Raw genomic sequence first — 141503 nt, 5'->3', positions numbered from 1 at the left:
AACTAATACCTGAGAAATATTAAAGAATGCACATGGTCAATGTTCATTGAATTCAACCCCAAGAATGTTGAAGAATGTGCAACCAGCATTTGGCAAAATTAAAGATAGACCACAAATGGCCAAGGTGATAACATATTTAGTATGAATCTGGGTTCAACATTTCGAAAATGGTAATAACATACTTAATATAAACTCTTGTTTGCCAATAACTTGTAGATTATAGGAAAAATGCCAAGTAATTATAGGCTTTCAAATATGAAGGAAAATAGTCCAGCAACGAGGGTTATTCTAAAACACGTAAGCATATCTCATAATTTATACGTAATTTATAACTTATTATCTTATTAATGGACTTCCTTTTTTTTAGTTGAACACCACAAAGGAAGGATTGGTAAATATGGCCGAAGACGAGGAACATAAAATGAAAAGATCAAATGCTAAAGAGTATAAAGAGGTTACGCCAGTTTCAATAGGAATATGGATAGATGCTTTAAGAGGAAAAGAGAATTCATCCTCAGAATGGCCATCGTTTGATTTGCATCTAAGTCAGGTTTGATAGATTCATTTTAAACTTTTTTGTTAGGGGTCTACAATTTATGGGAATATTTATTGTTTTATTGGATTACTTACATTAAATCTATAAATTTTTTGTTCAACTAAAATATTTGTTTTTAGATATACAAAATTTATCAATTTATTTGTAAAGTGATTCCAAAATTCATGCTTATAAGTTGTAAATTAAGTAAATTGAAATACATTGTCTTTGGAGACTGATGTTTATATGAAGGCAATATAATAATACAACTTATAACCTGCCTATTCAAATTAACCAATATAGTATATTTACAAAAAAAACTTTACATGTCAAATACGATTAGAAACTATACATAATGTATCTTGCCCCTATGTGGTAATATATGTTATTACTTTCATATTAGGACAACCTCAATGTATCTATTTTGAAAATAACTATACTTGAATTTAAAACAGTCAATACAATATAAGAAATACTTTATATTTCAATGAACAAAAGATCAATCTTATTTGAACAAATCATTCAACCCACTTGATAACAAATACAACTATGAATATAGACAATTAGAAAGAAAATATAAAGTACTCACTAGAAGAAATTTGGCCTTTAATGTCGGTTTAAAACCGACACTAAAGGTCTTTAATATCAGTTGGCAACCGACATCTCTGCTAGTGTTATTAAAGGCCTTTAATGTCGGTTGGGCTTTAATGTCGGTTTAAAAGCGACATTAAAGGCCTCTTTAATGTCGGTTTTCAACCGACATCTTTGATAGTGTTATTGAAGCCTTTTAATGTCAGTTGGGCTTTGATGTCGGTTTAAAACCGACCTTAAAAAGGCCAACAATGTCAGTTTATAACCGACATTATAGATCCCCAATAATGTCAGTTTAAAAGCAACATCAAAGCCTTGTTTTTGGATCCATTTTTACAAATTTATTTTTATTTAATTGCTGCATTATTTTTCATTTTTTTATAAACTGTCCGTCGATCCGTGTAAATAAATATTTTTTCTCAAGCCAACAAATCAATAAAATTAATATTATTTTAGAAACTTTAATATTTGTCTTTTACATTTGCATACACAAAATGAAATCTTAATATTGTATTTATATATACATTCTACAACAGTACATGAAAAAAGATCCTAATACAAGATTTAAATAAGAAATCCTAAATGCTTTCTCAGTCTTCAACCTTCAACGATCGTCTGGCTATCTACACAGTGGCTTAGCTTTCAACCCGATATGACTTCAATCATTCTACAAACAATATCAAAATAAACCATTTAATCTTTAGAATTCTAACAAGTACTACAAGAAATATATTAACTTTAGAAAATTCCATTACCTCCGTCCCTGTTCATTAGCAGATTCCCTAAACTCAATGTCAAGCTACCTCTACTGAAGTAAAAAATATATACAAATATACCATTGCAACTCCTCGCAACCAAAACCTGCATAATTCAATACACATATCACAAACAAAACAAAAATGTAAAAAACAGAATCCAGCTTATTTGAAAAAAAAAAGGTTCAAAGCAAACCACATTATCACAAAGATTTTTATTTAAAATCTTAAAAAAAAAAAACACCACACCAGGGCCCACGGTATTTTCTCCTATTGCTACCATAACCTGATTGAAAAATGTGGCAACAGACTGCAAACAACAAATGAACTTTGTGAATAAATAATAAATATGGCATCCTATTGGCTATTACATGAAAAACATTTCCAGTATGCCTTGGGTAAATAGCTACAAAACATGAAAATGAAAAGGAAAAAGCCAAGGTTATCAACAATTGGGTATGAGAAAGGGAGAGGAAAACATAGCTTTCTTGATAAGTTCTTCAAATTTTTTTATGAAGAGTGATATATTGCATTTAGCAATGCAGAATTAAAATATTAATGGAAACCAAAACCTACAGAAACCAAATTAGCTGAAGAACTGCAATTGGATGCACAAATGGTGATCTTTGGACAAGAAAATATGGGAAGAAAAACTGCAATAATTAAGAGAGGAAAGACGGGCATAATCAATATCCAACATCATCATCAATTAATAAACCATTACTCATTACTATGAAAGAAATGCAACATTCCTAAAACTAGACGTAAAGAGAAGACATACTCTCCCAAAAGAAAATATTCTAAAAAGTTCAAATTAAACGCAAAGATAATATGAAGAATCTCAAGTCTCAGCTATGTTATGTGTCATGTCCAATCCTTTTACCTTAAACTAAGTCGTTATGAGCTTAAGCTTTAGCATCAGATTGCCTACTTGAAGAACCATGCTCGTTAATAGGCCCTACAAAAGGTGTTTGATAAACTTTTTATAATATACTTTTTACGAATGTATAAAAATATCAAAAAAGAAATTTTAAAATTTTAAAAAACAAAAAGTAGCAGAACTTGAAGTTAATTTAAAAATAAAAAAAATTGTTCGATAACAGGCCCTGCAAGAGGTGGTCAATAAAATTAAAAAAAAAAAAGCCTTACTATTTTGTCCTAATTCAAGATGAATATATAAGTTCTGTAACTTTTTCTTAAACTAAAACAAAATTTCTAACTTATAAATAACTTGGAGGACCACCCACCACAAGAAAGAATAATGGAAAGACTATTTAGGTAGCCTTCATTCAAATCTTCAAAACATAACAAATGAAAAAGAAAGCTTACGAGTAATGATTTGTACTCATCCGTAATCAAATAAAAAATTCCAGCTACTATTGTCCAGAATGCTATTTTAGCAAATATCACATATAGCAAAGTCCGCAATTTTCTTGAATGTCACACATTGATGAATATATGCTTTTGAATCCAATGAACTTGTTCACATTATTAATCATCCATCATTTCTCAACACAATCTAAATCATTTGAAGAATGCATACATCAATTTTACAAGGAGTGTTGAGAGATGATGTTACTTACTAAGGAGTTTTCAGGATCTTTATAGTTCCATCCATTGATAAAAGTTGCAAAAAAATATGGCATCTTAGCAACTTCAATGCACTAATTATTTCAATGGTGAGAGCTAACCTTCCTTATGTTCACGATCATAAATGTTACGTATTTGATGTTGTAACTACCTCTCTCTGACGTAATGCAACTTCCTTCCTACATTATTAATAGCACACACTCATTTTATACAGATCGGCAATGATTCTCTTAGAAACACACATCCGCCTTGTCAAGTTAAAAGTTAGAAAAATTTACGCCAAAGAGCCATAATGAAAAGGCACCAAATGAAGGGATGATTCGCCATTCCACTAACCATAGTTGATAGAGACTTAAATATTGGATTCCTTGATTCAGGGTAAGTTGGAATAGTCTTCCTAGAGACCTCAATAGTAGCAATGGCATCCTTGACAGCATCTATATCAGCTGCAGCAAGGGCTTGACGTTCCTCTTCCTGAACTGTAGCTCAAACCTTATTTAGAAACTTATCATCCTCCTCTAGTAGAAAATGACCTGGAAAAATATATTACCAACTACTACTATCATTAGGATATAACCAGATCCAAGCGTCAAAGTTTCTTTGCTCAAAAGTACCATTGTATATAAAGATAACAGCATACTACTTTTAATAATACATGCATTTATATATAGAGAGGCCAATTTAATGATAGAGAAGGTAATAAGAACTTACAACAACAATCATATTTTCATTTTAAAAAGTCATTCACATAGTGAAGTCAGAAAAGAAAATAGTTCCAAGGACCAAACTAAACCTAAAAATCTTGACTTACCCAATAATTAAAGAACACAATCCATAAAAATCAGACATATCATTTTCAACCCCGTAACTTCTGGATCACAATATTATTTCTATCCTATAGAGAATCTCAATTTTTCCTCAAATTTTTAAGCCTTCAATAACCACCTCAGTAACAGTGAAAAAAAAACCACATACTAAATTATGGAATACAAAAAATGAAATTTTAGATCATAGAGACTTAAAATTAAATTCAAACCATAGAGTCGACATTGAAAATTTAACCAAACTATAAGTACTAAATCAAAACTTTTAATTCTAAAAAAAAAAAATCAAAACTCTTAAAAGTAGATCAAGTTGTTACTTTTTTCTAAACTTGAAATTAAACAACAAATATAAATGAAAGATAGGAGATATTTCCAAAACTTGATGTAATAACAATTTCTTACTTTGTCTCTTACAGCAAACGTTTTTTAGTGATAAATTCAACACGAACAATACCATATCCTTTAAAAAAACACATATAAATCATAGGCACATATCTAGTTTTAAATCAATAGGATTAATAACTATCATCAATACAAAATTTTCTATGCAGAAGCCAAAACTAAAAATTTATATGGAGACACTACTAGAAGAATGACCTATAACAACAGTAAAAATCAAGAACATAAATATGATGATCCGTAGAAAACCTCAAAAAACAGTCAAAGCTCCCACAACTTTTAATTGCAGAGAAAATTATCTATAAGTCTAGGTATTTAACTCATAAGGAAAATTTTAACACATTCATTAAGTAAAGAAATAAAACTCCCAATTAAAAAGTGTACCTTTGTCAAAGAAAACTCCAGTCCTAGAGCAAATATAAGAAATACAACACTAAATTGTGCCACTGTCTCAACCTTAGATAAAAACTATGCTTTTAACCATTGATTGAATTTTAAGCATCTATTATTGGATACATTCAAATATACAAAAATGTAATTACGAGTTAGAAATGTTTTTGAATAAGATAATCTTTATTTATATTTCAAATAAAACTGAAGAACGTTAAGGAGCAAAAATGAGGAACTTTAAAAAATTTGCAGAAATGAGGATGAGGTGATAGGTGAAGGTAAATTAGGCTAGCAATAAAGAGGAGAATGGAAAGAACATAATGGTTATCTGAAGTACATTTTTCATTGTTGGCTTTAAGAATGAGTAAAACTGAAGAGGGTTGAAGATTACCTGTGTAATATCACGATTCGTAGTAAAAATGGCTTCCTACAAGTTGCCTAAAGGCACCACATATCATAACAACACCTAATATACTAAGACTGTGCATCTGCTATATTATGCTCATAAGCTATTTTCTTCAATAGAGTTCCAGTAGATATCACCAAAGCATGTCCTGTATTTGCTCATCAAGTATGAATCTTCATTTATATTGTAACAGAAGTCTAACATATGAACTTAAAGATTAATGCATTTTATTCAACACTTAATTAATAACTATCTTTTTAAAACTACAGAAAATCTGAAATGACAACCCAAGCAAAGAAAATGAATGTCCAATTTCAAGTCACTTGGTATATGAGAACAATTATTAGTCATAAATAAACCTTTAGAAATATCTTGAATAAACACATGAATATAATACACAGAATTTCTTTCCTGAATGATATGTACACCATATCTTTGTATCGTCTGAAGAAGCTAGAAATTGTATGTGTACTTTCAATCAACCTCGACAAATTATGCTTATGTGAAGGATATACAGTTATCTACATTCAATCAAGCTCGACAAAAACAATTGTTACCTAGTCTGCACGACCGTTTTCTTTGTGATTTTTTTTTATGATATCAACGACTTTCATTGGAAAAAAGTGAAAGAATAAAAAGACATACAAAAAGAAAACATGCCACCAAAACACCCTAAAGGGTGACGAGAAACCTAACCAAAGACCAAATCTCACTATGCTCCCTCTTTCTACCTCAAAAGACTTCCTTAAAATGAATTGAGAGAAAAGAAAGAGAACCTTATTGGGATCAATAGCATCAAGGTATAGAAGTTGAGCAACAATGATATTTGCCATATCATCATCAAGGGCTCCACCACAACGAATAATTCTCTAATCCAAAAGAAAACAAAAGTATCAATACAAGAGAAGAAGTCCTTCAAACTAGGATGTTATTGTGGGATTTGGAAATTAGGGTTAGTGGAGATGAAAGAGGCGGCTGGAGTCAGATCTGGGCAGCGTCAGATGTTGCAGTACGGCTGGAATTAGCATCACGGTAGCAGTAGGAGTCAGATTTGGTTGAGCTTGCGACTGGAGTCAGCATTGGAGGCATACGATGAGGCATCGGCTGAGGTGCGGCGACGGGGGCAAGAGTGATTACCTTTGGAAGGAATGGAAAAATCGTGGGGAAGGAGAAGAAGGGAAAAATCATGGGTAAGAGGAAAAGGAAAGGAAATTTGGGGGGAAACGAGGGAAAAAGAAAAATATAGAGAAAAGGGAAAAGAAAACACAAGTTTAAACTTTTGGAAAAAAAATTTAAAGGAGAGAAATAAAATATCGGTCGGAGGGAAATTAAAAATTAAGGGGGAAAGTTTTGAATTTGGTTTAGAAAGATAGAAAAATTGTGGGTTTGAGAAAAGAGTAAAGTAAGAGAGAGAAATCTTCAATTTTTACGAAATTTTAAAAAAGTAAATAAAAAATAAAATGAGCTTTAATGTCGGTTCTCAAAAAGCAGGATGTTTAATGTCAGTTTTAAACCAACATTAAAGCTCTATCTTTAATGTCGGTTCAAAACCGACATTAAACATCCGTCTTTTGAAAATCGACATTAAAGCTCATTTTTCATTTTTTTCACCTGACATTAAAGGCCAGATTTCTTTTAGTGACTTACAACTTTAAATTATTAAATATGAAAGTTACTAAAACAATAACTTAACGTTGAATGGGTTCTTTACAAGACCTACAATTGTGACCTTTTTTACCACATACGCTACAGCGAACAATCGCTTTTTTCTCTAAAAATGAAATAAATCTCTTCTTTTTTGGTCTTCCAGCTGGACGCTTAACCTGCAATGGAAGTATTCCATCATTGCCACCTTGGTGCGTATTCCTAATTTGGTGTACACTACCAATAAAACGTGTTCCCTTATTGTATAAGTTTATCAAATTTGAGACATAGTAGAATTTATCAGTGTACAAATGGAGATTAAGATTCCTTGTGGACAATGCTATACATACATGTGAACAAGGGATCAGATCAAGGTCCCATTGACAACATGAGCATGTGCGATCTAAAATATTGACGACAAATTGTTCCTTACGATGGTAGACTTCAAATTCATTTGGTCTATAGGATATATCTGTAAAAAAAATACAAAAAATATCATTTATAAACAAGTAAATACATACTTATTGTATTTATTTTTCAAATATTAAATGACTTACATTCATTGAGCGACTTTCCCTTAAAGATTTCCGAATCATATCTTCTGCATATATCGAAAGTTTCATGCGTTGGAAACTCCATTTGGTACGACATTTGTAGAACCATTTTTGAATCAAACTACGAATTGATTCTAGAAGTCCAATTCCAGGAAATTCTCGTTGTTCTTTCAGAGATGTTGGTTGTAATAACCTAGTATCTTTTTCTCCTAAAAAATGCCCTAGCCCACCTGTGTCTTCCAACAACTTCAAACTCATGCCTAATTGATAGAGATAGTTGTTCGAGTTGTCTCATGTAGTACTTAAATTCCAATGGTGTACAAGCTCTAACACATTTATTGAACGAGTCATCCATGGGAAGTGATTTATGGTTCTTTTTCAAGTTCTTCAATAAATGGAATGTACATAATCCATGTTCAGCTATTTCATAAATGACATTAAACCCATTTTCTATACTTTTGTGAGCATCAGACACAATTGTCATTTCATTATTTTCCTCAAAAACGGCCTTAAGGTTTTGAAAAAACCATGCCCATGATAAATCATTCTCTAAATAAACAACAGCAAAAGTTAGTGGCACAATTTGAGAATTGCCATCAATAGTACAAGCAGAAATGAGGGTACTAAGATATTTGTTCTTCGTGGCTACACCATCAACAGAAATAACTGGTATGCAATAGTTTCATGCATCAATTGAAGTAGCTAGTGCCATGAAATAGAATTTAAACCGACCTTCATCATTTGCTTCTTCAGCCGTATATGTACCTAAAAACAGTCAAATAAAACAATTTAGAATTATAGTGTATTTCTAAATTGATTGTATGTTATTTGTTTAAATACAGAGTATTTGTAGTTTTTATACCTGGATTGTTTCGGATCAACGCATCCAAAAATGCAGACAACATGGCATACGAGTCCTTCGGAGTACCCGGAGTACCTCTAGGTTCGGTGATGGCCCTTCCCTTGCCCTTATTGTTGAGTTTGATCGTGTTGAACTTGTTAATATTGTTAATTGTTTGAGTGTTGATTAATTTGAATTGTTTTGCTTGCCATAGATGTCTAGACCCTTGCTTTTTCTGTGTAGGTTGATTCTTCTGTTTAGTGCCTGCGCTCAACGAATAGTGGTGTTACCCACAAAAGATGGTTGTAGGGATTTGTTTTAAATTTTTTGTTGGTTCTCTGCCAAAGAGGCTGGTTTTTTTGAACAATTTATATGCATTTGTTTTCAAAGAAAAACACGAGTTTAATAAACTTATGTCAAAAACTCATTAATTTTTTATTTTAAATGTCTTGTAGCCAATATTTGGCTTCTATATTAGAATCATAAATTTAAAAAGCATAAAAATAATAAATGCTACCATACTCTTTAAAATTCTAATGACCTATTAGAAATTTATAGTAGCAAATAACCAGCAAATTACTAACATAGTAACCACTAAGCTACTTATAAATATTAAAAATTAAATAGTTTTCTTTATATATACTATATAAAGACGATAAAGTTAGGAGGGCTTGAATCCCATGACCTATACTAAATCCATAGGTGGAACAAAGTTTACAATAAAATATGGGGTTTTTTTTAATAATATAACAAAGCGGCAAGTTATTTACACTCTATAGAACAATTTCAGAAACGGAAAAAGCTCATAGGCCCACCGAAATATCAAAAATACCCCAACAAACGCTCGATTAATCGTCCGGGCGCGCGACTGATGTTAATAAATGATTATTAGACGCAATCATGTAGAATAATATACAATTGATACACGAACTCATAAATTACCAAATACATAAACGATCAACAATAAATGCTAAACGATAACAATATACTTCAACGATTGTACATTCGATCACGTTTGTAAATATAAACGATAAGCATACACAATTCTGTACATTATATAAGCGATAATCATATAGATAAACGATAAGGTAATAAATAGTAAAAGATGACGAAAAAGTTTAAGTATACATGATCGTTTAGAGAAATTTCAACGATCATTTATAAACGAAAATTTACAGAAACTCCAATAAATCGTAATTATAAAAATGCCATCCAAATAAAGAGGCTATACAAAAGTGAAGGAACTTGCTCATACTTTTTCTTTCATCGTCAATCGTTTACATCCTGGTAACTACTTCAACAGAACAGTCCCGATCGACGATCTGCCTTGTATACAAAAAGGTTTGAGTCTATATCTAGCACCATCCACATATACGTACCATCTATATCGCATACAAAAAAATTTGAGTCTATATTCATTTCGATCTATCTCCACCATCTACATATATGTACCACGATTTATATCGCATACAAACAGGCCTTAATCTATATTCATTTTGTTCAATCTATATCTATCGCGATCTATACCACAGGCAAACATGTCTATTTCTATACTATTTGTATAATTTATATTAGTCTTCTTTTTTACAAATAGATGTTGAGTAAGAATCAACAAGCATCGTGTAGCAAATCAATAAGGTGTAAAGCAAAGACAGAAGAAAGTGAAATAAAGAATGTGAATATCTGTATGTATAGCATTGTATATTTCTGTATCTTTTTTTATAGCACTCTACATTTCTAAAATTTGTTTAAACTTACCCTTGTTTGAAACATACTATTTATTATGTCATTCAACAGGTGAAACACTATCCAAATGAAATTATTATAGAAGATGAACAAAAAAACCTTAGAATTACTGTATATTGCAGCTTAAAAATATTGAATTAGATCAAGTCAAAATAGACAAAAGGATTCTGTCTCAAGTTTTGACAAACAGCCTTTTTGGCCAGTTCCTTAACATTAAAATGGCCAAAATACCAACACAATTCCTGAATTTTCTATTAAGAAAACAATGCCATACAAAAAAAAAATTAATGTCCTTGCTTTCAACTTCAATGGACATATAGCAGAATTTGGGCTAAAAGACTTTTGTTTTGTGACTGGACTAAAAGGTCACAAATTCCCTGAGTTAAATTTAAGAGAAAGAAAATAAAATGGTCTGAAAAATGCCTTGTTTCTTCATGATGACTTTATAACAAGAAGAGATATAGAAAGAACTTTCAAAGCGTTGTGCAGTGAGGAAGACTCATTGTAAGAAAAACTAGTTAACCTCTATATCTTAGAAGCATTTTTAATTCCCGAACAGCAACACAACCACATAAATCTCCTACATCTAGACATATTGGATAATGAAGAAATCTGCAAAGGCTATCCATGGGGGAGGTTATCATACATCCTAACATATCAGTTCTTGAAAAAAGCATCCTACAGTGACAAGGATGTTGTATACCTCCAAAGATTTCCCCTAGCTTTAGTCTATTGGGCTTTTGAGAAAATACCAAGACTTTTCAATTTAGATGTTGGGTTGGAAGAAAGCTTGCAAAGGAAGGGCCACCAATTGTAACATGAGATTGTTTGGAAACAAGTGACTGGAGGACTCTCAACATCGACATTTTTTAATCTGAAAATGTAAGTAAACTTAGAGCATTCTTATATATATGTCTATCCAGATAGACAATGAAAGATTTTCTATCCATCTCTATCATTGTTTATCAATACCTTTGCTACTACTTTTTCACTAATAATGTAATATCATTTTATTTTTAGTTTTTCATGACACCTCTAGACTCATCAGAAGAAGAGTCTCAAACAATTTTGAGATATTTCAAAAATATTGAGAAGTAGGAAAGAAAAGAAAAAGCAGAGCAACAACAAAAAAAAAAGAGAGAGAGAAAGAAATGGAAAAAAACAATGAAACAAATAAAATATTAAATGAAATAAGAAAAAATCAAGAAAAAATAGAAACATAACAAATATTATTAAGACAAGGAATAAAAGAAATAAAATGCATGTTGACAATGGTTATGACAAGCTTGAATGTAGCACCACCATTAACCAAACTTCAACAACAACAGAATGAGAAAGAAGTTGCATATACAAAAGTCGTGGAGAAAAATAGATCGTCTACATGTAGCCTTGATCTTCTTGATGATGATGAACAAGTTAATACAATGGTGAAGTATGCAACAACAAATTGCCCTACGGTTAGTGCCTTATTCATTTTCCACTCCTTTGTTTTGTTTAATGTTCCTCACTTTGCAAATAAAATAAAACATGATTATGTTGTTTCTTTTTCTTTGCACAAAACTGCTGTTTTGGAAACACAAAGTAGCTTGGAAACAATAGCAACTACAAATTTAGAAACACCCAAAACACAAATATTGCCGCAGGTTTAACTCTTTTCCAAATAATTAAAATAACTCGTATAAACATATGAAATTTATCTGTCTGGATGTGTTTTCTTCATGATGTATTCATTCTTACTTTATGTGCTTGCAGATAGATGAAGAAGACGAAAACAACAACTTACTTATTCATTTTGGAACACCAAAAACACACGTATTGACACAGGTTTTAATTTGTTTAATATACAACTGGTTTCAGAATCGTTTAACATAACTAAACGATCGTTTGACATAATTAAATGATTGATTAACATAACTAAACGATCGTTTAATTATATTAAATGATCGTTTATATATTTCACACGACTGTTTGTTTGGTTTGTAATCCTTTCATTTATATATTTTTTAATTGTTTGCTACTCAGCTGCTTTCATGATCGTATATACATATTTAAATGATCTTTATATTGCATATCTGTCTACATTTTGTTGCACAATCATTTTGACAGCATATTCTCTTTTTACATTAAGATAATTGAATCTAAAGATGGAGAAAAAGAAGAAGAAGTTGAAAATAGAAGGAGCCACGAAGACAAAACAAAACGAAGCCAGATTCAATTGAGAAATATTGTAATCGTTGAAGAAAAAATATAGAAAAAGAAGGGGAAGAAAATACAAAAGATACAACAAAAGGAAAAAAAAAATGATTGATGAAGATGAATTTGATAATAACGAAACTGAAACTGAAGAAGAAATTGACACTGATAGCAGTCAAGAACCAAAAGAAGAAATTGATACTGATAGCAGTCAGGAACTAGAAGATCAAGTTGAAACAAAAGGAAACAAGAGAGAAATTAAAGAAATGCAAAATGAAACTAATGTTAGTCAGCAAAAAAAAAAAAGACAAAAGTCTCAACACAAGGAGAAAGCAGCAAGAGAAACGGAAGAAGAATGTCAACTTAAGAATACATTGATACTGCTCCATCCTTTGACCTACAAATTTTTCAATATTTTAGAGATGATTTATAATCTTTGTAAAGCTTCAAATCATTAAATTTAACTTTAAAAAATTCTTTATTTTATACTCGAGAAATCCATATTCCATTTCACTTTTTATATCATACACTATCTTATAAAACGTACAAAGGGATCAATTACATTTATTACCACGATCATTCATATTCAACAATATCATCGTTTAATCGCATACACACATATTCGCTTAAATAATATACTACACGATCGCGTAAATTGTACATCTTATAAATGATATCCTACACGATCGTTTAGTTGTACAACATCATATGTTTTTCCAATCGTTTAACAACGTGATCAATTACATTTTTTAAAAGATCATTTTGACTTAATTAAACGATCATTTATATATATATATATATATATATATATATATATATATATTAAACAGTAAAGAATGCGATTGAACATTTTAAAAAAAGTACGCGAATTTACAATATTACCCATTTGGTAAAAACAACCAAATGTTCGTTTCGCCTTCTTCGTTTTCCGTCACTTTACAATACACAAAGGCACTGATCACTCAGCATTTCATCTCAAGGATTTTCAATTCCAATCTTCTCTCAGTCCATTTTTCTCTTCAACGTCAAAAAGTATTTTGCTGAACTTTTCCTACTATAATATTTCCCTTAGTTCCAAGAACTTTTCTCTTCACGTTCTTACACTTTTACTTCTTTATATTTCAAACGTTTTGACTTCTGTCTTGAAAAATGATCGTTCTATTCTTAAATTCTTATTCTCAATCGTTTAGATTTTTGGATTTTTTTAAACTTCTATTCTCCAGATTGATAAATGTTTCGATTTATTATTACTTTCTGTTTGGATTAAACGATCAGTTACATCATGTAAATGATAGTTTAATTTTAGGGCTTATGGTTTAGTTTTTTATAAACAATCGTGTATATAATGAAAGTATATTATGATCATTATCTTCAAGATGGCTATACCTAGCAACAAATACTTTTCTGCCACTGTCTCATGCCAAGTGCACAAAATTGGTTGTCTTATTAAAGATAACCTGACCAAGGAACAGCTGCAGATGTTCCACAAATCAATTTTTGGTCCACTACTGAATGTCAACATGGTCTTCAACGGTCAGTTGATCCATCACTTCTTGTTGAGGTAGATACCTGAAGAAGCCAACGCAAATGGAATCTGTTTTTCTGTTTTGGGGAAGAATGTCTGTTTCATCCAAAATGAATTCAACATAATAACCGAGTTGTGGCCAACCAGAGTAACATTGGAGAAAGACTATGATAATAAGTGCCTACAGACCCTTCTATTTGGACCAGAGAACAAGAAAATAATAACGTGCTTTTAACTTGAAGAAATTTTCAAAAACTTTGAGTTTACAAATGATGAAGATGTTGTGAAGGTTGCCCTGACCCTTTTTATAGAAACTGTGATGGTCGGGAAGGATAAAAAAACACAGTTTGATATAAATATTCTGGGAAAAGTTGATGATGAAGAAGTTTTCAAGAACTTTGATTGGTCAACTTTCTTCTACACTCGTTTGCTCAACAGTTTGAAGATAATTCTACAAGGAAAAAAAGAAGCATACGAGTTAAAGAGGGCAAAAAGTTCCAAAGTCGTGGCATACTACAACATAAAAGGCTACGTACTTGCTTTTCAGGTAATTTTTATTTGTTTATACACTTTAATTAAATACAAATTAAACATCAAAGTTTAACATATTTGTTTGAATGTTTTAGGTGTGGGCTTATGAAATACTCTCAAATGCAAGTGAGCACCTAGCCACAAAAGACAGCAAGGGATCAATCCCTAGAATATTAAGATTGAATTACACACAAGCTCCATCTTACAAAATGTTACAGAAGAACATATTCGACAATAAGAATGTAAGTAAAACTTTTCAGTGATCGTTTAAAACAATCTCACGATCGTTTAACAAAATTACATAATCGTGTAAACCAATTACATGATCGTTTACATTGTTAAACGATCGTTTAGCTTAATGCAATATCGTATATGTCAAATACCATATCGAGTATCATATTATTTTATAAACGATCATTTAGTAGCTTGTTTGATATACAACGTATTAACAATTCTTTGATTGTAACATTGCAGACTGTTGTTCAAGCTAAACTCAAGCTATCAACCCAAGAGAAAGCTTTCATGGAAAGTCGAATTCAAGGGGATGATAACATGGAAATGGAGGACAATGAATCCATGCAGGATATTAACAATAGTGATAACACTACTCCTGATAATACAACAAACAATCAATCATTGGACAACAATAACTTGTAGTCAACCTCATCTCCACAACTGTCACCATGAAAGAAAAAAAGACAAACAGTGGCTGATGAGTCTGAAATACATCAAACGACCAAGAAGAAAAGCCTCAAATCCAATGACAAAAAATAACAAAGTCATTCAAAATTCTACAAAAGACTGAAAAAGGACATCAAAGAAGTTCATAAGGATGTATCTGTGTTAACTTCTATAATCTGTAGGATGGATGACACAATCAGAAAGCAGTCATTGGAGCTGTCTGAAATAAAGCAAATGTTGGAGAGATTGCTCTAGGTAAACTTCATTTATCAGTTGTTTAAATAAACGATCGTGTAACTAAAATATCTGATCGCCTATCAAATTTCAACGATGGTTTATCATAGTTATACGATCGTTTAGGTATTGTACATCATTGTTTACTTTTTTTATACACAATCATTTAGCAATCGTTTTTTTTTTCACTTTTATTTATTTATTAGAATCAAAATCAAGACAATGATGATACTCATCACTTCCAAGATGATCTTCATGATGGATTTAATCAAGACAATATAGACAAAAATGATGATCATTAGAATAGAGAAAATATGATGAGCAATGACCAGCCATATGTTGAAGAACAACATACTCAAGATCATAACGTGGAAACTCAAAGGTTAACATTTCATTCATTGTTTACTGCTTTATAATGTTCAAAATTGCGTACATTCTAAATAAGTAACAATTGTATTTTTTCTTATTCTCATTTTTTTTCTCATTTTGTTTAGGGAACATTAAGAGGAATCTGGTAGTGATATAAGCATAGACGGTAGGGATGCAGACTTGCTATTGACTATAAGAGATATATCGGATAATCTAAGTGCTCAAAGTCAGAAAGAAAAATACCTGCTAGAAATGATTACTACCCTTCCACTTGTGAGCTAACCTCTTACACTTTGTGAGATACTACCATTATCAAGTAGTACTCTCAACCAACCTGCAATGGCTTCATTGGATCAAACTGTACAAATTCATGAGGTGCCACCATCAATTTCAAATGTAAATGAAGAATCTCAACTGGTATGTAACACAACAACTGTGTAGTCCTTTCAATTAAGAGTTTGTTTCTTATCTAATATTATGCATTGTAGGAAATACAAAAAAAATGATCAACCAGTTACTTTGGCTGAGATAGAAAAAGAAAATGAACAAGTAATTGAGGATCAAACAATTGGAAATGTGCAGCAATCTACTTCAACTAAAAAAATAGAATCTCAATTGGTATGTACACACAACAAAATGTGTAGTCCTTTAAATTAATAGTTTGTTACTTGTCTAATATCATATATTACAGGAAACAACAAAACAACAGGTTGAGATTCAAAAAAAATAATGAAGCAATTACTTTGGTTGAAAATGAACCAGCAACGCAGAAAGAAAGTTCTACAATTGATTTAGAACCTATATCGGTATGTATATAAAACAACTTTGAAGTACTTTGCATCAATTATTATTGTTCTTTTATTTTTTCTTAGTTAACAACATTGTGCATTATAGGAAACAAATGAAGATCAACGAAAACTAATGAAGAGAAGAAAGTTATGTAACTAGAAAATAAAAACGTGTCTGATCAAGGTCAACAAGTTAATCCACCCACAACATCTACTGAGATCATATCAGAACCAACAATACATGTCCCAAATGTCGAAATCATTGATGTAGATACATATAATCCCATGTGGCAAGGGAGGTCATTGTGGGAAGTGGATAGTAGGGTGGGTCGGTCAATCTTACGTAAGCGAGAGAAGCTGAAGCATCATGTGAGGATGGAGGTGGGAGATGGTAGTAGATGTAGAGTATGGCTTGATCCGTGGTTGCAGGAGGGTTCCATTCTGAAGCAGGTTGGGAAAATAGTGCTTTATGATGCAGCAAGTCAGAGGAAGGCTAGACTTTCTGATTTTATTGGCCCAGATGGGGAATGGCATTGGCCGCGAGTGTCTATGGAGTTAATTGATTTATGGGACAGGGTTCAGGAGGTTAGTCCGTGTCTTAGTGTTAGTGATAGATGGGTCTGGGTTCCTGGTAGTCAGGATGGTTTCTTTATTGCTAGTGCATGGTAAGCTATTCGTCCTAGGGGTGGTCGGGTTCGTTGGGCTGGTTTATTGTGGGGTGGGGGAAATATCCCAAAGCATTCCTTTTGTGCGTGGTTGGCCATTAAAGATAGGTTGGGCACTAGAGATAGATTACATAGGTGGGATAGTTCGGTACCGATGTCATGCATTCTTTGTCGGGGGGTGTGGAGTCTCGCGATCACTTGTTCTTTATGTGTCCGTTTGGGGGGGATGTTTGGTCTAGGGTTCTTCGGATCATGGCTTCCTCTCATAGGATTGGGCATTGGGGGGTTGAGTTGTCTTGGATTTGTCATCAGGGTATTGGGAAGGGTGTGAGGAGGAAGCTGTGGCGCGTTCTTTGATGTGCAACTATCTACTTTATTTGGAACGAGCGGAATCATCGTCTACATGGTGGTCAGGCTCGTGATCCTATTGTCCTTTTCCATCTTATTTGTACCTAGATTCGTGCTCGTGCTGGCTCTTGACGGGAGGATGCTCATCTTCCTTTTTAATTTGATTTTTTTTTGTTTGGTTTTACCTGCTTGTCCCCGGGCTGTGGGGTTTTATACTTTTATCTGTTATGTTGTCTTTCCCTATTCGGTGGGACTATTTTGAGTTTGTTGTCTTTTTGTCTTTTGGTGACTTTGTTGTACTTTGGTATGTGCTTTTGTTTTGCTTGGAGTCTATCTTTGTTTTGTTAGCATTTTATACTCTGTTGCCTTGACCTCAGGCTGTGAGGTCTTCCTTGTTGTGTATAATAAAATTACCATTTCAAAAAAAAAGAAAAGATCAAGAAAAATAACTCATGAAGAAAGCAGAGTAATCTCCACAACCAGAAAGAAAGATTTTTTCAAAAAGCTTGAAAAAAACACATGGATACTAGGAGACGTAAGTACTCTTTCCAAATTTTATTTTACATATAAAAATACATGATCGAGTACAACATACTTTATTTAAACCAAATGATCGTTTATATATATTACATGATCGCTTAGTAAGGAACAAATGTTGTAAACGATCACTCGTATTTTCTAAACGATCGTTTCTATTCACTAAACGATCGTTTATATATATTAAACGATTGGTTAGTAAGTAAACGATCACTTGTATTTTCTAAATGATCGCTTATACTCTTCTTTCATTCACTAAACGATCATTTTAATTTTTTTTGTAAACCATGGATTTGCTATTATCCCACTTGCAGAAAAAAAATGTTGTACATCAAGAAACTTTGCAAGTATACTTTTAGAGCAATAGATTCCGCGTTTAGTAAGTTGTTATTCTTTATTTTTTTTGTATAGAAGTTAAACTGCATAATTATATTCTGACTAAATTTTTTACTTGTTCTTCAAGACTGGAATCAATAAGCCATACTACATAGTTTGGCAACGCCTTTTTTATACTCATCTGCTGACAGAAGACAATTAAAAAGCTGATTGGAAAGACACAACAACACACTTAAATCTATGGACATAAGAAGATTTGGAATACTATTTCAACACAACTGTTAGTGATTTCCAAGAAAAACCAGGGTGGGAAAATGTCAACTACGTGATTGGCTGCATCAACATAAAAGAACACTGGTTGGCTATTGCAGCATATATGGGAAATGTAAGATCTACGTGTTCGACTCGATGTCAAATTATATTGAGAAGAAACTTGTTGATCAAGCTCTTGAAATGCCTGCACGATGCATTGCCTCACTCGCAATTGCAATTGGAGTGGACCTCCATTCAAAAAGATTCAAATATGGCCCTTGGCCAGTACTCAGATCAACTACCACATTACAGAAAGGGCATCCATTGGATTGTGGCATTTTCTGTTCTAAATTTATTGAATTTCATCTAACAAATGCTAATCATGATTGTCTAACTGTAAAAAACATGAAACTGTTTAGACAACAGTATATACTGGAACTTTGGGCAAATAAATACTTTTGGTAAATATATATATATATATATATATATTTGATTCTTTTACTTTTGAGTTAATGTTTGTATTCGTTTAGATACATATCACAAAACAATTATATAAAAATATAAAAACATTCGTGTACAAAAATACTCATCGTGCATATATCTTTAAGCGATCGTTTAGTAAAGTCTAAACCATAAACTTAATAAACATAAAAAATATTAAGCGATCGTTTATATAGACCACACTAATATCTAAAAGAATATTAAACAATGGTTTATGTTGGGTTTTATGTCCTAAAACTCGTAGATAGTAAATATATAATCAATTGACCGTTATTAATAAAGTGTTTTATTATTATAATTTCAATAAGTGTTATTGATTATATTATTACTTTTGTCTTAATAACTTAAATCCAATAAACTAACATCCTAAGCTGTTTGATAAGTCTTGAACAATATGTAGAGACATACAAGGATCAATGTTCAAAATCAACTTAAATGGTCTATAGTATAAGGTTAAGGTTTGGTACCTTATCCTATTAACACTATGGATACGACTTACTTTGTATTTGATACAAACACATTGATCCAATGCGTTCATGTATGCGACATGCGAGTGAGAGTATCCTATGCAATGAGTTTGCATAAGACTGGACCACGAAATAGTAATCACTAGATGTAACTTCGTTAACTAGTTGGATTTCTATTCATTAGGATGACCTAGGTAACTTAGTCTTAATCCAAAGTGTATTATGAACTCCTGTTTGCGACGGATTGTCCTTTGATTTGTACGGGTGAGAGTGGCCGGATTGTTGACTCAATATGCTTATTATTTTGGAGATAAGACCGAATGGAAAGCTGGGAACATAATCACACAAGATGGAATTCACTATTTCCCACCTTTAGGGTAAGTAGATAAGTGTTCTCTTAAATAGTGTCTCTGGGACTTGAACAAAGGGCTCTACCCTCTCTATGCCACGAGAGAGGTTTTCTGTTTAGTGGTTGGACCATAAACAGGTTGTTCATTAGAGGAGCACTGATACTTAAGAACTAAAAGTAACCTAGGGGTAAAACGGTAATTTGATCCAACTGGTGTTACGAACACTTGTGAAGGACTAACTTACTGGTATTGGTTTATATCCGTTGACACAGAGATATATCTACAGTGAGAAGAGTTCAGCTATGAGTCTTTAGTGGATTGTACACACAGTTAACGAATATTGATTAATGTGGTTAATGAGTTTAGCTAATTAATCTCGTATCGTTGTAGCTTCAGATTTGTAGGTCCACTAGGTCCCTTTCCTAGCTCATAAAGAGTAATGAGATTTATTTATATTGGTTGTAATTTGAAATGTTCAAATTTACTTAGGGAATTAATATAATGTATATTGATACATCATAATATAAAGTTTATATTTTAATTAGAATTTATTATGCAAATTTAATTTTGTATATGATTTAAAATTAAATTACGAGAGAATAAAATATTTGAATGAGTTCAAATATTAGTTTAATGTGAATTAGATTCATATTAAAACTATAGGTTAAAATTTAATGTGTATGTGATACATATTAAAACTATAGGTTATGAGAGAAATTTATATTTGAATATGATTCAAATTTTGGATTAAATTAAATATAAGATATTTAATTTAGAAATTAATTAATTGGAGAATTAATTAATAGTTTTGTTTAATTTGGTTTAATTAAATTTGATTTAATTAAATTAATTAAATTAAAATTATAGGTTATTCGAGAGATATTCATTTAAATATGATTTAAATGAAATATGAATTAAATATGATTTAATTAATTATTAATTATTTAATTATTTATATAATTAATTAATTATTTTAATATATATTAATTTAATATTTATTTATTAAATTAATAAGGAACGTGGGTGGTTTTCCCACGTTCCTATTTATTCTCTTTAACTTCCTTCTTCTTCCTGAAGAAGAGGAAATTCTTTGCATAACAAAAACACAGAAAGCGTTATGTGATTTTTTGAAGAAAACAAAAGATCATCACATTCTCTCTAGAAAACTTTTTCTCTTTAAAAAAAATTCCCTCAATCCAATTTCAGTTCCCACAAATCATCTCAATCAGAGAATAGGAAGGTTTCCAAGTGGTTGTACCCCAAATTGGTGTTTGGTAGATTCAGAGACGTCAACGAGAGTAAGTTCTTCTTCTCTGTATTTTCTTCACAGCATGTTTAACCATAAAAATTAGTTTTGTAATTTTTGCCAATATATTTGTATTTTTTAAGGTTCCAATTAAAAAATTTGCGACTAGAGGTAGAAGAAGGGATGACGTCAACATGACGTCAGTAGCAGGGATAGGTTACGGTTGCTCGACTCGGCTTGGTTCAGTGGCAATCGGCTCCGATTGGCTTAGTTCGGCTCGGTCAGCGTCGGTTCTTCATCTAGCGCGGTTCAGGCGGTTTTTGAGTCGATTCTTCATATTTTGGGCTGGTTCAAGCAATTTTTGGCCGGTTTAGAGCGGTTTTTGATTGGTTCAAGGTTTTTAGGCTCAATTTCAAGCTTTTTGAAGGTTTTAAGGCCGGTTTTGGAGCTTTGAAAGCACTTTTAGGATATTTTAAGGCTTTATAATTGTAATTATTGCTTTATTTTATCCTAGGGGATAATTTTACAAGTTCAATTGTTATTTAAATGCTTTATGGATGTCATTTAGATAAATCTCACCTTAGGTTAACCATGTTCATGCATTTTTATATATTATAAATGTTATAATGTATGGTTTTAATGCATGATTATGAATTTCATGAGTAATTTAAAATATGTTGATATTTTAAATATCTGAAATTGAATAAGCATAATGCATGACATTACTTAGTTGAATATAATTTGTTATATTTAAATTAATGTATTGTGTATGCTTGATTGATTTTCATTTTTTTAATATAATTGTTATATTAATAAAAGATGAAAATTAATTTGCATTATGCATATTACATCCATAGTTTAATATAATTATTATATTATATAATGTATGCATGTAATATGGTTTTATTTAATTATAATTTGATTTTAATTATTTAAACCATAGTATGCATGATTATAGGGCTAATTAACTAATTTTATAATAGTTATAAAACTTGATTATTAGAAACTGTCAACCTATAATAAAGAGTTGCATGCAAACATAGGATCTTAGGATTAATATGGTTTAATTTTAAATTGTTTAAAATTAAATAGTCCTAAGATCACATTAATTCTAATAGGATTAGAATTAAGTCTTATTTTAGTTTAATGAAAGTAAGTAGGACAAATATGATTTAAGGTTATAAGGGAACTCCACCGGTAAAGTTCTGTCTAAGGCTAGGGGTACTTAAATTGACGGTTTACAGAACGCTTCCTACCTGGACACTGACCCGGAACCGGCGTTGAATTAACCTTATTCCTATTAGCATAAGATGTCACTAGGTAAATTAAATGGTTTAATACACCTAGAAACTTTAGTGTAAAGTTTTATTATAAGTGTTATAATAAGAATAGACTTAGTTAGATTCATTTAGCTGGAATTTAGCTAAGTACAACTAAACCCTAAATTAATAGAACATTTTAGTGGGAGAAAATTGGTATATATGATATATCAATTTTTTGCTCTCACGTCCCTAAGAGTTCACACGTGAGATCCATACTCGGTTTCGTGTCGCCCTGGGCGCGGCCTCCCTTCGAAAAGTGTTTGTATGGGTCAATAACAAGGTGAATAGAAGAAATGTTCATAGTAAGTGGGAGAAGGACGCGTGTCAACGTATCCTACGGTCTCCTCCATTAGGTTGCATTGTGAGATTTCTATGATTCGCCTGTGTGTCGTCCTGGAGCGACCATCCCTTCGGAGGGCTTGATCATTTAAGCTGGAACATCGCAAACTCTAGAAATGGATAGGATTTCTTAGGTTAATCTTCAACAGTTGTCTTTCCTAACAGTAGCCTGTTGAAGCGTACCTTTAGGATCTGAAAATGGTAGGGTCACACTTACGGGATGAATTAAGTTAGTTAATGAATCCTTGATCGAACAACGATAGCTAAGAACTATAAGAATAAGAGTTATTCTAGTATTAGTAATTAGCTGAGATTGTCTCAATTCAGAAGAGGAGTAATTGATCACCTTTCGGTGACTGTTGCTCTAAACTTATGAAGTATCGTTGCAAAAACTAAATCATTAGTTTTATTAGAGTTCTTTGATTGTTTGTTTTTGCTGAATTGATTGGATTGTTTTATGTAATGGGTTAAGACAAAGATAACTAATACGATCAATTGTTTGCTATTTCAACATGTTTTCCTCAATTATTTGCATTGCTTAAAAAAGATCAATTAACCGGTGAAAATTATGCGACATGTAAATCGAAACTGAATATGATTCTAGTTATCGTTGATCTACGTTTTGTCTTAATGGAGGAATGTGCTCCTTTCCCCACTAAAAATGCATCACAAAGTGTTAAGGATGCATATGATCGCTGGGCAAAGGCCAATGATAAGGCTCGCCTCTACATCTTGGCTAATATGTCTGACATACTGAAGCAAGAAACATGAGATCATGGTCACTGCACGTCAGATCATGGACTCTCTCTGAGAGATGTTTGGGCAACCGTCCATTCAAATCAAACAAGAGGCAAATGTTGCCCATTCTAAGAGGTTTGCACCTTCATCTTCTGGATCTAGGAAAATTCAGAAGAGGAAAGGAGGGAAGGGGAAAGGTCCTACTGTTGCTGCTGAGTGCAAAGGGAAGGCTAAGGTAGCCATCAAAGGGAAATGTTTTCACTACAATGTTGATGGACATTGGAAAAGAAACTGTCCTGAGTACCTTGCTAATAAGAAAGAAAAGGAAGGTAAATATGATTTACTTGTCTTGAAAACATGTTTAATGGAAAATGACCAAAATGCCTAGATACTTGATTCAGGGGCCACTAATCATGTTTGTTCTTCTTTACAAAAAACTACTTCTTTCAAGCAGCTTGTGGAGAGTGAGATGACACTCAAGGTTGGAACGAGAGATGTCATTTCAGCTCATGCAGTGGGAGATGCTAAGTTGTTTTTCGAAAATAAATTCATGTTTTTGGAAAACTTGTACATAGTTCCTAAAAGTAAAAGGAACTTAGTTTCCGTTTTTTGTCTTATTGAACATATGTACTCAATTAATTTTTCTATGAATGAAGCATTCATTTCTAAGAATGGTGTACATATTTGTTCGGCTAAGCTTGAAACAACTTGTATGTATTAAGACCTAATGAAGCAAAAACAGTTTTAAATCATGAGATGTTTAGAACTGCTAATACTCAAAATAAAAGGCAAAGAATTTCTCCAAATAACAATACCTATCTTTGGCATTTAAGATTAGGTCACATAAATCTTGATCGGTTCGGGAGATTGGTAAAGAATGGACTTCTAAACGAGTTAAAAGATGATTCATTACCTCCATGTGAATCTTGTCTTGAAGGAAAAATGACAAAGAGACATCTTACTGAAAAACGTTATAGAGCCAAAGAGCCTTTAGAACTTATACATTCAGACCTCTGTGGTCCGATGAATGTAAAAGTTAGAGGGGGTTTTGAATACTTCATCTCTTTTATAGATGATTATTCAAGGTATGGTTATTTATACTTAATGGAGCATAAGTCTGAAGCTCTTGAAAAGTTCAAGGAATATAAGGCTGAAGTTGAAAATCTATTAAGTAAAAAGATTAAAATACTTCGATCTGATCGAGGTAGAGAGTACATGGATTTGAGATTCCAAGACTATATGATAGAGCATGGAATCCAATCCCAACTCTCAGCACCTGGTACACCTCAACAAAATGGTGTATCAGAAAAGAGAAATAGAACCTTGTTGGACATGGTTCGTTCAATGAGTTATGCTCAATTGCCTAGCTCGTTTTGGGGGTATGCAGTAGAGACTGCAGTTCATATCTTGAATAATGTTTCCTCGAAGAGTGTTTCTGAAACACCTTTCGTGTTATGGAGAGGAAGTAAACCTAGTTTAAGTCACTTCATAATCTGGGGTTGTCCAGCACACGTGTTAGTGACAAATCCCAAGAAATTGGAACTTCGTTCAAGGTTATGCCAATTTGTTGGTTACCCTAAAGAGACGAGAGGTGGTCTATTCTTTGATCCACAAGAAAATAGAGTGTTTGTATCGACAAATGCTACTTTCTTGGAAGAAGACCACATGAGAGATCATAAACCACGAAGCAAATTAATATTAAATGAAGCTACTGATGAATAAACAAGGGTTGTTGATGAAGTTGGTCCCTCATCAAGAGTTGATGAAACCACCACATCAGGTCAATCTCATACTTCTCAATCGTTAAGAATGCCTCGATGCAGTGGGAGGGTTGTATCACAACCTAACCGTTATTTGGGTTTAACTAAAACTCAGGTTGTCCTACCAGATGATGGTGTTGAGGATCCACTGTCCTATAAACAGGCAATGATTGATGTAGATAAAGACCAATGGGTCAAAGCCATGGACCTTGAAATGGAGTCTATGTACTTCAATTCAGTATAGGAGCTTGTAGATCTACCTGAAGGTGTAAAACCTATAGGGTGTAGATGGATCTATAAGAGAAAGAGAGATTCAGCTGGGAAGGTACATACCTTCAAAGCTAGACTTGTAGCAAAAGGGTATACCCAAAGGGAAGGGGTTGACTATAAGGAAACGTTTTCTCCTGTTGCTATGTTAAAGTCTATAAGGATTCTCTTGTCCATCGCCACATTTTATGATTATGAAATATGGCAAATGGATGGCAAGACTGCTTTTCTGAATGGCAATCTTGAAGATAGTATCTTTATGTCTCAGCCTGAAGGGTTCATAACCCAAGGTCAAGAGCAAAAAGTTTTGCAAGCTGAATCGATCCATTTATGGGTTGAAACAAGCATCTAGATCTTGGAACATTAGGTTTGATACTGTGATCAAATCCTACGATTTTGACCAAAACATTTATGAACCTTGTGTATATAAGAAAATAAACAAAGGAAAAGTAGCTTTCTTAGTACTTTATGTAGACGATATCCTCCTCATTGGGAATGATGTGGGATACCTTACTGACGTTAAAGCTTGGCTAGCATCCCAATTCCAAATGAAAGATTTATGAGAGGCACAATATGTTCTTGGAATCCAAATCATAATGGATCGTAAAAACAAAATGCTAGCACTGTCTCAAGCAACCTATATCGACAAAATGTTGGTTCGATATTCGATGCAGAACTCTAAGAAGGATTTATTACCTTTCAGGCATGGGTTCACTTGTCTAAGGAACAGTGTCCTAAGACACCTAAAAAATTTGAGGATATGAGACGTATTCTCTATACCTCAGCTGTGGGCAGCTTAATGTATGGTATGCTCTGTACTAGGCCAGACATTTGTCATGTAGTGGGAATAGTCAGTAGGTATCAGTCCAACCCAGGGTTAGATCACTGGACGTCGGTTAAAATTATTCTTAAGTATCTTAGGAGAACGAGAGACTACATGCTTATGTATGGAGCTAAGGATTTGATTCTTATAGAATACACTGATTCTGATTTCTAAACCGATAAGGATTCTAGAAAATCTACATCGGGATCAGTGTTCACCCTAAATGGGGGAGCTGTAGTATAGCGTAGCATCAAGCAAAGATGCATTGCAGACTCTATAATGGAGGCTGAATACGTCGCTACTTGTGTTATTGATTATATATTATTAGTTTTGTCTTAATAACCTAAATCCAATAAACTAACATCCTAAGTCGTTTGATAAGTCTTGAATAATATGTAGAGACATACAAGGATCAATGTTCAAGATTAGCTTAAAGGGTCTATAGTATAGGGTTAAGGTTGGGTACCTTATCCTGTTAACACTCTGGATACGACTCACTTTGTATTTGATACAAACACATTGATCCAATGCGTTGATGTATGCGACATGTGAGTGAGGGTATCCTATGCAATGAGTTTGCATAAGATTGGACCAGGAAATAGTAATCACTAGATGTAAGTCCGTTAACTAGTTGGATTTCTATTTCATTAGGATGACCTAGGTAACTTAGTTTTAATCCTGAGTGTATTATGAACTCCTATTTGCGAGGGATTGTCCTTTGATTTGTACGGGTGATAGTGTCTACATTTCTGACTCAATATGCTTATCATTTTGGGGACAAAACCAAGTGGGGAGCTGGGAACATAATCACACAAGATGTAATTCACTCCTTCCCACCTTTAGGGTAAGTAGATAAGTGTTCCCTTAAATAGTGTCTCTGGGAATTGAACAAAGGGCCCTACCCTCTCTATAGCACGAGAGAGGTTTTCTGTTTAGTGGTTGGACCATAAACAGATTGTTTATTAGAGGAGCATTGATATTTAAGGACTAAAAGTAACCTATGGGTAACGGTAATTTGACCCAGTTGGTGTTACGAACACTTATGAAGGACTAACTTACTGGTATTGATCTATATCCATGGATACAAAAATATATCTACAGTGAGAAGAGTTCAGCTGTGAGTCTTTAGTGGAATGTACACACAGTTAGCGAATATTGATTAATGTGGTTAATGAGTTTAGCTAATTAATGTCCTATCGTTGTAGCTTCAGGTCTGTTGGTCCATTAGATCCCCTTCCTAGCTCATAAAGAGTAATGAGGTTTATTTATATTAGTTGTAATTTGAAATGTTCAAATTTACTTTGAAAATTAATATAATGTATATTGATACATCATAATATAAAGTTTATATTTTAATTAGACTTTATTATATAAATTTAATTTTGGATATGATTCAAAATTAAATTACGAGAGAATAAAATATTTGGATGAGTTCAAATATTAGTTTAATGTGAATTAGATTCATATTAAAATTATAGGTTAAAATTTAATGTGTATGTGATACATATTAAAACTATAGGTTATGAGAAAAATTTATATTTGAATATAATTCAAATTTTGGATTAAATTAAATATAAGAGATTTAATTTAGAAATTAATTAATTGGAGAATTAATTAATAGTTTTGTTTAATTTGGTTTAATTAAATTTGATTTAATTAAATTAACTAAATTAAAATTATAGGTTATGCGAGAAATATTCATTTAAATATGATTTAAATGAAATATTAATTAAATATAATTTAATTAATTAATTAATTATTAATTAATTATTTATTTAATATAATTAATTAAATTAATTAATAATTTTAATATATATTAATTTAATATTTATTTATTAAATTAATAAGGAATGTGGGTGGTTTTCCAACGTTTCCATTTATTTTCTCTAACTTGAGAATTCTTTGCGTAACAAAAATACAGAAGGCGTTCTGTGATTTTTTGAAGAAAAAAAATCATCGCATTCTCTCTAGAAAACTTTTTCTCTCTAAAAAAAATTTTCTCAATCCAATTTTTGTTCCTACAAACCATCTCAATCAGAGAATAGGAAGGTTTCCAAGTGGTAGTGCCCCAAGTTGGTGTTTGGTAGATTTAGGGTCGTCAACGAGAGTAAGTGTATTTTCTTCACACCATGTTTAACCATAAAAATTAGTTTTGTAATTTTTGCTAATGTATTGGTATTTTTTAAGGTTCCAATTAAAATTGGGTCTCTGTAATTCTTCCGCTGGAAAGGGTTTTCATCCCTTCAGTTTATATGTATCACACTAATGTAAAAGATCGCGCATATATATTTAAACGATCGTTTAGTAAAGTTTAAACGATCTTCTTAATAAGTTTAAAAAATATTAAGCGATCGTTTATATAAACCACACGAATATCTCAAAGAATATTAAGTCATTTCCTAACGTAGAAGTGAAGAATATTAAGCGATCGTTTATATGTATCACAATAATATAAAAGATCGTGCATATATATTTAAGCGATCGTTTAGTAAAGTCTAAACGATCTTCTTAATAAGCATAAAAAATATTAAGCAATCGTTTATATAAACCACACAAATATCTAAAAGAATATTAAGTCATTTCCTAATGTACAAGTGAAGAATATTAAACGATCGTTTATATGATTCACACTAATGTAAATGATCGCACATATATATTTAAGCGATCGTTTAGTAAAGTATATACGATCTTCTTAATAAGCATAAAAAATATTAAGCGATCATTTATATATCTAATATCTAAATGATATCAACTCTCCATCAAATTTAATATCAAACGTGTATACATAATAAGGAAAGAAAGATAGTACGAATTTTCATTAATTGTTCAAACCTTGTCTTGCTTACAAGTCCTACTATTATGTCCTTTACTATTACAATTGGAACATCTAGTTGAACTACTAAATTCCCCAACATATGGAATTCTTTATTTTCTTGGTTTTCCAGTCTGCCTTTCAAAGACTTGAGGTAATTTTTTCATGCAGAATCTACCATTCTCCAATCAAAATGAGATCCAACAGGTTGAATACGACCATTGTATGTTGCTGATAGTGTTTCTCTATAATAAAACTCAGATACATAAGAATAGGTATCTAAATTAAGCATTCGTAAAACAACAAGAGCATGTGTACAAGGAATTTCTTCAACATTCCACGTTTAACTTCACAATGAACTGTTGATTTTCATCTGTTACTTGGTATTCAGTTGTACTTATTGGATCTACCTAATACATAACACAAATAAAGACAATTAAAAACATAAGAAGAAATAGATTCCAATCTCTGTATACATCAGATATATAGAGATATTAATCTATCAGTGCCTATTTGAGATAAATTGCTATCTATATCTATTGGATAGACAAAGATAGCAATCTATCTCTAACTGTTCGAGAAAAATAAATAAAAAATCTTACCAATAATCTTCTTGACTTTTCATGTTCTAAACGTAGAATGTTCTCAGCCCAATAAGTCAAATAACTCTTCATTGTAGAAGCAGCTTTACTTCTTTCATAAAACCACTTTTGCAATACATCTCTAATTGAACAAAGCATCGTTGCCACAGGTAGTTCTCTAAGATCTTTAAACACAGAATTTACACTTTCTGCACAATTTGATGTCATTATTCTATACCTTCGTCTACGTGAATATGTCCGAGACCACTTCTCAAAACCAACACTACTAAGATAATCTCTAATATTTAAACAAACAGACTCCATGCATCTCGTGTGGTACTCAAATTCTTCAACAATGTAGGCATAAGCACAACTAAAGAAATACTTATCAAGTAGTGGATCCTTAAAATGGAGTTTCAAGTTACTTAAAAGATGTTTTGTGCACACACAATACTCAACATCAGGAAACACTCTTAAAACTCCTTTGGGGATGCTAAGATGTCTATCAGAAACAATGACTAAATTAGCTCGCTCTGAAAAACTACTTCGTATCTTCTCAAAAAACCATGTCCATGATGCATCATTTTCAGAATCTACAATGGCAAAAGCAAGAGGGAAGATTTGATTGTTACCATCTTGTGATGAAGCTATTAATAAGATGCCAACAAACTTACACTTCAAAAATGTCCTATCGACAGAAATAATAGGTCTACAATATTTCCACCCCTTAATTGATGCACTGAAATGACCACTATCATCCATTTCTAAAGCAGTGCATGTACCTATAATAATTAAAAACACATTTCTATCAGCACAAACAAAAAAGAATAGAAAGAATATCAAAGATGCCAATATTGGTATATCTAGATAGATTGTGATATAGGTCTATCCACATCTATCTGCAAATCAATTTAAATTTGATATAAAAAACTAATCATACCTGGATTAGATTCAACCAATTTATCAAAGAATCTTGGAATCAATGTATATGATTCAACTATGTCACCGTGTAATATCTTTACCATATGTTCTTTTGCCCTCCAAGCTTTCTGGTAACTTATATTAACTCCAAGATTTGTATGAGCCTTATGCACAATCTCTTTAGGAATGGAACGATCAGTAGACATGAATCTAAAATCATCTATCAAATAATTGCCAATTACTGTTGAAGAAGCTTGCATGGTCAGAAGTGTATTTTCGTAGCATCCACAAATCACTCTTCTTATAACGAGATGCCCTTACATACCATTTGCAACCTTTTTGCAGACATCTAAATTCAAGAGACCTCAAATTTGATACTGTAGTCCTAAATTGAAAGTTGTTATTCACTACTATTATTCAAAAACACTTTGAAAGCACTTCTTTACTTTCAAATAAACTTTTTTCCTTCAAATCAGAATAATAAGAGATATCTCTTATAACTTCATCATTTGAAATAGAAGAAGAAAAACCTATATTCAAGGACATATTAACATTCCCTCGTACACTACTAGATGAAGAAGACGTTCCCAAACAATCAACACTTACATGCACAACTAATGAATGTTTACTAGTTGCATATTTAACAAAAGCTAAATACCAAGCAACATCATTATCCTTCTTTATCGGCACCACAGTTTGAACATTACTTTTGCCAAAATCAAGTAAAACAGATAATTCTACTGATTCATCCAATTCAAGTTGTTCACATATCAAAGAAATCAAAGAATTAAAACTGACTCGCATATCTACCAAAATTCCAGACACTGAATAATTCTCATAAGCATTGCAGCCATTCCATTGATCTCCATAATAAACAACAATAGGAATAGACATATTAATTTGGAAAAAAAAAAAGAAAATATAATTAAATATTTAGATGTAATAAGATAATACTAAACGATCGTGCAAAGAAGTTAATAAATACTAAACGATCGTTTAACAGCAATATACGACCGTTTAACACCAATACACGATCGTATATAATAAATTAAACGATCGTTTAAAGATACTGATCGTTTAAACCATCGTGCAAATAAGTTAATAAATACTAAACGATCATTTAAAGACGTTGATCATTTAAACCATCATGCAAATAAGTTAATAAATACTAAACGATCAAACACAAATACACGATCGTATATAATAAATTAAACGATCGTTTATGTGTAAACCATCATATCATTTGATATACGATCATTTAAAGATACTGTTCGTTTAAAATTGAAATTGATACACAATCGTTTTTAGACGCTCATCGTTTAAACAATCGTATTGAATTCGATACAAAATCGTTTAAAGATGCAAATCATACAAAATATTGAAAATTTTCGTGTTCATAAAAATGAACGATCATGTTCATATAACAAAACGATTGTCTGTATATTGTTAAACGATCATGTAGATAGCGGTAAATGATCAAGTATTTTCAATGAAAATTATCCTGAAAAACTTCAAACTATTGATCTTCATAATGATTTACACATCTTACAGTGATTCTTAAAAGACTCAAACGACATTCATACTGAAATATAAATTCTTAAATCAACGTAAACAGTAATCAAAACCTTCAACGATCTTCATAATCAAAACATTACAGGATGTCTTACAGTAATACAAACATATACTAAGCATTCTATCTTCACGCTGAAATATATAATTCTGAACGAAATTTTATAATCAACTAAATAGTTCAAAGAAAAACGATATTTAGAATACTCAACGAAACTAGAAAAACTGAGATGATATCAACAGAGCAGTATACACGATCTTAATTGTCCAAGATGACAAGAAGAGAAACGACGTTATCGAAGATAATGGATATCATAGCGAATGTTGTAGAAAATTACGAAAAATAACTCGGAATAGCTCGAATGATCCGGATGAAAGATATATAAAAGATGAGATGAATAACTCGGAAACGACGATCGTGAGAAAATCGGAAAGAAGAAGAAAATCGGATTTGAAAGATTAAGGGCAAATAAAGAATTCTAAAAAATAATGTTCCTTAATGGACTTGTTATACGGGCCATAAATAGTTTTAAGTTTGGTTACATCTAGATAAGTTTTCCATTACATTAAATTAAAATAAAAATAAAAACTTAAGTAAATTAAAAGAAGTAAGATAAGCTGGAACTAAATATATGGAAGAAATATTTTTGGCTAGTTATTTTTTAGATGCTAGAATTTCTGTTTGTATAATTAAAGGCAAACTTAAAAATTTCCCGGACAAAGCTGGCCATTGTTTCACGTAATAGCCAAGCAAAACGAATATTTTCAATTTCCAAGGGCTCGGCAAATTCATTGTTGCATGAGTTTCATACACAAGATCAAACCAAAATTTATCTATCATCTTTCAATTCTCATCGTTCCGCTCCTGATGGGCACAGGTGATTTCGTTCCCATCACCAGCGGCGCCCAATTTCGAAACCCTAATTAGTTTTCACTAACCCCTGTTTCCGTCTAATTTTATTATTATTATTTTTTAATTTTTGGGTTCTTCCTGTCATTCCGACGCCTTACTGCCGGCACAACCAGCCATGTTTCCATGGAACATCGCAAAGACGGCGGAGGCGATGTTCTCAAAATTCGCCGTTAAAAGGCTGTGCAAATTTCTACTCAAAAAGAAATTGGGCCAGTTTTTGTTGGGAGAAATTGATATCGACCAGCTAGACGTGCAGCTTGCCGATGGCACAATTCAGCTCAGCGACCTTGCGCTCAACGTTGATTTTCTCAATGAGAAGGTTTGTTTGTTTGTTTGTTTTTTTTTTTTTTTTTTTTTGAATTTTTTCCCCACTTTATATTTTTTAAAGGGGGCATTGGAGAGTGTTGCTTCAATATGAGCGTGGAGGAAAAGTGTTTGGTGAAGTGGAATGGGGAAAAAATGATAGAGATGGTTTTGTGTGAAAGGAAATTTCTGGGATTGAAAGGTGGGATTAACTGAAGGTTTTAGCAAGGTGGCAAACAATAATGATCGACGAAGCTGACACTGAGTTTTACCTCGACCAGAAGTTTGTGAGCAATTAGCCCAACGTCCCTGCTGATTGAGCCATTGCGAACCAAGAATGCCAGAAATTTGATTAAAAATTTTGTTTACTTTTTTTGAAAAAAAAAAGATTCAGTATTTGATTCTCCATGATGAATGGTTGAATTGTTTAGTTTGGTAGATAAGGATTGAGAGACATTTGGTATCATTTAAGGGATTATCAAAACCTGTTAGGAATGGGCGCAAAGGAAGGTGGTTGATACATGCCAACCCGAGGTTGAGGAGTGGTAAAACAGAGGGTGTAGGGCAAAAATGGAAGTTGCCAACACCAATACCACCCATCAATTTTGATCGATGTGTAATCTCCCAATTCACATTGTGCATCCCACCATTACCATGAGAGCCCTCCCAAAAAAATCAAGAAATAAAAATATCAATGTCTATAGCCATCACGGGTTGGTCTAGTGGTAAAAAGGGATACATAGTCTCAATAACTAACTAAGAGGTCGTGGGTTCAATCCACATTGACCATTTGCCTAGGAGTTAATTTCCTACGAGTTTCCTTAACTCTCAAATGTTGCAGTGTCGGCGAGTTGTCCCGTGAGATTAGTCAAGGTGCGTGTAAGCTGACTCAAACACTCATGGATATTAAGAAAAACCCAATGTCTATAACATAGTTTAGGAGTAAAATTAACTTATTTATTTAAACAACTTTTATGCTTTTTTGACTTATTGCAATATTCATCGTTGTCAATTATATCCATTGATATATCATTCAACGTGAGAGGATTAAGACGGCTTTTAAGGGAGTTGAGAGGGAGAGCGGTGAAATCTGGTCTATTGTTCGTTTTCACGTTTCTCATTGGGCTTCGATTTCGAGAACTTTTTGTAATTATCCTTTAGACTTGATTTTGTACCGATGGATTCCCTTCTTGAGCTGGGGTCCCTTGTTTTTTTTGGGCTTGGTCTTTTGTATGCTCGTGTGTTCTTTCCTTTTTTTTCCTTAATGAAACTTGTTCTTATAAAAAAAAGATTAACTTGAGATCTCAACATGGGTATTGAGATCGATATTTTAATCATTGCTCAAAATAGGCCTCAACTACGACCTTACTTGAACATGATCTGTTTTATAAGTTTTTTATGAAAACAACCACTTTCATTGAGATATAATGAAAGAAGGATATGTTCTATAAGTTGTACTTTGGTTGTACAATTGTGTCTGAGTTCTGGAAAATAGGCCTCAACCAAGATCTACAAGAATCCATGGGTAAGATTAAGCGATGACAAGTCATGAGTTTACACAAAAGAGAATTATTCGCATGTAAGGATCTCTAAATCCACTTGGCTAGAGGGGCCTTTTTTTATGAAAACAAATCTTTCATTGAGGAAAAAGAATGAAAGAATACAAGGGCATACAAAAAAACCCACCCAACAAATCACCCTTGTTAAAAGAAGGGGGACTAACTAAGTAAAATGTTTCGTATGGAATAATTACAAAAGCAATTTGAAATCGAAGCCAAAGAGTCACATGAAATCTAACCAAAGAACAGATCTCATTATGCTCCCTCTCCCTACCCCGAAACACCCGATTTTTCCTCTCACTCCAAATGTCCCAAATGACTGTGCATGCCCCGAAAAGCCATAAAAAAACCCCTTTGTCACTAAAGGGCAAATGGAGGAGGAACTCCTCGATCATCGCTCTAACACTTCCATACCCCATCAGACTAACATGGAACTCCTGAAGGAAAGAGCTCCACAGAACACGAGCATACTGGCAATCCTAAAAAAGATGATCGAGATCTTCCTCCGCCTTTTGACAAAGCATGTAACAAAAAGGTCCAACAAGCGAAGTTCTACTAACAAGCCTATCAACGGTATTAACGCAACCAAGCAAGACTTGCCAAATAAAGAAACTAAACTTTCTTGGGAACCTTAGTCCTCCAGATCACATAAAAAACCGACTCCTTAGGGGGGTGGGTTCCAACAACAGACTAAAGGACTTACAAGTAAGATCCCAATTAGGATTAGGGTTCCAAACACGAACATCCCTTCTCCCCTCCCTAAAAAGCACCTCGCAAGCAAGAAAAGAAGAGAGGCCACCTCCGTCGTTTCCCTATTGGTCAAATTACGATGGAACCTGAAAGAAAAAGACATGGGAATCTCAGAACCAACCAAAAGATCTGAAATCATACAATTTTTTGGAAGAGGATAAATGATAAAGATGTGGAAATAAAGAACAAAGGGAATTCTCCCCCACCCATTGATCCTCCCAAAAGTAAGTATCCTTACCATTTCCCTCTAAAGAACGAGTAAAGTGAGAGAAAGGAGGGAGCTGGAAAGAAATATCCTTCCAAGGATTTCGGAAAGTGCCTTTAACGTCGTCCAATCAAAGGGATGGGAGCCATAATTGCTCCCAATAATCCTATGCCATAAAGAATCGGGTTTGAGAGGAAAGTGTCAGAGCCACTTTGCCAATAAAGCTCTAGTGTTAATTCTAATATTACCATCTTTAACCCCCCGACTCTCGAGGCGCCCCTGACCTCCCAACTCACCAGATGGAAACCGTGACCTTTATCCACATCTTCCCACAGAAAGTCTCTCATGTACTTTTCAATACTCTTACATACCGAGCTTGGGGCCAACATGGAAAGGTAATACACCGAGATTCCACTTAGCACAGATTTAATCAGAGTTAGTATACTAGCTTTTGAGAAGAACCCTTTCTTCCACACCACCAGTCTTTTAAGGATTTTCTCACAAATAGGATCTCGAAAAGAGACGACTCTCGAATTACCCCCAAATGGAGCCCGAGATAATAAGAAGGGAACAAGCAAACCTCACAATCAAACACCTCCGCTTACTTCTGTAATTTAGCATGATCCGAGTTAATACCAAAAATAGTGCACCCAATTAATGGATACCAAGGCCCACCTTTGTAACTTAGAGAGGGGCCATATTTCTTCGCTGACAGTTACCAATCAATACCAAGGCCCCCAAAACGTTGAGTCTTCACCCAATTAATCTTATAAATCTCCATGCCAGTAGAACCTTCCCAAAAGGAGTCTCTAATAAGTTTATCCAATGTTTTGGCCACTCACTATGGTAATTGAAACAAGGAGGGGTATTACGTAGGCATATTAGCAAGAGTGGCAAGGGTATTCCTACCTCCTTTTGAGATGAAGCATGTTTCATGCCAAAAATGTGGAGTGTTCTATGACTTGAGGGTTCGTAACTAGGTCCTAGCTAAGTTGTGAAGATGGTGTAAACAAGTTGGGAGCATTTGAAACACTCGAATCATACTTGAGATGCTTTATTCATCAAAAGGATTCAGCTTAGATACTGATCCAAAGGTAACAACCCAATAGTTAAACGAAGTTATTTATTTAAAAAAGACACCGAAACTAAAAAAAGGATATATACAGAAGCAACAACATAATATAAGGACTAAGCTGGAAAGACAAAGACATTCTAATTTAAGCATTAATCTTGAATTGAAAATTATGCATAAAACATGGATTGATAGCACCAGGAAGAAACATTAATGCTTGCATTTTCTAAATGATCCATCCATGAAAGTGATTTATCTTAGAAGATTGATTCCTTTAGAACCAAATTTCAGCAAGGATTGCTTTGATTGCATTGAATCATAACAACTGAGACTTTGACTTTGACTTCAAAAGTGGACCAACCAAATTCTGGACTATATTTTCTTTGAACACCTTACAAAAGATCCACGGGATTTTAAAAATGGATGGTAATCAATTCCAAAAAGATCTGGAAAAATTGCAATTGAATGTGCGGTAGATTTTCAACATTTGCCTTACAAAGAGGATGAATAGAAGGAGGCATCTGCCTAGGTAGTTTCCTTTGAAGAGTAGAGGAACAGTTCCAAGTTCCAAATATCATTGTCCAAATGAGTATCAAAGTTACTACATGGTAACAAACTACAGATTACAGCCGAATTTTTAACTAAAGAGCTCACACTCAATAACTGAAAGAACTAAAAGAAAAGTAATACTTAAAAAAAATAACCAATTGCCATGACATCAGAAGGGACCCTTCTTGGAGGTTTACGAGATTAAGATCTAGTATTCCATGGCTTTATCTGGAGGCTAGTTGAGTTAATGTTCATTGTGGTTGGATTTCCTTTTTTTTTTTTTTGCCAGTCTTTTCCTCGGCATTTTTGGTCTTTTCAAGTGGATGGATTGTTGTTTGTCTGGTTGGCTTTGGCTCCTTTGTTTTGGTTCATTATTTTGTTACTTGGTGCTTTTTGGGTTAGTCTTTTTGTTTTATTACTGTTTTTTTTGGGTGTTCTCTACCTCTTTTTTTTTTTTTTTTTTTTTTTGGGCGATTACACTTTATTCTCCTGTTCTGAATTATTGGAGCGTCTGTTATAATTTTGCCTTTTTCTGGGTGCCCCTGTGCCATTCTGTTTTTCTTCTTGTAGGCTCCTCCGTTTTTACTTTCTTTTATTTTAATTACACTTACACGCACAAAAGAAAAGCAGGGCAGATACAAAGGCGTGGATATTTGATTGCACTGTTGCTGATCTTGTTTGACTTAGAAGTAGGAAGCATACCTTACATTCCTATTCTTTATAACGTTCATTCCATGTTTATTATTCCAAAGAAAGAATGTAAGTTATTACTTATTATAATGCTTATTTCGCGTCAACAGTTAACAATGCATCTGCAATCACTCATCTCAATTCACTAGTGTTCTTTTATGTTTGAGTTCTAATTTGTCTTTGTTATTGTTTTCTTAATCTTTTTTCCATTTACTACATTCTTTTTATTATTTTTTTAAAAATTATATATTTATAATTTTGTATTTACCAGTACCATTAAGAGCCGCAGTCTTCAAATCAACCGTTCAGTTGATAATAAAAGCTATATCATCACATTCACGGAAAAGTATTTGCAAGTACCCATGGGGACAAAGGAATCCTTAACTAAAGGATAGCAAAAAAATAACAACTTATACAATATTACTTGTCTAGATAATTTTTTTTATCCGTGCGTGTCTGAACCAACTTACGTGGACCTCGAATAATCTCTTGGGATAGCCCATCATACCCTACAACATTTGGGTGTCAAGGAAACTCATAGGAATTTAATTTCTAGGTAGGTGGCCACCATGAATTGAACCCTTAACTTCTTAGTTGTGACCATGCTTCCTTGTTACCACTAGGCCAATTCTTGATGGTTACTTGTCTAGAGAACATTGAGGTCAGAATACTTATCATTTTTTTACTAGTAAAAAAGGTAAAAATGCAGCACGTGTTAGACAACTGAAAAGTACGAGTATTTATTATTACTAACCAAATGGCCTAACAAAGTGGTTTCTTTTGTTCTTGTAGCATTCTGTTTAGTGGATATCAAAGATTTCTATTCCTTTTCAAGTGCTATTTTTGTTGTATTTACTTTCGATTATTATTATTATTATCATTTCATTGTTTCTTTGTAATTTGAGCATTATTCTCTTTTCATTTATATCAATGAAAAGTTGTGTTTCCTTAAAAAGGCCTTACAAAATGCATCCATTTTGCACTTCCAAATGTCTCTCTTCATTCAGAATCATATTTCAATTATGTACTCTATGTTATAGGTTGGTACAGCAGCCTCGGTTACTTTTAAAGAAGGATCTATTGGGTCATTGTTAATTAGAATGCCATGGACGAGTAGAGGCTGTGAGGTAGAAATCAATGGATTGGAACTTGTGCTTTCACCATGCTTGAAGAACGTTCATATGAATGGTTGTGGAGCTTTTAGTGGTGGTCATAGTAAAAACCATCATGGATCGAGAAAGTCAGAGCATGATGTGGTGAAAAATGCTGCAAAATCTACCTATGGGGATATCCATGAAGGTGTTAAGACAGTTGCGAAGATGGTGAAAGGGCTGCTTGCTAGCTTTCACTTGAAGATAATAAACTTGATAGTTGCATTTGATTCTTTTTACGATGAAAACAAAAACAGAACAGAATTCGATACCACACTTGTTCTTCGGGTTGCAGATGTAGAATGTGGAACCTGTGTTACAGAAGATGGTAAATTGGGTATGGATGCAGTTGAAAGCTTTCTTGGTATTAGTCAGCTGAATAATTTTGTAAAGTTTCAAGGCGCAATGGTTGAGTTTCTTCACATGGATGATTGTGACAAGGAAAAAACCTTTTCATGCATGTCTGCAGCAACATCTCAAATGGTGTTAGACCATGTTCCATCAAATGTTGCGACTCCATTTCTAACAGGTGGAGTAGGTGGATTTTCAGGTAACCTGAAGTTATGCATACCTTTGAGGGATGGTTCCTTGGACATTTACAGAGTGGATGGGGATCTTTCCTTTGATCCTGTACAATTAAAACTTCAACCTAGAACAATCAAATGCCTTTTAACTTTGTCTGAAGCTTACTGGAATTCAGACAAGAATAGTGATGGATGCATAAATAATAAGGTGAATGAATCTGATGACTTTGAGAGAGCGTCTCATAGCCATTCATCCACACTAGCTTCTGCTGAAATGACTCCTGATGAAACTTCACCTCATTGTGGTGGGATGCTGCCTGGCTCTCATCTTATATCAAATTGGGTGCCATTATCTGTCAAAAGTGGAGAAAAAGAAAAGGTTGAAGAATTTGATTTTGGAGCAAGGTTGGTATTGCCCACTTCCTCTGTAAGAACAAGTGTTTGACTGCCATTGGTATTCAAATTTATTAAAAACTTGTCACGTTTTAGTTTAAAAGTATGCATTTAGTACTAGGATTATGTGATCATCAGTCGAAGTATAATTTATTATTTCTGTTATTTTAATTATACGTATGGGATGTTCTTATCTAATATTTTTACATGTTCTTTTAGAAGTATGGAAATTCCCGCTGTCTTATGCTTTCAATATTCTTGTAATTTGATCTAATCCTTTAATCTACTTCAATTCTGCAAATTATAGTTTCAGATGTTTACCATCGTGTTCTAAATGTATCTTCCGCTGTAGTTTTTTATCACTTTAAATTATAGTTTCAATTCTGCAAATAGTGATTAGAAAATCTCTCTATGGGGCACCTAGGTTCTTAATTTGGAGTCTGGATGTTGATGCTTGTTGGATGTTTGTCAAGTTTGCACCATGTTTTACTTGCATAAAAGTATTTGTGCCATGTGTAAGTATGGCATATCCTGAGACTTGAATTTGATTTGGTAATCATGATACTTCTTTACTTTTGTTTCCTTCACAATCTTTTATCCTTCTAAGTCATTTGGTTTAACAATGAAATAAAAAGAGTGTTTTTTTCTTTTGGCTATTTTGCAGTGTGGACCAATTTTTTGAATGCTTAGATGAAATAAGAAGTTCCCAGTCTGCTTTAGGCAGCAGTGGAATGTGGAACTCAGTTTTTAGTGCAATCACTGCTGCGTCCAGCCTTGCTTCTGGATCTTTACACGTTCCTTCTGGTGTGTATGCACTTACTCCATCCAGTTGTGTTAGTCATGCTCATAATTTCAAACTTAAGAGTTAAGATATTGTTATGAACTTATGCTTATTGACCTGCATAATACAACATTTTGGCTGATTTCACTTATCATCTTTTTCAAACAGTATATTACTTCAATCCATGATCCTGCAACAGTAGTTGTACCGTATGGGTAGGTTTCTTTTTCAAGTTGATATGAGTGGGATGTTTCTTGCGAATGTTCATCCTGTAAAGTATTAATATGTTTGCCTCTGGCATTGTGTTAATCAATCCTTTTATTTATTTTTGTCAAATAATGTTCAGTCTTTTTTCTTCATTTTTCATAAATGTTTATTTCTTGTTAAAAAGAGGGGAAAAAACGTTGAGCTTTCTCATATAAGATGAATGTGGTGATCATTTTGGAAAGGGAAGGGAGTGAGAGATAGGTTATCAGTTAACAATCCTTAACGGTCTAACGGCATGGTGAAAATGATTGTGTAATCTATCTTTATGGATATATATATATATATATATATATATTTCTTTCTGGGTAAGGAGTAAAAATATTGTGGCAATCTTACTGTAGATTATGTGGACTCAAAGATTGTTAATTGTCAATTGAATTTTTCCATCCTGATGTTACTAGCTGTTATTGTTTGCTAGACACATGAAATGGACAAAATGTTGTTAATGTGTCATGAGTTATGGTCTTGTGATAAGCTTTCTTTCATTTTTTCAATGCCCTCAATAAATTATTTAATTCTCAATGTTCACCATTCAATATACTCTTTCTTTCATACACTAATTACTAGATACAGAATTGCAGCCTGTTGAAACAAACCTTAGGGCAACTATCTCTGGAATTTCCATTGTTATTTCCTTCCGCGATGACAATAAGTATCATTTCGCTGATACCGAGAAAGTAGAGATCAAAGCAGATTCGGAGGTTCATTTTGTGGCTGCTAAATTCAGTGATGTCCATCTTCTCATGCAGGTAAAATTATCCTTTAGGAATATTTATCTTTCTTATGTATACTATGGGTGCCTGTGTGCTTACCTCCCTCCCTCTCCTCAACTGGCATGGAGGCTCTTCTTTTCAACATTTTTTGTGTAGGGGATTTTTTTCTATTAGTTCCGTTCACTTTAACACATTTTGTTCAGCAGGTATCTACTCAAAGAACAAGGTTTCATGGAACTATCAAGCATGTTGAGATTGCTGATTATTCGAACTGCAATAGTTATGCCTCAAAGACTGACTTCTGCAATAGTAATGGCGACTTCCAGACAATTCTGATGAAGCGTTTGCAAGTGGATGTCCTCGGTGCTTTGCCTCCATTTGATTTTTCAGCCGGAGATCCTGATCTTATGGAATCAAATAGTTCATTCAATATGGAATTGCCATGTGAAAACAAAGACAATGTTGCCAAAATTACGTTGCTGGAAACATATGACATCACCTCTTCCCAATTGAATATGACGTCTGGTTCTAATGATAATTCTACTATGTCAAAATCATTTTCATTGAATTTACCACCCTTTGTTTTCTGGGTGAACTATACTTTAGTCAACATGCTACTGGATTTACTGGAGGATGTCGCAAACTGTATGCCTGGTGATAACAATCACATGTGCTTTAAGGAGAAGTATACATCAGATCATGAGGATGCCAAAAGCAGCTCTAATCAAGTTACAGCCTTGTCATTCTCAAGCATGCAAGGGAATGTAATAATCAGCAATGCAAGGGTAATATTCTGTTTCCCACTTGAAAGTGACAAGGACTTTATGGGCTATTCTACCTGGGATCGATTTATTGCCCTTGATTTTTATTCCCCTCCAATAACAAAGGAGGAAACAACTCACAGGGGTAACTTGGCTCTGCAGAAAAGTTATTTGTCACAAAAAAATGCTTTGCATTTTGGATTTGGTAGTGTTGGTGTTTTCTTGGTTACTTCTGAAGAAGATATAAAGCAAAGTAGCACTTGCAACTTGCAAAGGAAGAAATTTTCAGCTCATAACATTTTGTCTGCCTCCAACAGAACAAATGGTTCTCCTTTAACTTTGTTTTGGCAGGAGGGTCATGTCACAGGTCCATGGATTGCAAAGAAGGCCAAGTCCTTGGTTTGTCTAGAGGAATCCAAAAGCAGTTGTAAGTTCATTGGAAAAGATTATGAGTTTGCTTCCGTTGCTAATATGAAAGATATGGAGGAGTCAAACTTGCAGACTCGACAAGAAATGATTTTGAGCTCCACTTCAGTGTTGCATGTATCTTTCCCTCTTGTGAGAATCAATGTTGGTACCGCTCAATATAAAGCCTTCCATTGTCTTTTAGATCAGTTGATTAAAGGATTGTCAAGGGAAACTTGTGATGTAGTTGACGTTACGAAAGGAGTTGCATGTCAAACATCTATTGTAGTTGATTGTAATTCTCTAGAAATTGTCATTAGGCCGGACTTAAATGAGAGTACAAAGTGCTCTTTGCAGAGAGAACTTCCTGGATCATGGTATCATCTAAGATTAGAAATTCAAAACTTTGAATTAATCTCAGTATCCGATCTTGGAGGTATAAAGGGTGCCAATTTCTTTTGGTTGGCCCATGGAGAAGGAAAATTGCTGGGTTTTATATCTGAAGATCCTGATCAGGAGTTCCTTTTGATCTCATGTAGCAACTCTAACATGAAGCGTGGGGATGGGGAAGGTTCAAATGCTTTATCTTCAAGGTTAGCTGGGTGTGATATTGTGCATTTGTGGGATCCTGAGAGTTTACAGGGTTTTTCTTCAGTAACTATAAGATGTGCGACAATTCTCGCTATAGGTGGTCGCTTGGATTGGTTAGATGTCATCTACTCCTTTTTCTTTTTGTCCTCTCCTCCAGTTGAGCCAGGTGACAAGATTATGACCAGAGAGAACCCAAAAAATTCTTCGGGGTCTCATTTTTTTCTTAACTTCATTGATGTTGGGTTGAACTATCATCCATACTTGAAGAATTTGCTTATCAATAGCGGGCTTTCTCAAACAGAATCCAGTTCTTCAACTTTCAAACAAGAGTTGGATGATGATTATGTTGCTTGCTTGCTAGCTGCATCTTCAGTGACACTTTCAAGTTCTAGCGTGGCAGACGTTGTTGAAGATAATTACAGAATCACAGTACAAGATTTTGGGCTTCTTCTATGTAGTGTCTCTGATTATGAGCATCTGGTTGATGCTTACAGTGTTGAAGATCTCCGCAAGGTAGGTTATGTTAAGGTTGCCCGGGAGACATTTATTGAAGCAATTTTGAGAACTAATTGTAATAATGGCCTTAAGTGGGAGTTAGAATGTGGCAAAGCCCACATTTCTGTGGAAACATGCCATGACACTGCCTCTGGTCTGGCACGTTTGGCTGCTCAACTTCAGCAGCTATTTGCCCCTGATCTCGAGGAATCAATTGTTCATTTGCAAACGAGATGGAATAATGTCCAACAGGGACAGGAAAGAAAAGAGGTTGATGCTGAATCATCTTCTCCTCCATGTCACAATTTATCAGTTAACCAAAGTGAAGTTGGGTTGATGGATGAAATATGTGAAGATGCATTTTTATTGAATAAAAACCATAGCAGAGAATGTGATTACAGCAAGTCAAAATGTAGCTTTTCACCCAATGAAGTTCTTCATGCTGAGGTATGCAGTTCGAATTCTGAGGTTTGTGAAACTTCTTCTCCTGCTAATTCCTTCATGGGATCAGATCCTGATGGTCAAACATCTTTCATACAATACCGTCAGTTTCCTGAAATAATAGAAGGGTATTGCTTGTCGAATCTTCGCTCTTTACCAGATCTGACAACAGGCCGAGAATTACACCCCGATATTTGTAATGCTAGGAATTCTGGCAGTATAGATACTGGAGGAAGAAGAAGTGGTTGGTATGGAGACTTGCCTATAAAAATTCTTGAAAACCACGTATCAGATGTAAGTAAAGTTGAACACTTGGTAACTAATGATCTTTGTTCTACTGAGAGCAAAAGACTTGATGAGGTTGAAGAGGCAAGTGGACGTGTACTTCTTAATAATATTGATGTGAAATGGAGAATGTACGCTGGTTCTGATTGGCAAGTTTCAAGAGAGAATGGTGATCCACCAATGGGTATGGTTAAAAGAGATCAACACACATGTCTAGAGCTTGTGTTATCTTCCATGCAAGTTCAATATGATATTTTTCCAGTCGGTGGAATGTGTATATCCCGACTTTCACTTTCAGTTCAGGATTTTCATCTTTATGACAGCAGTGTAGATGCACCTTGGAAACTGGTAATCTCTTTTACTTGACAGAAGTGTTTTTACATTTATATGCTTTTTACAGACTGATTTTCCCCCCTCCTTTTTCTGATGGTTGTGGTAAGGTACTGGGGTATTACAATTCAAAGAATCATCCTCGCAAGTCTTCCTCCAAAGCATTCAAGCTCGACTTAGAAGCTATTAGACCAGATCCCTTAATCCCTCTTGAGGAATACCGGTGCGCCAATTTTTAGTTTTCTATTTTCTATGTTAGATGTGGTTTGTGATGCTTCTCTTGCATAATACGGAAGTTGGACATTTATTACTTTTTGTCCAACAAGTTCATGGATTCTTTCAATGAACTTTTTCTAAATGTTTGTTTGATATGACCTATTATGGTGGAAGAGAAAAGGGAATGACAGACCATTTCTTTTGTTTGGTTGGAAGGAATTGTCCTTCCTTTCTACCATATTGATGGATGAAGCATCCATTGTCCTTATTAAGAATTTTGTTTCCTTTTCAACATTATCTTTCATGTGGACTTATTATGGGTGTATAACCTGTTCTCCTTTCAGGTTGTGTATTGGTATTCTGCCTATACTATTACATCTTCATCAATGCCAGCTTGATTTTTTTGTTAATTTTTTTGGGGAAAGAAGTTCATCAAGAAACCGGTCATCAGGTCAACCACTTGATTCAGATGGTTCAAAAACTATATCTACAACAAAAAGTCATGATGGGCTTACTTTGGCAGAGGAGGCATTGCTTCCTTATTTTCAGGTAAGTTACAGCGAATATTTATTGGTTATGCATGGTAGTGTGACAAACTTCCAGAAAGCACTCACTCATAGTTGTGCCTACTTTTGTGTTACCCTGACACATGCTGGTGCCTTTTTCCTAAAAGAAAAAACTCTCGTTGAAATAATGGAAAGAGGTAATGCTCAAAGTAGAAGAAATATAAGTAAGAACTAATACAAAATACCAAGGAGAACCAACATACTGCAAAAAATAGTACAAAGAGAAAATATAAGCATTCAAATATCTTGATAGTGTGCAGCAGGACGAATCTTTAAGGCGAGCAAAATTCAAATTATCCATCTAAGGAAGTGATTATCTCGGAAAGTATGATAATTCCTTTCAAACCATATTTTGGAGAGAATAACTTCGGTAGCATTGAACTAAGACAATTGAGATCTCTTTTCTCACGAAGGACCAAGAAGAAGCCCAAGGTGCTTTCCTTTAAAGGAGGCCCAAAAACCCACTGAAAATTGAAGTTTGCAAAAACCTCCACCAAATTTGACTTGAGTAGGAACGCTGGAAAAATGGATTCTGCAAATTCTTTCTTTTTACGTGTCCCAGTTATGGACTAGAAAATTTATATAGAGCCCAACATGTGGAAATCAATATTAATTGGAGAGATGACGTTAGAAGAGCTTGAACATAGGACTTCCTACTTATATAACATTGAACTCCCCCTCCCCTCAATTTCTGACCACTTCTATTTTTGGTTAGCCTCAGATATTCAATGGTTAAAAATAGTGTACTAAATGCATGCCTGTACTTTTTTTTTTTTCCAGAAATTTGACATGCTACCAGTTGTAGTCCGTGTTGATTACAGTCCTAGTCGTGTTGATTTGGCTGCATTAAGAGGTGGGAAGTATGTTGAACTTGTAAATCTGGTTCCATGGAAGGTAACACCACCACTCGCCCAACACACTTGCACACACATTGATGATCTGTTTCTTTTTGCCTCTCTTGGGTGCCAAATTATATGTATAGGTAGTTTTTTTTTATGATATATATTATAGTAGTTATTTTGTTCCATGGTCTGTCCAATTTCACTATGCTGCCTTTGGAAACACCTTCTTGGTAATTGTAAGCGTTTAATATTTTAAGAAGCTATTGAGGTTTACATCTTGAGGCTTGCCTCAAGGGAAGACTCTAGGTTTAGCCTCAAGACTTACGCGTTTGTTGACTAAGAGGCCTACACCTCTCACAAATGAGGCTTGTGCCTTTGTCAAAACACACCAAGGCTTAAAATCTTCATGGCTCACCTAGTGATTAGAAAATTAATCGTGATTTGCCTAATTCTTCAAAAATACTAAGATTTGAGTTGTGACAATGGGAACCAGGACTATTTCTACCATCGTGAACTTAAGAATGTTGAAAGCAAACATATATAGCATAAATCAATCCTATTACTGATAATAGTAGTAATAATGATGATGAAGATGTTCTTTTAAAACTTTTTATTAAGTGAAAATTGTGGGCTTGAAGTTTCTTTTTACACTTTTATATAATTGTCATGTTTAGCCATACTTGATCGTACCAATTTAGGTTTTGTCAACTATTTTGTGCGTCGCCTCTTGGAGAGGAAAAGGCTCAAGGCTGCCGTTAGCCTTTTAAAACGTTGTAGGCCTTATATATCATATTTGCCGTTTTATCTTATGGTCTCCTGTTTAAATTGATGAGTTACATAAAAGAACTTATATATTAATAGTTAAATATGTTAGCTTGATTGCCTACATATATATTCTAAGCAACTCAAGAGAGGTGTTACTTTATCTGAGAGATTAACATCTCCAACTGAGTTGCTTTAGTCTCATCTTTTCTGGCCTGACAAACTACGTTATTCATCAAAGTCTAATTTTCCTGTAAATGATGCTTGTTCAAATGCTAAAGTGGGTTGTTGTGTGACTTGTGTTCCTACAGCACTAATTAAGTTGACTGGTGCAGGGCGTTGAGCTACACCTTAAGCATGTTCAAGCTGTTGGAGTTTATGGTTGGGGCAGCGTATGTGAAACAGTTGTTGGGGAATGGTTGGAAGATATTTCCCATAATCAGGTAATCAACACGAAGCTAGAAAGCTTGCTGGTTATTCTTTACATTATAGTAATTAATCGTAAGCATGTTACAACCTGATATAGATTCGTAAAATACTGGAGGGCCTTCCTGCAGTCAGGTCATTAGTTGCTGTTGGCTCTGGTGCTTCAAAGCTTGTGACTTCTCCGGTTGAGAGCTACAAAAAGGATCGAAGAATACTAAAAGGGATGCAAAGAGGTGACTTTTATTTTGGGATTGTATCTTAAATTTATTACAAAAGTTATAAATCTATCATATGTCAGATGTAATAACCGCTTGGCTTGAAAGTTTACTAAATAATTAATAAAAGAGTGGTAGTTTTTTCTAATGCTATTAACATAAAATTTTAAATCTGATCAACCATATGAATTTATAGGTAATAGCAATTATAGGTTGTTTGGTTTCGAGACAGATCTTTGTTCGAAGTATACTTGGAAAGCACAAAATAAACTTTCGCAAACCTTTTCAAGGATTTCCAATATAAAATTATTTTTGAATCTTCACTTTGTTGTCACATGAGAACAAAAATCCTATATTCATGAAGGTAGTAGACATTTATTTCTAATGGGGAAAAATATTAATGGACGTAAAGCAAGATGTAACTCCATGTGGTTAAAACCGTGCCTTTGTAAATGCTGTAATTTTGATCCATGTATAATTCTTTTCTATTTGTCTTTCATGATATTCTGCAACTCCAACAATTTTGCTTTTTTAGGTACTATTGCATTTCTCAGAAGTATTTCCCTTGAAGCTGTTGGACTAGGGGTACACTTGGCTGCAGGGGCTCACGACATTTTGCTCCAGGCTGAATATATTCTTACTAGTATTCCTCCTTCAGTGAAAGTACGGCATAAGACAAGGCCTAATGTAAGATCCAATCAACCTAAGGATGCTCAAGAGGGACTGAAAAAGGTGAATCTTCTATATTTGTCTACATCATCATATTCCAGTTTTAGTGCACAGAAAATGACTCGCAATCTGTTTGTGAGTGTCGAAAAGAGATTAGAAGGATACTGTTGGTCATGACTTCATATCCTGCATGTCAAATTGCCCATGGATCTTCCAAACTATGAAACTACCATGGTTACCCAATTGCCTTTGAAATTATGGGTTCAAATACTGCGAAATTGGTTGAACAGTTTGAATTGGAATCGCATTTATTCTTCCAGCTTAATTATCTTTGTATTATATCTATTATTGTTCTCTCTATTTTTGATGCGTTGAATTTTGGCATTTGTTTAGTCTCTTTTCATTTTTCAATAATGTTTTGTTTCCTTCCAAAAGAATATATACGTGGGACAATAACATTTCATATCTAAAAAAAGCTGTGTTTTTGTACTGCTTTTACAAATATTTTGAATTTCTTTATTTTATGGAAATGTGAGCAGTAATTCCCGATCTGGAAAGGATAGAGGATGAGACGACTTTGCATGGAATAGGAATACAGTCAGTAATTATATATATCCCCGTTTCTTATAAAAAAATCAGTAATTATGTTACCTTTACTGTTTGATGATCCACATCTTGATGCCAGATGGAATTTTAGAATTTGTTACTACTCTCAATCTTTGCCATGATTTTCTTTTTTCTCCAATTTTAAACAAGATTCTCACATCAACACATGAATCGGTCTTTAGTTGAAAATCTATTTGAAACATGTTCTATAAGATTGTTTTGTTTATATTTTCAAATTTTTGTTACCTTCATGTGTGGCACAGAAATGAATCCAACTTCGTCAGTTTGGTTTACTTTGTATCATGTTTAACAAATTTTTTCATGTTATCTTAGTAAAACTATAAACAAGATTGAATGCCGTCTCTAGTGACATTGATACCCTTGCAACTGTTCTGCTTTTAACTTTCTTTTTCCTTGTTTTATTATATACTGGGGAACTGTGAGGGAATTTTGGTCTGTTCATTACATACAAATTCTCCCTTTTATTTCCCCCATGGAATTGATTTAAATTGATTTCTGACAGGCCTATGAAAGCCTTAGTGATGGACTTGGGAAGTCGGCCTCTGCCTTGGTTCGAACTCCCTTGAAAAAGTATCAACGTGGAGCCAGTACGGTGTCTGCTTTTGCAACTGCTGTTCAAGCAATTCCAGCTGCAGCTATAGCTCCAGCTTCTGCATGTGCAAGTGCCATACATTACACTTTTCTTGGCTTGAGAAATAGGTCATTTCTTTTTTCTTTTTCTTGTTTCTTTTGGGGCTTGCTCGGTTATTGTTGGATACACAAAAAATATGAGAATCTTTGGAAACTTAGTTGATGTTGGTTCTCTTTCATGGTCGCAGCCTTGATCCTGAGCGCAAAAGAGAATCCATGGAAAAGTATTTAGGTCCTACAGACTCTTGGGAACAGAATTGATGCTATAGTTAAAAAAGGACTAACTGAATACAATTTAAGCTTGATATCATATGAAATCATGATTACTGTCGCAGTTATCATATGAAATCGTGACAAGCACTTTTCACAATGATGATGGAGCCGGGTGTAAATGTGAGTGCTTTTCCGATCCTCTCATATTATTTACGGTTATGGATTATAAATCCTTCCGTTCTTTCCATGAGCAATGCTTTAGCATAGAAAATATCATGAATAAGATAGGTAGTCAAACGAGACACACATACATACACATATGTTCCCTCCTTATTGGTTTGGCAACGTTACAAAAAGAAATTGTTGCTTTTATATCAACATGTTGTCGAACTGTCATTAGATCATGATTCTCTAAATAGATATAAAACAAGTTCTATATTCTAGTAAAATGCATTGCAATGTTATTTTACCATAAAGCACAGAACCTGAGGCTCCAAATAACGATTTGTTTTTTGCTTTCCGTTTTTTTAATTTATGTTGGTTTGCTCCCAATTTTCTTACCATGATTTTCATTGTTGTTTAGAAACATTTGACTTGGTCAAAATTCAAACATATTTTCAGACTTGGTTTTTGACAAGCTTAGTAAGGAGTGAAAGAACAAAATTAAACTTATGAGTGTGGGAAGTGTTTATGAGCTTAATTTTTTAGAAATTAAAGTCATGATAGTTTAATATTGTTTTGTTTTAGTTCCCCACAGTTGTGATAAACGTGCTATTCATTTGCTGCAGATGTACAGTGAGATTCTCGTAGGCATTCTTTCCTCGTTGGATCGAGAAGATGGAGATTTTGTAAATAAAGTTAAATATTGGACTTTGGTTAGAAAATTTTCATACTAGGAGCCCTCCCTTTGTAATTATAGTGATTAATTTTCATAGTTATTTATAACCAATGTTATTCTTTGAAGCTTGAGCAAATGTATCATAGTTTTCTCATTTGTGCATAGTATTGTAAATAATTGATGATTTGTTTTCCAAGTTGTGCTTGTGCATAGTTCAGAAATTTGTTTACCATTTTTCTTTAATTCAGCCGTTCTATGCAATTTGAAGGATCAAACATTGAGAGGTTTAATTTTCTTTAAATCTTTTATCTGGTTTGGGGGATGTTATTCTTTTGTTAATCCAGGTAGAAACAGAGTAATTTCTACCCATATCTTTTAATTTTCTTCTTATAGAGATTATGGAATGGAATCAAGTATTGATATCAATGTAAATGTCGAGATTTTGATTTTATGGAAGTGTAGATGAAATTTTTGGAAACTTAATGGAAATTGTTGTACTTGGTTTATCAAACTTTGATTGTGGCTTGACAATTTTATTCCTAATTTCTGTAAAGTTAGATAACTATCAAATGTATGTTGGTAAATATTCGTGTAAATGTTACTGTGAGAGTATAAATTTAAAAAAGAAATATCAAAACAATTACAAAATAATATTAATTATTGGTAATTAATTACAAGGAGACATTAAATATGAGAGGTATTTATTATATTGTTATAAAGTATTTTATAAAGTATATTTGTTGCATTGAGTTTTGTTATAAAGTTGTTTGTTATAGCAGTCAATAAATATGAGATGTGTTTATTCAATAAAAGGAATATATAAGAGAGTTATAATGTATTGATAAAATCCATGAAGGAATTACACGTGATCATAAAATGAAAAACTAGGTTGCTAATGAAAATCTAAAAACATTTATACAAAATAAATAATAGTAATAAGTTACAGTTCCCAACCTGATATCACAAAGGGGTTTTTGGTTGATTTTTTTTTTTTTTTTTCTCTCTTGTAACTAAACAAAATAGATTTGGAAAAGCTTCTTTCTCTTTTAACCATAAACCCCATAAACAAGCTTTGTTTTCTGAAGATATAATCTTGTAATATCCTTCTGCTTTACATTGGTTTATTACCATCTCTCTAATTTCCTTTCATCTTTGTGAGTTAGCTTTCTTCAAGTAACATTTCCTGTACACAAAACCACATTTTTGTTAGCTCATTCCATTTGACTTTCAATATAATCATACACAAAGAACACTTGCAACAGGTTGACAAAGCATTGTGGGACACTTGTTATTGTCCACATACAAGTCAGCCAATTCGAATTTAGATTGTAGATGGCACAACGGACGTATTTCACAACCTATACTCTGCTCGAAACGGCTTTTGAAAGCATATTTAAGAAAATGATTGTCGTAGATTAGAAAGTATTAATGGACAACATCCATTATGCTAACTTTCTGTAAATTCTTTTTTTTTACTTTTCCTTTTGTCTCTTCTTGATGTGACAACAATTTTCGTTTGAAAACTATGCTGGTTTACTCACAATTTCTTTGCTCAAAGGTTTAATTTCTTGGTCAAATCCGGTAACTAAATACAAGCTTTTAAAAGGGTGAGCTTGAATTCTTGAAAATGAATTTTGAAACTAGATAACAAGACAAAGAATCAGCTCATATGCGAATAGGAGAATTTTCAAGCTCAACTTTCAAAAACCAAACACATAAAAACTAATGGTTATCAAACAAGACCCGAGATTTTAAACTTTGGTTCAAACATGTTGATGAAACACCTGACTACAGGAAAAGATAAAAGTTCCATCACTACCCTTCATTTATTAAACTAAAAAAAGTTACCTAATTTCTAGAATGAAAAAATGATGTAGAAAAACCTCTGTGAAAATCTTGACTCTGCCCCTACTTGTTTATAAACTCATAAAAAAAGAAAGAATGAAAGGAATAATCTTTGAACTTACCCATTTTTTCTTGCAATATTAATGAGGTCTTCATGAAGAAAAACAGAAGTTCTATCTTCTTCTTCCACAGTTTTCAAAACCACTTCATTTCTACTCTGTTTCTTTGCAACAAAATGAGGTTTCCTAAAACCAAATTTCTCCTTCCAACAGCTACTTGAAGAAATTTTTGTGAACTTAGGAAATGAAATATCATCTTCTTCTTCATTCACTTGCAACTCATCTCTTAGTGTTGTCTTAACCAACACATGATTCCTTAAACTGTCCTTCAATGGCAACAACTTCCCTTGAAAAAAAATCTCATCTGCTGATATCATACATCTATCCTTCACACTAAACTCAAAATCAGAAGAAACAGGAGCTTCTCTGTATATATTCTCAAGCTTTAATGGCTGTTTTGTTTCAACAAAATCATTTGAAAATGAGATTCTTGGATCCATTGGAGGAGAACTCAAAAGGGTTATGAAATGAAATGAATGATGATTCTCTTAATTAACCAAAGGGCAAAACAACCCTCGTTCTCATTTGGGTTTTCTTCACTTGGGGCTTTGGTTAATCTATATATAAAGGGGAAAGTTTTTGTTTTTTCATTAGACACTTTCATGTTACCGTCTTTCTTTGTCAGTGTCTAATAAAAGAATTTGTGGGTAAAACCTTTTCTTGATTTGTAATCTTAAATTATATATTCTTTTTCAGTTTATGTTTCATTTTCTTCTATCATAGACATTTTTGTGTTTGACTATATTATCTACTTCACTTCTTCAATGCCATGATGGGACCATTTTTTTTTTTTTTGGGGGGAAACTAAATTTGGTTCTTCAATTAGAATTTGAAAGAGTTATAAGGGTTGGAAAGAATAAAGTAGTTCATGATATTACTTCTATTTTAAATAATTTTGTACAAAGTATTTTGATGAAATGCAGGTTGAATGTTGGTTATTTGGGATTTTATTAAATGATATTGCCTTAAATTAAATATCTTTGCTTGTTACGATCCTTTCAAGAATTGTGTGGAAAAATAAAGTCTCATTTTGATGATCATTTGGTTTTCTTTCAATTTTTAAAACATCAATACCAATTAAATTGTACTAAAACAAAAAATTCAGCAATAGAAGAACCCTTCTAAACTTTCCACAACTAAAAACAAAACAATAAATAGTTATAAAACATTCTGAATAGTCATACATTTTGGGTAATTAAATTTGAGACTAATTCTATCTAAGTTTATGACATACATCTATTATCTTCTCTCAAACTTATTGAAAAAAGAGTGATCTTTAAAATTACCAAGGACTTGTTTGAAATTATTTCTAGAACCAAGAAAATTTATAGTACTACTATAAAAAGAAAATTTTGTATTTTCTTCATTTATTGCTTTACTATAATAGTAACATTTAAGAATTATGTGAGGTCCATGAAATAAATTATTTGATAACGTGTCAAATAATGAATGAGAGTAGTAGATACTACAATAATATTAAAAAACTTTTGTGTTAATGACACAATATTCAAATCATAACAAATCCATTCACAATAAGTCTAACTTTAATTGATAGGATAAAACAATTAAAATTAGTTCACAACGATAGAGAATAATTGATATAATTAAATGGAAGGCTAACCAATAAAATTTGAACTTGAAAAAGCGTTGCATTAACTTTGAAGATGTTTGGCATTTTACATTTAGGTTTGTGAACAATCGATCAAGAATCTTAAAAAAAAAAAAAAAGAAAAGAAAATTCAAGCTTTCATGTGGACTTTTGACTGTCACATGGTTTTCCTTGGTTATCTTCTTCACATGGTTTTTATCCACAAAAATCTAAATGCAAATTCCTTTGAATTATGCAAATATGGACAAAGGGTTGATGGCCAGTTTTTGCAATTTGGGACATTAATATTTGTTTAATTAAGACATGATCTAAGTAGTGCGAAGCTCATGGCCTAAATACTTGTCTAATTGGCAATGTCTCCCCTTTTGGTCTCCCATCTTGTGAACATAACTTGTCTCTTTGTAGTCTAAATAAAAGAATCTTTATATGCATCCATTTCTTTTTCCTTTTTCTTTTCTCACTATCAAAAAGAAAATTGTGTTGAAGGCTCAATTTACTATGTCAGATCAAGGCTTTGTTTCTTGATTTGGATGCTTTTAATGCAGCCAAACCAATAAATACTTAAAGAATTATGTAAAATATGTATTTATATATATTTTCTTCGTGAATTTTCATTGAGCAGATCAATTATTGTTGGCTGCATGCCTCCAAATATTTCATGTTTGGAAGATATTAAATTGTTGGCATTTGTTTACTTGTGGTTAATGCATTGAGAATCTTATTATAAACAAGATGTCAACATTAACCAACCTCACTTCTTACCCTTTTTTTCCTTTCTAAATGATAAAGTTTTTGATTTGGCTTTCACACTTCAATTAATCTTGAGCAGCAACGAGTTTTGTTTGGCTTCACAATTTTTTAAAGGTTAAAATTGCAAGTTTAATTATTGGAATTTTCTAACATTTTTTAAAACTCAAAAAGGTAAAGATCAAAACCTCTTTAGATATAAAACTCAATTACATATCTATTAGATCAATTATTTCTTGAAAAAATATGATTATTTCAAGATTTCTTACGTATAGAATTGAAAGTTGAGAGATACATTTGTAAAATTGAAAAAGAGAAATAAACAAACCTTTTAGACTTGAAATTTTAAATCAAAGGATTTATTAAAGATTTTTTAATGATAAAAACAAAAAAGACAAAGATAAAATTTATCCTTGAAGTTCTAAATTTATAGATTAATCTATTTAATGTAAGTGAGTACAACTTATCATTTGTTTGGTTGGTAATCCATTTTCTATCTTATGTATTTTCATTTTCTATGTTAGAACAATTATGTATTTGGGATAGAATTTAAACTCTATTTTGTGATACGAACTATGCACATTCTAAAATTAATATTTTTAGTTTCATGTTTCCATTGTATCTAAATTTTAAATTTTAAATTACAGAATTATATTACATAAAGATATACATTTAACGATATGTCAGGATAGAAATTCAATTTATATTTTTAAAATTATAATATTTATTGTGTAATATATTATAAATTATACGATTTACAAAATTGTATAGAGCATTTTCAAGTATAGCAAAAATTTGAAACTGATTAAATATAGAAAAATCTATCAAACTCTCTCTAACCTATTTAAGTTTTTTTCTATGTGTAGATAGTATCATTTTTTTCTATCCAAAAGAATTTTTAGACAAATGTTGAATAAGAAATTTTGGAACCAATTACAAATTGGCACATCATTTACTAAAATAATTGTATTTGGGATTAACTAAAATTCGCATGTGTCTCAAATTAAATTTAAATACAAATTGAATAATTCTAATGATGTCACGTGGCTTTTTTTTATGACAATTGGATCAAATTAATTATTTTTGTTTAATTAAATATTATTTACTTAGCTTAAAATTCAATCAAGCCCAAAAAGTAAGCTTAATTTAGTCCAAAATTAAATGACTTAAATCCATGAGATTGAGCCCATGGGTATGGTCCATGGACCAGTCCAGACCCAAGTCCATAAAAGCCCACTAGGGAACTCTATAAATAGAGAGAAATTTATTTCATTTGGGGGGAGAATTTTTTAGAAAGAATTCTCCCAAGAGCTAGAAGACTCTCAAACTCGAAGATTGAAGATACAAGTTTTCTTCCAAGGCTTCAACTTCAAGAACATCACGTGTTTCACTTCTTGAAATCAAGCGTAAGCATCCAGCCGAGAGAATCGGAGATCAAATTATAAAGATCGAACCACATCGCATCAAATCAACATAAATATAACATCAACACAAGTTCAACTTCACGAATCAAATTTCTCTGGAAATCTCGTGTGAACAAATTGGCACGTCCAGTGGGACATCTCTACCTTTCATCTCTCTCTCGTCCTCCAAATCTACAAGAAAATCAAAGGCATCAAAGAAGGCTGCATCCAAATATTCTGTTGCAAGTGACTCTTACACTGGACTTGTCACCCAAAGCCACTTAAAGAGAAGCATGCAAGAACAAGAACAAGGTTTTGTCCTCAAGAAGAAAAGTTTGGAATAACTAATAGAATCTTCTAAAGGTGAGATCGTCATCAGAGAAAATCCTTTGTTCAACAACTCTACGCCTGCTTCTAATCTATTAGACAAAAATCACACCCTGAAGTAGTGTCTGTCATGATGACAGATGTGACAGCTGAGGCAACCATGGTAGAGATGGAGAGGAAAATAAATTTTCTAATGAAAGTTGTTGAGGAGCGAGATCATGAAATCACTGCCTTGAAAGATCAAATGAAGGCTTGTGAAACTACTGAGTCGAGCAAAACTCCTACTGTCAAAGCTAATGATAAAGGAAAGGCTATGTGCAGGAAAACCAGACACAACAATCTATGTCTACCACCTCCCTGTCAGTCCAACAGCTATAGGAAATGATCGCAAATTCCATAAGAGCTCAGTATGGAGGGTCACAATAGACTTCTTTCATGTACTCCAAGCCATACGCCAAGAGAATTAATGACTTACGAATGTCTGTTGGGTACCAACCTCCAAAGTTCCAACAATTTGACAGAAAGGGCAATCCAAAGCAACACATTGCTCACTTTGTTGAAACATACAAAAACGCAGGATCAAGAGGAGACAACTAGTCAGGCAGCTCGTTTGAAGCTTAAAAGAAAATGCTTTCAAGTGGTATACTCATCTAGAGTCGGAAGTAATTGACAGCTGGATTCAAGTGGTATACTCATCTAGAGTCGGAAGTAATTGACAGCTGGAAATAGCTGGAAACGAGGGGTGAGCATGGTAGGCCGAAAAATCGAAACGAAAAATCGAAACCGAATGAACTGATGTCAGACGGGCAAAAAAAATACTATGGGCAGTCGGGTTTCGGTTATTACAATTTTAAAACCGAGTTCAAGCGATCGGTTCAATTTATGAGGTTGGTCGGTCTGGTAAACTGATAGAACTGACTCCCCCTTTTAAATATATATATATATATATATATATATATTTTGTAAAGTTAGGTTTTTTTTCATCTACCCGGCTCACACTCCACAGTCCACACGCACAAATCTCTCATCTCTCCTTTTCCCTCAGAGTCAGTTGGCCGTTGCAATCGCCACCGTCGGTGACTCCATTGGCCGATTTGTTGCCTCCGTTTGCCGTCACGTACAGATCTCTCATTTTCCCTCAGCCATTTGCCGTCAGCCGCATGCCCAACCTGTTAGGTATTTTTGTTTCTTTTCTTTTTGAATATATGTGTATATGAAAATGTAAAGAAAACTTAAAAAAATTGAGCAATTAAAGGGGATGTTGTGAAGAAAACTTCCTCCATTGAAATGAAGAAGAAAAAGAATGAAAAATTTTTAAGGTTTTAAAGAGATGGGGTTTTCTCATTTCTGTGAGGGGAAAAAACACTTACCAATTTTTGAAGTGATTTTTGCTTGTTTGTGAAGAAAAAATCAAAGGAAGAGATTTTTGAATAGATGAGGTTTTCTCATTTTTTTAAGTGATTTTTGCTTATGTTTGAAAATGGATTTCTTTCTCTCTTTTTTTAACACTTTTTTGGATTGAGATTAATGGAAAATTGGAAGTGTGGTTTTTAGATTTTCAAGTGACATTTATATAATGAAATTTGATTATGAAGAATATGGAAAAAAAAAAAAAAAAAAGACTGCACACCCAAACTTAGGGGACATTTTTAATTCAAATTATGTTTGGGTTTGATTTTAAATTGATTTGTTATTTGAACCCAAAAAAGATGATTAATTTTCACCCACAACACAACTTTCCATCATTAATTTTCTTCTTCTTTTATTGAGAACAATTTTAAATGTTTTTTAAGTATCTTTCACCAAAACTTGGTTAAAGATATAATGATTTATTATATATATATCAATAACATCAATAACTTATTTAAAAGGTAAAGTTCGTAACTGATATTATACATTCAAAACTAAGAAGAAAATATACAATTTCATGAGCTATTGTCTTAGTTGAATTTGATGAAGGCAAGTGAATATATATATATATATATATATATATATATATATATATATATATATGTTTATTCTATTCAAAGAAAATTTGATGCAAGACAATTTCAAGAAAATGTTAGTGATGTTTGTTCTGTACTAGAAAGCATGAGGGGTTGGGTGTGGCTCACATGTTTGATTGTGGAATATATTTATTTTATTTTTTTGTAAACTAACTAGAGATATATATTGGATTTTATGTATAAAGAAAAAAAATGAACAATAGATGGATTTAATATGTTGATTAAATTCATCTTCCAACATTTATATTGGATAATATTTCATTTATAATTTTGTGGTTTGTTTCATTTGATGAGTTTTGCTTGAATTTTGGTATCATGTAGTAGTTATCTAGCTTGCTTTTGAATTTGATCATCATTTTTGCCTACAATATCTATATCTATTGATTTGTTATTTTTAAGCTTTTTGGGTTTCTTTTATTCTTCCCACACACACTAAAATGGAATATATTTTTTTTACTCTCATTACAGTTAAATCAAATGGATTCAACGGATATGGAGTTAGAGTGTGATGAGAGCTGTGAAACTTCAAAAATCGTAAGAGACGAAGATACGGATGCCAAGCGTAAAACCATTGATGTTGATCTTGATTCATATGGGAGAGAAGATGTTCCAAATCCCCCGAAAATAAGGAAGAATGTCAAACAATCAATTGTTTAGGACCACTTTGAGAGGCTTAAAGGTGATCCTAATGACCCGCGTGCTAAATGTAAATATTGTGGAGTTTTTTATGCATGTCATTCTAAACGTAATGGTACTGGAACTGTGAAGCATCATTTAGAAAATTGCAAAAAGTACCCTTACCAAAAAAAAAGAGAGACCAAACTCAAACGACATTAGCTTTTAAACCTAAAGACAAAGTTGGAGATAATTCTTCACAACTTGTATGTGAGTCATTTAGTTTAGAGGGTTGTCGGGAAGCTTTGATTGAATTGATAATAGTTGATGATTTGTCTTTTAAGTTTGTGGACAGTAAGGGGTTTAAGAAGTTTGTGGACAAATTAACATGTGGAAATCATACTAGATTTGTTGTTCCATCTCGATTTACTGTGGCTAGAGATGTGCTTAAGTTGTATGTTAATGAGAATAATCGTTTGAGAGACATGTTTGTAAAAAATAAGTATAGAGTTTCTCTCACCACTGATTGTTGGACATCCGGACAAAAATATTAATTACATAGTCCCAACTACCCATTTCATTGATTCTGATTGAAAATTACATAAGAGAATACTTAATTTTTGTCCAATTGAGAATCATAAAGGTGATACTATCGGTAAAACCATTGAAAATAATTTGAAGGATTGGGGCATTGAGAGGGTAATAACTTTAACGGTTGATAATGCAAGTTCGAATGACACTGTTGTTGCTTATCTTTTAGAGAGATTCAATAAAGGATTATTGTTTGGTGGAGAATTTCTGCATGTTCGTTGTTGTGCCCATATATTAAATCTTATAGTAACTGATGATTTTAAGGAATATAATGATTGTATTGATAAGATTTGATATGTCGTGCGATTTATAAGGTCTTCTCCTGCTCGTTTTTTAAAATTTAAAAAGTGCATTGAACTTGAAAAAATTGCTTGTAGGAGTTATGTGTGTCTTGATGTTCACACAAGATGGAACTCCACATATATGATGCTTGAAGCTGCTGTTAAGTTTGAAAAAGCTTTTGATAGATTAGAAGATGAAGATGCCTCGTACAGACATGATATGTCACCAAATAAGGAAGATGGACAAATGCTAGGATGTTAATACGGTTTTTAAAGCATTTATGATGTGACATTGAAGATTTTGGGATCTTTGTATACTACTTCGAACTTGGTTTTTCATCAGATTACAGTGGTTCAGAATTGTATACGTTTGAATATGGGTAGTGCAAATGCATTGTTAGTTGGAATGGCTAATAACATGAAGGCAAAATTTGAGAAATATTAGGGAAACAATGAAAAGAATAATTTGTTGTTGTATGTTGCTATTGTGTTGAATCCTCGAAAGAAATTAAGATTTATATCTTTTTGTTTGAAAATTTTTTTGGTCCCGAGGTTACTGAATCCATGGGAAATGTAGTGGAACAATGTTGTAGACGTCTCTTTCATGAGTATAGAAGTGGGAGTAGACAATGATGTAGTAGTACTAGTACAACTAGTACAAAAACTGTTTCAAGCTTGGATGCTAATATTGATTTTGATTCAAATGAAAATGTGGGTGAAGATTTTGTCTAGGACACGATTGTTGAGGAATTTGAAGATGATGCTACTACATCTTTCAAACATGGGTCATTAGAGATTGATATCTATTTGTTGGAAGTCAATATTAGGACCGAAGGTGATTTTGACATACTACAGTGGTGGAAGATGAACAGTGATCGATTTGAGGTTCTTGGTCATACGGCTAGAGATATTTTGGCTATTCCAGTTTCTACTATAGCGTTTGAGTCGACTTTTAGTACTGGAGGACGTGTTGTTGACTCATCTCACGCTGCTCATTGGCTCCTAAAACAATAGAGGCTCTCATATGTACTCAAAATTGGTTAAATTCTGATCCAATACATCTTCAAATTCAACATGAATTGGAAGAGGTTTCAAAATTTAAAGAAGGTGTTTTCAAATCTTTACATGATATCTTTTGTAGTTGTAATGTGTAACTTTAGTGAAATCTTAAATTATTTAATAAATTCTTCATATTGATTATGTAGGATTCCGGGTGGTTATGGAGAATGAAAAGGAGCTTGAAGACCTTCCAGATTTTGATAAGTTGTCAATTACTGATTAAGCGATTACTAACTAATTATGATCCAAGACTTGTAATATTTCTATCGACTAGACTATCATAGTGTTTATGTTTCATACTTTGGTTGTATTTGTGACTTTTAATATTAATGTGGTGAAGTGAATTGAACTTGGATGTTTCTAATTTCATTTTGGTAGTATGTTTAGATTCTTATTTTTATGTTGTTTATTTTATTAATTTGTGTAATAACTATGAACTAAGCATTGAAATTAATAGAACTAGATTTTATTTTTTAATCACAATTATATGATTTTAAGACAATATAGAATATATATCATAGACTTTTCTATTGAAATTAAAAAGTAAAATAAAACATAATAAGGTCATTCTTATTTTTTAAAATCGTTTATCAAAAAAAGCAAGAAACATAGAAAAGGAAGGAAGGAAAACAAAAACTGACCAACCCGACCGATGGTTGGACCGGCCGATTTTGTTAGAAACAGCGGCTGAGGCTGGTTTTCCAACTTCCATGCCGACTTGTAGTCGGCTCGCGGCAGTTTAGTCGAAATATCGACCCCGACCGTCTAATGCTCACCCCTACTGGAAACAGAGTTTCTCAACCGCTTCTATAGCACTAGGTGTGTCGTCAACATGATGGAGTTGACGAACACCAAATAGCAAGAAGGAAGAGCTAGTCATTGACTACATAAACTGAAATGGAGAGCTCTAAGCCTCGATTGCAAAGACAAGCTCACAGAACTGTCTGCAGTGGAGATGTGCACCCAAGGTATGCATTGGGAACTTCTTTATATTTTACAGGGAATAAAATCTCGCACGCTTGAAGAATTGGCAACTCGCGCCCATGATATGGAGCTAAGTATCGCCAATAGAGAAGCAAAAGTTTTTTTTAGTTCAAAGAACGAGAAGTGACAAGAATGAAATCAATGATACTGAAAATATTGCAAATAGTGTCATAAACGAGTCTATGGTTGTTCAAGATACTCCATTCAAATCTTTCTTTAAAAAAAAAGAAACAAAACTTGAAAGAAATCATAATGGCTTTGTTAATGTTTCTTAAAATTTAAGTTCACAGAAGTTTAAAAATTTCTTAAAATCAAATTCGGAGGCTTTTTTTATGTTTCTTCAAGTTCGAGTGCAAAATTTCATAAAGGCTCATTCAAATGTAAGGCTGAAGACTTCACCAATGCTCCATCGACTTTGAAGATTGCACTATTACTTTTCCATATTCAAGCTCGATGGCTTCTTCAACACTTTCTTCTATTCAAGCTCAAAGGCTTAATCAACACTTTCTCATATTAAAACTCGAAGACTTCATCGACGCTTTCTCATATTTAAATTCAAAAGTTCTGTCTTCTTCAAGCAAAAAAAAAAAAAAAAACTTCATTGTTGGCTTCTCAAGAAAGTTTGAAGACTTTAGGCTTCATTGATGCAAAGGCGGCTTTGCCTCCTCTAAAAGAAATGTCGATGCAAAAAAAAAAAAAAACTCTAACTCATTTCTAATAAGTTGTAGCCTGATGGTGCAACTTCGCCTTTGCTTCTTTAAGAAGACGTTGATGGTACAGTTTTGCCTCCATCTCTTCAAACGATGAATGTGTCCGATCACTCCTACCAGGGAAGTGGATTTGACCGCAAAAGCCTGATCATCCCTTAGTAGAAGTTGGATCACTGACGGCGGAGTGACCTCTCCAAACGACGAAGGTGTCCGATCGCTCCTACCAGGGCGATGGATCCGACGGCAAAAGCCTGATCGCTTCTACCAGAGCGATGGATCTGACGGCAAAAGCTCGATCGTCCTCTAGTAGAAGTTGGATAGCTGACAGCGGAATCACCTCTCCAAACGACGAAGGCGTCCGATCGCTCCTACCAGGACGATGGATCTGACGACAAAAACTCGATGGTCCCTTAGTAGAAGTTGGATCACTGATGACAAAGTCACATCTCCAAACGACGAAAGCGCTCGATCGCTCCTACCAAGGCAGTAGATCTGACGACAAAAATTCGATCGTCCCCTAGTATAAGTTGGATCACTGACGCCGGAGTCACCTCTCTAAATGACGAAGGTGTCCGATCGCTCCTACCAAGGCGATGGATCTGACGGAAAAAGCTCGATCGTCCCTCTGTAGAAGTTGGATCGCTGACGGCGGAGTCACCTCTCCAAACGACGAAGGTGCTCGATCGCTCTTGTTGGGTTTTATGTCCTAAAACTCGTAGATAGTAAATATAATCCATTAACCGTTATTAATAAAGTGTTATTGATTATATTATTAGTTTTGTCTTAATAATCTAAATCCAATAAACTAACATCCTAAGTTGTTTGATAAGTCTTGAACAATACATTCAAGATCAACTTAAAAGGTCCTTAGTATAGGGTTAAGGTTGGGTACCCCATCCTGGTAACACTATGGATACGGCTCACTTTGTATTTGATACAAACAAATTGATCCAATGCGTTCATGTATGCGACATGCAAGTGAGGGTATCCTATGCAATGAGTTTGCATAAGATTGGACCACGAAATAGTCATCACAAGATGTAACTTCGTTAACTAGTTGAGTTTCTATTTCATTAGGATGACCTAAGTAACTTAGTCTTAATCCTGAGTGCATTATGAACTCCTGTTTGCGAGGGATTGTCCTTTAATTTGTACGGGTAAGAGTGGCCAGATTGCCGACTTAATAGGCTTATCATTTTGGGGACAAGACCGAGGCGGGAGCTGGGAACATAATCACACAAGATGGAATTCACTCCTTCCCAACTTTAGGGTAAGTAGATAAGTGTTCCCTTAAATGGTGTCTCCGGGACTTGAACAAAGGGTCTACCCTCTCTATGGCATGAGAGGGGTTTTTGTTTAGTAGTTAGACCATAAACAGGTTGTTCATTAGAGGAGCACTGATATTTAAGGACTAAAAGTAATCCAAGGGTAAAACGGTAATTTGACCCAACTGGTGTTACAAACACTTGTGAATGATTAACTTACTAGTATTGGTCTATATTCGTGGACACAAAAATATATCTACAGTGAGAAGAGTTCAGCTGTGAGTCTTTACTGGAGTGTACACAGTTAACGAATATTGATTAATGTGGTTAATGAGTTTAGCCAATTAATCTCATATTGTTGTAGCTTCTGATCTGTAGGTCCATTAGGTCCCTTTCCTAGCTCGTAAAGGGTAATGAGATTTATTTATATTGATTGTAATTTGAAATGTTCAAATTTACTTTGGGAATTAATATAATGTATGGTGATATATTATAATATAAAGTTTATATTTTAATTAAATTTTAATATATAAATTTAATTTTGGATATAATTCAAAATTAATTTATGAGAGAATAAAATATTTGAATAAGTTCAAATATTAATTTAATGTGAATTAGATTCATACTAAAACTATATGTTAAAATTTAATGTGTATATGATACATATTAAAACTATAGGTTAGGAGAGAAATTCATATTTGAATATGATTCAAATTTGGATTAATTTAGAAATTAATTAATTGGAGAATTAATTAATAGTTTAATTTATTTTGATTTAATTAAATTAATTAAATTAAAACTATAGGTTATGTGAGAGATATTGATTTAAATATGATTTAAATGAAATATTAATTAAATATGATTTAATTAATTTATTTATTTATTTATTTATTTATTTTAATATTAATATTAATTTAATATTTATTTATTTTAATATTAATATTAATTTAATATTTATTTATTTTAATATTAATATTAATTTAATATTTATTTATTAAATTAATAGTAAACGTGGGTGATTTTTCCACGTTCCCACTTTTCTCTCAACTTCCCTCTTTTTGAGGGAGTTATTGGTAGGCACATACATAAGTTTTTCTGCTGTGAAAAACAATTGCTCCTATTCTCTCTAAAAAATTCACTCAATCTAATTTGGTTCCCACAAACCATCTCAATCAGAGAATATGAAGGTTTCAAGTGGTGGTGCCTAAATTGGTGATCGGTAGATTCTTGAAAGCATGTTTAGCCATTGAATTTTGTAATTTATTTTGCCAATGTATTAGTATTATTTTTAGCTGGTTCCAATTAAATTGAGTTATGGTTTCTTTTAATTCTTCCATTGTGTAAAGGGCTTTTATCCCTTCAGCTCCAATTAGGGCGATGGATCTGACAATAAAAGTCCAATCGTCCCCCATTAGAAGTTGGATCGTTAACGGCTGAGTCACCTCTCCAAACGACGAAGGCGTCCGATCGCTCTTACCAGGGCGGTGGATCTGACGACAAAAGTCCAATCGTCCTCTAGTAGAAGTTAGATGGCTGACGGTGAAGTCACCTCTCCAAACCACAAAGGCGTCCGATCGCTCAGGGCGGTGGATCTAACGGCAAAAGCTCGATCGTCTCCTAGTAGAAGTTGGATTGCTGACAATGGAGTCACCTCTCCAAACGACGAAGGCGTCCGATCGCTCCTACCAGAGCGGAGGATTTGATGGCAAAAGTTCAATCGTCCCCCAGTAGAAGTTGAATCGCTGATGGCGGAGTCACCTCTCCAAACGACGAAGGCGGCCGATTGCTCCTACCAGAGCAGTGGATCTGACGGCAAAAACCAGATCATCCCTAGTAGAAGTTGGATCGCTGACGGCGGAGTCACCTCTCCAAACGACGAAGGTGCTCGATTACTCCTACCAGGGCGATGGATCTGATGGCAAAAGTCTGATCGTCCCCAGTAGAAGTTGGATTGTTGACGGCAGAGTCACCTCTCCAAATGATTGCAAAAATAAAATAAAATAAAAATTAAAAAAAAAAAAAAAAAAAAAAAAAAAAAAGAGGAAAGAAAAAATCCTAACATTTTGGAGACTCGTTTGGAAGCAAAAAGATGCACGACAACTTTAGTTTCTAAAAAAAGGGGGACATAGAGTTAAAAAAAATTATTAGAAAAGAAAAAAAAAACAGAACAAAGAGGAAGAAGAGAAGTCTTCCTCATACCTTTGTTCTACTTGATTAGAAAAGAATAATCAACGTATGAGTCTATTTATAAAGTTGTATCCGATTCCTAATAGGATTTGGAATGATTTTAAAATTTTCAAATAATAAAATAAAATCAAAATCAAATTCAATTATCTTATGTTATTTTATTTTGGAATAAAATATCGGATTTCACTTTTGAGAGATTCAAACATATTTTAAAATAAAATAAAATATCGAAGTCCACTTTTTGAGATAATTAAGCGTAATTAAATATTTCAAAATTTAAATTTTATCTTAATTTTTATCTCAAATTTTAATTGGAGCCATAAATCTGACTTTATCGCTCGATTAAGATCTTGTATTTATCTCAAAAATTAAATCTGATCATTTTATCCCAAAATTAAAATTGGCCATTCTTTTAATTAGGGTATGGTAGAAAACTAATCTTTTATCTCAAATTAAAATATGGTTTCAAATTTTATATTAAAAAAATCATTATAAAATTTAAATTTTTATCCTTGAATCAAAGTAAGTCGATGATAAAACTTTTCTCAAATTAAGGATTGGTCATATTCCAACCTTTGTTTGATTAATTTGATATGTCAAATTGAGCAAAAAAAAATATGCTCGTATTTGGACTTTAAATTTATCTTTTCGAGATTCACACACCATACACGTGCATAAATCTCGAAAGTGACAATTGATGAATAAAAAATTTTGAAACCAATTACAAATTGACACGTCCTTTACGAACATAATTGTTTTGGGAAATTCTAATGATGTAACGTGTCTTTTGAATGATAATTGAATGAAATTAATTATTTTGATTCAATTAAATATTATTTATTTAGGTTAAAATTCAATTAAACCCAAAATAAACTTAATTTAACCTAAAATTAAATATCAGATTGAGTGGTGCATGAACCAATTCAAGCCCAAGTCCATAAAAACCCATCAAGAAACTCTATTTGAGAAAAATTTTTATGATCTAGAGAGAATTCTCCCAAAAGTTGGAAGACGAGCACCAACTTCTTGATCGAACCACATCGCATCAAAACATAAATACAACATCAACACAACTTTAACTCCACAAATCAAATTTCTCTGAAAATCTCTTTTGAATAACAAACTTTTAATAAAACTTGTTCATAAATTATTTAATTAATTTAAATGAGTTAACTGCAACTAAATTTAAAAATACGATAGTGTCAAATACATTTAAAACAAGTTAAAATTAAAATCTAATTTTTGAAGTCAAAAACACAAATATGAAAACATGAAACCATTGTTTTCCTTTAATCCCTTTAAAAAAAATTCTATTTTCACATTTGCTACAAAAGGGGACTCTTGCCTTTTAAAAGTAATTGAGTTTAGATTAATCTTCTGTCCTTAAAGAGATCTGAGTAATTGAGTTTACATTAATCTTCTGTCCTTAAAGAGATCTGAGTTTGGAGCATTTTGAGTCACATGTTTGCCAACAACAAATTTTTGCTGTCTTGAAAGTCATGTTATAATGCCTCCATGAAGTCAAAATCTCAACTCTTCATCAGTTTATAATATTCCTTTCACCATCAATGTGCCTAACATAGATCAAATCAGAAATCTCAAGTCACTGAAATATGCAAGATCAACCAACCACCCACAGTTACCATTTGCTATTTATTGATGTTTAAACTTTACTCGAAATCGACACATTCGGAAACATCAGACATTCTTTTCTGTGGTAAGTAATTTCCAAGAGAGTGTTTGTGCTTCAATGTTACATGCATTGAACCTTCAACTGAAGTTCTAACAGGCTTCATGGTTTCCCTTTGAAAGACATTGGAAGTAAATTTTAATGTACCTTTGTTGGGGTCTTCATTAGAAGTAACGGATTGTAAAGGTTTTCTATGTTGAGATAGTAAAAATGGTTTCTGCCTTGTGTTTTGGTTCAATCCGGAGTTGTTCCCATTTCCCTCTGCTTCTTTCACCCTTGGGCTAGTCATCGATTCAACGGGTACAAGCTTTCCATCAACTTGATTTGAAAAAATGAATGTAACCTGAAACAAGATAAGTAACTCATGAGATAACAGGCGTGTCTGGAAGTTTGATTCGAAAGTAGTTAAAATCACTTTTCTAATTTTAAAAATAAATATAAATAAATAGACCTTCAATTGAAGTATATAGATTATAACAAGAAGAAAGATAATGAAACCACCTATGAACAATAGACCCAATGTTTTAATCAGGTCATACCTTACTAGTTGAGCGTACTAATAACCAAATACTATCCTTTTTGTTTTTGTGTATTTATCGTTTTGATGAGTTTTAAGGAGAATTTTAATTTTGAGAATTTGAAATTTTAAAGAAATTTATGCTTCTACTTAAAATTTTGATTTATACATTTTTGCTGAGCGAATTGGACAAATGGAAAAAAAATGTGAGTATCTATGTGAAAAAAAAATTGTTTTACAATGGATCGTTTTCAAACTCATGTCAGCTTCAAATAAATTGTTATTAATGCTACTTGTGAAAGTTTACGGATTATTAAACAAAAAATTTACAGGTTTTCGTCCAATTTATGAAAGTTGAAGCACTTTTTTGAAAAAGAAAATTAAAATTTTGTATTGTGTCAAAAAGACTATCGGCAACCTTTAAATACCAACGGTATTTTTGAAACAAAAACAAGATTTAATCTTTTTTTAAAATCAAAGGGTGCTGTCAAAATTTTGAAAGTTTAGGGGTATTATCCAAAATACAAAGTTTAAAGCATTTTTCTATAATTTATCCTGTTAACGAATTAAAGATCAAACCTCATCACCAGCAGAAGCTTGTAAAATGGTATCAGGTACGGTAGTAGAGTCAAAATGATGCCCCCAGTTGGCTAAATCTTCTTCTAGAGGAGACCCCACCTGAAAATTTTGAAGAGCATAAGTGGATAAATAAGGCAACTAAAAGAAATTCTATCCTCCGTTAATTACAGAAGTGACCAACCTGTTGCTCTGATTTCTTCAACTTGTCTAAGCATCCAGCAAGTTGTGCAAATCCGCCAATGTCAGAAGTTACTTGGTCAGACTGACAAGCTCCGTTTGTAGACAGGTCTTCGTCCATGTCCTCGGGCCTACCATAACAATTTTGGCACCGATTGCAGTTCATCTTTTCATGGATTTCCGACCTGTGTATTCAAAATGGCCAACTTCTTCATGCTGATATATTTGTAAATTAGATCCCGGTTATGTTTGCAAAAAATTATGTCCATTGATTTGTTTGTTTTTGTGAGTGATTATTTTCTAATTCGTGTATTAGGGGAAGAAAGGAACTCTTGTGGGGTTTGTTAAATAAAAATCTTAGTTTGATGACGTCTCAGGTAAAGGAAAACAACGTTGGATTTGTTAACTTACTTTATTGAGAAAATATACACAACACTTTAAAAAAAATTATAAATATATAAATTAATAAGTAGCGAAAGAGAAAAAAAATGTCAGGCATAGGAAACCAAAAACGAAACTCTTTTTTAGATCACAAGACAAGCTGTTTGATCAACGGTCAGAGACTAGTGGCTACTTAACCCTAGGAAAAAAATATGCTTGCACCTCATTAATTAGGTCTAAGTATTTGGTTTTTACTTTTTCAAAATCAACCTTACGTACGATAGATGATTTCTTTTTCCAACTTCATAATAGTTCTTTCAAAATCCATCTCAAGTAAAAACTAAAACAAAAAGTTAAGACTTTCATAACTATTTTGCTTTTAGTTTTCTATTTTTGACATTGTTTTTTTCAATTATGTTATTGTGATTTTTCTTGTATGAAGTAGTCAAATTCCAAAAACAAAATTATGTTTTTGAAAACCAAAGCTCCGTTCCATAACTATTGGTTTTTTCAATTTTTGTTTTTGAAATTTATGATTGTGTCCTCACTGACTGTTACTTAAGTTTTTCACACTCCTTAGAAACACATTTAAATTCTAACACTTCAAGAACAAATTCAAGTTTAAACTACTTTTCTCTAGTTTCTAAAATCTAATTTGGTTTTCTAAAACATATTTTAAAAGAGGTAATAAAGCAAAAAAGTTATCGATAAAAGAATTGTTTGTAAGCTTAATTTTCGAAAAAAAAAAGACAAACAAATTTATATATATTTTATATCCGTGGGCATCACTTCGAGAAGGACAACTCCTGACCATACAACATTTGAGTGAAATTAATTCCTGTGTATGAAGCCACTGTGATTTGAACTCATGATTTCTTAGTTATTGAGACTATATCTCATTTTTTATGAGCTTAACTTTTAAATTTGTGTTTTTATTTTTGAAGTGTGGCTAAGAAGTCAAATGTTTCTTTAAGAGGAAAAAACTACCGAAGAAAAATTGAAAAGACCACCTAATTTTTAAAAACATAACTAAAGAAGAAATTATTACCAAATGGTCCAAAATTTTTATTTCTTGCCCTCAGTATTTATATGCATTAACTTCGTCCATACTATCCTAGTAAAATAGGTTAGACGATTCGCCATGAAATACAGGCTTCGTATGTAAAATGCATAATATACTAGTCTAAATTTTTTAAAGGAATTTAAGATAATGTCACGTCTTGAGCAAATAAATCATAGTAAGTATTTACCTGACGTTATCATGAAACGAAAATAAATCGCGTAAATCCTCAGACGAAAGGAAGTTCACCTGAAGGGAGAAAAGGGACCTTCAAATAACCTTTCTAGATTCCAAATTTGATTTAATGTTGCTATAAGTATTTCTAAATCAATATCAAAAAGTAAGCAATTTTAAACCTGGGTCGTAAGGTTATTTGTTGACTCCTGCTGAATAACTTTTTGTAACCCTTCTTTTGACATTTGTCGCTGGTACACCTATATAACACTAGGATATATGAGAAAAGAATTCTAACTATATTGACAACATATATATATATCATAAAAGCATGAACGTGAATAGGGTGATTATTTTAGCCTGATTTACAATGTTCGAACCTTTTCTTCAATCGTTCCGGTACTTAAAAATCTGTAGATGAATACTCTCTTCTTTTGTCCGTCCCTCCACACTCTTGCAGCAGCCTATGCACGTATGGTAAGACAGATGAAAACAAGGAAAACATCAGAAGGAAGACTGCATATTCATATTCTAGAATTCAATGAGTCCAAACCAGGGGCTCCACATAGCGGTAGGTTTACTTGCTTATCATTTGCAGGGTTCCAGTCAGGATCAAACAGAACTAAACGATTTCCACCAATCAAATTCAGACCACATCCACCAGCCTTGCTGCTCAATAGAAAAACGAACTCATCCTGATAAAACGGTGCTTTAGCACAATATTATCCCCACATGGACTTCCTTGAAAGTCTAATAAGCAGGAAGCAATTTATACGTCCAGTTTGCGCTAAAGGAATAGAAAAATAAAACCAAATCGAATCTTATAAAGGCTGCATACCTTTGACAGATCATTAAAACGGTTGACCAACTTTTGTCTTTTACTGATTGATGTGGATCCATCAAGCCTTAAATATGGGTACCTCCTTTCACGACACAGTTGAGCAAACAAATCTAGCGTCTGATACATGAAAGTTACATTAGTTCCCTAAGAAAGGAATTTTGTTTTATTGATGGGAAGATAATTTAATTACCGCAAAATCACACATCAAAAATTACAAAACACCAAAAGGTTTTATCTTGGGTATAAAACAGAAAATAGTTATATTTCATCAAGGCAGAAACTTAATCTGGTTCAGTTGCAAACCAAAGTGAATATTTGACATGTTGAACTATTAAAAGATTAATTAAACTGGCTTTGTGAATACGATATACAATTAAACAATGTTCTGTGAGAGGAGTACTTTAGCAGAGACAAGAAAGGGGGGGAAGAATTGTTATTATTCTCAATAGGTCAGCAAAGGAACTGAAAATTACTTGAGTGTAGTTTGAGACAAGAACGATACGGTCGTCAGTTCTCTGGCGTAAGTGGGCTAGTAACCTAGCTAGGACATGCATTTTCCCTGATAATTCAACCCAAGCCCCATCTCCACCAGTCCATGCACCAGACCTAACAAAATTAGAAACTACTCAGTCAGTATAAGAATTCCAAACCTAAGTCAGCATTTGCACATGTTCGTATGCATAGGAGAGAGAGAGACAGAGAGCTAGTGAAAGATAGCTTACCTTCCAGAGAACATCTCTGGAGGGAAAAACCGAATACAACTCTCTAATCCTGAAGTTCCTGGACTCCCACTTTTTATAGTATCGTATATAAGCTACAAGAAGAGATCTTCCATTTAGGTTGATAGTTACTTTCATTTATAACGAAATAAAAAAGAAGCTGAAGAGAGGAGATTGTATAGGATACTCTCATTCCAAAACATATCTACGTAAATAACGTATAGTATGAAAAGAAACTAAAAGACAATCTGTATGTTTAAATTTTTAGGGTGAAAAACTTGAAAGTCTTAGAGAAATGAACTGGATTATCATCTAATTAACCAATAACACAGGATCTACCGTGTACAAGATGATAAAATAAATCTCTCTTAGAAACTCGAGTAAATCATACCTTTGGATGATTGCAAAGCTTCTTAAGTGCAGTTATATAGGCCAAAATCTTAGCTTGCTTTAGCTCTTCGGTAATTGCCCGCTTAACCTATATTGAGGCCACAAGATATAAGCCTGGTTTGGTTAGACAACTGGAAAGAATAATTACTTCGATATAGGAATAAACTACACAGGCAGAGAGCTAACATTTTTTGACTGTACAAAATGGTTATATAGGTCTGCTTGAAGAGGACTCAACTTGCAGCAAATGACTTCAACTATCTGCAGAAAAAAGTAGAAGCTTACATAAAACAGAACTTTTGGTTTATCAAATGAAAGTAAGTTTATCTAGTAAGAAACAAAAATCCAATTGGCATTTCGAAGTGATCAAAAGGAAGAATGGTCACGAAAATCTTCAGACAAAGGAGAACCAAAATTAGTATTGCCCTGAACTTTTCCCTAATCTCTAGTTTCATCGTGAAACTCTCCTTTCCAAACAAACTAAAACAGCTTTAATAGCATTTAATCGTGGAACCATAGCATCCCTTTTTTTTTCAAAAAAGAAACCGATACTTTCATCAATGAAAAAAGGAGATACAAATACGGGTGAAAAGAAAATCAAAACAAAAAAGATCAGAAAATGTTACAAAGTCTTAGTCCATGGTTTTTTAATTATGTATCAAAAAGGTTCTTGGATTTTCAATTTTGTGTCTAATTGGTTTCTTAACTTCACAAACATCTAATAAGTAGTTAAACTATCATAAGCATGTTCAATTTAACTAGTGAACAGTTAATACACATGGATCTCTTTAAGAGGTAAAAAAAATGAAAAACAAGCTTGTGTAGCGAGTGTTTCATATTTTTTGAGATACAGTAACTTTAGGCCAATCAAGCTATATAAAAATTGTTCAGATGAATCAAAGTTATTAAATTAAAAATAAAATATAAAATAAGCAATACCAAGATTCACCTTGGTTATGGAACACATTATACCGTACCTTTGGTGGCAAGTGATTTGATAAAAGTGCATTAGTCCTCCGTAGGATAAACTGCCAAGCATATTTTGGAATGTGATTAAGTCCACAAATAATGTACAAAAAGTAAGAGAAAAAAGTATGTTTACATCTAAACGTTATATTGTTGGATGGCTCATCTAACAAAGGAGATTACCTGATTAACCTTTTCGCTTAGTTCAGCCGAACGTTGAGCACCTAGCTTTTTCTCTTCCTCGGTAGCAATAGGTTCTCTCCCACAGATAATTGGTGCCTTCACAAAGACAGTGTAAGTTTTTTGTCTTATCACAGAAAATTATCAACTTCCAAAAAAGGGTAAACATCAAGAACATGTTAGGAACCAAAATAGTTATGAGATGGGTTTGTCCCACATTGGTTAGAATGAAATGGCTAATGATACTTAAGTGGCTTGGCTTTCCCACTCCAATAGTTGGCTTTTGGGGTGTGGTTCTCTACGGTACTTAAGTACCTAACAATGTGTTAGACCCCTATTAGATTTGTTTATAACCGGAGAAATAAGGGTAAAAATATATGTGAGGAAAGTAGGAGAAATAGGGGTAAAAATATATGTGAGGAGAGTAATGAAATTGAGGAGGAAAGGGGTAATTATTCTGGTGGGACCCAGGGTTAGTTACAGGGAGTTAGAAGGAGAAGTTACAGAAAAACATGATATAAAAGGGAGAATGTTAGTGAGAAGTGGGCTGCCAAATCCGAGGGTGGAGGGCAGAGGTTACTGGTTCTGTGTTTTTGTTCGTGTTGTTTAAGTTTGATATTGTAGTTTGGTGTTTTATAGGATAGGTTGTAAATCTGGTAGTAGTTGTGTGCTTGTGTTTTCTTGTTTGAGTTTTCTTTGAAACTTTGTTGTTAAAGTTCTCTAAATTTTCAATACGTATCAATATAATAAACACAAAACTAGTATCTATCACAATGGTATCAGAATTCGTTGTCAATGTTTCAGAGTGGAACCAGCAGAGAGGTCTAACCGAGTGTGGCTGAGTGAAATACTGCCAGAGTAGCCACGAGATGTCGGCTTTCCAGGGATATGGGGTATTGTTAGGAACCAAGGTAGTTATGGGATGCCTTTGTCCCACACCGGTAAGAATGGGACGACCAATGTGGTACTTAAGTGGTTTGGCTCTCTCCCATTCTAATAGTTGGCTTTTGGGGTGTGGTTCTCCAAGGTGCTAAAGTACTGATAGAACACCTTTATTACAAGACAATATTCCAACATTGGGCTCATATATGGCCTAGAAAACCTTGGCTTTTCTCCTTGAAGGAATTTTTCACATTTGTCATCCTTAAAGTTCATAAATGTCCTGTTGAAAAAAGTGCATGCACTTGATTGGCTAGTTTATGCTTCTTTTCACACTCGCATGGAAATACAAACTCACAAAAATTGAAAGGCCACAGAGTCTACATTCACATATCTCATTGCTTGACCCTCAATTTCCACCCCACTAAAACAAGAAAATTAATAAACAAAATATGAAGAGCTCACCTCATAATATCGACGGAAATGTGAAACATCACCCAAAATTCCTGGATTGGTAAAGTTAACCATGGCAAAGAACTCTTCTAGGTCATTCTGTAGGAGTATGAGTGAAGGACGTATTACAAAAATGATAAAGAAGCTTGAAGCCTTAAAGGTAGAACAGTGCATGAAGTTGAGAATTTTAAAAAAAATCGAGGCACATGGGTATTTTCCACATTAGGAAGTTGGTTTTTAATTCTTATGAAAAAGAAAAGAAAAATACCTGCATTGGAGTTCCTGATAACAAGACCCTACGCCTGCAAGACAGGGCAGCCAATGCCTGAAGAGGAGATATTGAAATAATTCCAAATGAAAAAGAAATGAAATGGAAAATTAAAGCCCACACGTTATACCCGATTAGTCAACGTCTGATCATTCTTCAGTCGGTGAGCCTCATCGCATATGAGTAAATCACATGATTCACTTTGGCCGAACTTTGATGAATGCATACGAAATGTCTCATATGAAATAATCAGCACCTATGAATGTATGAATTGTAATTCACTTTAACGCATCCAGCTGAAACAGTTGTTTGTAGATATTACCAGAATGAGCACACAAATATACCTGTAAAGAACTCTTGGGATGTACAAAGTTGTCAATGCTAGAGACAACGTCCTCTCTAGAACTTTCACAGAGAGCAATAAGCTGAACCCTTTCTCCAACCCACTTCTTAATTTCAGCCTCCCAATTACTCACGAGACTAGTAGGTGTAACAATGATAGCCTTTTTAACCATTGGCTTTCCATCAAAACCTTGACATAGAAGGGTATACAGCAAGCTGATCGACTGCAATGTTTTTCCCAAACTGCAGGATAATCACCGAAACAACTTTAAGGATATCAGTGAAAAAACCTAGAAGATAAGTACAGTGCTTGTGTATTGGTGTTTCGATCATTTAAATGTTTAAGAGAGAGAAATACTAACCCCATATCATCCGCCAGAATGCACCCAAATATGTCTGTCGCCTTGTGTAGTCCGGAAACACATTCAAACATGAACTGTACACCTTCTCTGCAAAAAAAATAAAATATGTCCACCTCGTCAATTACTGCCAGTCAAATTACACAATACTTTTTCCAACAATTTTTTTTTGGATTCAACTTCTTTTTGTGCTATTTTCCTGCTATGGTTATCTTTCTTAATTAAAAATCAAACCAAAATGAGAAAGGACTGTCTAAGTTCTACAATAAAACTGCTAAAAGATTTTCTAAAAAATATGAAAAGGACTCAAGGACCTCGTTGTCCTGCATATGTGCTCTGGTTGTAAGACTGACTTATTACAGCATTTATTAGGACAAAATATTGAAAGATGCCATAAAATAAAACAGAAATGATACCTCTGATGAGGGCGAAGGAAACGAACTAGCAATGGATCAACCGTTATTGATGCTAAATTCGTGACATTAAGCTCAGAGTCTTCGGGTTGCCACAACACCAAAGGATCAATCCCAGGTGGTAGAGTTACACTTTCCTCCTCTACATCTTTCTCAGCAGCTTTTGGGAGAAATAAATTAGTGGAAATAACAGATGACGCTGGTTTTAAAGAGCCCCAAGGAACAAATCGTTTCCGTGCCCACAGCCGACGTGCAAGCTGATTGTTCCTTTCATCGTAGCCACTTGAGCAAGGAGGTTTAAAAGGTTTTCTACAAACTGCTGCACCTTCTGCCACTGAGAGAACTCTTGGGAGCAGCGATTGTCTTCTCACGACTAGGTTACCTCTGGTAGAAATTTAGAATATGATCACAAGACTAAATTAGTTATTTTCATATTAATAGAAGTACAAAACGGTGATGGTAGTGGAAGCTCCTCGAATGTTTAAATGTTTAAGCTCCTCTACTTCCAAGCAGTTTAAATTTTCATATACTTCCAAGCATATATTAAGGAGAAGCTCTTCCAGATCTAAAAGGACCCTGTTCTATCCAAGCGAAAGATAATTGTAGATAATAATAACAAGTTTCGTAATTAAAATCATCGATTTCAAAATTATCCAAATTTCAGAATTCAGAAGACAGTATTTCGGCATCCAAAGAAAATAACCATTAGGTATATCATGATCGGCCACCATGAGCACGTAGAAACAAAATCAGCCAGTTTCCTAAGCTCTTTTCTCTTCCTCTTCTTTTCAAAAACAATCAATCTAGTACAATTAGAGCCTCCTTGTAAAGAGAACTTTCACCTCCCTAATCCGAGGTCCAATTCTTTAGTTTACTTTAAACTCTAAGGAATCATCAGCATTTGCAGTAACTAACAATCGCTAGTTGAAAGGAAGAGAAGAGAGAAATAAAAAAGGCCCCCGAGAGTACTAACAAGCTGCGCTTGGGAATTATTTTACTTCAGTCGTGAATTGTGTTGCTGAACATAAATACATACCTCAAAAGGGCATCAACATTCTTCGACTTTAGATCTTCATCAGATGAAGGAGAAGGACTGGAGGATTGTTCTTCTTCGTCGTCCTCGTCCTCAAAGGCTTCACCGTTAATGTCGATGTAGTCGTCGCTTGAATCGCTAATATCAGAGGCTGGGACAATCTCATCTTCGTCTGCCATGGAAAAGACTCCTCAATCAGTTTGATTAACTAACCGGGAACCGAGATTGTTGCTTCGCAATCTCAAAATGTAGAAATTTTTTCCCAGCGACGGAGCAGCAAGCGGCATCTGTTCAAAATTTCTGATTTTGGCGCCAAACGGCGGCGGGTTTATAGTGCTGTGGAGCCGGATTTTGATCGCTGGGTGGGTGAATGCCTTTCGAAGATATTTCCATTCTGCCCCAAATACCGATATTGACCTTTGGTTTTATAAATACAAATTATACCAATTTATCATGATTTTATCCCACCATTTTTTTATGAGATTTTTTTAAAATATAATAAATCAGTAAAATATTTATTGTAACGACCCAACTTCTTATAGTAAGTCGAAGTCATTATTAATTTTAAATAAAATTTATAAATTTAAAATAGAAAAATAAAACAAAACCTCGAAATTTCTCATTTAAAAGAGTAAACAAATGTATATAGAAATAAGTCTAAAAATAAAATCCTAACTCGGGTCCTATCTAGTTTTAAAAAATAAAAATAAAAATGCAAATACTGGAACCCAAACAATGATATAAAGCGAAAGCAAAATGGTTCCTAGGGCTCGCCACGGCTACTTCTTGCCAGTCGCCAGCTTGCCTTTGCCCTTACCTCTACCTCTACTTGAAAAATTAAACAAAAAAGAGCGAGTATAAAAATATACTCAGTACGGGTCCCACTACTGGTCCCGCTAGGTGTCTGTTAACTTCTTATTAAAGTCTTGTAAAGTGGTACCCCTAAACTGGCACATTTCCGAACACATGCAATCCGTGATCCTATAGGAACATGTATGGTCTTCGGTGAACCCAAAGGAACACCTAGGACAAACTGGTATTTAATGTACCCGAATGAAACACTAACACAATCGGATTGTGAGTGACCCCGTCGAATCACTCATAATCATGTATATGTCAATGTCAATGTCATAATGGACTGGTGATCCCGTCGGACCACACAGTCATAAAAAGGTGGTGATCCCGAAGGACACCCATGTGTTGGGGTTGATGCCCTAAATCTCGTAGTCTTGTAGTTTGTAATTGTATATATTATACAAACTTTTTATTTATCTAATAAAGTGTTTTATTTTATTTGACATTTAGCTGCATTAACCCACAAAACCAATAAACTAACATCCAAGGTTATCTTCTGTAACCTAAACATGTATGTGGAGACATACAAGTGGATCATGTTTAAGTGATAACCTAAATGGTCTATAGTAAATGGATAAGGTTGGATACCTTATCCCGGTGACACTACAATACGGTCTACTTTGTAGTTGTTACAATTGTTCTAAAGTGCTACAAACGATTTGATCCTAATCATTCATGTCGAGACATTAGAGCGGGGGTATTCTATACAAAGAGTTTGTATAAGACCGGGCCATGAAATGAATAGTCTCTCTTATTAACACCATTACTAATTGAGACTACATTTCACCAGGATGACTATAGGTGATTTGACCTGAATCCTGAGTGAGTTGTGAACTCTTGCCTATGAAGGCGATCATTTGATTTGTATGAGTGAGAGTGGCCTATGTAGCCGACTCAATATGCCTACCATTTTGGGGATTCGTCTGATTAGGAAGTTGGGAACACAGCTACACAAGAAGGAATTCACTCCTCTATAGATAGAGTAAGTAGAGAAATTGCTCGCTTAAGGGCTGATTTCAGGGCTTGAACAATGTGGCGCCACATCCTCTCTTGGCCTGAGAGGAGTTCAATTATAGTAGGACTAAATTATTGTTCATTAGAGGAATCAGTGGTACTTAAGGAGTTAGATGTAATTACAGGGGCAAAACGGTAATTTTTGACCTAGCTGTACTTACGAGCAATTTGTGAAGGGTCATTGCACTGTTGATTGGTTATATCTAATGGACACAAAAATATATCTACAGTAAGAAGAGTGCAACTACTAGTCTTTAGTGGAATGACTAATAGTTAATGAATATAGATTAATTTAATTAAAGAGTTTAATTAATTTATCTCATTTCATTGGAGCTTCAATCTGTAGGTCCATAAGGTCCTCTTATTAGCTCAATAAGGATAAATGAGAATCAAATTTATTTTGGTTTAATTTGAATTGTTCAAATTGATTAAAGGGAATAAATTGTATATGATACAATTAATATAATGTATTTGATACATTATAATGTAAAGTTTTTATGAGAGAAGTTAATATTTGAATATGATTCAAATAATAATAATATGAATGCCATTCATAAATAAACTATAGATTAAAATTAATATGGGTTCGATTCATATTAGAACTATAGATTATATGAGAGATCTAAACCATTGGTTATATTATATAGGATATAATATAAAGTTTATATTATATGAGATATAATATATATCAATTAAATTTATATTGATTTAATTTAATTTAATTAATATATATATATATATATATATTAAATAAATAGAATGAATAACTCCTTATGTGCGAAAGAGGGAGGAAGTTATTTAATAACTTCCCCCTCCATTTCATTGTTAAGATTTGTTTTAAAAGAAAAAAGAGAAATATTTTTTTAAGCACTATCTTACGATCTCTCTGTATTCCAAAGGAAACAAAATTCTCTCAAAATTTCTTCCCTCACCAAAATTACAGAAGCCCACAATTTTCTGTGATTCTTTACTTGGAGAATAACAAGGAAGATTTTGTGGTGTATTGAAAGCTTGGAAGAAAAATTGGTTCTACGAAGGTTAGTCTATTTTTACCTTTTCCTCCATGAGAAGCATGCTTATTTTGTTTATTGTTTTTCTTTGAATTTATTGGTTTTACAAATTGAATTTCACTTGCACGACGTTCATACGCTTCCGCTTTGGTGATCCCGAAGGACACCCATGTGGGTACGATTCTAATAAAAAAGCTAACAACATACCCTATCAGTAGCATGTAATATGTCATGACATTTTCATAAATAGCATATCATAACAATCATAGCATACTTAACCAAAATACTCTAATTATAAACATAACACAGTCGTCCTCCTCAACATACCACTAGTCATATTATAACATCAGTCATCAGTGTCAACTATCATTACAATGTCAGTCATTATTAGTAACATCGAGTTATGCAATTTAGCTATCGTCTATGCATAACCACATACACATGTCATTCTCTTAATTTCATTTGAAAGTCTAGTAGCAGAACCTCTTACATGCAGATTAACTCACAGCAAAATTATCCTAATAGTCACGATCAAGCTCTCCAACAATCAAGCCCTAAGCACAAATGAACCTAATGACTTAAGTTAATAAATTAATTACTAATTGCCTAGGGTCCAATTCCAACTATCTAAACTTACCCAAAGTTGAAGAAAATTCCAAATTTATCCTTGGTTTGGAAAAAATCTTCGGTTCAATCCTCCAATTGATCTATCATGAAAATAATTCAATTAAATCCATAATTAAATTATTTAAGGTCTAAAATTGATCTTTGTTGGGAAACAACCAAACTCCAAACAAAACTTACCAAAAATAGGTTAGGTGGCTCAAACGGTTAGGAAAACAGGGGTGGCTCAGCTAAGGCTTTGAAAACAGCTCGAGTAGGGTCGGCTGGCGCAGGCGTGCGACTCGTACGCAGGAGGGCAACTCGGCTAAGGCACGTGCGACTTGGATTCCACACGGGCGGCTGGCACAGGCTCGGGCGAAGGTACGGGTTGGGTTCGGTTCGCGGAGAAGGTGGTGCGGTTCGGGTTTGCGGCTGGTGGCAACGACGAATGAACGGCTCCCTAACGCACGACGGCTTGGCTCAAAGCAAACGGCGGACAAATCACGGCTAAAGACGGAATGATCTGCAGCTAGGCTTCGGCTTGGTTGCTTCGGACGACCGACTGACCAAGGGAACGGCGCGATGGAGCTGAACAACGGCTAGGGTTACAGGTTGTAGCGGTCGACGGGTGGAAAGAATGGTGGCGGCGCGGCGGAAGAGCTAGGCGATGGCGGCTAGGGTTTAAAAAAATTAGGGTTTCCTTTTCTTTTTCTTAATGAAGAAGATGATTGATGTTCCCAAGGCATAATAGATAAAAAAAAAAAACTATTATTATTTTTTCCTTCTCATATTCCTTAATTTATTCCAAAACAATCAAATCTTCTCTCTATTCATTTAAAACCCACAAAATCTCCCTTTTTAAACCAATACTTCCACCAATCACATCAACCTTTCTCTAACTAAATATCCTAATTATCTTTTCCCAAATAATAATTGTATTTTTCATTATATAATTATTATTTTGAATTTCTTTCTCTCTCTGCACGAAATATTTTTCGCCAAAACAACTATCCTTACGTAACCATAATATCTACCTCATAATTATTCCCACTTCAATTAACAATTAATTATACAGTCAAATATAAAATCACATTCTCTCAAATACAAACAATTAGATATTTCTCCAAAATATCTAATAAGTTCAAATTGAATATCAGAAATTAAATAACACCCAAGATTTCAAAAATTTTAACTTAAGATAATCGATATAAATTACCTTAAATTTTGGGGTGTTACATTTATATAGAACAATTTTGAAAACAAAAAAACTCAATAGAAAATACAAAAAATGACCCAGTCAACATGCAATTAATCAAACACACGCGCGTGTAACTCTTCTTCTAACGATCATAATATGCGATCGTGTAGGATATGATCATACACGATCGTATAGGTAGTATCAACACCGGTCACACAAGTAGGTGTAATTCTTCTTTTAAACGATCATGATACGCGTTCGTGTAGGAAATAATACACGATCGTTAGTTCATAATAAACGATGGTTTTGAAAAACCCTAGTAAATGATAGTGCAAATGATGATACATAATCATGGATCATGTAGTTCATGATACTGATCGTGTAGTTCATGATAAACGATGGTTTGAAAAACCCTAGTAACCGATCATGTAGTTTATGATACATGATCGTGTAGTTCATGATGAACGATGGTTTTGAAAAGCCCTATGGTGAAAGTTCATGTAGTTAATCTTTGTCCACGACGCTTTAAAAAAAATAATACAAGATTGATGATTGATTGAAAACAAAGATAATAATAGCATAAGTATAATAAAAAAAATAATAATAATCGTAGAATAATGATCATGATTTCAAAAAAAATATAAAATAAAAATTGTAGAAGAATAAGAGGATGAGAGGCCGCCACTATGAAGAAGATGGAAAGGAAGAAGAAAACAATCGAAAGCTCGCAAAATTTGAGAGCGGAAAGAGCAAACCTATAATATTTTAAAAAATGGTCGGTATATTGTTACAAAATTAATCCTATTCTTTTTAATATGGTTTTGCTATTTAAAATAATTTCTTTTAATTTTCAATGTATTTTCATTTAAAAATTTAAAAATAAAAATATGGATAGACGGAAAATTTTTAAACGAAACTATGTTACACTAACTTATACACTATTTAATAATGTTGTTATATAAAATGAAAATTAAAAATTAAGAAGAATGTTGTTATATCAATTATAGACATAATATTCTTTATTTTTAATGTGTTCCTTTCTCCCAAACAATTGCAAAACGTTATTTACTTAGTTTTGAGGACATGATTGTTGTATATGATACAAGTCACATTTACTTTCTTGAAAAATATGTATCATGCTAAAAAGTGTAATCCACGTAATTATATTTGAGTTTATTTATGTTTCATGAGAATTGCTAGAAATTATCATCACAAATATTATTACTATTCGAATTATGAATCTACCACATAGTTTCTATTACCAATATAGTTTTCAAACTTACCCTTATGTTAAAAATAAGAAAACAATGGTTCACTAAACAATACAAAGTAAATAACCTCACTCGTAATAAAATCATAGTTGCAAAATGCCTAAGTAAACATGATCAAAAGCAATCAAATTATGCATGTGATTGAGATCAATTATAATTGATTCATCAATAGAATCGCATTACAATTAAACTGATTTTAATTTTGATTATGGATTAGTAAACATGGTCTAAATGTTTATGTTGATAGACCTAACATGGATGGCATATGGATGCTACCGGACCATGATTTGCCTTTTTATTGTTTAACTTGACTAATATCAATGTATGTTGAGTGCTTAGAGATCACTGTAAAATCCAAATATCACACGGAAATTTGGAACAAAACAAAAGGTTAGATCATTTAAATTTTGATCTAGATTTATGGTTTTTCCCAAATGTGGGGTAAGAAATTGAGCATACCTGCGAGATTGATAATACAACTTTATTCAAGTTTCAATTATTTTCAGATGCTCAATAATGTTAGTAGGAGTAGTTTAAGTAATTAAAAAAAGAAAAAGAAGACCTCCTGCCAACTTGAGTATAAATAGTTCAACACCAAACAATTAGTAAACTTAAGCAAATTCAAATCTTCTCCTCACAATCGTATAAACAATTAGTAACCTTCAGCAAATTCAAATCTTCTCCTCAAAATTGTAGTGCTATCTTGTTTCTTATTTGTTAATTTAGTGCAACAAAGGTAGACATGAGAATTTGAATCTGCTATCTCAAACAAGTGAGTAAATTCCAAGTACGAATTAGATTACCATAATATATTTATAACTTAACAAAATAGACCTAACGATAATATTAACAATCGCTGCAATAGGGCATTATGACATTCCAAAAGATAGTCAAGAAGGAAGCTGAAGCTACAGCTCATTGCCAAATTAGCAGTACTTTTATTTCGCCAGTGTGTTCAATATTCTCTCCATTTGTTTATTTTGCCTATCATCAATACAAAGCCTAATCTAAATAACTTCTGCGGGAAAAATTACAGCCCCTCAAAGGTGAAGTTAGATAGAGATGTGTAGTATGTTCAAAACGGGCATTGAATCACAATAGTTTTCCATCATTATCCAAATCCTCCATTAGTTCAATGTCCTTCCGAGCCGTTATCTTCTGAACATACCCTGCAGGATTGCAAACAAGAAGAGGCAAATTTGAACTGAGATTTTGATATGGAAAAACAACCAACATGGTCTCAAAAGTTACAGCACAGTTTTGTCAAAATGTTGGTTGCAACAAAAGCTCGGAGAAATTCTCTTGATACAATGGGAGAAGGAATGTCGAAATGCAGACAAGGATCAGCAAACAATGAAGATTTGTTGAAAATATCAGTTTATTTAACTTCAGTTAGGCAAATGTTTTTTAATCTCTTGCAGCAAAATACATGAATATTTCTCACTCCGTTTAGTAACCATTTAGTTTTGTGTTTTTCGTTTTTGAAAATTAAGCCTATTTCCTCTTCATTTCTTCTTATGACATGCATCATTTTAAATTACAATGGTTGAATTCTTAGCCGAATTCTAAAAAACAAGTTTTCAAAAGCTACTTTTTTTAGAAAAAATATTGGTTTTGTTTTTCAGACCATTGGTAAGAATTAGATAAGAACTTTGAGGTGGAAGTAGTGTCTATAGGCTTAATTTTCAAAACCTAAAAACTATATAGTTAACAAATGAAGCCAATTATTAATGTAAGAGAGCCTCTGGTAGGCAATATGTCTTGAGATATATTCAAAACCACAATGATCAAAGTCCTTAATCTGACAGAAAGCAGAGTAACGAAGGAACCAATTTATCAAATGTGAAGATAAAAAAGCAAGGACTATTGTCCATTCTTTAAAAGAACTTCAATTGTGATCAGAAAATCCTAGGTAGTTCTCTTTGGCTCCTAACGCTCATATCCGTCCTTGTCTAAAGCACATTGATGAAGATTGCAAACAAGAACTATGAGTAGGATCAACAAGCTGAACATAACTCAACTAACTCAAACATATAACCTCACTCAATCATGATAACTAATTCAAACATATAACCTCCCTCAATCATGAGGTAAGGGGATCAAATCCTCCGCTCCACATGAGGTAGAACTCAGTCAGAATATTAGCATGAGTGTTATTATATTTTCATGATATGAAGGTTGTCACTTGTCAGTAAAACCCTGAGAACATAACATTGCAAGATACCCTACAATTTGCACTATGTGTTGGTTCCCATAGGAAAGATGGAAAGGAGGAAGGAAGAAGAAGAAGAATACCAATTCCAAGGCAAGGTATACATTTGCAAGTGATCTCTCTTCCCCTTTTGTTATAATAGCTAACATATCCAGACCCTTGGCAACTGCGACACTTCCCGGTCCATTCATACACCACTTCTTTACAATCCTACAATTTACAACAATGGCTTAAACTCTAAAACTCCAAAAATGGAGATAACTGTGAGGTTGGGAAAATGGCTTAAATCCCACCAACGCAGCCTAAAATTGAGGTGATAGACCACAGCTAAAGCATGCTAATGCTTGTTGGTTACATCAATGCTTGAACTGTTACCAGCAAAATTCCAGTTTCCAAATGATTTGAATAAATCTATCAAGCTTTTTTTAGAAATCAATACGAAATGGCCTCCTCAAACAAATCAAAAGCACCGAATTTAGGGCACAACTAGGCAGGAAATCACAACAAATCGCTTTTCACAAATAGGAAAAAGTAAAATTGTCAAAAGCAAAAGTTGATACTATGAATCAAAGTTATCAGACGAATAACAGACCTCCACTTGTGGATCGCACTGAAGCCGACGGTCGATCTCATCCGGCGATACAGGGGAAGAATCCGGATAAGCCATAGGAAGAGGGAGAACGTCGCTATCATCGACTAAATAACTCTCTCTATCACGAGACCATTTTTTCTCCATGGCGTTCACTTTGACGGTGCCATTTCCTCTGCCGAACCTCCCCGGTGCATCGACAGCGGGGGAGGAAGCTCCGGCATCGTAGTCTTGTCCAAGACGAAAGCCGGCGGTAGCGTCGGTGGCAGAAAGAGAAGGGAAATTGAAGAGGCGGGAAATTGAGGGTTCAGGGGAGGCGTCTCCGGTAGCGGCACCGTAGAGGCGGAAGGAGGATGGGGGAGAGATGGAATGTTGACGTGGAGTGGTGGGATTGGAAGGGAAGAAAAGGGAAGAAGGATTAATGGCGAACATGAGCAGAAATGTTGAACCCAATCAGAATTGTGAGGTTGTATGGAACAGCGGAGCCGTGGACGGAGGAGGGAAATTATGAATGTCGTGTTCATAAGCAGTGGAATGGGCAGGTGGTGATGGTCTGATGGAGGATTGGAGCTGTTGTCCTATAAGAAGATCAACCGGGACCACCAACCCCTTTCCTTTCTTTTCTTTTCTTTTTTTTTTTTTTCCTTAAATAAGAGGAATGGTTATAATAACATAAAAAGAAACTACTGTTTAACAAAAGTTAATATTACTGAAGAGAGGAAGAAGAGCTCAATTCTGGTGTGTCTGTGTAATGTTTACAAATGATATATACAACCTCTATTTATAGAGTCGTGAAAATAATGGTTACAAAACCAAACATAAATAGGAGACATGAAAGTTACAAAAATTGATCAGTAAGTTATTTGATGAATTTGTAAGTTATGGATATCTAATAATATTTATTTTAATGTAGAATATTTATAATACTTCCCTCTTAGATGTCCATATTATATAAAATAAATATCTCGTTAAAACCTTACTAGAAAAAAAATATGTGGAAAAAAATCCTAATGAAGGAAAAAGAGTAAATCACTTTATATACTTTAATAATTGTCTTATTAAAAACATTGTTGGGGAAAGCCATAGTTAAGAAAAGAATGTAGTATTTTTACTCCCCTCGTAAGTACATCAGTTGAATTCTCCGAGTTGTCACATTTCAATGTTGTGCTTAAGCTTTTCAAATATCAGAGTTGGTAATTGCCTTTGTAAATAAGTCTGTCATGTTATCTTTTGAAGAATTTTGTTAAATATTGATGTCATCATTTGATGTTTTGTCTTCGCATAATAACACTATTGGGTAGTTTTGTGTATCATCAATATTGTTGCATGATTTAAAGTAGTTATGATCTGCTTCATAAGCTGCCATAATATAAAAAATCTTCTATATGTATTAACTCGTGTAAGATCTAGCTTGCATGGGTTAGATCAATATATCTTTATAATCAACTAGATCACAATTAGATCTATTAGAATAAATTATTGTGAGCTAATAATTCTTAAATTAAACATAACATAATTTAATTCTACTTCAATATTTTTGGAGAAATATTATTTTTATGTAATAAAATTACCAAGGATATTACAATAGGTAGTGGATACACCAGTAAAGATATAACTAGTCCAATTTCATTTGTTTTATGCTTTATTTGCAAGTTAAAACAAAACATATAATCTCAAATTCTTTTTAGAGAAATTTTATTTTCTTTGAAATATATTTAAGACTTTATACTCAAATCATCAAATTGAACAAATAGGGGTTATTTTTATACCCTCGTATCAACAAAAATATAATAAGAGATGATGATATTCGTCTGGAATATTTTATACCTCTCTTATTATTAAATCATATGATTTCATAACCTTTAATCCTTCAGAGATAGAATTATTAATAAATTTATATAAATGTATATTAACTACATCTATAAGATGTATGTTAAGCTTTGCATACACACTAAGATATGTTAGATATCTCATGGTATTGTATTCCCAATAGGAGAATATGTATCTCTCATATAACCAATACTAGTTCTTTGCAATAATTATTATGGAACTTGTCTCACTTTCTATTTGTTTTCCTTACAAATACTTTACGTGTATTATGCGTGTTCGACATTTTCTAAATGTCTAACTAGTTCTCACAAATTGAAACATAAGTTTATTTTGATTGGATTGTTTCTTTTCACATAAATCAATCTTTTTTGTGTTGTCACGATATTGTTCAATACGTCTAAGTACATATTACTTATTTTCATAAATAATATCGTGAGCAACATTATATGCAAAAATGTTGTCAAGTTATTTAAGTATGGTTCCATTTCTTGTCATGACATATAATTTTATCGAGATCTTTTTACTATCCTTATTTACTTTAAGATTCTTATGAGTACTCGTATTCATGTTTTTTTTTTCTAGAATATCCATATTATTAATTGATCATTAATTGAATATTTCTTCTTCAAAGATCTTTCTCTTCAGAACTCACGTTTGCCTATCACACTTCAATCATGTAGTATTAACAACTTGTTGCACTAGGATATCATTCTTAAATGGTATCTTTGTAACCACTATAACTCGATCACTTTCTTACAATCATAAATGTTCTGTAAATGCATCTACATTTGATTTGATATCATTTTATTCTAAATGAGATATATTTTGAACTTCTAGTTCAAAGTAATCTGAATGATGATCAAAATAAGACAATACTTATGCATTTCATTCAATTTATTTTTCCAACATTTTCTTAATTTCTTTCCTTAATGTTGGAAAAAAAATTGTCACATTAATGAGAACTAGCAAATTGCATAGTAAATATATCATCCATCTGGGGTTTAATTGTTTCATCTTAAACATAATCTCATACAAATTTAGAAGTTTTTCTATTCAAACATATGCTATAATATGTTCATTCACTTATCTCAATCAATTATCAAATGTTTGGGATGCAAACTCACTAACATTCTTAAATCAAAATAATAAGTATATATATGGTCATCAATAAGATGTGCCAACAAGAATTAATAAACCATGAATTTCTTCCCAAAAGCATGAGAGTTTCAATTTCAATTTTCGATGATGAGACTTTGATAATTAACCTCTTGAAGAACAAGAGACCCCTTGGCAATTTATTACATGAAAGAATTTTTTATTTCTTCAATTGATGTCAATGTATATTTCTAATCATATATTAATTTCATTATTGACCCAAAATGACTCTCATGTCAAATAAAATTATATTTGTATCAATAAACTTCATATTCATTGTTGCATATATATCAATTACACGAATGTGTGTGTAATATAATTGAGAAGTAAAAGTAGACAAATTTTCTATATATCTACCCGTAGAAGATTGTATATAATATATGCATATGATATATTATCCTTATAGTCAATCCCTCTATGTATGATATTGATTACAACATATACCTTTCTAATTTACTAAACTTCTCTTTGATAAATTTACAAAGATACCAAGACTATCAATAAGACTATCAAAACTTGAAGATGTATTGTTTAGTTTTAAGTATAATATGCATAGATGTACTATATGCAACAGATAAATATCAATTATTATTCTTATTCTCTCCGAGAGATTAAAAGAAAACCCTATATACATATATATATAAATGGGTAAAAGAATAATCATCTATTCAGGAGATTGTAAATAATCTGTAATATCCAAATAAAATCATATATATAAGGTTAAAATAAAAATTACGATCTCTTCGAGAGATACAGATAATTTCTCAAAGTTTACTTTCATACATTGCTCTCCTTTTCATCGTTAAGGATTTTAATATTATACAAGATTATTAAGTACAATATTATTATATATTTTTTCCAAAACATATTTGGAAAATAACATTCTCCTATAAATTTGTATGGTTCTAATCAAATAAACATTTTTTTTCTATTAACATAAATTCAATTTTACTAAATATTATAACATTCACTTCAGGGAATGCTATTAAATTATCTGATCGAAATTTACCATTTTTTTAATAGAAACATATGCTCAATAGATAATATAATGTTTCAAATTTTCTCTCTCAAATTGTTATTGCCAAGAGCAAAGATGTTTTGACATGTGCAACTATGAGTGCACGACAAAAACAATGAACACTAACTGATTTATGCAACTTCAGGTGTATTAAATCAAAATTGAGTTTACGAAGTAATTAACTATTAACACATAACTATCATAAACTTTGTCATAAGATATTTTTCATAAACTTCGTCATAAGAGAATTTAATAAAATATATATAATCACTATATATAAAATTTTTAAGACTAACAAAATTCACAGGAGAATAATTTAAATATTCAACAATCAAATAAGTTTCAAAGACAACATTGAAAATTTATTCTCATATTTGAAAAACTACATTAACATTATATACTCTTAACGTATATATATATATAGAAGATAAATATTACCACAATGTTTGTCAGTAAAATGAAATCTAATGGGAAGAAAAACATTCTAATTTAACTTTCATATAAACTAATTAGAAAAACATCTCAATCAAAATTTCAAATATAAGAATTATATTTAAAAATAAGGCATGATTTACCACCTTACTCTAAATAACATTATACATCTAAAATGATATAGCATATTTGACAAATCTATAAGGTTTAATAAAAAAATTAAAGTCAATAAATAGTTGATTGTTCAATATTTTTTCTATTTTGGATCACTCAAAGCAAGGCTATTTAAGCTTCTCAAACATAAATTTTATTCCTCAACAAATATGGAAATTATCTATGGTCTAAAATAGTAACCACACACATATATACATATACTTCAAATAGAATTTAAGTTTGAATATATACTTATCCAACACACATGTCATGAGATATCTCATGCACCCAAAATTTAACATCAAAAAGTTTTACCATGAAATGTCTTACATAACTTGAAACCAAATTATAGATTATTTTTCATTAAATCTATGCAATTGCAAAATTTTCTATTTAGTCATTTTACCAAAGTACGAGGATAAAATACATGCAACTTTTGTCGAACATATGAAAATATGAGTAAAGTTTTTCGATTCGATCAGATCAAATTGTAAACTAATAACAAATGTACCTTAGCAAACAATTTCACAATTAATATATATTGCAAACTTAGTTATCAAATGTTTAAATTCATCTTCTTTCAACTTTATGTTTAAATTCAAGAAAGATAAATCATGGTGATGAGAAGATCAATGATGAATACACCAAATACATACATATGCAAAGTCACCAAAATTAAAACACTCACCGTACTTGAATGAGATTCTAAATACCTCAAAACTATAGAGAAGATTCTAGTGGATCTTTAACATGAATCAAAATCATTTTTTACACAATCTCCAAAGTGTTGAGACTCATGTTGATAACGTATTATGAAATAAAGAATAATGAAACAACCAAAGAGAATAATAGAGAAGAGAGGAAGAAGAGAAGAGAAGTCAATTCAATTATGGTGTGTATACAAATGATCGTACATAAATAGGGGATAAGAAAGTTATGGAAATTGATTGGAAGGTTATTGAATGAATTTGTAACGTTAAGAAGATTATAAACATCTAATAATATTTGACTCGGTGCAAATATTTAAATTTGGTTGCATTCCATTGATTTTGTTACATTTAAAATTTGGGGAGAGAATAAAAAGTTGAAACCAAAGGCGAAAGTCAAAAGAGTGTCAAATTAGCAATTTAACCTAATCACAAATGTATAATTATGAGGGTGTGTTTGGGCCTCGGGTATGGGGGGAAAAGAAAAAGAAATTTGGGCCAAACCTTGTTTGGCCCAAGTGTTATGGCAAAAGGGGATTAGGAAAACCCTAATCCCCATATCCCCTATTTTATCCTACTATTGAGCCGCCGACTGCCTCTGTTAACCCTACATATTTTCCGGCCGCTTTCCGTCGATTTCCCTGTGTTTTCCGTTCCCTTTTCGTCGCGTTATCTTCGATTATCTCCATTTTACCTATCTCTTCTCCCTTCCTCTTCCTCTTCAAGTTGATTTTACCTATCTTCGATTATCTCCATTTTGTTGAGAAAGTTTGCTATATTTCACCGATTCGTGACCTCCGAAACGCATTTGCTCCTCTTATCCTCTACCCGAAACGATCTGTTCGTGTTCCATTATTTTACCCTAATCTCCCCGAAACGCCTCTCACCCTCTCTATTTACGTTTCGTTGATCGGTTGCGACGAATGTCCGTGACCTCCGAAACGCTTCTCATCCTCTCTATTTTTCGTTTCGTTGATCGGTTGCCACGAAAGTGCGTGACCTCCGAAACGCTTCTCATCCTCTCTCCATTTTTTCATACCATTTCGTCCATCGAACAAACCATTGCCGCTCCCCACTCCTACCGATCGTATAACCAGTTTACTGCACTTTTTTTCTTTAACCGAAGGGGTATGTTGTCATTGATTCTACACTAAATCGAGGAAAGGAACTCGAGTAGGGGCATGGGAGCATGGCAGTGGTTATCGGTGTGCACCAAAGGTATGACGTGCCTATGATGAGGATTGTGGTGGTGGTTCTGATTTCATGTTTCCATGTTTCTTCTTATATTCAGTCGATTATGCATTCATTTGTTCTTCATACTGCCAGTGATGAGTTCAATTATATATTACTGATTCTGTTCATTTTGTTTTAAATCTTTGTTTGTCAACTTTGTTAACCATCATCCGACTGTTGTTGTTGATGTTCATATGTGATAAATTCTGGATTTCTTTGTTGTTGATCTCTGTCATCAATTGTGTTATTGATGTTCAATTCTGGATTTCATTTGATTTTTGTTTCCTCTGTCATCATTTATGTTGGAACTCTGGCAATCTTTTACAAGTTGTTAAATTTTATTTCATTTTTCCTTCCTCTGTCATGATTTATGTTGGAACTCTGGATTTCTTTGTTGTTGATCTTTGTGATCAATTGTGTTATTGATGTTCAATTCTGGATTTCATTTTATTTTTGTTTCCTCTGTCATCATTTATGTTGGAACTCTGGATTTCTTTTACAAGTTGTTAAATTTCATTTCATTTTTCCTTCCTCTGTCATGATTTATGTTGGAACTCTGGATTTCTTTGTTGTTGATCTTTGTGATCAATTGTGTTATTGATGTTCAATTCTGGATTTCATTTGATTTTTGTTTCCTCTGTCATCATTTATGTTGGAACTCTGGATTTCTTTTACAAGTTGTTAAATTTAATTTAATTTTTCCTTCCTCTGTCATGATTTATGTTGGAACTCTGGATTTCTTTTACAACTTCCTTCCTCTGGATTTCTTAGTTTAAATTTCATTTGTTCCATTGAATTTCATTTTTGCTGCCTGTGTACTTGTGTTGAAAAAATATTCTGCCTACTCTGTACAGGGTTTGACTGCTTTTCTCAAATCCCCTATTTTATGGGATTCTTCTTTGACTAAATTAATTCTTGTATACCTATTTATTACTATATATTTGGATGTTCTCACAGCATTACATGCCCCATTTTCTTCCCGTTTTCTTATACTTTGCAGTCCCCTTTGGTATGTTCATAAGATTTGTTTCCTCTAATTGCTTTTCATTACATTTGCCACTTTAGCCACTGTTTTCACTACTTTACGATTGAATAATCTTTAATCTAATTTTTAAAACCACACTTGTTTGTTTTTTACAATTGCCACTTTTCCTATGTGCTTGAAATTTTTCGTACTTAATTTTTTTTTACAAAACAAATATGGTTGTTGTAGTTTGATTTCTCCCTATGGCCTCTTTTTGGTGTTGTAGTCTGTTTTCTTCCTATGGTTTTTTTCCCTTTGCGCACTGTATTCTCACAATCCCGACGTTTTTATGAACATGTTGATCTCTATTTTATGTCTCTCGTTGGTTGCTTGTTTTTTACATGTGATGTTACGAAGTCCACCGCACTAAATTGTACCATAAATGCGTTCTCTTGAACGTCTTTGATGGTATTTATTAACTCTGAGGCAACTTTCTTTCCCATACATTATGTACTAACACTTTTTTTTGGTACGGTCCCATGGATTTGTAAGCTTTGGTTTCTTTTTAAGGTATGTTTCATATGCGTTTTTTCGTTTATTTTTTACAATACATAATCTTTACGGCCACGCATATGTAATGACAATGTTTATGGTTGTGTAAATCTTCAGGTTGTCCTACTTAAAGAATTCGTAATTGAGGTACAACGGCTTTAAACCTCATTCATTTATGAAGTTTATGTATATGTCCTGTAATGAATTCTTTTCTTTCTTTATTATTCATTTCTGTTTCTTGTATCAAACATTTGGCATTATATGTTAGAAATTGTATTTTTCTTCGTATGTTAAATTATAGTATTCTTTATTAATTTCTTTCCATACTATATTTGCCACTGCCCGTATGTATGTTAGCTACTGTTTTTAAATTAACAAAACTTGCCACTGCCCGTATGTATGAATTTTTCTTACTATCGATGAATTTGATAGTCATTACATCAAAATTAATTAACATTATTATTTAAGAAAAGTTGATTGTATATGTAAATGAATAATAATAACATAGTGAGCTATAGAAAATTAAATAAACGAAGATGTTTCAACAATATTATTGAGATATTCATGTATGTAATTTGGGTGGTAATGTTAAATGGAAATAGAATTGAAAATAATATTTTTGAACTAACTTTATTTTATGTAAGATGTAGTGGGTTACAAAATTACTAGCTTCCCTAGTTAATTTACAAACATTTTGGTTTACAAAAAATTTAATTTAGAAACTCCTTCAATTATTTTACAACAAAGTAATGGCAAATATATTTTACAAACTCATAAAAAATGTATATTTATAAACATAATGTAAAGACATTCTATTTATAAACCAATTTTACAAAATTTCTCCATTAATTTATAAACCAATTTTACAAAATCTCTCAATTAATTTACAAATAGCACCTTTTTTTTTTCATTCAAATAAATTATGTTTATTGTTATTATTATTATTTTTTAAGAAACAAAAATTAGTTTAAACTCCCATTATTAATGTAAAAAAAATGTATATTTATAAACATAATGTAAAGAAATTCTATTTATAAACCAATTTTACAAAATCTCTCAATTAATTTATAAACCAATTTTACAAAATCTCTCAATTAATTTATAAATCAATTTTACAAAATCTCTCAATTAATTTACAAATAGCACCTTTTTTTTTGTCATTCAAATAAATTATGTTTATTATTATTATTATTATTTTTTAAGAAACAAAAATTAGTTTAAACTCCCATAATTAATGTAAAAAAAATGTATATTTATAAACATAATTTTACAAACTATTTACAATTAATTTGAAATTAAATAAAATTTCAAAACATATTTTCGCATTTGTGTCGCTTCTAAATGCATTTCTAATGGACGAACACATAATTAGTTTAAAAAAATGGGTTTCCAAATATACGTAATGAAGTTTCCAGGAACGTATTTTCAAAAAAGTAGTACAAGTCAATTACTTAATTTGTAAACATATTAACTTAGTTTACCTTTGAAGATATTTCCAAAATTTCAAAACCTAGATTGGTAGTAGGTGATTACGTTAACAACATTTCAAATTAACACGTTCTTAGGATTATTTTCCAACAGGGTGTGAATCTATAATTTATAATGGATGAACATGAGTTGGCGTCTATTGTAAATGCGTTCATAGCATCCCAACGACAGTTGTTACTAATGTTGGAGCTTTTGAAGAACGATACGAAGAGGATAACGCACATCCCGTATGAAACTAGGCATAGGATTAGACAGTTAGCTTACTTTCGCATGATTCATGGGTCAGACCTTGTCTGTCGCCAAAGTACGAGAATGGACCGAAGATGTTTCGCCATTCTGTGTCACCTACTGAGGACCATTGCTGGACTAACGTCGACGGAAGTCGTCGATGTTGAGGAGATGGTAGCAATGTTCCTCCACATTCTTGCGCACGATGTGAAAAATCGTGTCATTCAACGAGAGTTCATGCGGTCGGGCGAGACAATTTCCCGCCATTTCAACATGGTCTTGTTGGCTGTCATTCGACTTCATGACGAGCTGTTGAAAAAACCACAACCAGTGCCTAATGAATGCACAGATCAAAGATGGAGGTGGTTTGAGGTACACATTTGTCTCCAACTACGTACTTCCAACACAACGACGTTAGTTCTTCTCAATAATTTTTAGTTATGCGGTGCAGAATTGCCTAGGTGCATTAGATGGCACGTACATAAAAGTCAACGTTCCAGCAAGTGACCGGGCTAGGTATAGAACACGCAAGGGGGAGGTGGCCACAAATGTACTTGGCGTGTGTGACACGAAAGGAGATTTTGTTTACGTACTTGCCGGTTGGGAAGGATCAGCTGCGGACTCACGCATCCTCCGTGATGCCCTTTCAAGACCTAATAGGCTTAAGGTGCCCAAGGGTAAGTAACAAGGGCATTGTACCTATGAATGGAATTTTAGAAGTAACAACTGCGACATTTTAATCGTGCATTGTGATTACAGGCTATTACTACTTGGTTGATGCCAGGTACCCAAATGCGGAGGGTTTCCTGGCACCATACAGAGGGCAACGCTATCACTTACAAGAATGGCGTGGCCCTGAAAATGCACCTTCAACGTCCAAAGAGTTCTTCAATATGAAACATTCTTCTGCTCGTAATGTAATCGAAAGAGCATTCGGTGTCTTGAAGGGTCGATGGGCGATACTGCGGGGAAAGTCATACTATCCTGTAGAAGTTCAATGTCGCACAATACTCGCATGTTGTCTCCTCCACAACCTTATCAATAGGGAGATGACAAACTTTGATATAGAAGACAACATAGATGAGGTTGATTCCACCCAAGCGACTACTGCCGCGGATGACATACATTACATAGAGACGTCGAATGAATGGAGTCAATGGAGGGACAACCTTGCAGAAGAAATGTTTACTGAATGGGAGTTGCGTAACCAATAGAAAAATTAAATGTTCCCCGTTCATTTTCATACTTAAGTAGTTATGCCAATAAGTCTTATTTTGTCATAGTTTTTGTAACATGATTATTTTGAATGTATTGGTTAACCAATTAACTTACTGGCAAACTGTTTTTCAGCAGGAGTTCATTGTACTATGAAATTAATCGTATGTATGTTATCTAATCATACGGAACTGAATGAAACTAATATGTTTTGCGTTTTACGTCTAGCATGACAAGTTCATCGAGACTACCTAAACATACTTGGACTAAAGAGGAAGAGGCAGGCCTCGTGGAGTGCCTCGTGGAGTTGGTAAATGCTGGTGGGTGGAGGTCCGACAATGGGACCTTTCGTCCCGGGTACTTAAATCAGCTGGCGAGAATGATGGCGTTCAAGATCCCAGGTTCTAATATCCATGCTTCAACCATCGATAGTCGAATCAAATTGATGAAGAGAATGTTTCACGCACTTGCGGAGATGCGTGGCCCAAATTGTAGTGGTTTTGGGTGGAATGATGAAAAAAAATGCATCGTCGCTGAGAAAGAAGTCTTTGACGATTGGGTAAAGGTGCGTTACTAGATATTTGAACACTTGTTTGATTATTTGAATACATGGACTAATAATTTATTATTGCACTTATACAGAGTCATCCGGCGGCGAAAGGCCTCCTTAATAAGTCGTTTGTCCACTATGACGAACTGTCGTACGTGTTTGGCAAAGATCGTGCAACAGGAGGTCGGGCTGAGAGTTTTGCGGACATTGGGTCAAACGATCCTCCTGGGTATGACGCAGGAGCTGCTGATGCTATGCCAGATACGGACTTTCCGCCAATGTACAGTCCGGGATTGAACATGTCGCCTGATGATTTGATGGAAACAAGAACCGCTAGGGTCAGTGAACGTAGAAATGTTTCAAGCGGGTCTAAGCGGAAACGTCCAGGACATGCCACAGATAGTGGGGACATAGTTCGTACTGCCATTGAGTATGGAAATGAACAACTTCATCGCATTGCTGAATGGCCTATCCTACAACGTCAAGATGCTACCCAAACACGTCAAGAGATTGTTCGACATTTGGAGGCCATCCCTGAGCTCACATTGATGGATAGGTGTCGCTTAATGCGTATACTTATGCGTAACGTCGATGACATGAAAGCTTTCCTTGAAGTTCCCGACCATATGAAGTACCCGTACTGCAGCCTCATTCTTCAAGAAAACCAATGACTAGTTAGTTTGTTTTATTTGTATTAATGAAACTTTTCTTACTTGGACTATATGTTATTCTTCTAACTTGTTATGTCTTATTATATAACGAACTTTAAATTCTGTTCAAGTTAATTAGTTTGTATTTTCATTTCGCTTTAAAATGTAATGGTATGAATTGTTGTATTATCCTATTAATGTAGTGTTTTCGTTCAAGTTTTTTTTTTACAATATTTATAAGTTGCTAATACGTGGAAATAATTTGGTTTAAATACGCTAATGAATTTACGGATTTACGAATTAATTTTCGACGACATAACGTAAGAGAATTATATTTTCAAAACCTAGTTACAGAATTATGTTTAGATTATTCTAATTACATAATTGAATATTGATCATGAAAAAAACAATTATATATTTTTTATTCTTATATTAACATTCCTTATTTAAAAAAAATAACATAAATCTAATTAACGTAATCTTTGGCCCAAACAAGTTTTATAATAATACTACAATCATAACTCTTCCTCCAAACACATTTTATAATAATACTATAATAATAATCTTTCCCCCAAACACATATTATAATAATACTACTATAATAATTCCTTCCCCAAACACATATTATTATAACACTACTATAATAATCCCTTTCCCAAACACATACTATTATAACACTACATTTCATATTTCTTCCCCCAAACACATATTATAATAAAACTACCAATAATAATTCTTCCCCCAAACACATATTATCATAACACTATCAATAATAAATCTTCCCCCAAACACATATTATCATAATACTAGGATTATCATAATCCTAGGATTATCATAATCCTAGGATTATCATAATCCTTTTCCCCCATAACTCTTTCCCTCCCCCAAACACACCCTGAGGGTCTAAAATCGCAAAATCCCCAATCCAAAATTTATTTGGGAAATTGCCAAAAATAGGTTAAAAAAAGAGATTTAAATGAATTTTGGGACAAGTTTTCAAAAGAAAGACTTTTAGGACAATTTGGGTGTGAATAGACAAAAATGCCCTTCATTAAATTTCTATCGCTCTCTATTGATTGTTTCGCCTACCCACGTTCGCTTTCCCTTCTCTTTCGCATAGAACACCTGAAGTAAAAAAAAAAACATCTCCTTTCTTTGGCTTTTGAAATTTCCCGCTCTGCTCTTCGAAGATACTCCGACTGTTCGTCTGTCGTCGGTCCTCCAGTGCATTTCGTCGCTTCTCCTTTTCGAACCTAAGAATCAACTTTGAGCGTGTTCTCTTATTTCAGTGAGTTTTATCTGTAACCCATTTTCAATATATTTGCTTTTTCTTGGCTTGAATCATGACATCGACTTCAACATCGACCGACGGACCCTTCTACAAGATTAATCCTTCCCATCATTTTTATTCCCTAGTAAGCTGTTTGTCTCATTTGGAAAAGACAACACATAATATTAAGGCCAAACTCAAACCCGATCAATTAGCCTTATTTAGGAAAACAAAGTTTGGGCACTTTTTGGACCTAAATATTGTCTTCAATGGGCCACTCATCCACTACTTACTGTTAAGGGAGGTGGAAGATGAAGGAAAGGATTCTATAAGTTTCCTACTAGGGGGCGTTGTTTGTACTTTCGGTAGGAGAGAGTTTAACATCGTAACTGGACTATGGGGTCCTAAAGAGGACTATATTCAGTTGGGTGGGAACAGTCGACTGTTGGAGAAGTTTTTCAAAGACAAGGACTGTGTTTACGTTAGCGACTTAGAAGATATATTTTTGGAATACGAGGGTGATGACGATGATATCGTCAAATTAGCTTTAGTCTACTTTATAGAGATATCTTTGTTGGGAAAAGATAGGCGAACCAAAGTGGACATTGGTTTTTTTAAGATTGCTGATGATTGGAATTCATTTAATAATTATGATTGGGGTCGGATTGTTTTTGTACGCACGCTAAGTGCATTGAAAAGAGCCTTGGACAAGCAATATGCCAAGGGAAAGAAGAAATCAACACAGACAAAAAAATATACTATCAATGGATTTCCGCATGCATTACAGGTATTTGACTTCTTACTTCTTACTTCAAAACTTTAAAAAGATCGTTTAGTTATTTGAAACGATCGTTTAGTTATTTGAAACGATCGTTTAGTTATTTTAAACGATCGTTTAGTTATTTAAACGATCGTTTAGTTCTTTTTAACGATCGTTTAGTTATGTTAAATGATCGTATAGTTGTTTTCAAACGATTGTATAACCACTTGTTTATATATCTATATATATCTTGTGGCACTTTCTAAACTTGTTTGTCAAATGTGGAATAGGTTTGGGCATATGAGTCTATACCAACCATCATTGGATGTGGTGTAGATAAAGTAAACGATCATGCCATACCACGAATGCTGAGGTGGGTGTGCCAACAATCACCAAAGTCCCAAACTATAAGCCAGGTGTTTGACTCGCCAATGGTAAGTAGCAAGCAATAGTAACTTACTTAAGGATCGCGTGATTTTGTGCTTATTTCTTTGTCCTAAATACATTTGCCTTTTTCTATTTGCAGTTTATAATTAAGGCGGTCATTGAGATGACACCTGAAGAGGAGCAATTGAAAATTGCTTCAGGTGAACTTTTTGAAAACTTCCGCTCATCTACCATTATTCAGTCGAAGAATGGTGGTTCAAAAAGAGTACGAGAAGTTGTTAACGATGAAGATGAGTTGAAAAAGAGTAAGAAACAGAAGTCCAAGATTAAGATGAAAAAGGCTATTCGAAATCTCCAAGATCGAGTAGCGGTTGTTGAAGGCCAACTTAATACTATAAAATCCGATATTGACGAATTGAAGGGCCTGATGTCAACCATATTGAAGCACATTGGACTTCAAAGAAAGGTTAGGAATGAAACTGTTAAGTGTATTCACGTTAGTTGTTTCATATTTGGTAACCATGTTCTCGCTAATTCATTTTGAGGTTCCATAGGGTGACGAAGGGGACCACAAGGTGTCCGAAGGCTTGGAGGATGAACACATTGAAGTTAAAAAGAAGGTTTGGTTCCATGTTCATGCTAATATTGATGTTTAATTTCTATCATTATATACACTAATGCATTATGAGCTTCCATAGGGTGACGAAGATGTGTTGGAGAAGAAGGTTGATATTGGTTTAGAGGAGCCAATAGATGTCGTTGACGATGAGGACGTCATAGAGATAGAACCATTTCTCACTCAACGACCACACGTTCGGCCCGCCCGTAGGAAGCGTGCAAGTGTTTACCTATCAACCCCATTCACAACTCTACCTAAACGGTCTCTGACATCAACCACCAGCACCTCTGAGTCTGAAGCAATTGTTTATGATCCTATGCACAAAATACTTGACGTCCATTTAGATAGACTTCGAGCTTGGATTACAGACAAGCGTACAGACGATGAGCTGCGTGAAACCTTTCATGGGAAAAAATCGAAGGCTTTTTTCAGAGACTTGTTTATGTGTCGCCGGTGGTTGTCGGATGAGGTATGGGATTATCTTATCATTTATGCAATTATAATTTTATCATTGTTATGGTTCTATACATTTACTGCTTACTTTTGTTTGTATTAGCATTTGGATGCACTTTTTCTTTTCATTCGCTTGAAGATTAAGGCAGCCGGGATACCTTCTTCTCAGAACTTCACAACTGCAGACACAATCTTTATGGTTTGTAATCGTCTCGTTACTTTATGTATGTATTTGCGTTTGATATTTGTCTTTCGGTCTGATATTTGCGTTTGTATGTTTTTCTTTGCAGCGCATTTTAGTTTCGAAGTGGCCCCTATACAAAGAATGTATCAAAGAGAATCGCCCGTTTGACTGGGACGAAGAGTATAGGTTGGTTGACTATGTTGTCGGGTCAAAAGTGGACTTCCAAGATCCTTGGGCAAGTGTTGATTACGTTTACTCTCCATTCAATGTCCATGGCAACCATTGGGTTCTATTATGCTTGGATTTGGTAAGTTGTCAAGTGAAGGTATGGGATTCGCTTCCGTCACTTACAACTGCCGAAGAGATGACAAACATATTACTGCCCATTCGACAGTTGGTGCCAAAGTTGTTAGATAGTACTGGCTTCTTTGATAGGAGAGGTAGATCATCGACATACAAGGAACCTTGGCCAGTTGTCATTGTTGACCCAATTCCACTTCAACGAAATAATTGTGATTGTGGCGTATTCGCAATTAAGTATTTTGAGTACATAGCTGCTGGTGTTGGTTTAGATACATTATGTCAAGAAAACATGTCATACTTTAGAAAACAATTAGCATTTCAAGTATGGACCAACACTCCTATGTATTGAAATATTAACATAAATCACAAGTATCAATTGGCTGTTCTATTATTGTGTATGTTGCATTTCAATTAGTAGTATCGATTATTCTCTATGTTGCAAAACTACTTGTAGCTAAACGATCGCTGAATTTTTTTATGATTTTAAGAATATCGTTTAGACTTTACCAAACGATCGTTTAGACTGTACCAAACGATCGTTTAGACTTTACCAAACGATGTTTAGACTTTACTAAACGATCGCTTAATATTTTGACGTTTATTAAGAAGATCGTTTAGACATCGTTTATTAAGAAGATCGTTTACACTTACCGAACGATCGTTTAGACTTTACCAAACGATCGTTTAGACTTTACTAAACGATCGCTTAATATTTTGACATTTATTAAGAAGATCGTTTAGACATCGTTTATTAAGAAGATCGTTTATACATATGTGCGCGATGAGTATTTCTCTACACGAATATTTTGTGATATGTATCTAAACGAATACAAATATTAACTCAAATATTCTTTCTCAATTTTGGTCGCGTTTAATTGAAAATATCACAAAGTATTTATTTTATAACAAAGTTTAAAATTATAATATGTTATTCTCTCTATAAAAATTACATAAAAAAATTATATAAACGAATACAAATATTAACAAAAGTATTTATTGGCCCAAAGTTCCAGCACATATTGTTGTCTAAACAGTTTCATGTTTGGCACAGTTAGACAACCAAGGTCACTAGCAGTTACAAGGCATTCAACAAATTTGGTACAGAAAATTCCACAATCCAATGAACGCCCTTTCTGTAATGTGGCCTTCGATCTGCGTATTGGCCAAGGGCCATATGTGAAACGATCTGAATGGAGGTTGACTCCAATTGCAATCGCGAGTGAGGCAATGCATCGTGCAGGCATTTGAAGAGCTTCATCAACAAGTTTCTGCTCAACATAATTTGGCATTGAGTCGAACACGTAGATCCTGCATTTTCTCATATCAGCTGCAATAGCCAACCAGTGTTCTTTTATGTTGATGCAGGTAATCACGTAGTTGACATCTCCCCACCCTGGTATGTCGTTGTAATCACCAACAGCAGTGTTGAAATAGTATTCGACATCTTTTTCTGTCCATATAGTTAGGTGTGCTGTTGGGTCTGTCCATTCAGCTTTCTTATTATCTGGTGTCACCAGATGAGTATCAAAAATGTGGTTCCAAACAATGCAGTCTGGTTTATTGATTCCAGTCTTCAAGAACAAGTCAAAATTTAATCAGAATATAATGATGCAGTTTAACTTGTATACAAAAAAAAAAATTAAAGAATAACAACTTACCAGAAAAGAGGAATGTAATATTCTAAAAGAACGCTTGCAATGGTGCTTGAGATGCAACATTTTATTCTGCAAGTGGGCGAATAGCAGATCCAATGTCTACAAAGAAAAAATAAACGATCGTTTAATGAATGAAAGGAGAGGATAAGCGATCGCATAAGAAATGTACATGTGATCGTTTACGTAGTAAGCGATCGTGTAATATTAACTTAACGATCGTTTAGTTAATAGAAGCGATCGTTTAGTTAATAGAAGCGATCGTATATCAAATATAAGCGATCGTTTGGGAAGAGTACTTACGTCTCCATGTACCCATGTGTTTTCTTCAAGCTGTCTGAAAAAGTCTTTCTTTCTGGTTGTGGAGACTACTTTCCTTTCTTCATGGGTTGTTTTTCTTGATTTTTTCCATTGCAAGTATTCCTTCCATAATTTTGGATCCACTTTCCACATCGGATTATATGGATCTACTTCTCTGATTTCCACATCTGGGACAGGTGTTGTAGATACTGATATGATCTGAGCAGATGTTGTGGGTGGATTACCTTGTTCATCTTCATGTTGCACCTCTTTATTTGCTATTTTACATAGCTTTCTTCTCTTTATTGGTTTTTCTTCCACATCTTTATCAGGCACAGTTACTGGTTCTTTTTCAACCAAAGTAACTGCTTCATCATTTTTTTTCATCTCAACCTGTTTTTTTGTTGTTTCCTGCAATGTAATCGTATTAAACAAGTAACAAACTATTCATTCAAACGACTACAAATTTGTTGTGTATACATACCAGTTGAGATTCTTCATTTACAATTTGTACAGTTTGATCCATTGGAGCCAATTCACAAAGTGCAAGAGGTTGGCTCACATATGGAACGGTAGTAATCATCTGTGGCAGGTCTGATTCTTTCTGAATTTGATGACTTAGACTATCCGATATATCTCTTATAGTCATTAGCAAGTCTGCATCCCTACCGTCTATGCTTATATCACTACCACGTTCCTCTTGATGTTCCCTAAACAAAATGAGAAGAAACATGAGAATAAGAAAAAAAAATACAATTGTTAGGTATTTATAAACTAGTAAACAATGAATGAAATGTTAACCTTTGGGTTTCCTCTTGATGTTCAGTATGTTGTTCTTCAGTAGGTTGTTGTTGAGTATGTTGTTCTTGAACAACATACTCATTGTCATTCTGATCAGTATGATCATTCCCTTGATTTTCAGTTTGATTCTAACAAACAAATAAAAACGAACATAAAATTAAAAAAATAATGTATTGTTAAACCATCGTGTATATAAAAGTAAACGATCGCGTAACTTTGATAAACGATCGTCTATCGAAGTTAAACGATCGAGTAACTTTGATAAACGATCGTCTATCAAAGTTATACGATCGTTTATCTAATGTATGATGAAAACAAATTTTACCTGGACCAATCTCTCCAGCATCTGCTTCATTTCATACAGCTCCAATGACTGCTTTGTGATTGTGTCATCCATCCTACAGACTATAGAAGTCAGTGTGGATAAATCCTTACGAACTTCTTTTATTTCCTTCTTCAGTTTCTTGTAGGATTTTGAATGACTTCGTTCTTCTTTGTCATTGGACTTCTTTGATCTGAAATGTTTCTTCTTGGTGATTGGATGCATTTCAGACTCCTCAGCCACTGTTTGACTTTGTTCCCTTTGGGGTGAGAGTTGTTCTCTTTGTGGAGATGAGTCTGATTGCTCCAATGATTTGTTGTTCATTGCTCCAATGGATTCATCCTCCTCCATTTGCATGTTATCATCCCCTCGAATTCGACTCTCCATGAAAGCCTTCTCTTGGGTTGACATCTTGAGTTTAGGTTGAACAACAGTCTGCAATGTAATTGTATTATTGGATTGTGTAATTATATTAAACGATGACTGACAGGTTTTACTTACATTTTTGTTGTCGAATATGTTATTCTGCAGCATTTTGTAAGATGGAGCTTGTGTACAATTCCATCTCAATATCCTTGGGATTAATCCCTTACTGTTTCTTGTGGCCAGGTGCTCATTTGCGGTTGAGAGTACTTCATAAGCCCACACCTACAACATTTAAACAAATATGTTAAACTTTGATGTTCAATTGGAATTTACTTAAAGTGTATGAAGAAATAAAAATCACCTGAAAAGCAAGGACGTAGCCTTTGATGTTATAGTATGACACTGCTTTGGAACTTCGTGTCTTCTTCAGCTCGTATGCTTCTTTTTTGCCTTGGAGACTTGTCTTTAAACTGTTGAGCAGACGAGTGTAGAAGAAAGTTGACCAATCGAAGCTTTTAAATGCTTCTTCATCATCAACTCTTCCCAAAATGTCCATGTCAAACTGTGTTTTCTTATCCTTCCCGACCATCACAGTTTCTATAAAGACGGCCAAGGCGACCTTCACAGCATCGTCATCATTTGTAAACTCAAAATTCTTGAAAATTTCCTCAATTTCCAAGCATGTTATTACTTTCTTATTTTCTGATCCGAATAGAAGACTCTGCAGTCGCTTGCTATCGCAATCTTTCTCCAATGGATTGTTTGTTGGCCACAATCCAGTTATGATGTTGAATTCCTTTTGGGTAAAACGGACGTTCTTCCCTAAAACCGAGAAACAGATTCCATCTGCGTTACCGTCTTCAGGTATCTGCCTCAGCAAGAAATGATGGATCAACTGGCCGTTGAATACCATGTTCACATTCAGCAATGGACCAAAAATTGTTTTTTCGAACATTTGCAGCTGGTCCTTGGTCAGTTTATCCTTAATAAGACTGCCGATCTTGTGCACTTGGCATGACACAGTGGCAGGGAAATACTTTTCGCTAGGTACAGCCATCCTGAAATGAATATAATATATTGAAGACAGAAGTCGAACCCGAAACCCTAAACGCTTCACAATAATAATATAAGAACACAATGATAGTTTTTGAAGACAGAAGTTGAAACGTTTGAAATATAAACAAAGGAAAAGTGTAACGTTATAGTAGGAAAAGTTCGGGAAAATACCTTTTAACGTTGACGAAAACTATGGACTGAGACAAAAATGGTCTGAGAGAACAATGGACTGAGAGAAAACGAAGGTGTGATCAGTGCGGTTGTGTATTGCGTAGTGACGAAAAACGAAAAGTGAGAAGGCGGAACGTATATATATATCGGTCGTTTTTACCAAAGGGGCAATATTGTAAATTCGCATACTTTTTTTGAAATGTTGAATCGCGGTTGTAAACAATTCGCGGGTGTCTTTCGTTGTTTCAAAAGATCGTTTAGTTTATGTAAACGATCGTTTAGTTTTTTATAGTCGATCGTTTAGTTAATTTCAAACGATCGATTGGTTGTTTTAAACGATCGTTTAGTTTTGTTCGACCAATCGTTTAGTTTTGTTTAACTGATCGTTTAGTTAATTTCAAGGTATCGATTGGTTGTTTTAAACGATCGTTTAGTTTTGTTTGACCAATCGTTTAGTTTTGTTTCACTGATCGTTTAGTTGTTTTCCAACGATCGATTGGTTGTTTTAAACGATCGTTTAGTTTTGTTCGACCAATCGATCGTTTAGTTTTGTTTAACCTATCGTTTAGTTGTTTTCAAACGATCGTTTGGTTGTTCTTAACCGATCGTTTAGTTATTTTTAAACGATCGTTTACATATTTTTAAACGAACATTTAGTTATTTTTAAACGATCATAAAACCAGTGTTTGTGTTCTTAAATGAATAAGTCAATCGTTATTTTCGTCTTCTTCATCCATTTGGAAGCACAGAAAGTAAGAATGTTGGGACAAATCATTAAGAAAACACATCATTAACAAACATTAATTAATTAGTGTAATACTTAGTACATTGGTAGGGAAATTTCTAATCTTGTATGCTCGACTTGTCGGTATATGAAATTGGATTGGTACACGTTAATCTGTTGTGACCTATTTGTTTACACCGACCACACTTATGCAATTTCGGAGCTTCACCAACACTTGGAATCCTCTTTTTCTTCGGTCGACCAACTCTTTTGACTACTTTTGGAGGTAAAACAGTCATATGTACGTAGTCTTCGCTTGTCTTCCAATCTGACTGATTCCCAACTGGGTAGACGGCCTCCGCATATGCAGCCAACAAACATTCATTAGTGTAATAATTAGCACATAAACTATAAACATTTATATTACGAACCCGTGCTGCAGCAATGGCATGTGAGCATGGTAGTTGCTCAGCTTGAAACTCCTTGCAAGTGCATTCTTTAGTCTGAAGGTTTACGACCTCCTCCTTATCTAAATCTTTGACATGAAATTGGTAACAGTCAATTGGGTTGACCTTCATTGTCAAAGCTCCTTCTTGTTTCTTTTGAATAACTAACTCTGCCCATTTGGTCAATGTAGACGTCACTTTAATGCCTTCTTCTCGACGCTCCCAAAACCAACGTTGTAGCAAAGCTCGAACATTTTCAAGGAATGAAGCAATAGGCAAATCTCTAGGTTCTTTCAGTATAGAATTCATGGACTCCGCTATATTTGTTGTCATCATGTTATACCGTCTTCCTGGGCAGTGAACACGAGACCATCGTGCTATTCCAACATCATTTAAATATTTCCCTGAACCATTAGGAAATGAAAGAAGATGTCTCCACGCTTCAACAAACGTTGATTCACGATATGTTCTCGATGCATTATAAAACAAAGTAGCAACCGTGTCATTCTTATATTTATCATGCAAATTTTGACTCAAATGTTGGACACAAAGGCCGTGGAATGCAGATGGGAAAACTGATGAAATACCCTTGGCGAAGCATGTTTTCCGATCTGTCACAAAGCCTAGATTAGGCACCTCCCCTATTGCACCTTTCAATTTTTCTAAGAACCACTGTATTGAGTCATCTGTTTCTCTATCAACTACTCCAAAGGCTAGAGGATAGATCTGATTGTTACCATCTAAACAAACGGCCACTATCAACTGACCCCGATATTTGTTCTTAAGAAATGTTCCGTCCATGACTATGACCGGTCTAATGCAATTTAAGAATCCTCTAACACATGCACCAACAGCCATAAAAAGATATTTAAAGAAACGATCATCTTCGAGTTCCATGTGAAATATTGTACCTGAATTTGTAAATTTGAGTGCTTCACCATATCTACGCAAAAGATTATATGACTCTTCAGGAGACCCTCGCACTCGTTCATATGCATTTTCTCTGGCACGCCATGCTTTCTCATAACTCATATTTATGCCATAGTCTTGCCTCATGTCTTCTATGATATCACGTGGTTTGTATATGCGACCGGGCCCCTTGAATTTGGACTTTATTAATTCTCCAACAACCCAAGATTTTGCTTGCCTATGGTCACGATTCAAAAACTCAAGAGAACATGAATGAACTTTCACATACTTTTTAATCTTGAATATATTTGAATCCTTCAGTCTAACCGCTCGCAATCTCCAACCACACTTGTTGTCGATGCATCTAACGAAAAGAACCTCTTTTGTAGACTTTTTTACTACAAACTGAAAATTTTTTTTCATTGCCAACACACTTAATCTCATTGACAAATCTCTCTTGCAAAAAAATATTTGTCCTACATCCAACTCTTCACTTGTAGAGCTTTCTTCCGACCAGCCACTTCCTTTTGTCTTCAACTTCCGACTAGAGGACCTGTAGTCAACTTTACCTTTTCCTTTGCAATCTTTTGTAGGAGCATCTCTTTGTTCTGGGATGTCAAACAATTCATTGTACATCTCAACTGACTCCAATGTAAAAGTATCATCTATTGAATGATATGACTCATATGATTCCCATATAGCCGAATTGGTCCCTATCATGTTATGACACAAGCCACCCTCGACTTCACCAATATCAACTTCATTCTCATCTAATCTATCCATTCCAATTGGAGGAGGATGAGGGTTTAAATTTTGAACTTGGTTGCTCCCAGATACTGAATTGTAATCTTTGTTTAACACTTTCATGCTTCGATTGCTTGTAGGCTCAAACGATAGGTATAGGGGGACCTCCAATGGATTTTCACTAAGAATATAAAACTTCAAATCACGGTCATTGCTTAACTCAAATGGAGGAGCTTCCTTTTCCCCTTTGATCTCATATATACATCTTATCTTTATGTCAAACTTTGTAGGGTCAACTTCTGCAAGGTCATATAGTTCAGACTGTAAATCTTTGTGTGTTATTTCTTTAGGGACAACAATGCCTTTTAACACTCCTCCTTCATATTTTCTTCGTCCCTCATCCCATTCACCACCGTGACGCACTAAAATCCGAACATGTGCCATCCTTAAACTACCTTAAGTACTTTTGTATCTTAAAAAATTGATTTGAACTTAAGAACCTACAAAATGCGTGCAAGATGTAAAGAAATGAATTAGGAGGTGTACCAATTTGATTTTGAAATAAATAGTGGAAGTTTGGAACGTGCGAGATGTGTGCGAGATGTGTGCGAGATACGTGCGAGATGTGTGCGAGATACGTGCGAGATAAAGCATGAGGGCCTAAGAGAGTTACTAAACATGCAAAGAATAGCTCTAAATGGATTAGGAGGTGTACCAAGTTGATTTTGAAATAAATAGTGAAAGTTCGGAACGTGCGAGATGTGTGCGAGATACGTGCGAGATACGTGCGAGATAAAGCATGAGGGCCTAAGAGAGTTACTAAACATGCAAAGAATAGCTCTAAATGGATTAGGAGGTGTACCAAGTTGATTTTGAAATAAATAGTGAAAGTTCGGAACGTGCGAGATGTGTGCGAGATACGTGCGAGATAAAGCATGATAAAGCATGAGGGCCTAAGAGAGTTACTAAACATGCAAAGAATAGCTCTAAATGGATTAGGAGGTGTACCAAGTTGATTTTGAAATAAATAGTGAAAGTTTGGAACGTGCGAGATACGTGCGAGATAAGTGCGAGATAAAAAAAAATGCGAGATAAAAAAAAAACCTTAATTCCTTCTATTCCTATTGCTTACTCCTCCTCTATTTGATCCAACTAAATCCTCATCCTCTAGTTCAATTCATTTTTCACTAGCCATTGAACATTGAACTTTCTAAGAACCTAAAACCAAAATTTGACTAAACTAATTTACGGCAAATAAGTCCAATTCCAAAAACCAGACAATTACGGATGAAAATAGCACCAAATACCCTAACAAACATTTACTTACAGCAGATAAATTGAAAATCGGTTATACATGAAACTCACCTAAATAAGACGCTCGAAGTTGATTGAATGGTCCGAATAGGAGCGACGAAATGCACTGGACAACGACCGACGAAGGGCAAGCGACGAAGGGCAAGCGACGAAGGGCAAACGACGATGGGCAAGCGACGATGGGCAAGTGACGATGAACAACTGACGATGGCCGGAGTAGGTTCAGGTGTTCTACACGAAAGAAAAGAGAAGGGAAACGGAACTATACGCGAAAGAGAACGAATCGATGGTGGAGAGAAGGGAAAGCAACGTGGAAGAGGGAAAGGAAAGGAAGGGCATTTTTGTCTATTCACACCCAAATTGTCCTAAAAGTCTTTCTTTTGAAAACTTGTCCCAAAATTCATTTAAATCTCTTTTTTTAACCTATTTTTGGCAATTTCCCAATTTATTTCTAGGTCAGTTATTGAATCGGAGCAACACCAGCATTTATTCGTTTATTTGTTTCTTCCACCACCTCCTCCTCCTCCCCACTCCTCCCCACTCCTCCTCGCTTTTCCCTTCTATTTTCTTCATCGGTATCAATCCATACTACCTACATCCATAGTCGTCTTTCCATTGTTGAAGGAACCTACAACCTGCTCTGTGTCTTCGGAGCAGCCATGAAAGTGTTCCAAATCAACGACAGCACCCTAACTCTCGCTCTCTTCACAGACGTCACCAATTCCAAGTACTCTCTCTCCCGGTTTTTGAAATTCAAAATTTTATCAACAGAAACTAGTGGAATAGGCATCAATTCTTGTAAAATCATGAGGATTTAGTACTTTTGATTTTACTGTTTCCCTCCAGACGTATGCCCGCCAACTGTTTGAGAAAATGTCTTAACTAAGTGAGGACAGAAATGGGGAAGATCACGTTGTATTCATTTAAACGTTGTATTTTTAACATAATGTGATCGCTCTTACTGGATAAATTCGTTAGTTTCTGATTAATGTGGTTAGGGTTTCTTCGGTTTTTGAAGTGCGAGAGGTATTGCCTGAACTTGGTGATTGAACAGTAATGTCTGTGTTTAATTTTAGTTGCTATTTGTGAAAATGATGCTAGTTTGAATAGAATTATGATTTAGGGTGCCATTTGTATATAACTTACATGAATGTGTGTATTTATAGATCAAGCTTTGTCATTAACAAATGAAGTGCCTGATGATAAAGTTATCTATTTCCAGGGAACTTCTTGATTCTATGCAAGCTGGAACTTTGGAACCGGAAGTTGCATTTCTCAATGCTTCACTTGTATGGTTGTTTTATATATGCCTATCTAATTTGTTTCCCATTCACAATGCTGATATGCTTGTGAAATCCCACCCATCACCCTTTGCTTGTTTTAGCTTTGAATTTTGCCCAAGAGTTCTCTAATATATCCTTGATAAATAACTGAAGACAGATTCCAGATGTTTTTCCAGTACTTGCGGCTGCTCATAAGACACTTGTTTCTAAGTCAAGAGGTTCTCTGACCACCCGCACCCTTCATTCAGAACTTGTGTACAATTATTCGGGTTCAAAGCATGTAATTCTATCTGACTTCTTGCATCTTGCAGACTGTTGCTTATTTCTTTGTGGGTTTGTACGAGTGATATTTGAATTTAATCTTATGCAGATTACAGAGTCTTTAAGAAGATGCGGAATTTCAGATAGCTCCTCCTATGTTCTTGCGGCTTGTTTTAATACTTCTCCTGATGAGGTTGGATCAATATGTCAAGCAAAAATAGACTTTTTTACCTTACTGTAAACTTTTAATTATATATTCTGATGAAATCTTGAAAAACTCAATTTTTTTGTACTATCTATTTACCCATGTTAGGTGAAGGCCATTGAGAAACTCGTACATGGTAAAGAGATCAACCTAGAGGAATTGGGAGAGAGAGCAGACCAAGCTCAGATACAAAAGGTACAACCTATGTTTTTTTTTAATTTAATTCTAAGGCTCACATTTGATGATTATCATTAGGTTTTCTTTTTTGTTTTTGAAAATTGTGCTGGAATTCTTAACCTCTTTTTCCAAAAGTTTTTGGAAAACCTATTATTTTTAGTTTTCAACATTTGGCTGTTTTGAAAATACTCCTAAAAAGTAATACCTTAACAAACAAACCAATGAGTGGAACTAGTGTTTACGAGCATAATTTTAAAAAACCAAATGACTTTCAAATGAGACATGAGTAGTTAGGCGCTTAGGCTTGTTGTCCATCACTACTAATTTAGAGACCCTTCTCTTACTCGAGCCTCTCCAAATCAAGATAGTTTTAAATTTTATTAAAATTTCTACTTGAACAACGAATTATGGTACTATGGTTTTGTCCTTGCCTATTTTTCTTTCAGCATTTTAAAATCACTGGACCAGAGTTGACGCTATCTTCAGTTGGAGATGCTATAACATGTAGGATCGCTGCGCGGGATGCATTGTAGCTCCAAAAGTTGCAATAACTTCTATATTTGGAGTCCTCTTTACGCGATTGTGTTAAATTGTTTGTAGAATCACTTTAAGGTTGGTGATGTCGTTTCAATATTTATAGAATTTTTAAATTATTAAGCTGTGGATCTTTGATGGGAATTGATCAATTTACAATTAGGTTGATGTCTAAATTTTTTTTTTATAGAATGTTCAAATAATTATGCCGTTGATGTTCAGTGGAAATTAATGAATCTACCGGCTCTTGTTGGGTCGTTGATTTCTTTGTGCTGACCATTGAGCCTAACTTAATCGTGTTATTACCGTCTATATTTGTTATTATAGTCTATATTCGAGATGCAGATTATTATAGTCTGGTTTGTAATATTTTGTTTTTGTTGTGAGTAACTTATCAGTGTGTTATTATAGTCTATATTTGGGGTGCAGGTTATTATTATCTGATTTATAATATTTTATGTTTGTTGTCTGATTTATAATAGCATAGTATTTTAGTCTGTGTTATAATAGATTTGTATTTGACATAGTCTGTAATTTGAAAATAGGTTATTCTGTGTTTGTTGTGCGTAGTATTTTAATTTGTGTTATAAAAGGTCTATAATGGAGTGTTGATTATTATAGTTTGAATGTAGGTTATTTAAGAATATTTTTTCTACTATTATTTTTTTATTATAAATTATTATGCATATGAAATATCATATTTTGAAAATATAAAGTACATGTTTTTCCAATTTCTATAAAACTAATTTGATTTTAACTATGTTAAAAGCTAACCATTTTTTGACATTCTGGGAGGTAACTTGGTTAATATGGACAAAGAAAAGAAAAAAGGTATATTGGTTTAGGATTATTTCAAAACTTAACCCATATCCATGACTAAAAATAAAATTTTGCTTCAAACTTAGAGCCCACTGACACTCACACTTGATGTCACAAACAAACTAGGCTTAAAGTTGTTTGTTCCATTCCATGTATTTCAAATTTGTGGAGATGCCGATATAGCGATCATATTGTGAAAAATAGATATAGGAAAGTTGCATACATGTTTTTGCCTTTTGATTAGTGTGTTCAAAAGAATGAGAAACAAAGTAAACCAATTACCATTTCTCGAACGAAATATGTAATTTACAACTTCAATCATATATAGTTGTTTAGATAAGAAATATTTAAATTACTTTTGTTTTTGATTTATTTAAGAGCATATGCAAGTTTTAATTTGAGTGTTTAATTTTTTTAAAAATGTAAAGAAAGAAAGAATTCAAGTAAAGAAAAGGATAAAAGAGTGTTTGAGGTCTTATAACAACATATCATTTAGTTAGGCTGTTTTGATTTTCTTTTTGTTTTGTTTGTATAGAGGACAGAGTCGTTAAAATTGAAGTTTGCCATGTGAAAGAAAACTATACGATAAATTCGATTTTATGGATAAAGCCTAAAGGGAAGGGTTCCGTTAGTAAGTAATAATTTAATGATTTTAATATAAATTTTTATGAAAAATATTTTCTTAGGTCAGAAGTAAGCTTAAGATGTACGCGAAGTGTGTATAATAAGGTCAATCACACACGATAAATACTCAAACGAACAAACCTGAATTTCAGATTAAATAAAACAGCCCTAGAATTGAATGCAATTAATTTAATTGAATTTCGCTCCCAAAACCTTCAATTTCTCATTCAATTTTCTTTTTAATCTTTTCTTCCCCATCCAATTCCTCAAATCCCTTCCAAAATCCGAATCTTCCTTTGCCATCGAAATGGGTTCTGGCCAGAGCCGCGAGGATGTTGAGCTTTCAGACTCCGATGATTACAAGGAAGAAGAAGAAGACGACGACGACGACGACGACGAAGAAGAATATCAAGATGCTGATAAAGAATTGAAGCCACACTCGGTCTCTACCACCGCCAAATCCACTGGTACCTCATCTGCAATTGATGATGTTGACGCTAAACTCAAAGCTCTTAAGCTCAAGTATGGCTCCTCTTCCTCTTCCCCTTCCCCTTCCCCTTCTAAGACACCTAATTCTAAGAACGCTGTCAAACTTTACCTTCATATCGGTGGAAATACCCCCCGTGCGAAATGGATCGTCTCTGAGAAACTCTCTTTCTACGCTTTTCTCAAGACCGCGAACGTCGACGGACATAATGACGATGACGAGGAGGAAGATGACGATCAGGGTTATAATGCCAATTCCTCAGGTGGGAGACGTTGGGTACTCAAAGTGGGGGCGAAGGTCAGAGCGTTGGTTTCCACGGAAATGCAATTGAAAATGTTTGGCGATCAGCGGCGCGTCGATTTTGTTAATAAAGGTGTCTGGGCTTTGAAGTTCCCGAGCGGTGAACAGTATCGGAACTTCGTGACCGAATTCCAAGATTGCTTGTTTGAGAATGTTTATGGGCTTCAAGCGACTGATGAAAACAAGGTCAAGATTTACGGGAAGGAGTTCATTGGGTGGTTGAAGCCGGAGGTGGCTGACGATTCGATTTGGGAAAACGCGGATATTGAGTTTGAAAAAAGCCCCAGCTCGTCAGTGAGGACGAAACAAGACTTGATAGAGGAGTTCGAGGAGGCTGCTAATGGAGGAGTGCAGAGCTTGACATTAGGGGCGTTGGATAACAGCTTCTTGGTGAACGACTCTGGGGTTCAGGTTTACAGGAATCTAAGCCATGGAATTCATGGGAAGGGGGTCTCACTGAAATTTGGTGCAGGACATTCTCCAAACGTTTGGCGATCAACGCCAAAGAAGGGCCTTCTCATGAAGGCTGAGACAAATATGCTTCTCATGAGTCCATTGAAGGAGGGAAAGCCCCACACGACAGGTCTAGAGCAGCTTGATATCGAGACAGGGAAAATAGTAACAGAATGGAAGTTTGAAAAGGATGGTACAGACATTACAATGAGGGACATCACAAACGACACCAAAGGGTCGCAATTAGATCCTTCAGAGTCTACATTTTTGGGGTTGGATGACAACAGGCTTTGTCAATGGGACATGAGAGACCGTAGAGGAATGGTTCAGAACATTAGTGGGTCTGCTGATAATTCGACGGTTCTAAACTGGGCGCAGGGGCATCAGTTTTCAAGAGGGACGAACTTCCAATGCTTCGCTACAACAGGGGATGGTTCTATTGTTGTTGGATCGGTTGATGGGAAGATAAGGCTGTATTCGAAGACGTCGATGAGACAGGCAAAGACAGCCTTTCCGGGGCTTGGTTCGCCGATTACTCATGTGGATGTTACTTATGATGGGAAGTGGATTTTGGGGACGACAGATAGTTATTTAATACTCATCTGTACTTTATTCACTGATAAAGATGGCAACACGAAGACTGGGTTCAGTGGTCGTATGGGGAACAGAATTCCAGCTCCGAGGTTGCTGAAGTTGACTCCTCTGGATTCCCACTTGGCTGGAACAGACAATACATTCCACGGTGGCCATTTCTCTTGGGTAAGAAAAACTTGTCCTCTTGTTATTGTTTGAATCTTGCTCTGTTTTTAGCTGGCTCGGTTGGGTCTATTGTTTTAGTATTGTGTTTCGGCTGAATATATAATTTTGCTGTCAATTGAAGTATTCTTCAGTTAAATTCTTATCGTTTTTAACCACAACGATATACCTGTAAAGTGTGGACAACAATTCAAACATTTATCTGCTTCAAAGCCGCCAACAACACTTGATGTGTTGTTGTGGCTGAAAATGGAGAAATGATGGTGATTTTCTTGTACTTGACGACTATGTGATGGCAATATCTTAGTAACTTAGAGAAGTAAAGAGGTAGAAGAGTGGGTATCTTTGAAGATATACCACTAGCTTTTTGATTTATATTCCTGTTAAGAATATGATGCCTTCTGTTGTTCCTAGTTCCTACAGAGAATTTCTTTCATTACTTCAGTTTGAAAACTGGAGTTCGAGCTTCCTTTTGTTTGCTTCTTTATGATGATTCATACACAAACTTACAATATTATTGGCATTAAATTTCAGGTAACCGAGAGCGGTAAACAAGAACGTCACCTCGTTGCAACAGTGGGAAAATTCAGTGTGATATGGGACTTCCATCGCGTAAAGAACAGTTCACATGACTGCTACCGGAATCAGCAAGGACTCAAGAGCTGTTACTGCTACAAGATTGTGCTGAAGGATGAGTCCATTGTTGAGAGCCGATTCATGCACGACAAGTTTGCTGTCTCCGATTCTCCAGAAGCTCCACTGGTTGTGGCTACCCCCATGAAAGTCAGCTCCATCAGCCTCTCTGGAAAGAGATGAGAAGCTATCGCTGTCGTCGATGGTGTGCCTTCTCATATATGTCGGTTGATGTGTGTTCGTAGCTGTACTGGTGCTGCTTTCTTTGTTTATCCACTTCATATGTATTTATGATTGTCTTTTCATTTCCACTTTTCTTCTGTTTCTGGTCATATTTTGGTTGTATGTGCCTTTTCAAATTGGTTTATTCGTTACCACACTGAACGATTTGTGTGTGTTTGAGTGGTTTGTATAAATAGAAAAACGATGCAAAAGTAGAACTGAATTTAGGATATTTGTTTCTTGTATGTCGACGTGTACTTCTTGTAAGTTTGATGGGTGAGTTTAAGGGAGTACAAAATGGCTCACTTCTTGTCAGAGGACATATGTTTTAACCCACAAAACATTTGAAATTTTAGGCCTCAAGAATTCTTCGTTTTTCCTACCCAAAAAATAAAAAAATAAAAAAATAAAAAAAATGAAAAAACTCATTTTTATTTAATTTTTTTATAAAAATTCTTTAAAATAAAATTTAAAATTTGTCGAATGTTCTAATCTTTTTCTAAAATAATATATTTTTTTAAAATTAAACATTTGAAAATGTATGTTGTATATACTTTTAATTTGAATGAAGTTTGTTACACTTAGACTAGTAACTCTTTTAACTAATTAGGGTTGTACATGGATTTGATCCGGAACTTTTTTGGATCTAACTTGAAAATTTAAGTTAGGTACAGTTTTTAACCAAGTCAACTTTCTATATATGACTAATCCAATTCGATTTAATCTACAAAATCCTATGTCAAGTGAGATTGAAATATGAAATTTACGTACCAATTCAAGGGAGGTTGACTAAAAATACTCACAACCCAAGAATCAAATCGATTTTTAGTTCTAAAAGAAATCGACCCAACCCAAATTGCAATAAAGATCTAACCGTAACTTTCCTTGAGCATTTTAGGTTATTTGAGTTTATATGTTATTTTGATACCATGTCTCTAATGAAACATACATTCTACTTTTAGATCTAGAAGTCAAAGATTTTAATAAAATCTCTTCATCTTCGACTAATAATTGAACGGTTTAGATTTCTATTTTTATTTACGGACTATTTTAGTTCACTTGATTTTATCACTTAATTCTATTAGCCATTTGATTCCGTCACTTCTCTCTAAACCATTCGTCAATTCATGCATTTTATATCTTATACATGTGAAATGACGAAGTGATGAATTTAAAATGGAATCATAATGGTGGGTATAAATTAACTCCCTTATTAAAGTATAAGGGGGCATTTGGGGTTAGGGTTGGTACTGTGGGCTTAGGTTAGCTCAACCCTAACCCCTGTTTGGGTCTAGTATTAAGGAAACCCTAAGTTTTAGGGTTTCCTTAACACAGTTTCATTCTCCCCTCAAACGGTTGAAACCCTCCCCTGCCTTATCGTCTTTAACCCGTGTTCAGGCTTTTTCCTCAACCCGTGTTCGTGTGAAACCCTTTTCCCTTTCGTTCTGTGTTCTCCCTCATCAAATCCCTTTAAATTTCCCTCCTTGTCGCTCGAGGTTCTATTGTTGCGGCTGGGGTGTTTCGCTTGCCATTTCGTCATTCCAGATCTGATAAGACAGAAACTTTCAACGTTGTCTGCTAATGGTTGCCAATAGAGCTTGATAGGGAGGTATTAAACTCTTTTGAATCCAATTTTTTAGCCGATGATGAGTTTAACAATTTATACAAACTGATTTTGTTACACTTTTTGTTTTCCATATATGTATGTAGCCCGATTTGTCAATTATGTTCTGATTTAATTTGTCTATGCTGTACTTCCCGTTTTTCGTTTCTGTTTCTAATTTTTTAAGAGATAGACGTGTTTGGTAACGTTCTTGTTTCTTATTTCTAAAATAATTAGGAAACATTTCTGGTTTAATAAGAAATTTGTGGAAACGATAAAAAAGAGTTTCTCCTCGTTCTGTTCCTATTCTCTCCTTCCGTTTCTCCTCTTCATTCTCGAAATTTCTTCTCCGATGATTCTTCTTCTCTCTTTATTCTCCGTTTATTCCTCAGCTCTCTTCGTGCTCTGTTTATTCTTCGTTATCGAACTAAAGGTATGACTCTCAATCCCTCTTTCTCTTGCCGATTTTACTGATGGATTTTTCTTCCAAATCTATTTTTTTTGCTGAGAATGACCAGAGGCGTTTGTTGTGTTTGTGTGTGTTTTTTTATGGTTCTCAATCCCTCTTTCTTCTGCAACGAGTTCGAAGAAATAGAGATGACTTTGACAGTTTCTTCTCATCATTCTTAGATGTATATGCGGAGAATGCAAAGAGAAAGAATGACATCTTTCAGAAAAGATCTTTTGGTTGTACATCTAGTGAAGTTGATGAGAGCCAAACATCAAGCAAAAAAGATGATCTCCATGAAGAGTTGATGGAGAATATTTAGACATTTTAAATACATTTTAAAGACATTATGTCATCTACTTTTTAATATTAGACTTGAACATGGATTTTGTATGTTTGTATTATGGTTTGGGAAAGTTATATAAAATTTCTTTTTTTCCATCTTCCTAGGTTTCTTTTCTTATTTTTTTTCAAACTGTTATTTGGTTCATCGTGTATTATTTCGATTGGAGTAGCCAAATGTAAACAATAGTGTAAAAAAAGTAAAGGATCGTGTAAAAAAAAATCATGTAGACAAATTTAAACGTTCGTGTACCATATTCTGAGTTAAATCTAAACGATCGTGTACCAAATTTTGAAAAAAAATCGTTTAGCCAAATATAAACGATCGTGTATCAAATTTTGAGTCAAATCTAAACAATCGTGTACCATATTTTGAAAAAAAAATCGTTCAGCCAAATCTAAATGATCGTGTACCATATTTCGAGCCAAATCTAAACGATCGTGTTCCATATTTTGAGCAAAATCTAAACGATCGTGTACCATATTTCGAGTCAAATCTAAACGATCGTGTTCTATATTTTGAGCAAAATCTAAACGATCGTGTACCAAATTTTGAGCCAAATCTAAACGATCGTGTACCATATTTTGAGCGAAATCTAAACGATCGTGTACCATATCTTCAGCCAAATCTAAACAATTGTGTACCAAAATTTGAGCCAAATCTAAACGGTCGTATACTAAATTTTGAGCCAAATCTAAACAATCGTGTACCAAATTTTGGGACAAATCTAAACGATCATGTACCAAATTTTGAGTCAAATCTAAACGATCGTGTACCAAATTTTGAGCAAAATCTAAACGATCGTGTACCAAATTTTAAGCCAAATCTAAACGATCGTGTACCAAATTTTGAACCAAATCTAAACGACCGTGTACCATATTTTGAGCCAAATCTAAACGACCGTGTACCATATTTTGAGTCAAATCTAAACGATTGTGTACCATATTTTGAAAAAAAAAATCGTTTTATAACATTTGAAGGATAGGTACTATTTTTTGTTTATGTTATTCTTTTTCTTTGTGCAGGACTTCTTTGTATTAAATGATATAAAGTACATTTTGATAATTTTCATTTTTATGTTTGCCGGACATAAATTTTTATTAAATATTTTTTTGTATTGTCTCTTTCATCTGTTCAGATTATATGTTTTTGATATAGCTTCCAGTACATAATAGTAGTAGATTTTATGTAGCTTCCAAGACCTTGAATCACAGAGTTTGACTGCTTGGACTTTTGCTATGCTTTTAGTCAGTTGTACCAGAGATTCCCTATCTTTTTGTCATTGATTTTATTGATGGATACCTGCTGTGTATTACTTCACATAATATTTTTTTGTTTCCCTTCATTAAAGGCCATCTAACTTTCCCCATCTTCCCCTATATGTTTCCTCCTTTCATTTATCACTTTCACTTCTTTATCACTACATTCTTCTCTCTGTTTATATCTTCTACTTCGTAAGTGCCTTTTTTGTTCTCATTCTCTTTTCAATCTGCCTTGTTTTTCCAAGTAATTCATTCCTCTGTTCTATTCATGTGCTTCTGCGATTAACTTCTGTCCTCCTTTCTCACTTACGAACTATTTTGTATGTCTTTATATTCATCTATTGTATTGATGTTATGTCATGTATCGCATAGTAAATAAGGATATTTAACAAATTAGTAAGTATAGGGTTTTAGTAAGTTCATAATAAGCTTTAATTAGGGATTTCTGACAATGTATATGGATATTGTACTAATTCACTTAGTACATATTTTATAGGAAAGTTTACATACTTTGTAATGGATCAACAAACACTTCTTGCCGTCTTAACTGCGTTCACGCTGGCCCAATGTCAGATGTTACTAATGTTGGAGCTACTAATGAATGACAGTAGGCGTATCACGCATACACCGTTTGATACACGCCATAGAATAAGGCAGCTTGCATACTTTCGCATGATACACATGTCAGATCTTGTTTGTCGACAAAGCACGCGCATGGACAGACGAACATTCAGAATTCTATGCCATTTACTTCGAACTATTTCTGGTCTTTCGTCGATCGAGATTGTTGATGTTGAGGAAATAGTAGCAATATTCTTGCACGTCCTTGCCCATGATGTGAAGAATCGCGTCATTCAAAGAGAATTTGTACAGTCTGATGAGACAGTATCTCGACATTTTAACCTCATACTGTTGGCTGTGTTCGACTATACGAGGAGTTGATAAAGAAACCTGTTCCGGTAACAAACAACTGCAATGATCAACGTTGGAAGTGTTTTGAGGTGGGCATGGTATAAGTTTAATGTATTCGAGCTTTAGGTACGTGGCACTTATTTCGGCATGTTTATTTCAACCTGCAGAATTACCTTGGCGCGTTAGACGAGACGTACATAAAGGTGAACGTCCCCGCAACAGATCGGCTTACATTTAGAACCCATAAGGGGGAAATTGCCACAAACGTATTGGGCGTCTATGACACGAAAGGGGATTTCGTTTATGTCCTTGTCGGTTGGGAAGGATTTGCGGTAGACTCGCGGATTCTACGTGATGCCCTTGCATGAGAAAATGGACTACAAGTGCCAAAGGATATTGTTTATTTATAATCAAACAACGCCCATTTCTACCATATTCAAAGCGCATAAACGAATGGTTTTAATAACAGGATATTATTATCTGTGCGATGCGGGTTATCCAAATGTAGAGGGATTTCTCGGCCCGTATAGAGGCCAACGGTACCACTTGCAAGAGTGGCGTGGTGCTAGAAATACACCAACAAATGCCAAGGAGTACTTCAACATGAAGTACTATTTGGCAAGGAATGTCATTGAGTGCGCCTTCGATGTTCTTAAGGGTCGTTGGGCGATTCTTCGTGGAAAGTCGTACTATCATCTGCAAGTCCAGTGTCACACCATACTAGCATGTTTCTTACTTCGCAATTTAATAAATAGAGAAATGATATATTACGACGACGTTGATGACGTGGATGAGGGGGACTCCGCATACGCGATGACCACCGCTACAGAAGACATTCACTACATTGAGACGACAAACGAGTGGTCTCAGTGGTGCGACGAACTAGCTGAATCGATGTTCATAGATTGGCAGTTGCGTAACACTTAGATAAGAAAATTTTATATTAGAAGTCATCGGTTGTATGTGCATTTTATTGACTTGTAAAATGTTCTGTTGCATATAAAATGTACGCGTGCCATTTGTTGCCATTTGTTTGTGACTGTTAAATGTGAAATTATGATATTACTAACGTACTCCATATATTTCTTGTAATTTGTCATTCTCAGTATGTCAACCTCAACTCGTGCCCCGAGGCATGTCTAGACGAAGGAGGAGGAGGGCACTCTTGTGGAGTGTTTAATGGAGTTGATGTCAAGGGGGATGAAAATCCGATAATGGTACGTTCCGGCCAGGTTACCTAGCCCAGTTAGTACGCATAATGGCGGAGAAACTACCTGGATGTTGTGTCCACGCAACGACTGTAATTGATTGTAGAATAAAGACACTGAAGCGGACATTCCAGGCCATTGCCGAAATGCGGGGGCTAGCGTGCAGTGACTTTGGATGGAACGATGAAGAGAAATGCATAATTGTAGAGAAATAATTATTTGATAATTGGGTTAGAGTAAGGAAAATAATATAAACGTCACACGACGTTCGCAATGTACATTTACTTCACAATTTTTCTATCAGTACTCATAAGTGATTCTTTTTTTTTTCCCGCAGTCGCATCCTGTAGCGAAGGAACTCCTGAACAAATCATTTCTGTATTACGACAAACTTACATATGTGTTCGGTCGCGATAGGACGACGGGTCGATTCGCTAAGACATTCACCGATGTGGGGTCTAACGAGCCTGACGGGTATGACGAATTTAACATGGGGATGGAAACGGGTAGGACGATGTACGCGCATCACGACCTTCTCACGCTTCAGAGGGTAGGACCAAATCGTGTGGATCCAAGAGGAAGAAAGGAAGTCAGCGAGAGGTGGATGTTGAAGGCATACATCTGGCGCTCGACCAAACAAACAGCAACTCAGGATGATTGTGGAGTGACCTATACGCACCCTTGTCAATGACAACAATGTGTTCACAAATTCTTTCGCATATTGCGTGAGATGCCAGAACTAATGAGTTTGGATAGAGCTTTATTGCAAAAGCATCTTCTGTCTCGTATGGACGACATTTGGGGTTTCGTACTTATGCCTGAGGATGAGAGGGAGAGATTTTGTAGAGTCCTCTTACGAGATATGATGAGATAGTTTATGTTTGTACTGACCAGGGTTGCTTCTTATTTGCTTACTTTATTTTTTTTTGTATGATATTGATTGTTTATGCTTTTGCTATTGTAGACAACTATTTTTTTTTTCCGTTCATAATGTTTATTTAAAACTAAGAAAAATAGTAACAATTTCACCCAGGCATTATACCATGTAATTATATATGTTCAAAATAGGGGGACATCGCTATTGCCAATTACAAATAGAAAATAATTAATTTGCCTTTCTAAAAAATGAATTTTAATAAATTTTTCACAATATGTTCAGAAATTAATTCCAAATTGGACAACTGTCTTTACTAATTTAATAACATTACACATACAATAAATTATTTGCAATAGGACGCGTTCGACGCTTTCGTAAAAAAACATGCAATAAGAATTTTTTTTTATCATATTTACAATCTCATTTAAAAAATATTATACTACATAAAAAAAATTATTAACCCAACTTATATAACACTTTCCCCAAATAAATTTTATCATAAATTTCACCTAAACCTACCCACCTAATCCTTCCCCCAAACACATCTTATCATAAATTTCCTATAAAGCTTAAGACAATTACGAACGACGCGACAGAGCTTCACGTGAACGACTGGCGATTGCGAACAGTTCGGCTACGGTGGAGCAGCGTGACTTCAAACGACGGAGACAACGCACCTGATGCAGTCGATGGGTTCGGACTGACGACGGTTTCGCGGACAGCTTGCAGCGACTACGTCGACGACGGCAGGTTGCAAAATTAGGGTTAGGGTTTCTGTTTTCTTTTCCTTTGGGAAGAAAATGATGGAGCATTAAATGCATACACCCCGACACCCTAATTAAACAAAAAATAATAATAATCCTATTTTATTTTCCCTTTCCTTTTCCTTACTTTAATCCAATCAAATCTTCTCTCTCTTCAATTAAAACCCACCAAATCTCCATTTTTATCTTCTTTTTATATTTTTCCAAATAAAATCGCATATTCTCTCTCCTCAACCAATCCAATCACCTTTATCTTATCAAAATATCTTTTCATAATATCTATATTATTTTCATAATACAATTATTAATTCCTTAAACTAAATAATACCTAAACATAATTAACCAAAACTCCTAAAACCCAATTAGATATTTTTTTTTTGAAAATATCTAATAAATTTCTAATTCCTACAACCAATTATTCCAAAATTCTAAATAACACCCAAAATTCTGAAAATAAAGCTTAAGACAATTACAATAAAAATTACCTTAAATTTTGGGGTGTTACAGAAAACCACCGACATTTTAAAAGGTTCATGGACCTTGAAGAAGCACGTGCGAACCCACCGATGAGATTGATGAATCACGTAGAAGATTGCCAATTCCAGGTGATTTTTTAATTCTTCCATCTACTTTTATGTAAAAAATTAATTTTTATTATTTCGCTATCTTAATTAACATTTTGATTCTTTAAATGTAGGAGCAATCAAGGGTCAACAAGGCTGCTAAAGAGCAACAACCTTACAACCATAGAAGCAGATCCAAGTCGCTCCTTCAACAACAACACAATCTCATTGAAGAACGTGGTCGTCCAGTTGACCTTGTCGAGTTGTTTAGAGAAACATATGCTAGTAGAACTGGTGAGTTCGTTTCGCAGACGATATCAAATGTCGATGTAAGTTTATGAAATTAAACTTTTAAATTGTACTTTATACTTTTAATTGTCATCTCACAACTTACAACTTGTATGGGGTTGAAACTTCAGTTTCAGCCCACTCCAGAAGATTCACAACCACTCTTTAGAGATGAGATATGTGAGACCATGTTGGGTAAGCGATTGTGCTATTCAAAAGGTCTTGATTGGGACCCCAAGTCCAAGTTCTGGAAGAGTACTACTTCCAATTCTTCCTCTTCTTATCATGAGATGCACTCTAGAGAGATTAGCGAACTAAAGGCTAGCCTTGAAAACGCTAATCGCCTAATTGAAGAACAATGAATATGGGAGGAGGAGCGTGATCGATAAATGGCAGAGGCTACTCGACAAGTGACAGAACGCGCACGACAAATGAAGGAGATGAGGAAGATCATCGAGGAGATGAGTCAGGCACAAAGGTCCATGAAGATGCTTGGGGTACGTATTTTTCAACTTTTAATTTGTTTAATTTCTCATATATGATATATATCTAACTGTACTTTTATGTTATTTGTAGGTTTGGAGATTTTTCTTTGCATAGATCGAGGTATTAGGATAGATTGATGTAGTTTTATTATTTTAATGCGCTCTTTTTGAACAATTTGAACAATATTAATTGTAATTTTTATTAGACATTCTGATGACTTATTTTGATTTATAGATTGCAATTATTTTTATTTTAATGGTTTGCTATAAAGGTTATTAGTTTGTTACCTTCCGAAGTGGAACTGAAAACAATAGTTCAAGAATAACATAAAAAAATAAAAATATTAACAAAATAACAAAAAAAAAAAAAAAAATCCTGACGTATAAACTACATCGAGGGAAGGAGTTTCTCCGCGTCGTGAAAAAGACGTCGGGGGAAAATTTTCTCGACGTTGCGTCAGGATTCAATTACTTCCAACGTATGGAGGTACGTCGGGTATAGTCCATTGTCGATGTCTATCACATGTCGGCATGGACTGCGTTGCGGGTGAGGCTATTCCAATGTTGTCCCTTTAGCGCGTCGAAAAAGTTCATTCGATGTAGTATTTCTGACATTCTGGCCGACAGAGTTTTTGACATCAGCATAGCCTTGGCCAACACGTTTTCCTATTTGGGTCGATGCGGTACGGAGTCGGAAATGCCCAGGATCTTTGTAGTACCCTACACTGCGTTTTGGTTCCCCTTATGCACACATAGCTTGCTACATGACCTTGGTGCGCCCATCGTGCCGTCTGTCTGTGCGCTAGTCATGTCATGCATGTTTAAAACACTAAAATAACCTCTTTACCTTGCAAACGCGCGCAACACAATGTTGACCTTCTAATGCTCGGCCAACCTTCAATCCTTGTCCAGGAAATGCCTAAATGATTCCATAAACTAATTTCAACTTCCCAAGCTCATAACTTTTAGACTAGCAATCAAAATGGAAACGTTCCTTCTTCAACGATGCTTTGAATTTTCTAACTAGCTTACCTCCAAATTTTAGCTTAAAATTCGAAGTAATGATCTCTATAGCCTCCAAAAATTTCCTTCTATTTAAATTTCATTTGAAAATGACATTTTTCCCTTTCTTTAAACTGATGACACATTCCTTGTATTTTCTTCGTCTGACAATCCCACCTCAAAAGCTAAACTCCCCTTTATGTTTCTTCTTAGACTGATTTGAGAGAAAATGTATTAGTGGTTTGAGATCGTCGATTGTTTGAAATTTCCTATTTATATAGGTCTGTGCATGGTCGAGGGTGACACATTCTACTTGTCGTTATTTGCATGTTCGTATGCTAAGGACACTTGTTTCCCACTCTATCGACTGCCTTTGAATGCCTAGGGCACCCTTTGGTTGCATAGCCTCCTTTATCAACTCGCAAGTCCTTTCAACAAGTAATGCCATCTACCTTTGCTACTCATGCCACCTAGCTAACCTCACAAGGCTTATCTTGCTCTTGTTTGCATAGTTCCTCTTGTGGCTTGTCATAACACCTAGCCTTACTTTGACTGCTTGCCTAAATGCATGGAGGTTCTTCTTACCTCATTGCCTCATGGTTGCAACACTTGTCCATGAAGGCTTGCTTTGATGCCCAGGCATTTGGCTGCTTATTGGCCTCCTCGCCTAAGTGTGACTTGGCCGCCTAAGAAATGCCTTTGGAGGTTATTGACAACCTTTGGCCGCCTAGTGTCATAATTGCAATCTTTCAAACATGGGACAGGTGATTGTGCGATTCTTGTTCTGCTTAATCAACAAATCAATCGTGCAAAATCCAAAAATCACGGACAAACTCGCGGTGTGATGTGGCCTCCCTCCATGTTCTAGGTCGGTGACAACAAAAGGAAAGCAATAGGCTAAACTAAGTAGAAAACATAAAGATAAGGTGATTTGAGGATGTTCAGGCATGTGACCATAGGCAAACAACACCTTGGACAAGCATGTTGATTAACTAGCACCAAGTCAAAACGACCAGCTTCAACACATAGCAAAAAAGAAAAAAAAAGTTCCTTTCCCTATCTTTGAACTTTTCTTCATCAAACCACCCAAACAACAACAAATACACAACCAACCCTTAACTTATTAAGTTTCTTTTCTATATTAGGAATTCTTACGAAAGGTTGGGTTTAGGGTTTACATCAATCATCGTCTTTTATTTTAGCATTATATTCTTTTTGAAACACTTCCAAAATTTAAAGATACTCTTTTGAAAAAGTTTCAAAGTTAATGGAAAAATATTAAAACTTCTTAAAATCTAGAGACATAATTGAAATTCATATTTAAAATTTCAAAATAAAAATTCGTAATAAAAGTAAAATTAAAATAGGTTAAAATATCATTTTGGTTCGTATATTTTGAAGTTTATTAAATTTTACATGTACTATCAACAAATTAATTAAATCTTAAATTTGGACCTTTAAAGTTAATTCTTGTCAAAATTGGTTAAATAATAATGATAATAATATGGTTTAAATCCTATTTTAGTTCTAAACCTTTGTATCTTGTTCTATTTTGATGTTAGGATTTTTAAAAATATATGTTGTAGTCCCTGAACTTTTAAAAAGAGCATATTTTGGTCATTGTTGTTAAGAATCTGTTAACTCTATAATTAAATAATGAGATGACTTGTATATTTGGATTACTAGACTGTCAAATAATAATTACTATTCACTATTAATAATCTAGGGTTTTAATTTTTAATTAAAGGTTTCAAGATAAATTGATGCTTTATTGGATAACTCAAAAATTAATTGTCTTCAAGATTTTGATTGTCACCATTTTGACACATTCTCATTCTTCCTAACTTTTTCAACTCATTCCTACACTAGATGCAATTTATCCACATGCAATTTTTTTTAGTGCCTTAAGTTTGGGATATTTTATGATTTATTAAGAAGTTTTTTCTTTGTCTTCCTCCCCATTCCTTCTTTTTCATCTTTTTAGGGGAGATGTTGTGATTCATTGTGAGAATATTTATCTGCAATTTCATAGAGTTTATAATACATGCGTTATACTTGGTTTATTTTTCTAGTTTATTTTACATTGTCATGGATGTTAACACCAACTTGTCAGATCTATTTTTTTTTTATTATTGTACCCAACTTCGTGTTCTTCTAAGGGTCCATTTGGTAATGTTTCCGTTTTCTGTTCTTATTTCTTGTTCCTTGTTTCTTGTTCTACGTTTCTTTTTTTTAGAACAAAAAACAAGAATGTGTTTGATTCTGTTTATTTTATTTATGTTATTTTATTCACATCTAATTCAATTAAACATTAAACAAAAATGTATATCCTCCATTAAACATAAAAAATAAAATTCTCAAAAGTTTATTCATTTAATACAAATAAGTACCAACGAACAAATAAAAATAATCACATAAACATAAAATTGTATCTATCCTTCAAATGTTGTTCAAATTTGATTGACAATATCATCTCTCACTCAGGTCATTTCTCTTAGATGATGTCGACTCACTTCTTACTCCATCAATATCAACAACCTCGGCGATATTTTGTGATATATAAAATGTAATATTAATTTTAAATTAAGTTATTATGTTCTCAATATTCAAAATTAAAAGAAACAAAACAAAAGTTAACCTTTAACTTTACTACTTATGACCCAGTTCCGCGCAAAGAGGAAGAGGAAAACTATGGATCCGACAAAGAGGAAGAGTCAAGCGAAAACTTTGGATCCGACGAAGCGGAAGAGTTCGACTTTTAGAGGATGACAATGAGAGGCGACGTGTAGAGGAAGATGATGCAAGAAAGAGGAAGAGGATGATTATTTAGGAAAGACGATGGAGATAAGAGGAATAAAAAGAAAATCACGTGGAGAGGAAAATGGAAAAGGAAAAGAAAACCAATAGAAAAATAATTGAGAAAAAGGAAATGGAAACCAATAAAAATAATTTAGAAAAAGGAAAAGGAAAACCAATACAAATAATTGAGAAAAGTAAAAAGGAAACAAATAGAAATAAATTGAGAAAAAGAAAACCAATAGAAATAATTGTGAGACAAAACAAAAGAAACTACTTTTTTTTGTTCCCAATAATTTCTTATAAAATGAGTAACATTTCTAATTTTTTTGAAAACGAGAAACAGGGAACGTTACTAAACACCTCCATTTTTTTTAAAAAAATAAAAACAGAAACAGGAAACGTGGAACGAGAATGCTACCAAACGGACCCTAATTTGCTATAACATTTCAATTTGAAAAAAATTAATAAAGGGCGGGGAGCCGGAGAGGGAATGTGAGAAATTTAAGTTATAAAGAATAAAAGCAAAATTAGTCTTAAATTCGTGTAATTTGGTTCAAGTATGTTGATTATGTTTTTTTGTTGGCTTTAAAATTTATAGAATAAATTAGCAAGACTTATTAGTTAGTTATCAATTTATTTAATATGATGAAACGAGTCTAATCATCTAAATCTAGAAGTTACATCATCATTATGTTAAACAAAATATAATGACGAAAGATCAACTTAATCTTTTTTTAAAGTTTGGAGATCAAAATAGATATTTTTAAAAATTTAGGAAAAGGAATAAAATAAAGTAGAAATTTTAGAACCCAAAATAGAATGTAATATAATAATTTTGCTCCAAACAAGTACAACATGGCAATATTTTTACAAATTTTATAATAAAAATACTAATGGATGAGAAAGAAAAAAAAGGTCAAAAGCATTTTTAAAAAATAAACACCACAAACTATTTGTGAAATTAAATTTAAAATTTAATAAAAATAAGACAACTGGAAAAGTCAAGGACAAAAATGGAACCGTTTAAAATGTACAAGAAAAAACAATATAATAAAATCGTAGGTAGATTGTTTTCAAAAACACGTTTTTTGTTTTAATTGAGTGTACATTAAAAACGAGGATAAACCATTATTATAATAATAATAATCACACCTCAAGAGTCAAACACACACACACACATATATATATATTTAATTATGATGTTAAAAGATCTGAGGTTATATTATTATAATAATAATAAATTACAAACTCTCATTTATCAATCCAACTGCAACTAATCAAAATAAAATAAAACAAAATAGGAATAACTAATTTTTAGTCCATGTTTTTTTTATGAATGTATGCTTTCGGCCCCTCACTTTTAAAAATAGACATTTTTAGTTTTCAAGTTTATAATAATAGATCTATTTGATTTTCGAATTTTCAAAATGTACTCTTTTAGTTTGTGAGTTTTAAAAGAATAGATTCATAAAGTCTTAAGAGTATTTTATATTTGATTTTTTAAAAATAATTATATTATATTTAAAAGTTTAAAAATATTTTTAGAGGATACATAATTTTTAGAAGTTATTCTTCTAATTTAAAATGTCATATAATTATTTAAAGTAAGAGTATAAAATTATTTGAATGACCTTTTAAACCTATTTTTAAAAATTCAGGGACTAAAAAGGTACATTTTGAAAATTTGGGAACCAAATGCATCTATTCTTATAAATCGTCCAGAGACTAAAATGTATATTTTTAAAACTCAGGGACCAAACAGACATATTCAGCAAAACCTAGAGTAAAAAGGTAATTTTTCCTAGATTAATTTTAGTTCATATAATATTTAAAGATTCAATTTTAATATCACTGCTTACAATTTAATTTATATAGATTCTTCCAAACCTGAGTGTAATGTCTTATGCCTAGGATTTGGACCAAGATTAGGAATTTGATAGAATGATTTTAGGATTTTAAAAAGAGAAAAAGAAAAGAAAAAAGAATCTAAGCAAAGCAAAGGAAAGTTAAACCAATGAGTAGGAATAAAAAGGTGGGTAAGTGGAAATGCAAATAAACTAGAGTGGGTTCCTTTTTTTCTTTTTATTTTATTTGGGATTCATTTACTAAAGTATTAAAGTGAATTAACACGTGCATCAAACCCCTGTTTTGTCGTTTCCCTTTCCCTTTTGCTTTTTTCTCATTTTTATCTTTTAATCAATTTCTTCTTTCTAAAGAACAAATAGTATATTAAAATACAACCACTTGTATTTAATAATAATAATAATAATAATAATATTATTATTATTAATAATAATAATAATAATAATAATAATATTAATAATAATAATAATAATAATAATAATAATAATAATAATAATAATAATAATAATAATAATAATAATAATAATAATAATAATAATAATAATAATAATTAAAATATAAAATTTTATTAAAATATAACCACTTAGATTACTAAACATCATCAGACGTTGACATTGCTTTTAACGTTAAAATAACCATACCCACTTTAGAACTAAATTATGCCTTTTTTTTTTTTCTTTTTCTAACTTCTTAATTAATCTATTACCTTCATAAATTTTGTATGATATTATTATTGTCAAAAAATGGCAATTTTATCCAAATATTTATAAAATATATCAAAATTTCAAGTTCTATTAATGATAGATATTGATAGATATATTAATATACTTTTATCAGTCATATTAATAGACAGTAATAGAAGTTTATCGGTGTCTATCATTGATAAAATATAAATTTTTATTATATTTTGTAAATATTTTAATTTATTTTACTACATTAAAAAATGCTTTTTTTTTTATATCCGTGAGTGTTTGGGCCAGCTTACGCGCACCTCGACTAAACTCATGGAACAACCCGCCTCACCTTACTGTTTACATGAGATTTTCGAAGAAATTTGATTCGTGAAAATGAACTTGTGTTGATGTTGTATTTATGTTGATTTGATGTGATGTGGTTCGATTTTTAGATTTTGATCCTCTGATTCTCTCTCGGCTGGACGCTTACGCTTGATTTGAGGAAGCGAGCGGAGCTTCAATCTTTGAGGGAGGTCGACTTCAGGAGTTGGGGAGTCTTCTAGCTCTTTGGGAGAATTCAGTTCTTTATTTATAGAGTTCCTGAGCTTTTATGGACTTAGGGAGTCTAGTTGGTCCATGGACCAGACCCATGGGCTCAATCACATGGATTTGGGTCATATTTAACTTTGGACTAAATTAAATTTAAATTTTATTTTATTTTATTATTTAAAAATTCAAGATTTTATTCAAAAAAAATAAAATAAAATAACATAAGATAATTTAATTTTAATTTTATTTTATTATTTAAAAATTTAAAACCATTCCAAACCCTCCTAAGAATTGGACTTGTTAGCCTTATAAATAGATTTATACCTTATCATTCTTTCCTCATCAATCAGAATAAAGGTATGAGAAAAAAAAAAAAATTCTCTTCTTCCTCTTTTTTAATAATTTTTTTTAACTTTCTGTTCTATTTTTTTTATAGAAACTAAAGTTGTCGTGCCTCTCTTTGCTTGTCAATGCTTCTTCAAAAGGTGATGATTTTTTTTTTCTGCAATCGTTTGCAAAGGTGACTCCACCGTCAGCGATCCAACTTCTACTAGGGGACGGTCGGACATTTGCCGTTAGATCCACCGTCTTGGTAGGAGTGATCAGACATTTTCGTGTGCTTCGGTGTCAGCGATCCAAATTTTACTAGGGGATGATCGGGCATTTGTTGTCAAATCCATCGTCTTAGTAGGAGCGATCAGACATCTTCGTCGTTTAGAGAGGTGACTCTGCCGTCAGCGATCCAACTTCTTCTAGGGGACTATCGGGCATCTGTCGTCAAATCTATCGACTCAGTAGAAGTGATCGGACATCTTCATCGTTTGGAGAGGTGACTTTGCCGTCAATGATCTAACTTCTACTAGGGGGATGATTAGGCATTTTTTGTCAGATCCATCGTCCTAGTAGGAGCAATCGAGTATCTTTGTCGTTCGGAGAGGTGACTCTGCCATCAGCAATCCAACTTCTACTAGGGGACGATTGGGCATTTGCCATCAGGTCCACCGTTCTAGTAGGAGCGATCGAGCATCTTCATTGTTTGGAGAGGTGACTCTACCGTCAGCGATCGAACTTCTACTGGGGGACGATCGAGCATTTATCATCAATCCACCATCTTAGTAGGAGCGATCGGAAATCTTCGTCGTTTGGAGAGATGACTCCGTCGTCAGCAATCGAACTTCTTCTAGGGGACAATCAAACATTTGTTGTCAAATCCATCGCTTTAATAGGAGCGATCAGACATCACGGAGAGATAGAGGCGAAGCTGCACTATCATCGTCATTTGGAGAGATGGAGGCAAAGTTGTATCGTTGTTATCTTAGAGAGAGGGAGGCAAAACTGCACCATCATCGTCGTCTTGAAGAGAGGAAGATAAAGTTGTACCATCGATGTCATCTTGGAGAGGTAAAGGTGGAGTTGCACCATCATCGTCCTCTAAGGGCTACAACATATTGGAGATGAGGTAGAGTTTTTTTTTCATCTACATTTTTTTAAAAGTCAAAGCCACATATGCAACGAGGAAGCCTAAAGTTTTTTTTTTTTTTAAGAAGAAACAACTTTTGAATTTAAATATGAGAAATCGTCGATGAAGCCTTCGAACTTGAATATGAGGAAGCATCGATGAAACCTTTGAACTTGGACATGGAAAAGTAACAGTGCAATCCTCGAAGTCGATGGAGCATTGATGAAGTATTCAGTCTTGCATTTCAATGAGCCTTTATGAAATACTAAGATATGAATAGGCTAACTCTAGTTTACCCGATCTTCTGCTCGATAGGCAGAGATATAGTTAATGATTAGGGGAAAGCCTAGGGCTCGCGTAGTAGGACGTAGGAGGCTCTAGCAAGGAATAAGACTTCTTCTATTTTTTATGGTCTTTCAAACCCATAGATTCAAGCCTATCCTTCATTTTCCTTATAGAAATAGAATAGAAAAAAACCTAAAAATTTGAAGAAACATTAACAAAGCCTCAGAATTTGATTCTGAGGAACTTCTAAACTTGTGTGAACTTAAATTTCAAGAAACATTAACAAAGCTTTAGAATTTGATTCTAAGGAACTTCTAAACTTAACGATGGAGTGTAAACTTCAGAGGAGTGAGGCCACTTTATAAGCATCTAACTTTGCAGCATCTTGCTCCTAGTGCAACACCTTTTTAATTTTGTTATATTGCCTTCAGCAGAACATCTTCAATTTTAAGTTGATTTTCTTTAATGAGAATGAAAACCATCAATTGCTAGTGTCATGCTTTATGTGATCATGACACCATTATTTTCCATTCTTCTCAACTAAGTTTTTTTTTTACTAGACTGAACTTAAAGTTTTCTTTAAGCTGCCTACGTACCCTTTATAATATAGGGATCAAGTCATAACGTAGTTTAATTGTTTTTTTTCTTCGGATTGAACTTAAAGTTTCCCTTAAGCTGCCTACGTACGCTTTATAATATAGGGATCAAGTCATAACGTAGTTCAACTGATTTTTTTTGTTACATAATGATGTTAAGTATAAAATTTCTTGAGAAACTTACCATTGATTGGGTCAACTTTTTAATCCCTCTTGATCAACAAACTTGTATGCGCCATTTGTGTAAATTTCTTTGACAATGTAGGGTCCATCCTGATGGAAAAAAAACTCTAGAGACATGCAACAACGGAATTTAAAGGATCATGCTTTACTCTATATGCATCTAAACGATTTAGAAGTTAACATGCATCTACTAAGTGATGGATTTAAACGAAAAGCCAAAAGGTAAACGATGTTCTTACCTTTGTAGTTCTCAACTTCTTCTTCAATCCAAAGTTTCTTCTCTACCTGAAAATCACGAACAAGGACAACCACTAAGTTGACCTACTATGCTCAGGACTAAGAACGGAGTTGTGGGACTCGGTTTTGTGAAGTGAAAATATTGAGAGAGATGGAGAGTGTATCGTTTAGGTGCTGTTATTTAGAGAAAACCCTCATTCTTTTTCCATTCGGTAATGAGAAGTTTTATATGAAATTTACATGCAAATTTGCATGTAAATTATTTCATATCTTATCAACACCTAATCAATTCATTAACTCTTTAATGAAATTAGTGGCTTCAAATTCATAACAATTTGTCACATTTCCCATTAACCGTTAATTAATAAAGTAATTAGCCAAATGGGCATTTTGGTCATTTGACCAACTTAAGTTAAAGTCAAACTTTGACTTTTCTTAGTCAAAATTCAACTTTTTGACTTTTTACTAATTTTTTCAGTCTTACTATTTTTAACCTCCTGAGTATGAATCCATATTCATTTCTCTAAAATTCAAATCATATTTGAATATAAATCCTGTCAAAGTTCAAAATCAACATGTTGACTTTTTTATCGTTCTCTAAACTTTTCAAGCTTTTAAATATGAATCTATATTCATATTTAAACAAAAAACTTAAAGTTTATTTTTACCGACTTATATCTTATATATTTGTTGGTTCTCTCTCTTATCTTTATTCGAACAATTCGAATTACTTTAACATACTTGTTCTTAGTTGAATCCATATGAGCTAGTAACCTAATGGACCTATAGATCATGGGCTCCAACGATCCGAGATTAACTGGCTAAACTCTTTTAAACCATAGTTAATCAACATTCGTTAACTAAAGAGTCATTCCACTAAAGACTCTTAGTTGCACTACGCTCACTATAGATATATTTATGTCCACCTGATATAACCATGATGGGTAAGTCGATCCTTCACAGGTTGTTCATAATCTCGGCTGGGTCAAAATACCGTTTTTCCCCCGAGATTACATCTTGCTCCTCAAGACCCACTGATCCACTATTGAACAATTGGTTTAAGGTCCAACCTATAAACCAGAATCCTTCTCGGGTCAATAAGAAGGTGGGGCCCCTTGTTTAAGACTTGGATTCAGTCCTTAAGGGAACAACATATCTACTATCCCAGAAGTGGGTAGGAGTGAATTTCATCTTGCACCCTATGTCCCTAACTATCCGCTTGGTCTTACCCTTGAAATGGAAAGCTTATTGGGCCAACGATGTTGAGCTGCCTTTACCTATGTAGATCTAAGGATACTACCGAATGAACAGAAGTTCATAGTTAGCTCAGGATTAAGATCAAGTTACCTAGGTCATCATAATTTGAAATAGTCAGTTTATAGTTTACGGTGTTATAACTAAAAGTGACTACTTCGTGGTTCCAGTCTTATACAAACCATTTGTATAGGACGCCTCCACTCCCATGCCTCTACATGAACGATTCACGATTACATCGTTTGTACTAACTACGGAGCGAGCCACATCCATAGTGTTTATCCAGAATAAGGCACCCAACCTTATTCATACACTATAGACTATTTGGGCTATTAACTTGAACTTAATCCATGTTTATGTCTATACATAAAGTTCAAGTGTATTTGAAAAACTCAATAAAATAGCCTCGGGACCTAAACTTATTGGTTTTTAGATTATAACATTCAATAATAAATTTTATTGAATCAAACAACAAAGTACAAGTTTTAGGACACAAATTCCAACACATCCCATTTAGGTGTGAACTTATTTTCTGTATGCCTTGTTGTGATGATCGATCTTCTTACAGCCAGTACTAGATCACCAACCTGAAAGGAGCGAAGTTTGACGTGTTTATCAAAAGCTTTAGACATTCTCGCTTGATAACATTCCAATGCTTGCTGAGCTTCTAATTGCTTTTCATCAAGTGCTTTTAACTCTTGAAGACGTAACTTGACATTATCTTTAGTAGTCAATTTCTCTTGCACTGCCTTTCTTAATGATGGGATTTCTCTTTCGAGAGGAAGGATAACCTCCACACTGTAAACAAGCGAATATGGTGTAACTCCTGTAGGAGTGCGATGAGTGTTTTGATAAGCCCACAATGCTTCACCGATCCTTTCTTGCCAATCCCTCGACTCGGAGACAATTGTCTTCAGAAGATTGCACAATCTTTTGTTGAATGCTTCTGCTTTGCCATTTGCAGCTGTGTTATACATGGATGACTTTTATTGCTTGAACTTGAATTTTTCACATAATTTGTTTATCATGCAATTGGAGAATTGCCTTCCATTATCTGTCACGATCCACCATGTTTTCTTTCTTGGCCTCTCTTAAGGGAATGACCTCATCCCACTTTGAGAAATAATCTCTTGCTACAATGATATAAGAATGTCATGCAGATTATTTTGGTGTAATAGAGCCAACCAGATCAAGTCCTCAAGCCTCGAATGGCCAGGAAGCCACAGTTGGATGTAGAGGCTCTAGAGGTTGATGTATGAAATTTGCATGGTATTGACAAGCCTCACACTTCTTTGCATAGTCTATTGAATCTTGAACTATCTTCGGTGAATAATAGCCCAATCTTTTCAACTAAAATTGAAGCTTTGATCTCGATTGATGTGCTCCACAGACGCTTGCATGCATTTCATTTAGAGCTTTTTTTATCGATTCATCCTTTCCAAGACATTGAATGAAGAGCCCTTCAAAAGAATGATGATATAAGGTTCCCTTGTAATAAATGAACTGTGCAACCTTTCTCCGTACCTCAGTTTTATGACGAGAATCCTTTGGAAGCATTCCGTAATCAAGATACTCTATGATAAGTTAACACCAATCTTTTTCATCAATCGAATGGGATGTCATCACGTTCACTTCTTGACATTCAGACTAAATTGAATGCATAATCCATCAATAAAGTGGTATATTTAGAGTTATATCCTCTGGCATCACCAAGGCAGTGGCCAAATTTGCCAATGCGTCTGCCCTCTTGTCGAACCTCTGGTATCATCAAGAACAAGCTCCAGCATCACACTGTCAAACCTTTCCATCAATTGTCAAGCTAAGTAAAGTATGACTTTAAGTTTTCATGTTTCACATCATACTGAAGCGAAAGCTGATTGATTTATCAACTTTGAATCACCATAAATTTCTATAAATGATACTCTGATCTCCAATGCCATTTGAAGGCCAATTATCAAGGTTTGTTATTCAACCACATTGTTCGAGCACAGTTCAACAAGTGTAAAGCTATAAAGCAACATATGTTTCTTAGGAGAAATAAGGACGATGCCTGCCCTTGCACCCCTTCTTCGCATTGCGCCATCAAAATACATAGTCCAAGGTTCCATAACCTCCATGAAGAAAACTTCATCGTCTGGAAAATCTTCACATAACTTTCAATCCGAAGGAATTGAGTGGTTTGCTAGAAAGTTTGCCTGCGGTTGTCTTTTTATCGCCTTTTGGGGAATATAGACAATGTCATATTACTGGAGTAGAATCGCCCATTTGGCTAAGCGTCCAGAGATAATCGGCGTAGACATAACATACTTTATAGGGTTTTCCTTTGCTACTAGAGGAACCATGAAGGACAGTATATAATGCCTCAACTTATTGATAGCAAAAAAAAGTGCAGGCACACTTTCACAATGGGAGAATAGTTAACTTCGGCCTCAACTAAGGTTCTGCTTAGATAGTAGACAACATGTTCCTTTCCCTTCTTCTTCTCTTGCACCAACAATGTATAATATTGAAGATATTTCTTGTGTAGCAATGTACAATATTAATAGCTTGCCAGGTACTGGAGCTCATAATACTGGGGATTAAGCAAGTATTTCTTTATGCTATCA

At 33.8% G+C, this 141503-nt stretch overlaps 10 protein-coding genes across 13 annotated transcripts; 6 read left to right on the top strand and 4 right to left on the bottom strand.

The window, feature by feature from the left end:
- Positions 1–33130: 33130 nt before the first annotated feature.
- LOC103496161 (autophagy-related protein 2) lies at positions 33131–51902 on the top strand. Of its 2 annotated transcripts, XM_008457908.3 has the most exons (14): positions 33132–33662; positions 39512–40551; positions 41204–41343; positions 42161–42336; positions 42507–45626; positions 45719–45831; positions 46169–46373; positions 47171–47284; positions 48330–48437; positions 48521–48653; positions 49171–49367; positions 50434–50630; positions 50750–50954; positions 51563–51902. In XM_008457908.3, exons 1-13 carry the CDS (start codon positions 33459–33461, stop codon positions 50820–50822), a joined length of 5820 nt encoding a protein of 1939 aa, XP_008456130.1. In that variant the 5' UTR covers positions 33132–33458; the 3' UTR covers positions 50823–50954; positions 51563–51902. The 2 variants fall into 2 exon arrangements, with proteins under 2 accessions (XP_008456131.1, XP_008456130.1); XM_008457909.2 differs by lacking the exons at positions 50434–50630; positions 50750–50954; positions 51563–51902 and having other exon boundaries at positions 33131–33662; positions 48552–48653; positions 49171–49320.
- A 519-nt stretch (positions 51903–52421) lies between these two features.
- Positions 52422–54103, bottom strand: LOC103496160 (uncharacterized). The gene is made up of 2 exons (XM_008457907.3): positions 53580–54103; positions 52422–52795 (listed from the first exon to the last, which is right to left on the bottom strand). Exons 1-2 carry the CDS (start codon positions 54014–54016, stop codon positions 52759–52761), a joined length of 474 nt encoding a protein of 157 aa, XP_008456129.1. The 5' UTR covers positions 54017–54103; the 3' UTR covers positions 52422–52758.
- A 14603-nt stretch (positions 54104–68706) lies between these two features.
- On the bottom strand, positions 68707–79182 carry LOC103496159 (protein CHROMATIN REMODELING 25). 2 transcript variants are annotated; one of them, XM_008457906.3, is made up of 22 exons: positions 78785–79182; positions 77752–78132; positions 77339–77425; positions 76979–77219; positions 76765–76890; positions 76635–76691; positions 76379–76465; positions 75038–75133; positions 74866–74916; positions 74075–74149; positions 73890–73976; positions 73502–73593; positions 73253–73385; positions 72777–72896; positions 72520–72633; positions 72319–72402; positions 72121–72198; positions 71955–72013; positions 70328–70508; positions 70147–70245; positions 69198–69393; positions 68707–68934 (listed from the first exon to the last, which is right to left on the bottom strand). In XM_008457906.3, exons 1-22 carry the CDS (start codon positions 78958–78960, stop codon positions 68906–68908), a joined length of 2649 nt encoding a protein of 882 aa, XP_008456128.1. In that variant the 5' UTR covers positions 78961–79182; the 3' UTR covers positions 68707–68905. The 2 variants fall into 2 exon arrangements, with proteins under 2 accessions (XP_008456128.1, XP_008456127.1); XM_008457905.3 differs by lacking the exon at positions 68707–68934 and having other exon boundaries at positions 68975–69393.
- Positions 79183–85650: 6468 nt separating this feature from the next.
- LOC103496158 (protein disulfide-isomerase SCO2) lies at positions 85651–88140 on the bottom strand. 2 transcript variants are annotated; one of them, XM_008457904.3, is made up of 3 exons: positions 87537–88140; positions 87028–87154; positions 85651–85901 (listed from the first exon to the last, which is right to left on the bottom strand). In XM_008457904.3, exons 1-3 carry the CDS (start codon positions 87963–87965, stop codon positions 85825–85827), a joined length of 633 nt encoding a protein of 210 aa, XP_008456126.1. In that variant the 5' UTR covers positions 87966–88140; the 3' UTR covers positions 85651–85824. The 2 variants fall into 2 exon arrangements, with proteins under 2 accessions (XP_008456126.1, XP_050942273.1); XM_051086316.1 differs by having other exon boundaries at positions 85651–87154; positions 87537–88107.
- A 9237-nt stretch (positions 88141–97377) lies between these two features.
- LOC127149685 (uncharacterized) lies at positions 97378–98507 on the top strand. Its single transcript, XM_051085546.1, has 3 exons — positions 97378–97665; positions 97745–97856; positions 98053–98507. Exons 1-3 carry the CDS (start codon positions 97378–97380, stop codon positions 98505–98507), a joined length of 855 nt encoding a protein of 284 aa, XP_050941503.1.
- Positions 98508–102288: 3781 nt separating this feature from the next.
- LOC127149920 (uncharacterized) lies at positions 102289–104075 on the top strand. Its single transcript, XM_051086315.1, has 5 exons — positions 102289–102591; positions 102680–102745; positions 102824–103213; positions 103301–103396; positions 103488–104075. Exons 1-5 carry the CDS (start codon positions 102289–102291, stop codon positions 104031–104033), a joined length of 1401 nt encoding a protein of 466 aa, XP_050942272.1. The 3' UTR covers positions 104034–104075.
- Positions 104076–104612: 537 nt separating this feature from the next.
- LOC127149919 (uncharacterized) lies at positions 104613–108487 on the bottom strand. The gene is made up of 9 exons (XM_051086314.1): positions 108353–108487; positions 107487–108183; positions 107261–107407; positions 106763–107194; positions 106438–106565; positions 106121–106346; positions 105640–106047; positions 105343–105438; positions 104613–105255 (listed from the first exon to the last, which is right to left on the bottom strand). Exons 2-9 carry the CDS (start codon positions 108180–108182, stop codon positions 104665–104667), a joined length of 2724 nt encoding a protein of 907 aa, XP_050942271.1. The 5' UTR covers position 108183; positions 108353–108487; the 3' UTR covers positions 104613–104664.
- A 4456-nt stretch (positions 108488–112943) lies between these two features.
- LOC103496157 (uncharacterized) lies at positions 112944–115215 on the top strand. Its single transcript, XM_008457903.3, has 6 exons — positions 112944–113216; positions 113712–113778; positions 113930–114052; positions 114143–114226; positions 114347–114433; positions 114862–115215. Exons 1-6 carry the CDS (start codon positions 113149–113151, stop codon positions 114946–114948), a joined length of 516 nt encoding a protein of 171 aa, XP_008456125.1. The 5' UTR covers positions 112944–113148; the 3' UTR covers positions 114949–115215.
- Positions 115216–116526: 1311 nt separating this feature from the next.
- On the top strand, positions 116527–119488 carry LOC103496156 (protein CYPRO4). Its single transcript, XM_008457901.3, has 2 exons — positions 116527–118391; positions 118923–119488. Exons 1-2 carry the CDS (start codon positions 116700–116702, stop codon positions 119202–119204), a joined length of 1974 nt encoding a protein of 657 aa, XP_008456123.1. The 5' UTR covers positions 116527–116699; the 3' UTR covers positions 119205–119488.
- A 4776-nt stretch (positions 119489–124264) lies between these two features.
- LOC107991461 (uncharacterized) lies at positions 124265–124738 on the top strand. The gene has a single exon (XM_017046405.1). It carries the CDS (start codon positions 124265–124267, stop codon positions 124736–124738), a length of 474 nt encoding a protein of 157 aa, XP_016901894.1.
- Positions 124739–141503: the final 16765 nt, after the last annotated feature.

The sequence above is a fragment of the Cucumis melo genome, chromosome 6 (genome assembly GCF_025177605.1).
Source record: "Cucumis melo cultivar AY chromosome 6, USDA_Cmelo_AY_1.0, whole genome shotgun sequence".
In the NCBI taxonomy this organism is placed as follows: Eukaryota; Viridiplantae; Streptophyta; class Magnoliopsida; order Cucurbitales; family Cucurbitaceae; genus Cucumis; species Cucumis melo.
The sequence above is the reverse complement of the archived record's forward strand: the minus strand, read 5'-3'. Positions and strand labels throughout refer to the sequence as shown.

Excerpts from the sequence above, each read along its gene's own strand:
- LOC103496161 (XM_008457908.3), top strand. The coding sequence starts at position 33,459 with ATGTTTCCATGGAACATCGCAAAGACGGCGGAGGCGATGTTCTCAAAA. Across the intron at positions 40,552-41,203 it reads GAATTTGATTTTGGAGCAAG|TGTGGACCAATTTTTTGAAT; the intron begins GTTGGTATTGCC and ends GCTATTTTGCAG. Across the intron at positions 48,438-48,520 it reads AAGATATTTCCCATAATCAG|ATTCGTAAAATACTGGAGGG; the intron begins GTAATCAACACG and ends AACCTGATATAG.
- LOC103496160 (XM_008457907.3), bottom strand. The coding sequence starts at position 54,016 with ATGGATCCAAGAATCTCATTTTCAAATGATTTTGTTGAAACAAAACAG. Across the intron at positions 52,796-53,579 it reads AATATTGCAAGAAAAAATGG|GAAATGTTACTTGAAGAAAG; the intron begins GTAAGTTCAAAG and ends TTTTGTGTACAG.
- LOC103496159 (XM_008457905.3), bottom strand. The coding sequence starts at position 78,960 with ATGGCAGACGAAGATGAGATTGTCCCAGCCTCTGATATTAGCGATTCA. Across the intron at positions 78,133-78,784 it reads AATGTTGATGCCCTTTTGAG|AGGTAACCTAGTCGTGAGAA; the intron begins GTATGTATTTAT and ends AATTTCTACCAG. Across the intron at positions 73,977-74,074 it reads ATTTTGTACAGTCAAAAAAT|GTTAAGCGGGCAATTACCGA; the intron begins GTTAGCTCTCTG and ends GCCTCAATATAG.
- LOC103496158 (XM_051086316.1), bottom strand. The coding sequence starts at position 87,965 with ATGTTCGCCATTAATCCTTCTTCCCTTTTCTTCCCTTCCAATCCCACC. Across the intron at positions 87,155-87,536 it reads AGTGCGATCCACAAGTGGAG|GATTGTAAAGAAGTGGTGTA; the intron begins GTCTGTTATTCG and ends TGTAAATTGTAG.
- LOC127149685 (XM_051085546.1), top strand. The coding sequence starts at position 97,378 with ATGGACCGAAGATGTTTCGCCATTCTGTGTCACCTACTGAGGACCATT. Across the intron at positions 97,666-97,744 it reads AAAGATGGAGGTGGTTTGAG|AATTGCCTAGGTGCATTAGA; the intron begins GTACACATTTGT and ends TATGCGGTGCAG. Across the intron at positions 97,857-98,052 it reads CACAAATGTACTTGGCGTGT|GCTATTACTACTTGGTTGAT; the intron begins GTGACACGAAAG and ends TTGTGATTACAG.
- LOC127149920 (XM_051086315.1), top strand. The coding sequence starts at position 102,289 with ATGACACCTGAAGAGGAGCAATTGAAAATTGCTTCAGGTGAACTTTTT. Across the intron at positions 102,592-102,679 it reads ACATTGGACTTCAAAGAAAG|GGTGACGAAGGGGACCACAA; the intron begins GTTAGGAATGAA and ends GAGGTTCCATAG. Across the intron at positions 102,746-102,823 it reads ACATTGAAGTTAAAAAGAAG|GGTGACGAAGATGTGTTGGA; the intron begins GTTTGGTTCCAT and ends GAGCTTCCATAG.
- LOC127149919 (XM_051086314.1), bottom strand. The coding sequence starts at position 108,182 with ATGGCTGTACCTAGCGAAAAGTATTTCCCTGCCACTGTGTCATGCCAA. Across the intron at positions 107,195-107,260 it reads ACATATTCGACAACAAAAAT|ACTGTTGTTCAACCTAAACT; the intron begins GTAAGTAAAACC and ends ATTACATTGCAG. Across the intron at positions 105,439-105,639 it reads ACACATGGGTACATGGAGAC|ACATTGGATCTGCTATTCGC; the intron begins GTAAGTACTCTT and ends TTTTCTTTGTAG.
- LOC103496157 (XM_008457903.3), top strand. The coding sequence starts at position 113,149 with ATGAAAGTGTTCCAAATCAACGACAGCACCCTAACTCTCGCTCTCTTC. Across the intron at positions 113,779-113,929 it reads CATTTCTCAATGCTTCACTT|ATTCCAGATGTTTTTCCAGT; the intron begins GTATGGTTGTTT and ends AACTGAAGACAG. Across the intron at positions 114,227-114,346 it reads TTAATACTTCTCCTGATGAG|GTGAAGGCCATTGAGAAACT; the intron begins GTTGGATCAATA and ends TACCCATGTTAG.
- LOC103496156 (XM_008457901.3), top strand. The coding sequence starts at position 116,700 with ATGGGTTCTGGCCAGAGCCGCGAGGATGTTGAGCTTTCAGACTCCGAT. Across the intron at positions 118,392-118,922 it reads ACGGTGGCCATTTCTCTTGG|GTAACCGAGAGCGGTAAACA; the intron begins GTAAGAAAAACT and ends ATTAAATTTCAG.
- LOC107991461 (XM_017046405.1), top strand. The coding sequence starts at position 124,265 with ATGGTTTTAATAACAGGATATTATTATCTGTGCGATGCGGGTTATCCA.